This window comes from Psittacula echo (assembly GCF_963264785.1).
Source record: "Psittacula echo genome assembly, chromosome: 3".
Taxonomy (NCBI): domain Eukaryota; kingdom Metazoa; phylum Chordata; class Aves; order Psittaciformes; family Psittacidae; genus Psittacula; species Psittacula echo.
In genome coordinates, this window is record NC_137736.1 from 81062578 (window position 1) to 81206756 (window position 144179).

The following is a 144179-nucleotide window of genomic DNA, read 5'->3' on the forward strand; positions in this document are numbered from 1 at the left end:
ACTAGCAAAATCTTGGAGCAGATTCTCCTGGAAGGCATGCTAAGGCACATGAAAAACAACAAGGTGGTTGGTGACAGCCTGCATGGCTTCACTAAAGGGAAATCCTGCCTGACCAATTTGGTGACCTTCTGTGATGGGGCTACGGAACTGATGGACAGGGGTAGAGCAGTTGATGTCCTCTACCTGGACTTGTGCAAAGCCTTTGACACTGTCCCACACGACATCCTTGTCCCTAAATTGGAGAGACATCAATTTGACAGGTGGACCACTCCGTGGATAAAGAACTGGCTGGATGGCCGCACACAAAGAGTTGTGTTCAATGGCTCGATGTCCATCTGGAGACCAGTAGCGAGTGGTGTCCCTCAGGGACTGGTCTTGGGACCGGTCTTGTTCAACATCTTTGTCGGTGACATGGACAGTGGGATTGAGTGTGCCCTCAGCAAGTTTGCCAATGACACCAAGCTGTGTGGTTCAGTTGATGCGCCGGAGGGAAGGGATGCCATGCAGAGGGACCTCGACACGCTTGTGAGGTGGGCTGATGCCAACCTGATGAAGTTTAACCGTGACAAGTACGAGGTTCTACACCTGGGTCGGAGCAATCTGAGGCACAGCTACAGGTTGGGCAAAAAAGAGATTCAGAACAGCCTTGCAGAGAAGGACTTGGGGGTGTTGGTTGCTGAGAACATGAATATGAGCCAGCTTCAGTGTGCGCTCGTAGCCCAGAAAGCCAACCATATCATGAGCTGCATCAAAAGGAGTGTGACCAGCAGGTTGAAGGAGGTGATCCTACCCCTCTACTCTGCTCTTGTGAAACCTCACTTGGAGTACTGTGTGCAGTTCTGGTGTCCTCCACATAAAAAGGACATGGAACTGTGGGAACAAGTCCAGAGGAGGGCCACGAGGATGATCAGGGGACTGGAGCACCTCCCGTATGAAGACAGGCTGAGAAAGTTGGGGCTGTTCAGCCAGGAGAAGAGAAGGCTGTGTGGAGACCTCCTAGCAGCCTTCCAATATCTGAAGGGGGCCTACAAGGATGCTGGGGAGGGACTACTCATCAAGGACTGTAGTGACAGGACAAGGGGTAACGGGTTAAAACTTAAGCAGGAGAACTTTAGATTGGATATAAGGAAGAAGTTCTTTGCTGTTAGAGTGGTGAGGCACTGGAATAGGTTGCCCAGTGAAGTTGTAAATGCCTCATCCCTGGTGGTGTTCAAGGCCAGGTTGGATGATGCCTTGGGTGACATGGTTTAGTGTGAGGTGTCCCTGCTCTTGTCAGGGGGGCTGGAACTAGATAACCTTAAGGTCGTTTCCAATCCTAACTAATCTATGGTTCTATTCTATGATTCTATGATTCTATAATATGGGAATAGAAGAAAATACATAAAAATCAAAACAAAGATGAATGTAAAGAAGAGCTCTTTAGATCTTTCTCTGAGTGGAAAATAGACAGGGCATGGTCAAAAATGTTGCTAAAGGAAATCATGTTACAGGCAGCTTCTCTGTAACGACCTTGTACAATGTTTGGTCAGATACAAATGCACACTGTTCTTCATTGTATGTTTCTTTTGAAAATTCAATAGAATTTTGATATCTTTAGCTGTTGTAAAAGGTATTGATTTTACTAAGTGAGTTATAAGGATCCATTTTTGTGTTTAAATCAAGGGACAGTTATTCAAAATGAGAATAACAAACCCCTGATAGGTCTAAGCTGAGATTCAGCAATCAGCTATTTCTATTTCTTTCCCCCATTTTTTCCAAGTCAGTCTATTTACAATTGGTCAGTGTGATTATGTTACTGAAAACAGTAAAATAATTTAAGGTTGAATTGGTCCTTTAAAGGTTTCTGGTTCTGTTTACAGACCATTCTTTTAACTAGAAAGAAAAAGTACAGAAATGGGTGGAAAAATCAAGGACAGTATTTAGTCACATATGAATTTAGTCACTAAGGAAATGTCTTTGAACACTCATTTTTGTATATAGCCCTTAATATTCTGTTTCATGAAAACAAGTGAAAGAGCAAAGAAATAAATAATCTTATTCCCTATTGAATTTTCTTCCTTAGTCCTTGCACAAACTTCAGCATGACAGTTTAATATATTTCTTCTCTCTGTGATTTGTCAAGGTTGTCAAAATCTCCACAGCCAGAACTGTAGAACTACAGATGCTTTATTTTAATGTTTTTACTTCTTCCTCTTCTTCTCCTTCTCCTTATTGAATTATTATTTTTTTTCAGTAGGAACCAGAGTAAAAAAAAAAAAAAAAAAACAGTGAAAATCAACACCGGAATAAATGAAAATATATTAAGTAATCATGGCAGTATTGTATGTAAGATAGCTTTTCTTTACAGCCATAAAATAAAGCAGGAAATAGCCAAGTGAAAATGTATATTCTTTATGCAGAAACACGTGACCTGATTATGATTTGTTGTTTTTCTCTGTGGGTAAGAGGCACTTCAATTTACAAGCAGAAGTGCTATAAAGAAGTTATTAGTTACTTCACTAAAATGGACAAAAGGCTAGACCTTTTGTGGTCAGTGATTCACTATGAGTAAAATTTAGTCTCCTAGAGAAAACCAAAATGCTTTCATGTATGTCATTCAGGCTCCATTTCAGTCATATTCTAAGGAATATTACTATTCTAAGGAATATTACTGGAGGTTAAATGGAGTGTGGGTTTTGTTTTGCATTTCTGAATGGGATTGCTCTCCACCTAAGAATATCCTAACTCCATCCTGTGCGTGGTTTTATATGGTGCTCATTGCAGTTGCATCTGAGCAGCAGTGTATTAAAGGCAAGGGTAACATCTGTGACATGTAAGTTCTGTCATTTTCTTCTCAGATGAGTTTGCAGTACAGTCATTTGGACTTATTATTTTCAGAAGTTTATAGGCAAATATGAACTTTGTTATCTGTTCATTGCTGTACATAATGGAGATGCAACGTAAATTGCAGAGACAATAAAAAAAACCCCTCAAACACATTGCAGAATGTTGTGTTGCTAGGGATGTTTCATAAACTCTCTAGGAAAATTCTTTCCAAACAAACTTCACACCTAATAAAAACTGCCTTCTGAAAACTTAGAAGCCAGCAGTCTGAGCTCTTAATTTTTTGCTTCCTAAGTGCTCTTTTCTCAGGACCTGGGACAAATATGTCCAGCACTTATCTGAACCTGATGAAAATGGTAACTACTGTCATAACTGTAATAGTTCTTCTGTTTATTCAGAATACCCTCTCTACCTCTCCTTCCACCAACTGATAATGGTCCCTGACACCTTCTCTGTAGTGTCCCATATGTCCTGTCACCTTCTCTCAACACCTTTCAGCTTTGATAATTCTTATCCCTGCACTGACCTACTTCCAAATCTGGATCTAAAAATCAACCTGATCTTGCTGAAATGTAGACAACATTCAGAACTAAGCTGTTGATGATAAAAATTCACAAGTGAATGACAGCGTTGAATGAACTCTAGAGATATGTGTACTGATGTGCTTTTTTTCAGCACCAGCAAGATGAAAGCACTATGACCGAGTATCGCACATGGAGGTCAGGACTAAACTTGACAGGCACAAAGTGATTCATCTGGTAGACCAGAAAGAATAGCTGCAGAAAAAAAAAGCACACAACAAAATGCAGCAGCAGTTCCAGACTGCACCAAGAAAAACACATCTTGCAGATCAGCAAAGGATATCTATGTGTGTCAGCATTTTGCTTGTCAGCTGGGGAGAATAATTGACACAAGCACAAGTGTATCCTTGGCTTAATTTTCTCTGGTCAATGTTCTCTTCTTGCTTCTACTCCCGTCAAAACAATCATTCTTTTCAATATGGACTGCATTTGCAAGCATGGGCTCTTAAGGGCATCTGCAGAAGGAATTTAGGTATCTGAAAGTGATTTAGGACTATTCATGTTTGTTAATTTTAAAAGAGAAATTTTAGAATAAAAAAACTGAAACTGCAGAAGTGAACACAGGAAGACAACCAGTTCTCATTTTGTAGCTAGGTGAAGGAAAACTGACCAAAATAACAAAGCTATCAGAACCAGGAAAAGTCTTTTACTCAACACTGATATTTTCTTTTTAGATCCTAAGTGAGAAGCTACAAAAGTCTCTATTATTTTCCAGAACTCAGCACAGGAAACTCCACATAAACCATATTAATGGGATTATCTTTATCTAAATGTAAGGGTATGCTTACAGAATTAGTAACAGTATGTTATGCAGGATTTGGTACAATGGACCCTTGATTCTAACTTAGATGTCAAGAAGTATCCCACTTTAAACAGAACTGATAAAAAACAAATTTTTTTTTTTTTATATTCGATTTTTCAACAAATGGGAATATATGCTGTGAATGGTTTGGAGATATGTCTGTACAAGCCTAAAAAGAAGAATCAGGTACTGCCTGGGCACCTGATTGCTGTTTGCCAGGTACAAAGCTGAGATAAAACTACTATTTTACTGGATGCATGGAAAGCACTGGCTTTCAGCTACCAGTGTCACAAAACTTGTAGGAATGCCATATCTTTTAGACTTGCAGCCCTCCTGTGAAATTTATCTGCAAGTAGCTGATGGACTCACAAGTCATAGTGAAAGATGGACAGGCTGATGGATAGTGTAATTTTATAAACCCTTTTTCCTTGCAAACACACATCACAACTAAACAAAGAAAAAACCCCCAAAACTTAGGTAAACAAAGAGTGGAAAACCCAAATAACAAAAACCAGAATAACTACCTAAAGTCAAAAAGAAGGCAAATGCAAGTGAAAATATGCTAGATGTCTGGTGAATCACCATATATATTGAAGCATACATGACATTTTTTTCATATTGGGTTAAATTTTACACGGCACTTAAACCCCATGTGAATACATCTGTTTAAACAGTATCTAGTACCAAGAAGGAATAATAATTTAAAAGAAGTCTTCCTAGCAGGGGAATATTACTTGATCCAACCCTGCTGGTTTCAGTGGAAATTTTTACAATTAATTCATTGGACTTTTGACAAAGTCACATATGCATATTTTGCATAAGAAAGGAAAAAAAATAATCTAGCTTAAAAACAAACAAACAAAACCCACAAACAAACAAAAAACCCCAAACAACAACAAAAAAACCTAACACAACAAACAGCAAGGATATATTAGAATATTAATAATTCTTTCATAAAAGTTCTGTTCTTTACTGTTGAATCCTTCAGGTGAAATAGAGTTTACTGATGCAGAACACTGAAACCTAATCCTTTTTAGCTAATACAGTTGAGTTTCTGATTGTCTAAAAGTATACATTTTTGTACTGAGTATGTAGTAATAAGGTGGGTCTGTTTGTAAGATACTAATATTCACAAAGGTTTAATCTATAGCAAAAGACAAAATTAGCTGTTAACTGTTAAAAGAATTGTCTATCCAAACACACGGAATTTAAATCAAATCTCAGCAGATCTGAGGGTGTCATATACTAGAATGACATTAAGGGAGATTTAATTAATTTTATTGGTCTGTGTCTGTTTTGGGGATGAGATATGTACCTGAAATTAAATTGGCAAATTGGCAAAGACCAATCCACATTTGTAAGTTTATTTAAAGGCCAAAACAGTGCGTGTGTGTATGTGGTTTTGTGTGTGTATATGTGCATGTACATAGATGTATGAGTGTAAATACTTTTTGTGGTTTAACCCCAGTAGGCAGCTCAGTCCCACATAGCCATTTGCTGCCTCTGCCACAGTGCTATGGGGAAGAGAATCAGAAGGGTAAAGGTGAGAAAACTCATGGGTTAATGTAAAGACAGTTTAACAGGTGAGGGAAAAGCTGCATGTACAAGCAAAGCAAAACAAGGAATTCATTCACTATTTCCCATGGGCAGGCAAGTATTCAGCCATCTCCAGGAAAACAGGGCTCCATCACACATAACAGTTATGTGGGAAGACAAACACCATCACTTCAAATATCCCCCTTTTCCTCCTTCTTCTTCATCTTCTTTCCTTCTCCTTTCTTAAGGATTCTTGCTCAATACACACATCTTTATATTATAGCCAAGTATGATCATTACTTACTACTATATTCTTCCTCTTATCTTTATTGCTGTATTACTAAGAGAATCCTAGACCCAAATGATAGCAAGAACAATTCGAGATGAGATTTGTATCTGACTCTGGACTTCATTAACATAAACTAGGACATTTGCCTAAGTTAGTGGAAACTGTGCCCTGAGAAGCCTGTTTGCTTATTCTGAATGTGCTCAAAGCCTCTGGGTGTGCTCAAATGAGTGAATTCTTCCAACTGCAGTTGAAGCACCATTTCACTTGCACTATGAACACCACCAGAAAGTTTTCTACCTCTGGCATTGAGCTAAAGATCAAAGAAGAAAAAAATATCTGATGAGATTTTTACTTTGACCTTGGATAACTGAAGTATAAAGATTGATAGGTCATGGCGTTCTGGTCAGCATTAAGAGTTCTCTGTTGAGTAAAACAGCAACTGAGAACATTTTGCGTGCTGCTACTAAATCATCCCAAAATTACATTAGCATATTGTGTATTTATTTATTTTCTGACTGTGCTGTTCATAATGGCAATAATGGAAGTAGCACTGTTTTGAGTAATCTGACTAAAAAGTCCAGCTGCATACTATCAAGCCATACATGATTTATCTGGCCACAGCAGGCACTGACTTCATTACATTACACAGCAGCCAGCAGAACTTGGCCATTACAATTATTCTGATGCTTTTCTGTGTTAGTGCTATTCATCAGAGAAAGTTTCACCCATCATTTTCCTTGCAGTGAAAACTTTCCAGTAAAGCTACATTTTAAGAATTTGGGCAGCATTATTCTTACTCATTAAAGTCTTAAGCTCCAAAGGGGGCTCATGGTGTTAAAAGCCCCACAGTCACAAACAATAAAATGATATAGTCGCTGCCCTGAAGAGCTTACAGTCTAAAATGAACTTATCTTAAGAGGTGAGAGAAAGGTTTCATTAAAGGAGCTTTAAATGTATTGAAATGCATTATTTGGCAAGTGGGAGTAGAATGAGCAAAGCAATCAAACTAATAGTAGGCAAATGTTCTTTAGTTCAATTTTGGGGGCAATACTGTTTGTCTCAAGAAGCATTTACCCACAAATGTTTAATTAAAAAATAACCTAGGTCTCCTTTCCACATTGCTCAGCTCTGCAATGACAATCACTGCTTCTCATCATCCCTTATATTTATCATACAACTATAAAAGTTGCCTGGTGGAGTTTGCCGTGATGTTAACATCAGTTGTGAGAGCATAGCTTCTTATAGCAACCAGGAGAAACAATTCCCAGACAACATGGTGCCTATGGGCTTGCAGGATGGACTCACAACTGAACAGAGGCCTGTGTTGTCCCATAGCAGCCCAAGACCCACCACCAGGCCCATGTGGTCATTGAGCTAACGAGCTGACTCAGACAGACAACTCCCAGGCTGCAGAAGAGGAGCAGTGCTGCTGTTTGGTGAAAGTGAGAGTTGCCTGCTTCATGAAAAGAGGATGAAAGAAAAGCATTAGTGGACAGATAGATAGTTTCTTTGATTTCATAGAAATTTAGAAACAAGCTCAGTTTTCCTAATTGAAGAATGTAATATAAAATTGTTTTGTGAAGTAATCAAAAGCTGAAAAGGAAAGTTTAAAATCATAAATGTATAAAAAACCCACAAGTGTTTGTGAAATAAATGTGCTTATAGAGGAATATCCTCAAAAATCAATGTTAATAGCATCCTGATTTGTTACTCAAAACTTTCTGTTGCAATGGAGGATGGATCTTAGAGCATCCAGGGCACTTTTTTTAAGATACCTGACTCAGAAAAAAAGCAGCAAAACTATTTTTGAAGCTGTTCATGATGGAGGTCCTTAAACTGAACAGCATATTGTTCAGTGACCAATTTGAGTCTCACAAGAATAGTGAAATAAAAAAATAGAGCGCAATGTTTCCAATAATTTCTACCCTGAAACCACCAGTCAGATTCTTTCAATGGCACCTTTAAAATTGTCTGTCATATATTTATATAAGAGGCATATTCTGCTTTCTACAGTTTATTATAGATTTGTCACATTTTAAATAGCATTCTCCTTAACAGCAAAGCTTAAATATCAGTACATTGGCTAAGACTTAACTGAGCAACACAGAAGTGTATCACAATAACCATGAAAGAGTACAATCTCACATATAGTCATATTTGTAAAAAAAAAAAAAAGTAACTCAAATTAAAGTGGGGATGCTTATTTTTAGAAGGAAGAGGACTCAAAATCTCTCATACTAAATGATGGAATGATTCATCAGCATCAGTCTTCTTCTGCATTTGAGACTGGTTAAACCCATGTCAGGACATCAGAACCTGGATTCAGCTGAGCAGCTTGATCTAGATTAGATTAAGGTTTCCTAGCTGTCTGAGAAACACTTCAGACATAGCTAAAGTTGCTATATTTTTCTGCTTCTCTCTGTAGTCTGGAGGGAAATGACATTTACACTTTTGAAAACTCAATTTCATACTGAATCTTGATCTTCTCAAGTGGGCATTCCATCTTCACTTGCTATACCAAAAAATAAATCAAACATGTTTGTGCAGAAAACAAACTACATTTTCTTTTCCCTTACATCTATCAGAGTTTCCCAGTTGATCAGAAAATCAAAGTCTTTTGCAATCAAATCTGACCATAAAAATCTATGAGTAAAACACTGTTCTTTGGTTCACATTTAAAAATGTTAACTTATGCAAAAATATTATCTTTGATATCTATATAAATATCAAAACTACATAATCACAACTATCCTGGAGGTATCAGTGACATTTAAGGTGGGTTTCATATGACCTAATGTGGAGTTCTACAGTGGAAGGAGCTTATTAAGTTATTGGGTATTTAGTGCTATCAGAGAGTCCTTATGTGGTATACAGTTTGTCTTCAGAAAGATTCAGGTTTTTACATGTCTAATCTGTCAGCCCTAGGCCAACATCTTGGATACTGTAGAAGTTATCACATTCACTAGATAGCCACTTTTAATACACTTAATATTCACCTATGCTTCATTGAGCACAAATGTGAGTTAAGGTAGCTAGGACTTAATTCATCTGACTCTAGACTCACATGCAGTGTTGCCTTAAACCTCAGCCTCTCTCTGATACATTCTTGGGGCTTACAGATACAACATAGAAGTAAAGGGATACCTAAACAGGTATATACCTATACAGGAGGAGTTGGATGCCATGTACCATACACAAGAGGATCTCATGTGACAATAGATGTCTACAGCTGGGCAACCTAATTAAGGTGCTGTGCTCTACCTTCTAGATAATTGTGTGCTGCATTTTAATGTATTACAGTTAAATTGAAACCAAAGTAAGTAGAATGTATCTGGTCAGATATAAAGCACATTTTAAATATTATCTGTGGGGAAAAGTATTTGTTCTAATATAACATAGTGATATTCACATCATAGCAATTATAATGTGAATAAAATCCTGAGCAGTATCTTTAAAAACTCATCTCTATGATATTTTTCCTTTCTATGATATATAAATATAATGCACATGCATAATGAAAAATTTTCCAAAGAGGTAACAATTGAAAAAAATTTTTTTTCAATTTTTCTGTGGTATTTATATTTTTTATTGAGTCTCTAAATTGGAGAGATATAAATTTGATGGGTGGACCACTCCGTGGATAAAGAATTGGCTAGATGGTTGCATGCAAAGTGTTGTGTTCAATGGCTCAATGTCCATCTGGAGACCAGTAACGAGTGGTGTCCCTCAGGGACTGGTCTTGGGACCGGTCTTGTTCAACATCTTTGTCGGTGACATGGACAGTGGGATTGAGTGTGCCCTCAGCAAGTTTGCTGATGACACCAAGCTGTGTGGTTTGGTTGATACACCGGAGGGAAGGGATGCCATCCAGAGGGACCTTGACACGCTTGTGAGGTGGGCTGATGCCAACCTGATGAAGTTTAACCGTGACAAGTACGAGGTCTTACACCTGGGTTGGAGCAATCCCAGGCACGGCTATAGATTGAGCAGAGAAGAGATTCAGAGCAGCCTTGCGGAGAAGGACTTGGGGGTGTTAGTTGCTGAGAACATGAATATGAGCCGGCTTCAGTGTGCACTCACAGCCCAGAAAGCCAACCGTATCCTGGGCTGCATCAAAAGGAGTGTGACCAGCAGGTCGAAGGAGGTGATCCTGCCCCTCTACTCTGCTCTCGTGAGACCTCACTTGGATTATTGTGTGCAGTTCTGGTGTCCTCCACATAAAAAGGACATGGAACTGTGGGAACAAGTTGAGAGGAGAGCCACGAGGATGATCAGGGGAGTGGAGCACCTCCTGTATGAAGACAGGCTGAGAAAGTTGGGGCTGTTCAGCCTGGAGAAGAGAAGGCTGCGTGGAGACCTCCTAGCAGCCTTCCAATATCTGAAGGGGGCCTATAGGGATGCTGGGGAGGAACTTTTCATTAGGGACTGTAGTGATAAGACAAAGGGTAACAGGTTCAAACTTAAGTCGGGGAAGTTTAGATTGGATATAAGAAGGAAGTTTAGATTGTATATAAGAAACAAGTTCTTTACTGTACGGGTGGTGAGGCATTGGAATGGGTTGCCCAGGGAGGTTGTGAATGCTCCATCCATCATGAATGCTCTACATCCTTGGCGGTGTTCAAGGCCAGGTTGGATGAGGCCTTGGGTGACATAGTTTAGTGTGAGGTGTCCCTGCCCATGGCAGGGAGTTGGAACTAAATGATCTTAAGGTCCTTTCCAACCCTAACTATTTTATAATTCTATGATTAATTCTAAAGACTGTGACTCAGTACTAGTGGATTAAAGTCTGAAAGTGGAAATTGTTACAATTCCCAGCTGCCTAATTTGTGACAATTTCCCAGTCTGAAGCATCTTCTCTATTATCACAGTTTCCAGGTGAAAGTATTAAGGAAATTAGAAACTGAGGAAGCTTCATGTGCAATTTGCTTGCAGTTGTCACTCTACATGGGAACCTTAAGTCACACCCTATACTGGTGTCACTCCGTGTCACTCCTTATATTATAGTTTTAATGCCTTTATTTTACTCTTACCCCTATTACATTTACATGTGCACAATTTGTGAGATAACTATTATAAATGATCAGTATTTGTCTTCTAGAAGATGAATAATCAAGTAGGAAGAATTTTATATCAGTACTCTTCTACGTCTTTGGGACTTGTGTCTCTTTGAATGAATAATCCTGAAATTAAAGACCCTTTTAAGATAGTATTCCCACTTTTGAAGTCTGTTGATTTCAAACAGCACTGTGATTTTAAATGACTTATGATATAAGTCAATAATTTAGGAAAATGAGTACAGCAGAATAAAGTACTGAAATACAGTACTTTAGTACAGGAGCTAAATTGGCAAATGAAGAAGACAAATTTTAATTAACTGTTAATACCAGCTTTAAAACTGTTGGAAGGTAATTAATTTAATTCAGTATTTTGAAAGCTTGTCGTGGTTTAAGCCCAGGCTGTAAATCAGAACCACAAAGTCCACTTCCCCCCCCACCTGTCTTCCCTCTGCTTCTGGAGGGACAGGGAGGAGAATCAAAAGAATGCAACTCCCATGGTTGAGATAAGAACAGTTTAATAACTAAGGTATAACACAAATCACTACTGCTACCACTAATAGTAATAATGATAAAGGAAATAACAAGGAAGAGAATACAACCGCTCACCAACCGGTATCACCCCCCACCCCACAGTGATCCAGCCCTTCCAGGAACTCTCAGTTCTACATTCTGGGCATGACGTGCTGTGGTATGGAATACCTCTTTGGCTAGTTTGGGTCAGGTATCCTGTCCCTGCTTCCTCCCGGCTTCTCCTCCTCCCTGGCAGAGCATGAGACTCACAAAGTCCTTGGTCAGTCTAAACATCAGTGTTATCAGCCCTGTTCCCAGGCTGAAAGTCAAAAACACAGTGCTGCAACAGCAGAAAAAATGACTGCTACTGCTAAACCAGGACAAAGCTTAACTCCGTTCAGATAGAATACTAATGACTAATGACTTAGAACACCATTTATTGAGAAGAAAGGTACCACCTGTAGTCAGTTCTAAAAGGATAACTGGCCCTTTTAGAAATGCAACGTTGTGTAACACATTCTGGGTTAAGCCTATTATTGTATACTAGGAGAAGCTAGTATTCACAGCTTGACACATAAAACCATTATGTTCCCACATATTAGAGTTTACATTACTGAAGCATTTGTACCAAAGATATATCACAGCTACATGCTTTGATTTCTTGCTGATTACCACCTCTGAACACTGCATATTGAAAGCAGAGTTGGAAATGTTCAAATAAAATGTTCTTAATATCTAGGTGTTCTTTTCCCAAGCCTTCCTTACAGGAAATTTCAGGAGATTTTGTAGAAAATAACTCTTTTTTTCCTTCAAATACTGACTGAAATGGATGGGAGAGAAAACACAGAAGAGTTGTACTAGCTGAAGAAAGCTTAAAAAATTATGGTGACAGCCTGTAGAATTAATTTCTCTTTGATTTGTAAGTTATGTGTGTATATATATATATATGTATTCATTTATTAACTTGTTAATTAGTTTCTTTCTAGAAATCATTTCTGCTGGACCAGAAGGACATATTGCTTGCGTAAAAGTCTACCTTAAAATTTTCGTTGATTTCTTAGCTGGAGTGAGGTTAATCTCACTTAGATTTAGACAGGTGTAATGTAGATGTCTATAACTGAATAATCAGATATTAGTTATAGTCACTGAAGAGAAAATAAGTTTCTGAAGCATAATTGTCTTACTTCTTATGTAAGACTACTTTAAAAGCAGATGCAATGTATAAAATCACATATCTTCCAATGGGTTTCAAAGGGAGCCTACACGGACCAACATACAAAGAGATTTTAGGTAGCTTGTCAGACAAATTCAACCTCAAATATCTGGTATAAACATAGTGAAATGACTAAATAATCTCTATCTGTAGAATATCCTTTTGTCTGTAGTTGTTCAGACTAATACAGCTAATAATATCATAGCTCTTTTAGACCACAAGATTTGTATCCTGTACTTCAACCCCATTATCCAGGAAAAACGATTAACTTACTTGGTGAAATGTCCATGAAGAGGTAATGCAGAATGTGAAGATATACTCTAGAGCAACGCATTTAGTGTTGAAACCTGACATCAACATTGCATGTGTCCTGGTTTGGCTGGGATGGTGCCTAGCTAGCTCAGTCAGTAGAGCTGAGACTCTTCATCCCAGGCTCAAATCTCACACTGGGTGCCAAAAAGCACTGCTGTGGTTTAAGTACAAATAACAACTAAGTGTCATGCAGCCACTCACTCACTCTTCACCTCTGCCTGTCCCCCATGGGATGCCTAATCTGGCGTACAGTTGCTTACCCATAAGGATTAGGATATCCTACAGATCCTCTGTCTCATCTATCAGCTTTGCCACAAGGCAAGAGTCTTGTGCCTTATTTAAATTAACCTTTGGGTATCTAGATCCTAGCTGTAGTCAATGAGTATCCGGAATGAAATTCAGTTACTGCAACTTTAGGTGCACTTTGATATATCACCTAATTCTGTAAATGTGTGTTGATAAGTTTGTAAGGAATCAGCCAAATTTTTTTGGCAGGAAAAGACACTTATATGAATGCAGCAAATTAAAACATTAATTTCACAGGATTTCTCTGTGGAAGCTGTGCCATGAATCACAGCCTCTTTCTAAGGTCTTTTCAGGTCAGTATGGACCTGAAGTGGTGCAAAAGGACACCAGCTAATTCCACACCTGCCTTCCAGCTGCTAATGGTTAAGACATGAGGCATGCTACTTATTTGATATGGTTTCCAGACCAATCTTTATCAGTATAGTTAGCCAGGAGGAAGTACTCACATATTTATCTTCATGAAAGGGAGTAAACCACAATGAAGGATGTCAGCTTCAGTAGAATTCGAAGTTTAGCTGCATGGAGATGTTTACCAATTATTTAGGTAGACATAATCTGCTAGCCTCTGAAACTTTTTTCATCTGGATGTTATTTGAGCCCTGAATATTACAGATGATATTTCTGGCAAAATGAGTCCTGAATATTACAGATGATATTTCTGGCAAAATGTTAGATAATCAGGAGCATCCTAAAGCCTCTTTCACCTGTATTTTAACATAGCGGAAATCAACAATACTTACTACATGAAGCAACACTAATCTATGCTTGGTTTGTCTATGACATTCTTCATTTACTTTACTGAATACTCAGTTTTCCATCTAGTTCTTTGTGAGAATTACAATAACAAACATGCAAGAAGTCATCTTCTCCTTTCCCTTCTACACAGTGATATATTAATAAAGATTGAAACTTCCAGTAATATCCCAAGCTGCAAGACAATAGAAGAAAGGAAAAACAGCAGAGATCAAGGTCTCTGTAAATTCCACCAGAATTAAAACATAAAGAAATACATCTGCATTTCCAGAGGAATAACTCTGTAACCACTCTTTCTCTCTTCAGGTATCCAGAGAAGGCTAAAGGTATTCTGCTGGACTTGAAACTGAGTTCATTTGGACTACAACAGTTATTTTGAAACAGAAATAAAGAAACAACATCAACTCACAGGAACTCACTTTAATTTCATTGGTACTGTCCTGTGATACTACCAATAAACATTTTTTTCTTCTTTCAGATTTTTTTGACTCTTTAATTTTGCCTTTCTTGTCTTCTGTATTTATCTTAAAATAAAAATTCTTCATAACAAAAAAAAAACAAAAACCCACAACTATTTCCAACATTAATTTCCCCTGTGTTTGCCTAAGAATTTTTATCACATTGCAGTAAAATTTATGAAAATTCTGGTGCCTCGGAGATGTAGGGTTTTGGCATAGTAGTATTCATCAGAACTAATTTTTTTTAGCTCTGCAACTCCTTTATATGCCAAAGAATTACAAGAAATAAAAGTAATTATTTAAATGCATACATATTTATACATTGTATGTTTCATAAAGATAAGGAAATATTTCCTACTTGAATTTTCATAAGGTTAAACTTTCTCAAAGCCAGGTAGTGGTTGCTCAGGTTGACCTATGTACCTTAAAAATTAAAGTGTTTGCTGAAGACTTATTAAGTAACTTCTTTTGTAACCCCAAACCTGCACACCTGACATGAAGTGTTCCATCTGTTTATTAAAAATCTTGCCCTTCATAGAATGGACAGCTCTGAATACATGGAATTAGAAACTGCAGGTTATGGCCACTGCCTCACTTAGCAAGTATAATGAGCAGGCCATCCCAGTTACAAACACAAATAGTAATTAGGTTCCTGGCAGAAGAAAAGACAACTTGCAAATGAAGGACTTTGATGAACAGTACAACAAGATGTACAGAAAACTGTCAAAAATATTCATAAAATGAGTAAAACATTTTATAAGAGGGAAGACAACTTTCTAAAGATATAAATAACCAAATTGCCAGGTGAAATGAATGGATTTCACTACTCTGTATTCCAGTTTGTGCACATTGCTTTGTGTACTGTTTCTGAGCACCACTGAGCTGAATCTAGCTCTTTACTACTCCTACCACTGGTTGTTTACTCACATTGATAAGATCCCCCCTGAGCCTTTTCTTCTCTAGGCTGAACAGTCCCAGCTCTCTCAGCCTTTTCTCATATGACAGATGCTCCAGTCCCCTGCACATCTGCAATACTTCCATTGGAGAAAACACATCTTTAATGCAAGGGTGGTCAAATACTGGAACAGCTTGCCCAGGGAGATTTTGGGGTGTCTTTATATAGAGATATTCAAAATCTGGCCAGACACTGCTGTGGGCAACCTGCTCAAGCTGACAGTGCGAAGACTTGGACTAGATGGTCTCCAGGGGTCCCTTCTGACCTCAACAGTTATGTGATTCTATAATCATCTTTGTGGCCCTTGCCAGACTTGTTCTAGTATCATAGAATCTTGGAATCTTAGAATCCTAGAACAGTTAGGGTTGGAAAAGGACCTTAAGATGATCTACTTCCAACTCCACTGCCATGGACAGGGACAGCTTATACTAAACCAGGTTGCTCAAGGTCGTGTCCTACTTGCCTTTGAAAACTGCCAAGGATGGGGCAACCACAACTTCTCTGGGAACCCTGTTGCAGTGCCTCACCAATCTCACAGTGAAGAATTTCTTCCTTATATCTAACCTAAATCCCCGCTGTTTAAACTTGAACTCATTCTGCTGAAACAAGACAAAGGTGGTGATCTCTAGACAGGACAACTGTGCCTATGGTAAAAGAAAGAGCTGATACTAAAACCTAATGATATATGTAACTTTATATATAACTCTGATCCCAAGTTAAAGTTAGAAGTAGAATGAAATCAGCAAGTAGAAACTAGAGATGTATTTTCTTGATTTAGGATAAGAGAATTGCTGTCTGATAAAGAGAGTATCACTGTTGTTCAATGCTGAAAAAAGAATGCAATGAGAGAGAAAAAAAAGATGCATGCAGATATGGGAAGTGAGACAGTATGAAAAGAAATATTCAAGAGCCTCCTTGTATAGTAGGTGTGCAGTAAGATAGATTTGTAATACAAATAGAGTGTCACATAAAGGAACTATAAGGGTATTTGAACAGAGTGATTTGGTGAATGCCTAGGAATCATGGAAAAGAATGAAAGATACAATAGCAAAATTATGATTCAAATTCTAAATAAAAATGTTGTTTCTTTGGTGATTCTTTATCTTCTTTCTTCCCTGTTGTATCAGGTTCTAGTGCCTCCAATGCTAACACTTAAAAGGAAATAACCATATGACTAAATGATTAATAACTAAAATGAGAGGCTACTTAATGCCTGGTTTATAGAGATGAGGATGAATATAATGGCTGAAATAAAGCTGAGATTTAACCCTTACTTAAGTTGGATAATGAAACAATAGACCTAGCAATAATGACAAGCATTTTAAACATGTATTTTTCCGAAACTAAAAGGATTGGACTGGAAAAATGAGGAAAAGCAAAAGGCAAAAAAAGTCAGTGGAGCGATTAATAAATCTCTTAAAAGGAAAGTTCACTGAACTAATATAATCAGTATCTAAGCTTCTCTTTTTTTTTTTACAACATTCTGCAACTGGGTAGAAGCAAACTGAATAAAGATCAGGCATAGCAAGCCAAACAGGAGGTCTGGAAAGAAGGAAGTGACAGACAGGATTAAAGAGTTGGGCAGGGAGCAACTTGATGAAGTATAACAAGGGAAAGTGTAGAGTCCTGCATCTGGGCAGGAACAACCCCAGGTTCCAGTATAGGTTGGGGAATGACCTGTTAGAGAGTAGTGTAGGGGAGAGGGACCTGGGGGTCCTAGTGGACGGCAGGATGACCATGAACCAACACTGTGCCCTTGTGGCCAAGAAGGCCAATGGCATCCTGGGGTGTATTAGAAGGGGGGTGGTCAGTAGGTCGAGAGAGGTCCTCCTTCCCCTCTACTCTGCCCTGGTGAGACCGCATCTGGAATGTTGTGTCCAGTTCTGGGCCCCTCAGTTCAAGAAGGACAGGGACCTGCTGGAGAGAGTCCAGCGCAGGGCAACTAAGATGATTAAGGGAGTGGAGCATCTCCCTTATGAGGAAAGGCTGAGGGAGCTGGGTCTCTATAGTTTGGAGAAGAGGAGACTGAGGGGTGACCTTATTAGTGTATATAGATATATAAAGGGTGAGTGTCACGAGGATGGAGCCAGGCTCTTCTCAGTGGCAAACAATGATAGGACAAGGGGTAATGGGTACAAACTGGAACACAAGAGGTTCCACTTAAACCTGAGAGGAAACTTCTCAGTGAGGGTGACAGAACACTGGAACAGGCTGCCCAGGGGGGTTGTGGAGTCTCCTTCTCTGGAGGCATTCAAAACCCGCCTGGACACATTCCTGTGTAACCTTATCTAGGTATTCCTGCTCCGGCAGGGGGATTGGACTAGATGATCTTTTGAGGTCCCTTCCAATCTCTAACATACTGTGATACTGTGATACTGTGTGATACTCAGAGTTGAGGATATTGTGGACCATAAACAGATGGTAATAGTAAATTGTGCTAGAAGGAGAACATAAAATGAATGGATTAGAATATTTTTTTGAGAAAATTCACTCAACACTGATTAATTAAGGGTATTTTGTCAAAGAATGGTCATGAAAAATAAAAAAATCTGGAATCAGTATAATCTCATTTGCATGAGATGTATTAAAAGTAGATAATAACATAGATAAAAGGACTAAATATAGGACATGAGACTCTCTCCAGACGCTATGATCTGAAATATAAATATTTATAGCAGGTTGCCTGGAGATAAATGTAAAATATGATACAGTAAGTTTGGCAGTATTGTGTGGACTACAAGAAAGAGACAAATACGACTGACATACTCCAGATAGAGTAATAGAAAGGAAAACTGTAAAGTATTATGTCTTTACTATCATTACTCGTTATTAATTATATAACGTATGAGCAAGAAGCGTAGCTATAAAATGAAGAACTGATGGAGGGAGAGTGCTTCATCATGGACTATTGTCTTCTTGTTTGCAGAACAGGCAATGAAACTGACATAAAAATTCAAAAATATGATAATCATGCCTTAAAGTGAACATCAATGGAATAATAATAACATCATCAATAATTTGTGTGGAGACACTATAAGCAACATCATGTAACCTGGAAATCTGACCCATCCTAAGACAACACGCCCTTAGAAAGTAACTTTAAAAAGTACTGAGCTTATATTGTGATGTCAGTGATGCTTTGGGATAAGACCGTAAAAAATAAATCCATTTATGCCCAGCAACTGAAATGCATAACACGTGAACCAACCAACATAATGAACTGTATTTTAGCAAGAAATAATAGACAAATTTTCTTCTGGCTTGTGGTTTTGTTTGTTTTGGTGTTGGTTTGGGGTTTTTTTAACCCATTCGTCTTGCTTTTAATAGACAACTCTGTTCTTATACTAATTTTTACAGACATAGAAAATCAAATCTCTATGTTTTATTAAAATTACATATCTAACCAACTTTTTTATTTGGTGTGGATCATGATATCCTCACATCTTATCAATTGCTTTTGGTCATTCGAATCTATTGATGCATAAGATTTCATGTCTATACTAACACAGTTAACGTTTATCATAAAACCAATTCTTCTCTGAAAAAAATATACCACTGATTTCCCCAAGATTTACAATATTTTGCTTCACAAACATTCTATGTTCTACTCTAATGGGTTAATTTCACCTAGCATGAAATCTATGAGTTTCGTTTCTGTTAAATAAATAGAATTTTTTCTACTGACATTAAAGAAAGCTGAATCTGGTAGTGTATGCATACTCCAGTTAATGGAAATAAATAGGAGTATCATCAAGGCACTCCATGACACCTCAAATTAGCATACACACACACACAAAAAACTAATTTCCTCTTTTTAATTTACTTTCTTCAGTTTTAAGGTAGCCACATTCTTTTTTGAAAAGTCATGCTTTGTTTTCTGTCTGTCCTTAGCATAAAATGCAACACTGGAACACAAAATGTCATAGACTGGCAGGTAAGATCCAGTGGTTTTTACCCAGAATAAACTATGTCTTAGCAAAGGTTACTTTTGCACCAAACACAGCAGTATGCATATGTACATAAGCAATTATGTACAAAAACTGTACAGATGTCAGAGATATAAGCTACCTAAGCGCATGGACTTCACACCTATGTAAAAAGCTTGTACTAGGCTAATACATTCAAACAGATATTAATTTCGGAGAAGTCCTGTCATGCCAGACTGAATATAAATTTTAACTAGAAATTTTAAATTTGACTTATAAAAATAACTTTTGGTTCAATAAAAATATGTTAAAAATCCTTCTAACATTCCTCCTTCATGCTTATACGAAGATCCATGGTCTTTAAACTTATATCCTATAGGTGAAAAGTACCAAATGCATAAGCATCAAGGAGATTGAAGAGCACAAGACTAGTTAAAAGTAACAGAGTAGAACCTTTTAAAGATAGGAGATAAACTTTTTATAATGTAAATCAGTAACAATTAATAGCCCTAATTTCAGACAAAACATTAATAAGGTTTTTTTAAAATACTAGCAAAATTATAGATAAATTTTTATCCCTATCTCTCTCCATCTCTCTAACCCTCCACTTTCATACCAACCTTTCCTCCTACCTACGTAACTGCACAGCTTCATGTGGTTTTGAGATTGTCAGTTCCTGAATGCTCCTTATATCCACACAAACAACACTGTGCAAGTTAACCAGCACAGTTTAAAAAAGAAACTCTAACTTCTGTCACATAACTGTGAGCACATCTAAATACTATATAAAAGTGGAAAAAAAAATTGTGAGGGCTTCTGGTTCTGACATTTGGAAACTACAACTATTTACATAGTCAGAAATAGCTGAAAGATGTTTTCAGGGTTTATTCATCACCCACTGTCAGTCATCAGCTCTGTGGTATGTCAAACATAACCAACATGCCTTTGACAAGACTACTGTGCCTGAATTCTGTAAATTTTGAGAAAATTCGACTTATTAACCAACATGTCAAAAACAATTTAAGGTAAAAATTCATCTGTCTTGCCACAAAATAACATTCTTATACTGGCTAGATTCTTTTAATTCTCTGTAATAGTGTGTCATAGGAGCATGCTTTTCTCATAATCAGTAACTTTAACTTCCAGAATACATATTTTTTACCTATTCGTGTCAGTCTGAGATCATATTCCATCTGCCTTATGTGGACCTTAATTTCAATCATTTTGTTTTTCATTTGGTGGGCTTGTCAGTGTTCAATTTTGATGATCTGAAGAGTCTTTTCCAACCTAAATAATTCTATGATTTTAAATGAGCAATATCAGTGATAGGTATGTCATTAGCATAACTATGGAGTACTGGATTCTGCCAGCAAGCCCTGCTATTTTTACATAAGAGGACAAGTTTGTAGAGAGTCATTTAAGAAACTGTTAACTCCATTTATATACAGATCACAGTATGAATAGAGACCGTTGCTTTAAGTAAGCATTGTAGAAACATGCATATCAGTTTAACTATACCAATGATATTTAAAGGTGAATCTGCATCATCCCTAGAAATACCCTTTTGCAGATAGGATGAGGAAGTATATATTGACTGTTAGCAGTTTTTTCAGTAGTTTCTCTAGCAGCCATAGAACAGCATCCTGCAGTCCTCATTGAGCTGACTCAAAATGTCACGGTCTTCTATATCAGTGATTTTCAAATTTTTTCGTTTGTCCTTCACTTTGCAAATTTTATATGTAAACTCCTGTGTTTCCTTCAGTTACAATCCCTGCTTCTGTAATTTGATTTCTTTACCTTATGATCAGACCTAGAAGCAACAGGAATCCCTTCTGACTGAGGAGGCTTTATCACAAACAACGCTTTTTACCAGATATGCCTGCCTCCAGCTAACCGTGCTCACCCAACACCAGTCATTGTTCAGGTTCACATTGCTAGGTGCTAATAAGGTAAAGATAAGAATAATGAATATGCAACTTCAGGAGATTTGCATATTCAGCATTATTGTTTTGTTTTGGATTCTGAGCTGGGTTTGTTATTGTTTTGTTGGGGTTTTTTTGGTTTTTTTCCCCAGCACCCCACTGAGAACATTACACTTGTTTGTAATTGCAGAGGATTTGGGCAATAATGTTTCTTGTAGTTGAATAAAACAAGCAAATCTGCTAATAAAACACTATGTAGCTCCAGTACCTCCAAGCAGGGGGGTGAGGTGAAGTCATTTGTAAAAGCCTTTTAGTACTACGCTGTAGGGAAATGTACATTAGCAAATATGCGTATTTGAATTGATTCTAGCTGCTGAGTGATAAATGCTGGTATATGAATGTTGCTGTTCTGAACCTGCATTTTCAGCCTCACTTCCTTTAGAAAATAAAGTGCAGGATATTGCCCTCAGAAGTGTATATGAAAAATGTTAATTGTCAGTTGACAAAATCAGCGCAAGCTTCCCAAAAGGTGCAGTATATGCTTAACATGCAGAAAGCATTAAAATATTAAAAACTTTAACATAAGAAAGCCTGGAAGGTTTATTGACTTGTAGGCTTAATCACTACTGATTGACATTCAAACTTTGTGTTTATATGTTTTTTACAGTATGCTGGATGTTTTAGCCCCCACTGGAGCAACATATTTCATCGAATACTATATGTAAACCGTTATAATAATTGAAGCTTGGCCTTAATTTCTGGAAAATTATATCAGACAGGATTTTTCTAAAGTACCCTAGATCACAGTTCTTATTAAAAAAACTAATAGTACCATTAAGCTATCTTGAAATGTTTAATTTTTTGTAAGTTTTAACTTCCAGTTAGGCAGTAGTATATTATTATTAATAATAAAAAAAAAAAAGTGTTGTTTTTGTTTGTTTGTTTTGGGGTTTTTTTGTGGTTTTGTTTGTTTTGTTTTGGTTTGGTTGTTTGTTTTTTTTTTTTAAGTTTGAAAATCTGAAAGTGTTGGTGTTGGTTTGGGGTGTTTTTTGTGTGTTATGGTAAGTTTGTATTTGCTTTTTTTTATTTGTTTGTTTGTTGTTTAGTTGTTTTTCTCCCAAATCTGTTGCTTCATAGGTTATTCACCAATTTTCTGATCAGAAGAAAGAAATGTTACTAGCCTGACATTTAAGGCATTTAGTCTATCAATCTAACAGTCAAGACAAAAAACAGTTTTGCAAAAACTCATAAACTGTCAATGAGTAAATGCACAATTTCACAATAGTGACAGTGTAAAATAATAAACCATTCCTTTTAGATTCTTTTGGATAGTCTAAGTCTTTGCTTTGAAGACATTATACTAGATTAACATAATGGACTCTTCTAGCCAGAAAACATGGAATTGTAAAATGCTGTTTTAGATATCCAGAGGAAGCAAGCCAAGGCTTCGGAGTACTGCAGGAAACTGAAATAATAGCATATTATCTTTTTTTTTAATCACCATTTTCTATTGTTGCTTTCCCTGCCTCCTTCTTATCACTATATCTTATAAAATGTCTGGTGAGAGGATGAAGCATTAAACTTTATGTCTTAGAGGAGACTGTGATTAGGTGTACATTTCTTCTCTGCTGCTCCAATACAGCACTATAGCTGTAAAGAATGTAAGCTATAGACCTTTTTATTGGGTGATGTATACATCCGTGCATACAATGGAGGTGGAACGTCTTTGCAGCTTCTGATTCTGAAAAGGAGGTTAGATTTTCCTTTCAATCCATTTCTCCTTTTTGCACAGGCTCAGAGACTAAACTTCTGGCCTCCTTCAACAATCCAATCCTTATCTATCCCATAGTGAAAAGATTAAATTAAATTATGAGATGATATGAAATTGGAGGAAAACAATACATGCAGAAGCTACATAGCTTCAATGACATTTTCTACTAAATTTTTCCATATAACATCCTAAGTATTTTGGCTGGACAATTAGCTCTGTTAATGCGAAATGTCTATTGCTTGAAGTGCATAGTCAGTAGGCAGCTGAGGTTATTTTAATACAGAGCAAGTTTTTACCATCTGTCCTGCCCTCTAATTAAGATACAAACCCCCCGTAATTCACAACTGCATAATAAAATGCAATAATAAGTATTTAAAATGTATGTGTATGTTTGTCATTTATTGCTGCTTTCATTTGTTACATTTTGGACAAAAAACAGCAGGAAAGGGTTTGGGTGTCTTTCCACTCTAACATCCAACCAGCTCTTCTGTTGGTTCAATACAACGTTTTTTGATTAAGTCAATGGACTTTTGACAGCTTGTATCAACTGGCTACCTCATCTGTAGCACAGATTCTGGTCTGGTTCACCAAAAGATGCTTCAGTACCTCGCTTTATGAATTCTTATTATTTTGAAGTTTCTTTTGAAGAATCTGGTGTTTTACTTTTACCAGAAATTTCATATTTCTAGTTTTCTGTTTAAAAATATAGCATCAAGGAATGTTTTCTTTCATTTTTAATAAAATTTCTATTCATTTTTCCCAGTCCTATTGATACAAAGATAGCCTGATAACATTTTGATGAAAATCCCAAATTCCATCACAAGCTATGTTTGAGGACTAGCCATTAAAATAAAAGTTTGTTGCTATTGTTATTATTACTGTTACTACTACTGCCACTATTACTATTATTACTATTATGTTACTGTTATTATTACTATTATTCTAGCTGAATGTCCTGGGTTCAGCAGTAGCAGTCATTTTTTCTCTTTCTTAGTAGCTGGTGCAGTATTGTGTTTTTGACTTTTGGCCTGGGAACAGCGCTGATAACACTGATGTTTTTAGTTACTGCTCAGATGTTTAGTCTGACCAAGGACTCTCTGAGTCTCATGCTCTGCCAGGGAGGAGGGGAGACCAGGAGGAAGCAGAGACAAGACACCTGACCCAAACTAGCCAAAGAGGTGGTCCATACCACAGCACGTCATGCCCAGGATGTAACTGAGAGTTACCCGGAAGGGCTGGTTCAGTGCTCGGTTGCGCTGGGTATCGACAGGCAGTATTGTATTCTCTTCCCTTGTTATTCCCTTATCATTATTATTATTGGTGGTAGCAGTAGTGGGTTTGTGTTATACTTTAGTTACTAGGCTGTTCTCAACCCATGGGAGTTACATTCTTCCAATTCTCCTCCCTGTCCCTCTGGGAGTGGGGCGGGGGGGAAGAAAGGAGGGGAGTGAGCGAGAGGGCTGCGTGGCTGACTTACGGCCTGGGCTTAAACCACAACACTGAAAAAAATAGGCTTTCATGAGACTGGAATGGTATTTGTATTGTGATTCAAATATGACCTGGATGGTCATAAGAACTTCTCTACTGTCTTCACATCTATGGCGGGACACAGAATTGGCCCATAAGTAAAAAGACATGAAAAGAAGTAGCTCTCCTTTATCCTGTGGAGCTGTGGTGAGTCCTAAAAAAAAATCTACCTGAAAACATCAATAAAAAATATTAAGTTCTCATGCATGTTCTTCAACGCTGAGAACAGAAATCTGCCTTTTGTGTTCAGAACAAAAGCTACATAAGGTCAAGTTACATAACATTGATGATTCATCATATTTAGAATAAATGACACTTGTCCTGGTGGTGTATTTGCCTAGTTAATATGCAAAGAAAAATGAAACCCTAGATAAGGAACTAAATACTACAGTTTGACTAATATTGTAGCATATATATGATATTCTAAAATTTTGTCATCTATGCATATTTCAATATAAAATATTGAATTTTGTGCCTTTTCAGTGGAATGACAAAATGCTAAGCTACTTCAGTAATGGAGGCTCTTCTTATAAGACCTAAGATTATTTTTGTTTTCTTCTCTCTGTGGAATACTTTGCATCAGTAGGCGTTTGGACTTCATTATATTTTTGAAAGTGTTTGGTATCTGATTTTGGTACACTATCTTTGCATCATAAAGCTGTATCAGCATATTTTATACTTTCTTCTAGATAATTTTGGTGTCGAAAATAACAATTGCAACAAGCAAGAGTGAACAAGCTTGGACTTTTAAAGATGTGAACCAGTACTAAGACTACCATTTTGGACTCTTCTGTTCAAGAATATTCTTTGTGCACTTAATTCTTTTCTTTATGTCTCTGTTGGGTTTTATGCCTTTCTGGAATCCAGTCATGCTGATCAGTAAAAACTTTTCATTAAGAAAATTGCCCATAAACTGCAAATGAACCACAAAATGAATTTTAAACTTCAGTTTTGCCAACTGTAATTCTTCCCAGGACTTACATGAAGACATTTAACAGATACACTGGCCTCTACTCAAATGACTCAATAAAGTTGACCAGGCAGTTGAGCGATACCTCAGCAAATCCTGGCTGCCCTCCAGCTGCAATTCTACAGTGACGTTGGTCTCCTGAGTGTCATATCTGTCATCTGTGTGTGGATCTTTCACATATTATTGTCCATCTCAAAAGGTATTATCAGCTATGTCCAGACAAGTGACTTGACCCTCACATGCCATTTGTTCTGTGAGCTCCATTAATCTCCACTGATGATAACAGAAGCAGACATCTAAATGTAAATGTCATAGTCTTGAAATTAACCTCAGTCCGGTCATCCAAAGAATTCCTGAATATACTAATGATTCCTGAGTCTATGGCTTAAATGAAAATCTTTCAAAGACTTTTTGTATTGTCACCACTGTAATGTATGTAGAGCTATTTCATCTACCTATTTCATATTAAGATGTGGCAGTGAAGAAGACGAAGAATCAGATATCCATCTTCATTCAACTTTGGTATTCATAGAATCATATAATCAGAGAAGAGAATAGTTTGAGTTTGAAAAGATCTTTGAAGATCATCTAGTTCAACACCCCTGTAGTGGGCAGGGGCATCTTTTGCTAGATTGAGTTGCTTAAAGCACCATCCAGTCTGGCCTGGCCAGGGATGGGACTTCCACAGCTTCTTTGGGCAACCTGTTCCAGTGTCTCATCAGCCTCACAGTAAAGCATTTCTTCCTAGTACCTCATTTAAATCCACCCTTTTTCAGTTCAAAACTTACCCCTTCTCCTGTCACTACAAGTCTTGGTAAAATCTCTCTCTATCTTTCTTACAAGACCCTTTTAAGTATTGAAATTCTACAATAAAATGTCCTGTAAGCTTTCTCTTCTGCAAGCTAAACAACTGTCTCAGCCTTTCCTTTAGGAAAGCTATTCCAGCCCTATGATCATTTTCATGACTCTCCTGTGAACCCACTCTAATATGTCAATGTTTTCCTATACTTGGGGCCTCAGAGCTGAATGCAGTATTCCAGGGGAGGTCTCATGAAAGCAGAGTAAAGAGAGAGAATCACCTCCTTCAACCTGCTGCCCACGCTTCTTGTTATGCAGCCCTGTCATGATTTAAGCCCAGGCCATAAATTAGAACCACACAGTCTACTTCCCCCCCCAACCCTTTCTTCCCCCTGCTCCTGGAGGGGCAGGGAGGAGAATCGAAATAATGCAACTCTCACAGATTGAGATAAGAAGTCCAATAACTAAGGTATAACAAATCACTACTGCTACCACCAATAATAATAATGATAAGAGAAATAACAAGGGAAGAGAATACAACACCTCACCACCCATCAACTGATACCTCACCCCCCACCCAGCAGTGATCTAGCCGTTCCGGGAACTCTCAGTTCTACATCCTGGGCATGACGTGCTGTGGTATGGAATACCTCTTTGGCTAGTTTGGGTCAGGTGTCCTGTCTCTGCTTCCTCCCGGCTTCCCCTCCTCCCTGGCAGAGCATGAGACTCACAAAGTCCTTGGTCAGACCAAACATCAGTGTTATCAGCTCTGTTCCCAGGCAGAAAGTCAAAAACACAGCGCTGCACCAGCTCCTAAGAAGGAGAAAAAATGACTGCTACTGCTGAACCCAGGACAAGCCCAGGGCTTGTTATGCATACTATGGGCTTTGTTGGCTGCAAACACACACTGATGGCTTGTATTCAATTTTTTGTCCACCAGAACCCTCAAGTCCTTCTCTGCAGGACTGCTCTCAGTCCCTTCATCCCGCAGTCTGTTACTGATCCTGGAGATGGCTCTGGCCCAGGTGCAGGACCTTGCACTTGGCCTTGTTCAACCTCATGAGGTTTTTTAAGTCTGACAAGGTCTCACTGGATGGCAAAGCCTGACAAGGTCTCACTGGATGGCAATCCTTCCATCTAGCAAATTGACTGCACCACACTGCTTGGTGTCATCTGCAAATTTACCGAGGGTGCACTCAATGCCACACTCTATGTCATTGATGGAGATATTAAATAGCATTGGTTCCAGTATGAACTGTTGAGGGACACCATTGCTTATTGTTTGCTCTCTAAATCTTATATATATAAAAACATAAATATATGGGAACAGTTTGCTCTCTTTAATATTAAAATAACGTTAAAGTATTTCTCTGTGTGCTTTAGTAGTATAACACTGATGTTATTCTCCCTTAAGAGCCTGCTAAACCTAGCAAAAAACTGTGATTATTTTAGTTATTATTGAAGTTCAAATTAGTACAGAAAAACATGATAGTTTTGACAAAGATTTTATCAGAAAACAGACCAAAATGCAAATTTTTAGTTAGAAACATCAGGTCTATATCACTGGATTATAGCAACTATGACACTGCATTTAGTAAGAAATTTCAGTGTTGTTTTGCCTGATTGGGAAGTTAAAAATTGAACACCGTTCTTTCATTCTAGGTTTTTGTCCTAGTTCCAGAGTGCTGGCAGCTCTGTGATATTTTTACTGAAAAAACAAATGGAGAATAAACCAAAATAAAATCCTATAGATATTAATTATGGATTTATGGATAATAGTTATTACTACTGTAATAATTATATTTAATCATTACTTAATTTGTAAATGTATGAGTATTATTTCCGACAACTGTTATTGGTTTGGAAAATTTCAAAGGCAAAAGGGAGGAGTCATTATCCACATCTATTTGCCAGTTCCTCTGATGAAAATTGGTACTGCCACAAAGAAAGTTGTCGGGAATGTGGAGCCAGAGGCAGAGGTAAGAGTGTTAAAAAAAACCCCACAAATAAAAAAGAAATAATTACTACTCAGTTTGGTTACCTATCAAAAGAGTGACTCTTCAGATAGCAACAGCAGGGCTGTGATTCAGATGTTCCTGTGCTCATAAAAGGCCTACCCTGCTTCTTTCATCTTATTGCTGAAGATGTATTATTCCCTTCTTTGTACATTAAAGTGATTCAGATGCTATAGTAATTTAACAGCTTGCATGATACTCTAGTACCTTGCCCTGCAAACATGAACCCTGTGAATGGAATAGGATATTTTAAAATGAAGACATTTTGAAAGGGAAAATAAAGGCCTATCCTGATTTTTCAAAAATTCGAAATCTCTGATTGTTACTGGTGTTTCTTTAAGAAGAGCTAGAATAACTCTAGTCTATAGCTTCATTGTCAGAGAGTTTAGAATCTGGTAATTCACTTAATTTTTAAATAAAACAAATGCAATACAATTAGTCATATTCAGTTGAAAATATTTAAATCTTGAAGACTGAGCAACTGCAACATAATTGATTCTTTTAATTCATAGGAAGATTGCTTTCAAGTCTAAAAAAATTATGTTATGAAAAGGACACTAATAATAATCTTAAAGAATATGGCTGCCAACTCTGTATCTACAGCCAGCCTTTGGACAACCAAACCACCAAATTTCCATTGGCATGTTCATGCTGACAATGTGGCTGGTCTCCTGTTTCATTCCAGTTTATACATAACTCATGGAATTGGCAGTATCTGTGTTCATTTGTACTCAGAGTTTATAGAAAAACAAAGAGCTGATTTATTGGTGGTGAAACTTGATTTCACAACAGAGGATAGTTTACACTAAAGATGTACAATAAAAGATGACCCTTTTCATACCATCTGGCTCTGGGACTGTGAGGTACTCCCAGATGTGATAATGACAATAGCTTTAAAGGTAACTGCTTCTGTGAAGTGAAGCCGGGGAATAATCCTGGGCTGTAGCACTCCAGTGTGATTTGCAAGTCACTGTACAGTCATTGGTGTAATGTGTTAAACTGTTCATCTTTGGGAGTGAGAGGTACAGAGGGTTTTTCCTGAGTTCCTGTTCAGCAGGTTCAGCAACCTTAACTTGAAAAGAGATTACATCAAGCATTTTATATTATCTTTTCCATTGAGATGTTCCCAGACCGTAAGTCTGTCACAACTGACGTGACACACTTCTCCCTAACAGATAAGGATCCTGTGCTTTGTTTGCATCTATTTATCATTAGTGAAAATTAGCAAGATCTCATTAATATAAACAAAGAAATTGTTTTGATGTCTTGGGGTTTTTTTGACTAAAGGCAGGTGAAACAGATGAAAAATATATTTCTTCACAGATCATTACTGATTTCAAGCTTTATGTTTAGAAAGTGAAAGAAGAAATTTTACTAACTTATATTAAAAGTTGTAAAAAAGTTTCCTTAAGATACATATTTTTTTTATTACTTGCTTAGCATTATTATATTTTTCTTTTAGTGTTTAGAGTAATATTTACTTCAAGATTTCCAATGATTTCTTTATCATTCCCCCTGTATTTTCCTTGATTTACCACATTTTCCACTGTCCTCAAAGCTTCAAATTAAGTTGTGTTCTAATTGCAGTCTGTCATGGTTGAAAACAGGACACTGTCTGATAGGAAAAAGTTGGTGCAGATGCTGCTTCTCTGAAGGGCTGGGAATGGTGCACCACCCCATTCCAGGCTACTCACCTGTGAGAAGTACCAGGCAAAGGGCTAGCTTAGTAATTTCATCACTCACATTGTTCAATATTAAGCAAGATACTACAATTTCTTATTCATAAATGTTTATTCTTTTCTTGTTCAGCCAATGCCCCTTTGATTTTGGAATCCTCAGTTTGGGACAGTGTCCAAGAAAAGATACTACAGCTTCTTTCTTTAAGGACCTAAGACAGGAAAAAGAGTTTCAAAGCTTAAGTGATAAATAATTGAATATAATCACGTAGAAAGCAATAGGAACCAATTCTTTCTTTCTTTCAATATCTTTAAAAGTACTTGAGTGAACTGATTAGTATCAGATAGTCTTTCTACAATTTTGTTTATGGCTTGGTATATATATATAAATTGTTCTATGTATAGAATATATATATTAAGATATTATTAAAAAGATAATATAAATTTATTTGAAGAAGAAATAAGTTTTCATTTCTATAATATTTTTCTCATTTCCATTAAAAAACCCCCGATCTTCTCTTTTTCTAATGCTGCTGACATTGCCTATGATTTTCATTAACTTTTTTATTTATAAAACATTTGGATGGTTAATGACTTTGAACGTTCAATACATGTTATGATTTTCAAATAATCAGCACATTTTTTTTCACCTTATTTAGGTGCATCCATGACATACGGACACATTAAACTGAGTGGATTCAACTGAGCATACTACAATACACTAGAAGAAGAATTATTGAAAATTTTACCTCTATGCAGTTGCATGATATGAAGCCTAATTTTAACAGACAGCAAACTCAACCAGTAATTTTCTGTAGAATGAACTATCTGTGAATGTAGAAATGTGATGAGAGAATGCTGAAAAAGGACAATATCTAAAGTTGCAAGCAGTAAACAAAAAAAAAACCAAACCAAAAAAAGATCAGTTATTAGTCTGTCTAGGGCTACAACCTTGTGAATCCAGTCAAACTTTCTTTACAGTGATCAAAGAATAGAAAAGCTAGAAAACCTGAAACCAATTAAAGATTGCTTTAAGAAAGTTTGCAAAAATAACCAAAAGTGGATTCCAAGGTGAAAGATAAAAATCAGCAATCAAACAGCATCATACTCCTCCAGGCAAAGACTTCTTGTCACTGATGACTTGTCAGGACCCGCTGTTTTCACAGACTTCTTGGGGAAATCTGGCATTGTCAATCTCATGGTACAGCAGGACTCCATAAGAGACATAAACCCCAAGAAAAAAGGTAGACACTAGGATGTCTTTGTGTAATAGACTATGAGCATTAGCATTATTTTAACTGAACCATAATAAGTATTTGTTGCATTTTTATTAGTCTTCTAAGACTTTAATTAGACTAACAATAAATTCTTGGATCTGCATATACATGGTGTGTTTTGCCTTTTGCCCATAACAAAACTTTGAATGTAACAGACAATACCACAAGAAAGTCAGCAATTATTTGATGTGAAAAATTGAAACAAGAAAGTATAAATTGTATAAATGTGTCATACACGTGTGTGACTTCCATGGGCCTATTCTTATGAGCTAGGATTCTACAGCTATCCAGAGGAAGACAAAAGTAAAAGTGAAATGATAAAGGGCTGTATGACAATAAATATAAAAATGGTATGGCAACAACAGAGGAAGTGAAATGTAGTCTTCATTTGGTGAGACGTATTGCTAATTGTACCTATTAAAAGGGTTGCATTTCTTAATTATTCTAGGTAACCTGATGTAATTAGAAAAATGGGCTTTGTTATTATTTTTAGAATTGGTGTATTTTAGGCCTTTCTCCTAGTGCTACATATCTCTTTTTCAAATAAATATTCTTTGATCTACTTGTTAATTCAGTATCTTCATTAAAAGAACTTAATTAGTCAACCCTCTTGAGAGCAAGACATAATGAAAATGACTGAAGCAGATCAGCTTGACGTATGACAACATCACATGGTATGTTCATATACATGAATATATATATTTTCACTGAAGTACAGCAATTTTGCTGCCTTCTTCTTGTGCCTTACCACAGTCTTTTTATCTTCAAGCCCAGATCTGTGTAATAGTTGCTCTACCTGGGAATTCTGGAGCTTTACTTCATTTCTTTTAAATATTTACCATGAGTCATTCTAATAGGTTAAATTAATAGGGTGTATGGAGGGCAGTGGAATATTCCAGTGGTGTCATGAGAGCCTTTTGTCCTGAATTTACATGTTTACAAAGACTGAAACAACAACAACAACAAAAGAAGATTAAAAAAAAAAAAAAGTTAAAATAAAGAAAAAATTAAGAACTACTTAATTTTTCATAAATAATATTCCCAAGGGCACTTTCTCCTTTCAGTTTGTTTCTTTTAATTTTCTTTCTTCATTCCCTCCATGGTCTGCTGCCATTTCTCATTATGATTTCTATCTAATTTAGACTATAAGCTTCTTTGAGTAGGGACATTATTTCCAGTTTTATTCTTAAAGCACCACTTGTTCTTATTGTGTCATATAAAGAGAAAGTCATATTTTTAGTAACACTGAGACAATGCATTTCAAAAAGAATGCAATATAACCTCAACAATTAGTGTAAGTTGTTTGAAACACAAAAGTTTTATAGTCTAAACAGCAACTATGAACAGGAATTGTCTATGAAATAAATAGGGGAGATTTTGAAAAACATTTATAGGGTATAGTAACACAAATTTTACTTTAAGGGTGATATTTTTTTAATCCTTTTTTAAATCCTTCCTTCTTTATTATATGAATATGAAAAATTTAAGTCCTCACTGATTATATTATGTTGTCAATGTACAAATAGGCAGTTTTGAATATTTGAGTAATTTAATGCTCCTTCATTTCCAATCCTTTCCAAATCTGTGATAATTAAGTTCCTAAATCTTACCTTCCTCTGCTGTTTTAGTTTTTCCATGTATTAACAAATTTTCATGCTTAGGCAGAAAGATTTCTCTTGCTTACATTATTGCCTCATCAATCTGTTTTTAAGCATGACCTTGACTATTTCTACCATATTAATGAAACTAATTGTCCCGAGCATCAGAACATTAATGACTGCTCATTATGTGAGGATGATGGTGTCCTAGTTTACACTGAGGGGCCAAATGCCTACATTTGTGCCAGTGACAATGGCCATGAAACTATAACTATCCCACTCAGCAGTATATAATGTAAATATATGATAATATGCTCTCATGATTCTGCATTTTAGGATGTGAAACAAATTTTCAGAAGGGAACCTAGAATGTTATTGCATAGCCAGGATTTGCAGTTGTGAGTTAGTACAGGTATTTTAATAGTTCAGATGTAATTGGTTTAAATTATGATTAAACGCTAGAATTATTTTAAAAGGGGGAAAATAACTAAGATTAGATGTATATATTGTAACTCAATATTATGTTTGTACCCATTGCCAGCTCTCAAGTGGAAATAAATTCAGTTATACGTAAAAAACCAAAGAATGAGATATGGTGGATATGATTAAGATTAGAAAGTTTGCAAATGAAGTTTGGTTTACCTATTTCCTACACTCAATAATTTTTAGTAATAATTGGAAAACTTCAGGAATGCTCTACTAACACTGCAAGATTACAGATTATAGACTGTATAAGAGTGACCTATATAAACCAGCTAGCTGTGAGAAACTCCATTTAAAAGCAAAACAAAACAAAATGAAACAAACAAACCCTGGAGTTAACCTGCATAATATAAACTAGGTTTAAACTTAAATAATCTGCTGCATACTTACATCAATTGCAAAACAGATGAGATGGGATTTCATGATTCAGTCTCGAGTTAGACTTGCTCTTGGAGCTGTGGAATAAATATATACATGCCTAAAATCCTTCCAGCTCACTATGGTTAACACTGAGTGCCCTAGGGAAAAGAAAAGAATGTACTACCAGAGTAACCTGCATCATCTGGCGATTAGCGGCTCTGGGCTTTCTCAGCTTTAGGGGTCACTTTATATTTGATAGTGCCTTATAGTTTTCTTCCACTGTGGAATACTGACAATACATTCTTTTTCTTTTCCCTATGGTGTCCACTGCTAACTATATTGAGCTGAAAGGATTTTAGGTATGTATATATTAATAAAGTAAGCCATGGCCTGGCATGTACTAAGCCAGGGCACACAGTCATCCTCACTATTTAAATGTTAATTTGCTACCTGGTGTGATTTTGACCTCTATGTTCCTTTGCCAGATCATATCAAAATGTGGTTCAGACAACAGCATGGGCCAGCATCTGCTACAAGTATGGAATATTGAAAAGATCACTCTATTTTGACGGTAAAGTTGTAATCATGTTATAGCACTAGTACGTTTACCGCTATATGTGTTTATTCGTATTGTCACCTAGCCCAGTTACCCTCGTATTCTTAAAGTGTAATCTCATCTCCTGAAGTAATTGTTTTTATGATCTGTTTGCCGTGTTCAGTCAGTCCTTTTGGGAGTGCAGAGATACATTAAGAAGTTTGTAACAAACCACTCTGGGAGAACCAAATTCCTCAAGAGATCTAGAGTGCTAATTAATCTATTCTCAGACCTATGTATTATTATTTGTGATAGCTCTTATTGATTTATTCTTTTAATGATGACTTTCTTGCATACTGTGATTCTATGATTCTATGATACTATCAGCTTTCGGTCTGTCTTTAATGTTATAGGCTACATACATCATTCTATGAGCTGGAAGGCACTTGAAACATGTTGGCCCTTTTTCCTTTCTCTTTTTTACTTTATTTTATTTTTACAAAAGGTTCCACTGTGTAATAGGGGCCATGGGGTTTTTTTCTCCATGAGCTCTCTTCTAAATTTTTGTGTCAGATTCTGTTCCATTTGCTCAGTGCCCTGGAAACTTCTAAGAGGGTTGGAGGAAAGTTATGTGTTGGTATTGAATAGAAAGGTGAATAATGTTCAGATTTTACAGATGAGACTTTTTAAAGCATGCAGTAGTATTCCAGATGAACTTCCACTGAGATAAATTTTTGCTGTTCACTAGTTCTTATTTTGTGAATTTGGAAAGCTTTGACAAATGACTTAGTCTCTGAGCCTGAAGGTTTGGTGAGGACGAGGCATATTCATATAGTGAAATAAACTAACTTCAAAGAAGATGGAGTACAGACTCTCAATAGTGAAATCATAAGAGGAATCTGTCAGTGAATTCTTGACAGATAACTAGTGTTATAGATCATTGCTAGAGATCAATTTTCTGCACTGTTTTGGGCTGCTGTTGTGCTGTTGCCAAATAAAAATGGTGATGTGACTTAAATCACATCCTACACATCCTCAGCAAACTTTTTCAAGTACATGTTTCCCAATTTTTTTCAAAGCAATAGCCTCTTACTGTTAATAAGACCCATAAAATAGGAAATGAATGTTATAGTTAAATTTTCTTTGAAGTGCATATGTATCTGCACTCTACAAAATTAAATGATTGAAGTCAGGATTTGATATGCACTATAATAATGATTTTAATAACTGAAAAAAATAATAGCAAGATATTGTGAAGTACATGTGGATTATGACAATAAAGAGTGCAAATTTTGGAAGATAGCACTTTTTTCTTCCTTTTTTTCTTTTCTTTTTTTTTTTTTTTTTTTTTTTTAACTTATAATCCAAATAGCTTTCACTAATAAGTTGTTGTTATAGTCTTTTAGTTTGGATCTTAATGATGTGAGAAAATTACTAATATAAGTTGCTTAAATTGCAGAGAATATCCCAGAACACTTTAATCTATAGAGCAGAATAGTCTCTATGTTTCAGAACAACATTATAATGGGTTATTTAATCAAAGTATATTAACTGAATTCTTCTTTGAATCTGTAACTGCACAGAAATATATTGACAAGTTTCAAGATTAACATCATCTACATAAAAACTGCATTTAAACTCCATAGAGACAGCAGAATCCTGTCAAATTTGCAGGCAGTTACATAACTGTGATAGACTTCTAAACTGGAATATACTGAAACGTAGCAATTTACATTGCAGTTCTATTCACAGTTATTAATTTCATAGAAGTATTAAAACCTCTATGATATGACAGATACTCTCTGTGCCCAGAAAAAACTGTCATTCAACCATTGTGCCTGAAAAACTTGCTGTTAGAGAATGTCATCCTTATGGACAATATATAGAATTTTTTTTCATTTTTAAAGAAAATCTGCTGATACATTGCAAGATGTTTTATGATAGTAAGAAGACATATGCCACCTTTCTTTTATTATTTACTTCCACTACCTTTTCTTATTATCAAACTGTAGTTTTAGGAGAGTTTTTCTACTCTCATTTCATAATGTTACTATTATTGTGGTCTGTTAGGTACCTTGACAAGATGAAATAGGGCTTAAAACAACTACACATATTCATGGTGGTTTAGAACAATAGTGAAGTTTAAATTGTCATTTTAAAGTACCTATGTGCTGGAAAAATATGACTGAAAATTTCTCTATTCTTTCAGCACTAAAATGAAACTCATAACCTTTGAAAGATGTATGAACAATAAAATTAGTGCCTATAATTCCAGAAATACTTATGTCTGGCTTTTTTTTTTTTTTTTTTTTTTTTTTTTTCAGCACTAAGGAATGCATTATACTAGCAAAGATTGCTACATGAAAAAAATATGCATTTCAAATGTATTACTTATACTAATTTCAGACCACAACTGAACATCTTTAAATGGATTATCAAAGTATCAGATTTTACATTAAGAAGAGTGATTTTCCTTATAAAATATCAACTCCAAATGATGAGGGAATCAGTGGATCGCAGTAGATCAGCATCTCTTTGTGAAAAACACCAAGGATATTTGGGTATTGCATAGCTGGAATCACAAAGGTAAAATAACATCCCCTGTTGCTGTAGCATCACCCCATATAGAGAATCTCCAATGCATTCTTGTCTCAGTGTCTGGGGAGGATAATGATATTTCTTACTGAAACAGTTCCATGGTGCAGTAGATTTCATTTGGAATTTGGGTGTTGGTTTTCTTCCTAATATTCATCCCAAATTTAACTTCTCATAGTCACAGTTATCTCCTCCAGGCTGGAAAATCATAATTTTTTATTAGTTTCACCATTTCTTCATATCTTATTTACATTAGATCCTCTAGATAAGAAAGGATAGCTGGTGCTTAGCAGTCTTAGGGGCAGGCAAATCCAGAGCTCTATGGTCACGTTGCTATGCTGTGGGAATTTGGGAAGAATTAGAGGGATGGCTGTGAAGTACATCACAGTACCTTCTTTACAATACTTTCAGGCTTTTTCATGTGTAGTTTGTTTAGCAGACATCACTCTGGAATATGTCAGTTGCAATTCTGTGGTGTGTTCAGTAAAGGCTAGTACCCAGACTGGAAAGCAATATTCATGTTATGTTCAACTTCGGAGGGATAAATTAAACACTGGCCATAAACTTTTGTACAGTGTATCCTATGCCCCTAGCGGAAACACAGACACTGAAAGCATCCTGGAAGAAGCAAAAGAACCTCCAATGTTAGGCAAAGTCCTGATTTTCATAGAGAGACCATTGACTAAATAGTGGGCTTAAGTACCATAAAGCAGCAGTTTTGAACCTGAATCCTTTCTTAGATTTTAGTCTTAAATTAAGGGCTCCTGTCAGCTTTCTTCTCTTGTGTTCTTCCTCTCCTCATCTCCTCAGATCACTCTTTTCTCTGGCTAATTCCCTTTCCACCTTTCTTCTGGTAACAATCTATCAAAGTAAAGGTTTAATCTGAAATTGCAGGAGAGCCTCTAAGAAACAGTAGCTTTCGCGAGGAGCACATAGGAGAAACTTTGTTAAGATACATATGCACATATTATCAGCATCTACCAGATGATGTATCTTTGTTAATTTATTATGCACATAAACCATGCAGCATTTGCAGGCATAACATTTTTGTTTATAAAAACTTGGGTCCTTACGTAACTGCCATCTTACTGAAAAAAATAGATAGTCCTTCAAGTAAGTTGACAGGCACTCTGACATACAGGCATTTGCTGGGATTGTAACACCTCATCCAAACACCTACAATACCACTCATTTTTGCCCCTACCTGCTCCACACTTCTGCTGCCTGTCCTTACATCACTTTCATTGGGTAGGCTTTTCAGATTAGCAGCTGCAAAATAACTATATTTTTTTTAAATTCCTGCCCCTTCTTGCCACAACAGCTTTGATAACTGGAGTATCTCAGAGAAGCAGGGAGCTATCTCAAGAGACAGAATATAGAGCTATGGGCCATCAGATGAAGGCAGTAGAAACCAGGTTCAGGAAAATAGAAATAGCTACCCACTTTTAATGACCTATTGGGTAAGTAGTATATCTGTAGAAGACACCTGATCTGAAACTGCATGCAGTCTGGGATGTTCCTAGGAGATGTATTCCCTGCTCTTGCTCCTCTTACCTGGCATCCATTTATGGTCACTGTTGGAAATAAGATACTAATTCAGGCAATTCATGCAACTGAAAGAGTATTTCCATTCTCATGTTCTTACTTATCATACTGTAGCTTTCTACCTCTGTGCTTTTATACAACCACAACAACAACAACAACGACAACAATATAATAATAATAATTATATTGTTGTTATGGTTGAATATATATAAAATCTATTAAAAAGGACAATGCTACATTTTTTGATGACTTGCTTTCTTGAACATATAATTTTTTTCTCTAATTCTATGTTCATATGTTTTTATATTTATATTCCAAATGTTTTATAGACATGAGTTGATACATTTTCTCTTCACCTCTTTAAGTAGGATATGTCTTAATACTCTGGTTACAACTGGATTCTTTGTTTACTACAATTTGTTTTTCCCAATCTTTCCTTATTTAAAAAAATTAAAAATATTTTTATGCTTTTTTTTTTCCATCTCAAGAATGTGTAAGTTTAAAATTTTCTAAATTAAACTCATTTAATGAAAAAACATATCCGTAGGAAGGGTTGCATTGTAACCTTAGCCTTTGAAAAAGGCACACAGATGGAGGCAGAAAGTAGAAAATAATATCACCTGCTGAGACAGCCTAGGAACATGCTATTTGCCTGTTCACTGAAGAAAGTGTAGAGAAGATTTCAGGAAAGATTAGCAGTGAAAAGTAAGAGGATTCATCTTGTATAACAACTTCAGCTATATATAATGTAATTTTCCACTTCTCAGTGGTCACTTTAGTGACCTTCATGGTGTAAAGAGGAAATAAATGTGTCTTCTGGGCTAAGATTCAATTAACCTGCTTTAAACATGTAGTTAAGATAAGGAGAAGCCTAAAAGTACCTGTTTCCTTCCATTGTCTCTAAAGAGCACCTAGAATGACTAACTCAGCTGTAGATGTCCCCACTGCAACAATCTACAGGAGTTTTTTTTCCTTACTAAATCTTTTATGTGCTGTTTCTAACTTCTCAACCAATCTGTATACTGCTCAAAGGGGAGCTCTTTTGAGAATTCAAGAACCCAGTTAGGATATGTATTCATTAGTAAATTTAGTGCTTAGAGACTGTTTAGTGCACATATTTAAACTAAAAAACCTCAACAATGACAAACAAACTAACAGACAAACAAACAAACCCTTCTCTCTACAGTTACAAACTGTCAAGCATTCTAAATAAGAAACTACATGCAAGATGCTGCTGTCTGTCTTTCAGGGTATATTTCTGACCATTATTCCTTGCACATGTCCACAGCACATATATATTGGTTAAGTCATCTTTCATTGTAAATTTCTGCAATGCAGAAATGTATTTTTTTGATGCAATTCTGTTAATAAACACTGGGCATTTTTTAGGTACAATCCAACTGACCTATTTAAGGCATGAGATAGATCGCAGTTTAGATGTGCCTGTTTCTTCCTATTAACTATGAAAAGAGTTCATCCAAATAAATCTTGGAAGTAAATATCAACAATGAAGATGGAGCAGGGGGAAAAATGCCTAAGAGTTCATGAAGCTCTTCCTGGTTATTCTGAAGACTTAGTGCAGAGCCCAAAGCTAAAGCTGACCAGAAGATTTCCTAATGCCAGTATTTTTGATTTCTGTTTTTTCAGAGCTTTGGAAGGCTGTTAATTTCTCTGAATTCTGGTTCAGAGAAATGTTCTCTAGAAATGGAAAAGCCAGTTTTGTCCTGATCAGAATGGCAAAAATTTTATGTAGCCCCTTTTCTGCTTTTATGCTCACCCTTTCAGTGCCCTTCCAGTTTTAGTTCATCTAAGACTGATAGTGGTATTCTTTCTCAAAAGGAAAGGAAGAAAGGTTATGGTGAGTTATCAGCTCTTGGACATCATCACAAGGAGGAATATAGCTGTGATAGTGATGGTGATGGTTTCTTCCTCATCATCTTGTGGTCCTCTTGGTATAGTGTTTCACATTTTACAGCATGCACTACACCTTAGTTCCATGCTATACTTGAATTTATACGCTTTTACATGTATTACCTCTATATATATACTTGAATTTATACGCTTTTACATGTATTACCTCTATTTTCTCTTTGTCCTTCATAAAACCAATTTTATGCAGCTCCTGAAGTTGCATTCCTTTAAAAAACAATATATGAGTGTTGATTAGTTTGTAGCCCTGAAGCCTCTGCTTTCATCCCACACCCATGCTTTTGAGGCTTCTGCAGCTATTCTGTGATTGTACTCCTCAACACTGCATCATTATCCTAAGGTCACTGTGTGCACTACACAGAAGAGTACTGTTTTACTATCAATTAATTACAGAACTATGTTAAAAGTAACGTAACAATGCCTTACACCACACAGTCGTTCAAAGCTAAACAAAACTAAACTTAATTAGGCAAAAAATCATCAGTATTCTGGTTGGTAAGACAATTGCTGTTATACTAAAAAGGTAAAAAGAACTCCTGGCTCTTTTACTAATTAGGCTGATAAGCCCTTCTGGGACCCTACAGCTGAATACAGACCTATGGCCTGATGCTAGTAATAGTAATCTGGTTTTACCAGTCTGCAGAGAAAGAACAACTTCCTATTGTTTTGGTTTACGTGGTTTTTCCTTGGAGACTGGAATACAACGCATGCCTCTCTTACTGTTTCTTTCTCCAACCTTCTTCCTCCTAGCCACCACATCAGGGCTGAAATACAGTGACATTTTTCTGCTGTAGACAGGACATATAGGACCTAAAAATTATTTGTACATTTTATGCCTTTATTTCTGGTTTGCTTTTTTTGCCTCTTTACATTTATCTCCCATTGGAAGCTTCAAAAAGGAATGCTAAGGCTCTCTTCTTTGTCTTACTGCTACAAACCCACTCATTTATCCCTGCAATATTATTGTACGTTCTCTGAGTATACAAAGATGGCTTGCAAAGGGTTTTTGGTATTCAGATACTTTACTTCACAGATGGATAATAGAGGATCAATGATTTCAGGATACTTTATTGTTATGCTAAATTGAACACTGAAAGCAGAAGTGGGTTTAAGAGCTCTGTTTTATGCATTTACTGGTACAGAAAAAAAAAAAAAAAAAAAAATCCTTGAAACAATTTTGTATATATACATTTGGGAAATACAACAACAACAACAAAACGAAAAAGTCTGGTACTTTGAAAGTGTTTCCTGAGATTTGGGAATTGTTTTCACAGCTAATGGTAACTTATAAAGTAAGCCATTTTTCTTTTATTTTCTGACAAATTAAACCTACTGAAACAGCTGTCATGACTATTTAACAATGTTTCCTCTAGTTTAGCATTGCAAACCAGACAAATATGTAAGAGTGCATTAAACATAACACTATTCTATGACTTTCAGGATCCCAGAGACCAGATAATATGTATAATGCCATGCACCATCTAAGTTGTATTAGAACCTTCAGCATGTGGATGAAAGTCAATGGAGTACAGTTCCAAAATTCAAAACACCACTGTGCAAATAGCTTCTGTTTCATAACATACGCCTTCCTGGGTAAGAGGGTGTTGCTGAAAAGGCTACTGATTTTGGCTTTCTTCATTTCAGATCACTTCTGAGAAATCTGGAAAGTAACAGGAAAAAAGTCTTTTTCAAAAGTGCCATATAATCTGAATTCTGTTGTGAATCCTCATTATACATCCTCAAACGTCACTAAACTGCTGTCAGTTGCCAGCACCTACAATAAATGCTTGGAGCGATGCACAGATATTCCAGCCACTCCAGCCAATGAGCCAGCTTCATTTGGAGCTCGGCTCAGATGCTTCTATACAAACGCCCGTAGCATGGGAAACAAACAAGAGGAATTAGAGATGCGTGCATGACTACGGGAGTATGATATAGTAGGCATCACAGAAACACTGTGGGATGGCTCTTACGACTGGAGTGTTGGAATGGAAGGTTACAGGCTCTTTAGAAAAGACAGGCCTGGCAGGCGGGGAGGGGGAGTTGCTATTTATGTTAGGGATAGGCTGGAGAGTATGGAAGTCTGTCTGGGGACGGGTGAGCAGTCGACAGACAGTTTGTGGGTCAAGGTTAAAGGGAGAGCAGCGATGGGGGACATTATTGTGGGGATCTGTTACAGACCGCCTGATCAAGAGGAATCTGTGGATGAAGTGCTCTATAGGCAGATAGGAACAGCCTCACGCTCACAGGCCCTTGTTTTCATGGGAGACTTCAACCACCCTGACATCTGTTGGAGTGAAGGTACGGCCCGGCACAAGCAATCCAGGAGGTTCCTTGATTGTGTGGAAGACAACTTTCTTCTGCAAGTAATAGAGCAGCCGACAAGGAGAGGTGCCATGCTTGACCTCGTGCTCACGAACAGGGAAGGGCTGGTTAGAAATGTGATGCTCCAGGGCAGCCTTGGTTGCAGTGACCACGAGATGGTCGAATTTGAGATCCTTGGGACAGTGAGAAGAGCGTGCAGCAAGCTCACTGCCCTGGACTTCAAGAGAGCAGACTTTGGCCTCTTCAGGAGCCTGCTTAGTAAGGTTCCATGGGACACAGCCCTAGAGGGCAGGGGGGCCCAAGACTGCTGGTTGTTATTCAAGGATCACCTGCTACAAGCTCAGGAGCATTGCATGCCAACTAGAAGAAAGTGCAGCAGGAGGGCCAGGAGACCTCCTTGGATGGATAAGGAGCTGCTCAGGAAAATTCAAAGGAAAAAAGAGGCTTATAGAAGGTGGAAGCGGGGACAGGTGGCCTGGGAAGAATACAGGGATGTCGTCCGGGAAGCTAGGGACCAGGTGAGGAAGGCTAAGGCCCAGTTAGAATTGAACTTGGCTAGGGATGTTAAAGATAATAGGAAGGGATTCTATAGGTACGTAGCAAGTAAAAGACAGACTAGGGATAACGTAGGCCCCCTGCGGAAGATATCGGGAGAACTGGCTACCCAGGATATGGAGAAGGCTGAGGTTCTTAATGACTTCTTTCCCTCGGTCTTCACTGGCAAAGTCTCTGACCTCACCAGCCAAGTCTTGGAAGGCGAACGCAGGGACTGTGAGAATGAGGACACTAGGCCCACTGTAGGAGAGGATCTGGTTCGAGACCATCTTAAAAACCTAAACGTACACAAGTCCATGGGACCTGATGAAATCCATCCACGGGTCCTGAAGGAGCTGGCGAATGAAGTTGCTAAGCCACTGGCCATCATATTTGAAAAATCATGGCAGTCAGGTGAAGTTCCTGACGACTGGAAAAAGGGAAATATAACCCCATTTTCAAGAAGGGGAAAATGGATGACCCGGGGAATTACAGACCAGTCAGTCTCACCTCTGTGCCTGGCAAACTCTTGGAGCAGATTTTCCTGGAAGACATGCTAAGGCACATGAAAAACAAGGAGGTGGTTGGTTACAGCCAGCATGGCTTCAGTAAGGGGAAATCCTGCCTGACCAATTTGGTGACCTTCTATGATGGGGCTACGAAACTGCTGGACAGGGGCAGAGCAGTTGACGTCATCTACCTGGACTTGTGCAAAGCCTTTGACACTGTCCCACACGACATCCTTGTCTCTAAACTGGAGAGACATCAATTTGATGGGTGGACCACTCGGTGGATAAAGAACTGGCTGGATGGCTGCACACAAAGAGTTGTGGTCAATGGCTCGATGTCCGGCTGGAGACCGGTAACGAGTGGTGTCCCTCAGGGATCGGTGTTGGGAACGGTCTTGTTCAACATCTTTGTCGGTGACATGGGCAGTGGGATTGATTGTGCCCTCAGCAAGTTTGCCAATGACACCAAGCTGTGTGGTTCAGTTGATGCGCTGGAGGGAAGGGGTGCCATGCAGAGGGACCTTGACACACTTGTGAGGTGGGCTGATGCCAACCTTATGAAGTTTAACTGTGACAAGTATGAGGTCCTACATCTGGGTCGGAGCAATCCCAGGCACAGTTACAGGTTGGGCAGAGAAGAGATTCAGAGCAACCCTGCAGAGAAGGACTTGGGGGTGTTGGTTGATGAAAAAATGAACATGAGCCAGCAGCGTGCGCTCACAGCACAGAAAGCCAGCCATATCCTGGGCTGCATCAAAAGGAGCGTGACCAGCAGCTCGAAGGAGGCGATCCTGCCCCTCTACTCTGCTCTTGTGAAACCTCACTTGGAGTATTGTGTGCAGTTCTGGTGTCCTCAACATAAAAAGGACATGGAACTGTTGGAACAAGTCCAGAGGAGGGCCATGAGGATGATCAGGGGAGTGGAGCACCTCCCGTATGGAGACAGGCTGAGAAAGTTGGGGCTGTTCAGCCTGGAGAAGAGAAGGCTGCGTGGAGACCTCCTAGCAGCCTTCCAGTATCTGAAGGGGGCCTACAAGGATGCTGGGGAGGGACTATTCATCAGGGACTGTAGTGACAGGACAAGGGATAATGGGTTCAAACTTAAACAGGGGAAGTTTAGATTGGATATAAGGAAGAAATTCTTTACTGAGAGGGTGGTGAGGCACTGGAATGCGTTGCCCAGGGAAGTTGTGAATGCTCCATCCTTGGCGGTGTTCAAGGCCAGGTTGGATGATTCCTTGGGTGACATGGTTTAGTGTGGGGTGTCCCTGACCATGACAGGGGGGTTGGAACTAGATGATCTTAAGGTCCTTTCCAACCCTAACTCTTCTATGATTCTATGATTCTAAGACAGTGATGAAATCACCACACGGACTGCTATTCCATTTGAGGTATTGCTGTAGTATACTCAAGGTTAAAGTTTTCATGTCCACCTGAACTGGATTTACAGCTTTTCTGCACACAGCAATATTGTAGCTCATTAAAACATGAAGCAAGTAAAATAAAAGTTTAATCTCTACTATTCGTTTTGACAATTCCATGGAAAACAGAGGTGTTGTTTGTGTGAACAAAGCAATGAAACAGTGCCTCATACATTACAATTTTCTCCATGCATAGCACAATTTAAGAATATTTTATCCATACAAGTACAAAATATTTATAATAATTTGAGATTCAAATATAAATTTCACATAGAAAAAATTTTAAAGTGTTCATGAACTCTACTTCAAGTTAAAAATTATCTATTAAATTTAATCAACAATATTCACTCATGTCTTTGGACTGACAACCTAATTTTGTTGCCAGGAGTTGCTGAAATACTATATATGACAATGTAGATATTTTACAATTTGACTTCTGTACTGCTCAAAAGTTATTCGCACAAACTCTTGTACATTCAATGTGCCACACAATTTCTACATATATGAAATAGACAAGTTTGTGCTTCTGTTAAGAGTGATAAGCAATATTCCAACATTACTTAAAAGAACAGCTGAAAAATACTAATTTTACCCAAGAATTAGTGTATCTAATTCTTATGAGTACAGTCAAAGACTACATTACTCAGCCTGGTTTTATTTCTTAAACCAAGAGAAGGCTCAAACTTTCCTTTCTGAACAGATATTTCTATGACTTGTTCTAGTTGCTACAATATATAATAGAAATAAAATAGTAATTTTTTAGTTATGTATTTCTACATTTTTTATTTTCATGCAACTTAAATCAGAACTACTATTTCTACTACAATATTTCAAAGATTTTTGCTTAGTACCAGAAATGGAATATAGACTTTTAAATAGTTACTGTGTGACACAGCTATTTAGACTTGAGCAAACACCCAGGAGACAAGAGAAGATTTGAGTGTTTGAAGAACACAGTTTATTGATCTTAAAAGTACACCAAAACCCTAAAGAAAATTAAAACCTTCATTATTTTAAGTTTTCTGTGTGAAAAAGCCTGAAGAAAAAACAGTCTTTAGAAGCACTCAGAAAGAAACCAAGATATAACTGGCTTTTCATTAATTATATTTTTCTTTCTGCAAAATCCTTTTGGTATTTCCTTGTTCACTTGTGATATCCCAGAATGTACCATTCAGTTAATACTGCAGATACCACAGGACGCAATGAGACTTCTGTTCCCTGAAAAGACAAATCAAAGAACAGTGTAACTGAAGCAAAAATACATGTATTTCACATACACTGTTGAATATTTCTCCCATACTTACTACTATTATTTAATTAGCAGCTAATTGTGTTTGATAAACACATTAATCTCTGTTTAATACAGGTTTATTTCTCATTGTTTTTGTCATATTTTTTGCTTGTTTAGTGATATTTTACAGTGCATTGGCAAATTTGATGCTTGGGAATTTCACTGTGGTGTCTGAATGCTACATTTTCTGACTTTATGTCCTAAAATAAGTGAGCATTCACAGTCCTTGTCTGTGAATAACAGACATAAATTTGTACTTCTATGTCAGTTTTGATTCAGAATGGAATGTAAGACCTTTTTTTATTTTTTTTGGTGGTTCTTGTTTTGGGGATTTTGTTGGATTTTTTTGTTTGGTTGGTTGATTTTTAATTGCTTTTTTTTTTGGACAATTTTTTTTTTTGTATCTTGATGATTGTGGGGTTTTGTATCAGACTTTTGTTTTCAGTCTGGTTTTTTTAATAGCTCCCTAAAAACACACTGCAAAATGAAGGCAGAAATAACTTCTTTTTTTTTTTTTAACTAAATTGAAGGATTTTCAAATCAATCCTGACCATAAACTACAGAAGTAACTATTTTCTCAGTTAAAATATGCCAAAAAAAGATGATTGCTAGCAAAAATTCTTTCAAGTGAATAAAAAGCTCTGAACAGTCAGAAAAGTAGGATTTAAATTACCTTATCTATGCTCATCACAAACACAGACACACACACAGAGTGTAAACCAGGTGATAACTAGAAAAGTTTTCTATTACTTCACAATCTAATTCTAAAATTAGCAGAAAAATAAAATAAACTGTAATATAGCTTTTGTTCTTTTTACTCTGTCTTGTCACAAACATATTTGACCTTGCATTTTCCTAGCTTGCTAAAGTGCATTTTCCCTGAATTCTAATGTTACTGTAACATTGCCACTTAGTGCCAGCTTAATGTTTATGTCTTCATTAAAAAAATTTGTATCATTCTTGTATCTCTCTGTGATCTAACTTATTCAGTCTCTGATTTTAATTATAATATATAGTCTTTTTATCTTGCAGAGTTAATTTCCATTTTATTCTTTTACTTGTGTATTTTCTGGTTTGTATTCCATTACTGATGAGAACAGGAAGTTTTTTACTGTTTCCCTAGACACTTGGCTGTGTCAAGGACACATGCATGGAACCCTTCAATTCATTTTACTCTTTGTAGCACAAGCAGATATGATTTCTCTTTCTATAAGAAGCTGTTCACCAGTTCAGGCTATTTGAGGACAGCATTCCCAAGCAGGAATGCAGGTTTCTAGATGGAATAATTTCACGTAACCTAAAAAATTCCTGAATCTCATGGTAGCTTCAGTCATGCCTAAAAAGATATGCTGAACACTATGTGCTATCTCAATAGTTTGTGAATGCACTCGTTCCAGATTAAGTTGGAAGATCTTAAAGTCTGGTCAGAGATGGTCATCTAGGGTTTTTTTTTAAATACAAGGATATGCCATGCAAACACAGTTTCATTTTTTAAAGAGATTCCAACTATGTTTGATTGAAAAAAACTGCAGGTTTAGCAGGAGGTGTCTATCCATGGCAGGGGGGTTGGAACTAGATGATCTTAAGGTCCTTTCCAACCCTAACTATTCTATGATTCTATACCTAAAGATTTTTAAGATATGCAATTTTATACTGCATGACATGCAGATTAAAATGCAAAATACTGTACAGCATTGGTAAATTTTACATTAACTATGCACATTTAATGGCAGATTTCCAACCCTAACTATTCTATGATTCTATGATTTTATTGAAAAAGTGTCAGGAAATTATGCAGCTACAGAGAGTATCATAATGAATATGTATGCCAAGCTTCCATTTCAGCATTTCCAATATTCTGAGTCTTTGATTTTGCAAACTATGTAACACTCTTCTAACTAGGAGAAAGTGAATAGCATGGTGAAGGGGAGACAAGGGCAAGATCGAGTTTCTACTGTTAATCCCTTCTTCAGTGATACTATTTTTGTGTTTCTTTCAAAGTTGCAGCATTCAAGATATCAGTTGATAAGGTTCTTAGGAAGAGCTGATTAGAACTTACCCAGTATAACAAAAAAAAAGTGCATCTATTCTGTAGTCATGTTTTTGCCAAAAGACTAGGTTAAGGAGATATACCAACTAGGATGGGAGCAACTGCTAAACCTGCTATTACAAAATTCACATAAATGCAGACATTAGCTAGCTAGCTTAAAACAATCTGAATACAAAGATTCAACTCTCAAGAAGTCAAATATGAAGGCTGGTGAGTTGTCCTGAGCTTCAGGACCTTTGATCATCAAGAACTTGGAGCTCAATCATGTGGGAAACCTGTCTCTGCACTAGGCTTGATTAAGGTAAGTTCGGGAAGATTTCGTGCTTTTTTGCTATAAATAGTAGCCTGGGAAGTCTGAAACAAAATCTGGGGAATCATGACAAGCAGTACAGCTGAACTACTTTGGAAATCCCTTGTACCTGTATGGGAAAATGTCTTTTTTATAGATTTTTAACACAGGATGCAGAATTTTAGCATGATCTAGTTCATCATGACATTAAAAAAAATATGTTTGGATTCACCTGAGAGTGAAGTCAAGTATTGAGAGAATTAAACCTGTAATTTAAATTCTTCCATTGGCCAAATTCTTTGGTTAAACATCCTTTACAATACTGCTTCCAGTTATTTTCCTTTTTAATATTAATAGTTGTAAGTTTTGTCTATTTGCGTATATTTGCTGCGTATTAAAATAAATCTTCTTTCCTGATAAATTTAACCTATTCAAAAGCTTTAGTTCAGCAGAAGTGCTAGGTGCCTGTTTCACTCAGGCACTGGTAGTAATGTATTAATTTGCATGACACTCTTGTGGTATTTATTGTCTAAATAAATAATGCCATTAATGACATAATTTAAACAGAGTTTGTATTTTAACAAGGGCTACTCCACAAACATAATTGCTAACTTAAAGTAAAAATTAAAAAAAGGTTGATTTAAATGACAAGAAATAGTCCTTTTTCTTTTCTCTTATATAATAATTTATATCACTAATTTGAAAATAGTTAGAAGTTACACCAGTATGTGAGTAGAACCAGAAGATGTGTGCAGAGTAAGACAGGAGCCCTATATCCTGCAGGGGAAGTAGAGGAAGATCTTTGATCTGGTAACAAGGAAATTAATACCTTTCCACAGTCTTCTGAGTCCAGAAGGTAGAGAAAAATAAACTGAGAAATAACCGATGCCTAGAAGAAGCTTGGTTCAACCTAGAAAATTAAATTTCAATATCTAACACTCTACAAAATGACTTTTCATCTTAGGGTGTTCAGTGATACACAGGGAGCAATCCATTGTGTGAAAAGCATTTTGTGTTACGGTGCATCAATGTAGTAGAATAAATATGATGTTGCAAGGAAAAGAGAAAAAAACAAAGCACAACCCCTCTTTGTCACTGCCCTCTCTCACCTTGTTTTTTTCCCCTTTCCCCTTTACTAGAAATAAGGTTATGTGGAGAATTTACCCTATTCAGACTCACAGTATCACAGTATCACAGTATGTTAGAGATTGGAAGGGACCTCAAAAGATCATCTAGTCCAATCCCCTTGCCGGAGCAGGAGCACCTAGATAAGGTTACACATGAATGTGTCCAGGCGGGTTTTGAATGTCTCCAGAGAAGGAGACTCCACAACCCCCCTGGACAGCCTGTTCCAGTGTTCCGTCACCCTCACTGAGAAGAAGTTTCTTCTCAAGTTTAAGTGGAACCTCTTGTGTTCCAGTTTGTACCCATTACCCCTTGTTTGCCACTGAGAAGAGCCTGGCTCCATCCTCATGACACTCCCCCTTTATATATTTATATACACTAATAAGGTCACCCCTCAGTCTCCTCCAAACTATAGAGACCCAGCTCCCTCAGCCTTTCCTCATAAGGGAGATGCTCCACTCCCTTAATTATCATGTTGAATCTTACAAAAGTTCTGAATTGTTTTATGTTGTTAAAGAATCGCTTACACTCTTTCCTCCATAACTGAAGGACCAGTTGAGAAATAGATGGAGTGAAAATAGAGTTTGAAGGTATCCAAAGAAAGATCCTGTTTACGTTAAACCATTTCTTAAGTTGTCTACATTAAATTTCAGGTGCTAAAAATGTATTTTAAGAATTCATCTGGGCTTTGCAGATTCTCTTAAAATCTAGAAATAAATCAACTAGTCTTTTTTTTTTTTTTTTTTTTTTTTTTTAAGTGGAAAGGATACCTATATAGTTAATGCATGGTATATATAAAACTTCATACACCTACCTGCATATAATTTTGTATTTGCTATTGGGAGGCAGATTTTATTTTAAATGGAGGAAGATATTTTTATGCAGAATAAATAATCCACTGATCACCGTTCTCCTTTATACAAACTCAGAATGTCAGTGTTAGAAGTGTTAGAAACCTTTCTACTGACAATGAACTCTCTTTTTCTTCGAAAGAAATTTTTGTTTACATTCAGATTTCTTACTTAAACTTTCACAGGGTTAGTAGATAAGATGAGAAAAAAAGATGGGCTGCTGGATATTTTAATCTTCAAAGAGTCCTTACTGTCTTATTATAATTATGTCACAATTTCTACTATAAATACTATCTTTCAAGGTTTACTTCATCAGCTATTTTCAATGCAGTGACTTGGCATGAGGCTAGTAAGTTCTGAAGGAACTAACTGAATGCTAATTAAAAACAAAAAGCAGATAGTTTGTGTGATGCATAACTAGATATCAAAACATTTGTAATGAAACAAAGTGCAACCATAATCACTTGTTTCTTCTAGAAATAAGAATTGACATCCTGAATATTTAAACTGATTGTTTTGTTGGGGGGGGTTATTTTTTTCTCCTTTATCAGTGGTCCAGATCTTACACAAGTTTTGGGGGGTTTTTTGTTTGTTTGGGTTTTGGTTTTTGCTGTTTGTTTTTTTTTGTTTGTTTTTTTTTTTTTTTTTTTTTAATGGAAATGTCTCTTTCTAATCATAAATCACGCCTCACAATTTCAATATATAGCGGTGTGAGCAGTAGTGAAAAATAGATCTGGAGTCAGCTCCACTGCAAGCTGCACCAATATTAGCTTCCCTCTGGGCCTTCTGTAGTTTTACAGAGCTTACTTACAGAAAGGGTGTTTTCACAATCAAGGGGGCAATTGCTGATACTGTGTTTAGCGGAGTATTCAGGTTACACCCACTTCTTCATCGGCTTATCACCTGGAGATTTGTAATCCAATTATATAATCAAAAATGGGAACAGGGCATATGTATGTATATTCTGAAAGTGAAGAAAAGAAGTTAATTTTATATTTCAATTAACAAAATTTTCAAAGGAAGTGGGAGAAAATTTAAAGTATACAGAAGGGGAGAGAATATACTTGTCTGTATCTTTTAATGTAAGGAAATTATAATTCCAATACTTTTTTAAGATAATCACTAAGACCTCTAAAAATACTGAAAAAAGCCCAACAAATTTTGGAATAAAGTTTAGGCACATATCCGAAGAGGCTAAAAAAGAAATAGAGTCACTCTAGACTTTCTATTTATTTTTTTTTACAGAAAGTGATTTAAATTTAAAATCTGAATTGTCCTCTGGAGATATCTGGTTTTCTTTTGTGAGCATAGGGAAGTATAAATGAGCTAGTCTGTCAAATTAAATACATCAAGTGGTGCTCAATTAACGCACGATGAATGTAGACTAAGTTGCCTGGTTTATTTCTTTTTGGTTTTTTTCACTGAGCAGTCTGTCTGGGTTTCATAAGGGACATTTTCTCTTTGATTCACTGAGGAACGTCATGATCTAGATTCACTGTGCATCTAGCTCAAACAGTTCCCACATTATGTTAGCTGTTCATTGTTGTACAAGAATTTGAGCAAAAAGACAAGGGAAACTGAAACTGTAGAGGGTTCTCAAGTGATGGCTCTTCACTTCTTAAAGAGTGATCCAAAATTGAAACATTACATATTGTTCTCTATTGCATGTTATTTTATAGATTTCAGTTGAATTTGGAAATTGGTTTCTTTTTCTATTCCTAGTGATCTTGCTAAATATGCTTTCATGACAAGTGTCTTTCAAATATTTCTTCTTAGAACTAAATGGGCATTAATAATAACTTCTGAGACAGTCTACATCCCCCAAAACTCTTTGACCAAGGGGAACAGCCAGCATTTAATTTTATATTTGGAACTACTCATCATTTAGCTAGGTTAAACTCATTCACAGAGTTTATTATATAAATCCTTCTGTTTATAACAAGAATTCACTGAGACCATAGGATTTTCAGTTTGTCTAACATCCAGGCTGGTAACCATCAATGCAAATGGATAAGTAGATCAGTAAATAAATAGGTAGGCAGAATTTCCTACTTCTTAGACAACAATTTGTCTGGAAATGTATTTGACAGACTAAGTACCTTTTCAAAATAAAGATCTGTAATGGACTGATGTTGGCTGGCTGCCTGACACCCACGCAGCTCTCTCTCACCTCTCCTCAACAGGACAAAGTTGAGAAAAGACAATGAGCACATTTATGGGTCAAGATATACTGGGTGATCACTTACGAATTACCATCATGGGCAGAACAGACTCAACTCAGGAAAAATTAATTTAATTTATTGCTAATTATTTATTCCCCCCCCACCCCCCCCTTTTCATTCCTACCTCTACAAAAGCGGGCATAAGGAATGGGGGTTGTGACCAGTCCATAACATCTCCTTTCTGCTGCTTCTTCCTCTATGGTTTACCCTGTACTCCAGCATCAGTCATCTCTATGGGCTTCAGTCCTTCAGAATAAACTTGCTCCAGCAAGGGAGCCTATGGGCTCTCCATAGGCTGCAGCTCCTTCAGGGCATATCTACCTGCCCTAGTGTGGAATCCTAAATTGGTTGTAGTGTGGTACACAATTGGGATCCTCATGAATATAAGGGAGATAAATGCACACGATATTATTTATCTTGGCTTTTTTTCTCCCATTTTAAAGATATTCCTAAATATTTCCTATTAATGAAAAAGATTCGCTTGGAGTTTGAACAGATTCACTTGGAATTTGAAGAAAAGTACCTAGCTTGACTTATCACTTCTCTTAAAAAGTTTCCAAGTTTTGGACTTTTTTAGTATCTGCAAAGAGCCCTGAATTGTAAAGCATCACTGCTCTTTAACAGGAGTAAGTTGACAGCAGTTGTAAGGTAAAGAATATTATACTTCAAACTACAGTAATACTTGTCCAAGAACTAGGTACCTAGCTTGTCTAGGAGAATATAGTCTGCCAAGGTACAATCTAAATGCATGTCATAGATGTTCTCTCCCATCAGAAAAAAACAGTGATGTAATCACTATCCCACCCTAGGACAAGGAAACATCCCTTCTTAAACTGTCATTGTTACCTTAATGCTAAGTTAAGACTCCTTCAAAAGGTCCTGCATTTTTTAACATTGGAGGTAATATTAGTACTTCACCTGCTTGCTCTAAGGCTGATATTGGATTCTTAGAAGTGTCCTATGGCTTCTAGTGCCCTACGAGTTGTGCACTACACTTTTAGAAGAATAGGTTTAGTGAGGGTACCTCACTGGTTTTGGTACATCTGTGTTCAGATGTTCACACTACACCCCAGATTTCTCTAATCATCCAGACATCAGTTCTAACCCTACACCTAATTTTCTGCCATGGTCAGGGCTTAACCTAATAAAGCACGGGGATACTGGCACTAGTCCAGGGCAAGCAGCAAAGTGGAGATCAGTAGCAGGGCTATGCAGTGGAAAGACTATAGTTGCTATGAAGCAAAGGCATATCAGGATAGTGTGTGTATGTTTGTGTGTGTATGTAATTACTTTTATATATAAAAGTAACTTTAGAATAAAGCCATCTACTTTTAAAAAATCTTTTAAAACAAGTGGCTTAACTTACAGGTATTATAATAATAATATTGATTTAAAATTATAAATAAAGTTAAATAGGTAAATAAATATCTGTGAGAGTGGAATCTAATTCACTATATTAGACAAATGCAAAATTTCTTCTGCATGAATTTTCAGCAAATTTTACTGTCAGCAGTGAAACTCAACTTATTCAAATTTGTCTTTTAAACTGATCTAAACTTTGAGATAGTTTCCTAGCTCATTATACTTTGTGCTAATTTAGAGAATGCAAAATGCAAACTAGGTTTCATAACTTTCGGTTCCGTATTCTCAACAAGGATCACAATTATTATTGTGGACAGACTGAACAGATTTCATATGTGTATTCTTATTAAATGTTACTTAAAAAAAGAGGATTAATCTCACATATGGCTTTGTTACTTAGTTTTATTCAAAACAGAATTTCTGGGGCATTTTAATGAGAACAAAATATGCAGGGAGCCACATACACAAACTGATGCACAAATATTTTAAAATTAGATGCAATTACTCTTAGGCATTTCTACTTGGCTTAGTTTTTTTTTTCTATAATACCAAAGAGAAGTCATAAAATACACTGTTTATTTATAAATTCACATCTATAGAAAATCTCCATCAGATGGCCTTAAATTACTAGTTAAATAAGGGAAACATTTGGAAAAAAAAAAAAATCTTGAAGAAAATATCTTTGCAAAGCAATAAAAAATAAAAGTTCTCCATATGTTTCTGCTCAATATAAATGTTTCCATTGTGTTTCTACTTTCATCAGGCAAATGTTTAACTAAACTATATTCCCAACAAGCCAAGACCAATTTCTAGCAACTGCACTGTTGTCCCTAGACAGATCAAGCTAGGAGATCAATGTGAAGAAGATTCATACTACTGGCATCTGTAAGTTCTATCACATTTCTTTCCCCAAAATATGAGAAAAACATCTGTATGATGTGTCAGCTCTTCAGAAAAAAGAATAAGATGAAGTCCTATGGTGTATTTCTGCTATACTTCATTTCAGTCAGAAGAGGAAGGAAACAGACAGCGGGAAAAGCCAGTAACCCATAGAGGAACCAATTGAACTGGAAAGAGTTCTTCATGATTATGCATATACAAAATGTAACCATTAAAAATTGCTTCTGCATATACAAAAATGTAACCAATAAAAATTACTTCACACACAAAGAGAGCATAAAATCCATCTGAACAGGTGATTATTTTCCTGGTATATGGGTGCTGCACAGCAAGAGGAATTGAACAGGTTATTCTGAAAGATTTATTTTGCTTCTGAATTCTGAAGCTTTAAAACATCTAGCTTCTAATTTCAAAAGACTACCTAACATCAGACTGCTAATGTAATTTTGCTGAGCATACTACAGTTTTTTCCTGCCTTTGACATGTAGCTTGAATACTTACTGCAGATATAAGTTCTTGGTCCAGAGTGGTTCTTCTGAAACCATAGTTCAAAATGCCCAGTAAACAAGGCAATCTATATTGCAGCCTACATTTTCCCTAGTCTTCCTTTTATCACTGAAATACCTATAGAAACTTTTGCTGTTGCCTTTTATGCCCTGAGACAAATTTAATCTTATCAGGGCTTTAGCTTTCCTAACCTGATCCCTGGCTGCTTGGACAATTCCTCTGTATTCCTCCAAGGCTACAGTCCTCGCTTCTGCCATCTGTAGGCTTCCTTTTTGTTGCTGGGGCTTGTTCAGGAGTTCTTTTGTCATCCATAGAGACATCCTGGAGTTTTTGCTTGACTTGTTCTTTGTCAGGAAGCATTGCTCCTGACCTTGGAGGAGGTGATCGTTGAATACTAAACTTCTTCCCTCCAGGACTTTATCCTATGGTACTCAGATCCCTAAAAAAGCCAAAGTCCGTACTGCTGAAATCCAGGCTAGTGAGCTTGCTGTGCACCCTCTTCACCTGAAGGATCTCAAACTCCACAAATTCATGATTGTGGAAACTAAGGCTACCCTCGAGCTCACATTCCCCACCAGCCCCTCACTGTTGGTGAGAACGGAGTTCAGAACAGCAGCTTTCCTCATTGGTTCCTGAATCACTTGGAGAATCAGCTCATTCCAGGAATCTCCTGGATTACTTATTTTGTGCTGTGTTGCCCCTCCAACAGATACTGTGATGTTTGAAGTCCCCCATAAGGACCAGGGCTAATGAACATGAAGCTACTCCTCTCTACATAAAAAGGGCCTCATCAACTCAGTCTTCCTGACTGGGCAGCCTGTAACAGGCCCCCACTGTAATGTCCCCTGTCCCTGCCCTCCCTTTAATCCTGACCCATAAGGTTTCAGTCAGCTCCTTTCCCATTCCCCCATCAGAGCTTCATGCACCCACTTCTTGTCTCCCTTGTCTCTCCTTCCTAAAGAGCCTGTATCCTCCTATTCTAACAATCCAAGTCACAGGAGCCATCCCACCACATCTCTGTGATGCCAATAAGATCAGAGCCTTGGAAGTGTGCGCACGTGTCTAACTCTTCTTGTTTATTCCCCATATTGCATGTGTTTACATAGAGAAACAGGCCCCTGATGAAGCTGAGAAGTTCCAGCCACTCTACTTGCTTCTCAAGCTGATGGAATTCCTGTGTTGCTTTTCAGGTGCTCTGCTGCTCCAGTCTGTGGACGTCTCTCACTGTCACTGGCATCAAACTGGTAGGAGTAGGATGCTTCAGGGTATCCTCTCCTCTGGCAAATTTATTTTAAAGCCCCTTTCAGCAGCTTGGCAAGTCTACGACTAAAATACAAAACCACATTATGATAATCTTTAGCAATATAGTATGTATATGGCAGAATTTTTGGATTGCTATTGCTGACTGTTAAAAAAAAAAAAAAATGGCTAGATATATTACCCGCAGGAATACAGATCACATTTTATATGTACTTGTTCTCTGAAAGGAAGGAGACAGACCTAAGAACTGAGAAATGCCAAGCAATCAAAGTGAATTCTCCATCCTTCAGATATATGGTTTCTTAGAGCCTTGATAAATGGATGTGAAATACTGACATTTGGGAAACAAATGTTTGTGAATTGTAGAGGTGGACAGGTTCAATCAAGAAAACTCAGAAACAAAAAAAAAACATGAGCAGTGTGTGGAGTACAGAACTTGATATGCTTTTCCTTAATTAAAAACTCGGTTTATCTTTAGTGGATACTATATTTTGTGAAGACATGTTACTTTTTTGTTATCTGTAAATATATAAAAAAAAAATTAGTTTGTCAAAAATAAAAAAAGAGTAATAATAAATTAATGAAAAATTACATGCTAAATAAAAAATATTAATAATTCAACAGACCTCCAATATGATAATCAACCAGCATTTATAACAAGAGGAAAATGAAAACTGAAATTTTTGTAAAAAATAAATCATAAGTTAAAATTAGGATCTGTACATAAATTTTTATTTCCCTCCCCTTTATTTTCACCAATGACCTTACTATTTCTTGCACAGATTTTCTTGACATTTTCCCAAGGAATAGAAGTAGGGAGTGGGGAAGGGAGGTCACTTGTCCAAGACAGTTGTAGGAGTGTTGTCATGGGATAGTCCCACTAGAAGCTCAGCCCTACAGCCATTTGCTCATTCCCCACAGGAAGATTGGGAAGATAATTGGAAGGGTAGAAGTGAAAAAAAGAACCTTTTGGCTTGAGATAAAGACAGTTTAATAGGTAAAGCAAAAGCCATGCACACAAGCAAATCAAAACAAGGAATTTATTCACTGCTGCCCATCAGCAGGCAGGTGTTCAGCCATCTCCAAGAAAACAGGGTTCCATCACACCTATTGGTTACTTGGGAAATAAAACTCTGAACGTATCACTTTCCTCCTCCTTTTCCCAGCTTTAATTACTGAGCATGACATCACATGGTGTGGAATATCCCTCTAGTCAGTTAGGGTAAACTATCTCATCTGTGTCCCTTCCCAGAGGTAGAAAAGGCCTTGATTGTGTGTAAGCACTGCTCAGCAATAGTTAAAACAACCCTGACTTATCAACACTGTTTTCAGAGCAAATCCAAAACAGCACCTTGCGCAAACTACTATGAAAAAAATTAACTCTATCCCAGCCAGACCCAGTACAAGTGAAGGATACTTTCAGATAGAGGTTAATTTGAATATGAGTTAGCAATAACTATATGCAGTTATGGGTACAATAAATGATCAGATGCTGAAAAATTTCACAGGGAAACACAGGAAAAAATAAATTCTATTTTTCACTTTGTTTTGTTTTGTTTCAGAAAGCATGATTAGCTTTGTCAGGAGGGCTTTCAGCTAGGAAGGACTGGGGAGCAAGATGGCAACCAGCAGTGCTGTGAGGGAGCAGTGGACAGGATTGCTGTGCAAAGGATATGGTATAGCATGAAGGGATAGAATCACAGTCAACAAAATGGGGTTTAGGTTAGGTCACCTCCAGCATCTACATGTGGGCAAGGAGGTGTCTACAAGGCATCTTTGTGAAAAAAATCCCTCAGATTCTCTCCAGGAATGCATAGGCATGGCCTACTTCAGTGTCTTTATACTCATGTACACAGTATGGGAAACAAACATGAATCAGAGACCTGAGTGCGGTTGCAGTGCTGTGGTCTTGTTGGGATCATAGATATCTGGTGGGATAGTTCCCATGACTGGAATGTTGCAATGAAGGGATAAAAGGTCTTTAGGAAGGACAGGAAGGAAACATGAGGAGGGACAGGGTTTTTTTATGTGAAAGAGCAGTTGCAGTATATGGAGCTCTGCATGGGGATGGAAGAGAGACTGACAGAGAAATTATGTGTTACGATTAAAAAGAAGGGAGACAAAAATGACAGTATAGTGGGTCACTTGACCATGAAGAACAAGTGGATGAGGCCCTCTACAGGCAGGTAGGAATGGTCTCTTATTTACAGATCCTGATCCTCATTGGCGAACTTCAACCACCCTGATATCTGTTGAGGGGACAACACAGCAGGGCATAAACAATCCAGGAGGTTCCTGGAATGCACTGATGATAACTTCCACCTCCAGGTAATAGAGAGGCCAATAGGGACAGGTAGTCTGCTAGACCTCATACTCAACAACAAGTAAGGGTTCACTGGAGATATGAAGGCCAAAGGAAATGTTGGCTGCAGTGCCTAGGAGCTGGCTGAATTCAGGGCCCTTTTTGTATTTTATGTGTATGTATATGAAACAGAATTTACCAGTCTGATAAGATGAAAATTTTGAAACGCTGTGGTCTTCACAAAAGAGGCATAATAACAATGAAAACATGTAACAATGAAAAATGCAACATAAAATATGTCACTGAAGGTTTACTAACTTTGTCAGAATACTGACAAATAACTTGAAGTCAACAATTTAATAAGACTATATTTAATTGTATTTAAAAATTCTAAGAATACATACAGCTTACAAACACAAGTTAAATCAATTTTTAAATAGCTCCCATTTTCCACCTGTCTGAAATATTTAAATTTTATTTTCTATGATATTATTGACAACTGTTGATACATTTACATATGTATATAAAGGTGTATAATTAACTAAATAGTGAAAGATTCTAGCTACTGTGGTACTGAATTTAATTTCCTTATGAATATTCCCTTAAGAATAGAATTCCCTTATGAATATTCTCTGTTGCAATTTTTTTTTTTTAATTTTACTAAATTCTATCTATTAGAACTAGCTTATTTTTAAATAAGCTAGTAGGTTCTAAAGGAAAAAAAGTTTCTTAAGGAAAGTAGTTTCTTAAGGAAACTACACCAGAATAGGGAGTAAATCAGATAAATGTACAAGTGATATTCATAAAGGAAGATAAAAATCTTTAAGGTTCCAATAAAGGCACTGAAGTGTAGCACCTTTTTACAGTTATGCTGGGAAAATGACATATGAATCATTTATGTTATAAATGCATCCTGAAGAAAGGCTCTGCTACCTCTATTCCAAAAATCGATGCGGTCATGTTGGGTTTTTACAGTTCTGCACATGAAGTCATGAATAAAACATTCATATTTATGCTAATAAGATTTGTAAAAAAGAAATCATCCAATAATATATACCTTGTTTGTAGTTCCTACACAAAGCTCAAGAGCAACATTCAGCTTCTAAATAATTTTGAAATATTTCTTTAAAATTATTTATTTATGGTAGGAGGTTCCTAAGTACTGGAAAGATAATCAAATTAGGCTTTATTATTCAAACCAAGCTATGCTGAAATATTTTTAAATTATGCTACACAAATGTGATATATTATACACAACACAGCATTGCACAGTTTTCTTTCTGAAGTGAGCCATTGATCTGTTTGATTGGCTTGTACAGTTCTAAACATTCCTTCTATTTTTTTAGATGTAGAAATAGCTTAACTTCAAGGCATGAGTTAGTTCTTTCCCTCCTTTCATAGCTAGCTCTGTTTCTTAGTGCAATACAAAGGGATTTTCTTTTAAAGAGCTGACTGAGAAACAAATTTTCATAAAAGATTCAGTAAATATAACAAAATTTCAAAATATTGTCACCTATCTTCTCATTTTTTTTCTTCCTAGTCATGCAAAGAAGCCATTTAGATGTATTCCACTTGGAATCCAGTTTTCTCTACAGAAAGGTACAACTATCCCATAGCAAGTACCATATTTAAACACAGTTCTGGGTTGCTAAGTACACTCTTAAAAAATTATTCTGTCTCTAAGGTAACTTATTACTAAAATTATTTGAAATTTGAAACTTTCATCATTTGCGGAATTTTTTTGAGAAGGCTGCCAGATTCAACCCGGTTGTGACTCAGTTGTTATCCTTATGCTACTAAATTAAAAATCCCTGAAAACAAATCAAGGGACAAAAGTCACCTGGCCTGGTATGTCTCAGACTTCCACTAGTATGCATGTTGCAGGACATGATTCATAAATGGTCCTAAAGTACCCTATTTCCCCAAAGAATTGTCTGGGAAAATAATTGGTCCACTGTGTCTGAGGAAGCTCTTAGATTTTACTAATTGTCATTTTCAAGAATGAAAAGTGCTTGAACTTTCAACATCCACAGATATGCTTTAATTCATATAGGGAAGTGATGGAGATCATTAGAAAAAGCTTAGATAAAGCACCTTTTAAAGTAGATTTGTTTTGAAATTACATTGTTGCAAGGGTTTAAGGCAAAGTAAGGGACTAGGCTAAATAGCTAAGCAGTGTGGATAATCAGCTATCCAGTTCTCATTTCCATCCCCTCCGTCTGTAATTTAGCATTACAGAATTGAGGGTGTCTACCCAAAGAAGGTTCACTTGTGTAGGTCTGACACCATCACATTGACCCATACAGAGCATACACTATTCAAAGTTAACAAACAGCAGCAAAATTTGAAAACACTTAGTTAGAGATACCTAACTAACTGTACATTCTGAGGTAACATTCAATGTTATTATTGGAAGAAGCAGTTATACACTGATCATAAAGGACTCTGGAATTATTTTATGCTTTTGTTTGCTTCTGAAAAAAAAAAATATTTCTCATTAGTAGTTCCCATTAAATAAAAACTAGTTTTATTGTTGTTTTCTCAGCCTCTTTTTTTTATTCCAACTCATAACAACACAATGTAGAAGTTAATTTCTATTGCTATTCTCTCTGATTCAAAATGTGATGCTTTAAAAAAACTAATAAAAAAGAGAAAAAGACTTTGAAATTGGTCTTAACTTCAGAAGCCATAAGATTTAAAGTGGTACTTACCTCTGTATCCTTGAGATACATCTCTGGTAGTCTTCATCTAGAAATGTCAGCACTACTGACTGAAAATAAGGAGACTGACATCAAAATATGTATGTTGGTGGAAATCATTAGCTCTCCTTAAAAATTAAAAAAAAGCGCATTGGATTCTCAATTATCTTGAAAATATCTCAATTATCTACAGTGCCATGTGGGTGAGATTGGAAGTTTATTACTGCAACATTAGTTATTTTCAAAATATAGGAACGACCAAATATTAAATATATATTCATAAAAAGCATTATGTTGTATCTTGTGAACCATAATATTAATTCACAACATTAAGGCTTAGTTATGTATTGATACTTTCACTAATAGCCATGGAGATTTATAAAACATGTAATTTACTACCAAAAAAAAAAAAACCCAAAACAACAAAACAACAATAAAAAAACCCCACCAAGTCTTGAAAGCTTACAGGGTTAGAGGTTTGAATTTTAATGTTGGCACTGTAACAAAGGCATTTTCTCTTCAGAGAGATAAAGTTAATGCTAAGGTGCCAAAATGCTTACAGTGTCCATAATAAAAATGAGTTTCCAATAATCTACCTTTTTCTAATCTTAATTTTTCTGCAAAAATCACAGTCTGGCAAAAATACAAAAGTGCAATAAAGACAGTTTTGCACCCCCATCATGTTTGAATTCTTTTTTAAACTCAAAGTAATAAAAAGTTATCCTTAAATAAATAAGAAAAGCTAAATAAAATATTTTGAAATTGTTTTAGTTAGTAAAACTGAACAATACAATAATTCTTCCATGTTGAGGGACTCCAGGAAATTGCTTCACAAAGTAAAGGGAAAATTTAGGAAATGGGCAAGACTTTCTGCATTACTTCATTAGGAGAGAAAAATGTATTTGGGAGAATAAGTAGTATTGTGTAGCAAAAGGATGTGGCACTCTTTAATGGAAATTTTTCAAGGTTGTCCTGTCCCACAGCATGACAGGGCTTCCAGATGCTTCCTTCAGGATGGCTTCATAAACCCCTTACTCTCAGTTATGTTTTGTTCAAATCTTAACCTATATAACACTACTGAAAGTATGGGGATCTTCATTTGTTTTATGATGATTTCTCTACTTCAGTGAAGGATAGTTATAGCCCATGTTAATTTGTCTAAGAAAGAAGAAGGAAATCAAAGGAGCAGAAGCAATAAGAGCTAGAAGATTTTTCTTGGTCATTCCTGATAAGGTTAAAACATACTGAAGACAATGAGAAATTAATTTGTTGCTGAGAAAGTAAATACACTCACTGAAATTAAGAAAAACTACTAAAGAGAAAGGATGTGAAAATGATACTTCCTTTTGCTTAGATGTTAGGGTCAAGCAACAGAAATTCTACCAGCTTATATATAACTCAACACAAATGCTTCAGGTTTTGCTTTGCTGGCTTTAAAAAACTCAAGACAAACGGGTCTTAATATCAAACGCTTCTGAGAGCTGCACAAGGGTGTGAGTGTTCAATAATCCAGATCCCTTTCACTGGGGTCTGTTCTACACCATTGCAGAAGTAGCTGAAAGCTCATGTTACCGAGGGACCTTGAAGTAAAAAAGCAGCCTGTTTTGATTTCAGACAAACTTAAACATTAACTTCCCATTTTTTTCTCCTCTGCTGTCTACAGGACAAATCCTGTTTGATTCCACTTCTGGTGACAAGGTTGCTTACATTGCCCAATTTTGTCATGTGCCACATGTCCGCTTTAGGTTAATCGTGAAAATTTTGTACTCACAAAATCTAATCCAGCTTCACTTCTGCAGTCAGGTCTAGCCATTTTCTAGAGAATCATGTTTTCTTTGAAAACTACTGTAGTTTTCCCTCTAAAGCTCCCTCCGCAGTTAGTGCTATTGACTCCCATTTTCATGCTCTGTAAGTCACATCAATCTTTGATTCTTTCTCGATAACTGAATTATGTCCACTGTAGCTCTTAGCTATTGAAGTAATATTACTCACATTAAAATGCATTCTAAATGCACATTTTTTTCTCCATTAAGTTTTGTCAGATTCATTATAAGGTATTTTATACCTTGATCCCTGGAAATGGGTGGAGACTGCTAAATAATCTGTTCATGCATGCATTTATCTTTAATGGGCTAATTGGTGTGTCTATATGCTAGTGGTAGATAGAGCCCAATACATGGGCTTTTTCCTAGAAAAAGCCAGCCTTTTTCCTAGAAGGCTTAAAATGCATGTTTTCCAAACACAAAGTTTAGCTTTAACAGCCTCTAAGTTTAATTTAACTAAGTTAAGGCATGGTTTTGTCCCTTTTTTTTTTTTTCTTTTTTCTTCAAATATGTAGGAGCAAGTCTTCTAATTATCTTCTTTGGCCAATTTTGTTTATCTTTCTCTTTTAAATGTTTCTTATACAGAGTTTGATTTGTGAGGCTCCATGACTTCAATATCACAATTGCTTTTGTGCCATATAACTTTATATTCTGCTTTTCAGTTACAGAAATGCAGACTGGTAACACTTTTATATTGAATGATGGGACATGAAAAAAATGTTGCATGCAAATATGTACCAAAAGAGGTATTTTAACAGCTGTTCAGGTTGATATTGTTGGAGTTGACTTAGCTGTTCAAAAAATTCCTCTTTTTTGCTGTCACACAGTGTGTGTACTTTTGAGGATGCATAGCCAAGGAGAAGCATAGGACTAGAAAAAAGATTTCTTCTCCAAACCAAGACCATCTTCACACTGAGATGTTTTTATGGTTTTTTTTTCCTAAATAAATAAGACATTCTGGTACACTATGTTTAACTATGTACCCTTCAGTCGCTCATCTGATACTTAGAAGCCCACTGAGAAATTGTAACTAGTGCTGAAAGCTTAAAAGATATGGAATTCCACCAGGTTTCAAGAAAAAATGTTTTGAAAGTGGACAGCGGTCTTTTAAGCTCCCTTCATGACAGCAAAGCTGACATATGATCATGACAGCTGTGTCTCTTTTAGAGTGCCCATTAGCTGATCAGTACAGTACTGGAAATCAGTCAGCACATGTGTGATTTGGATATAGCTGCTGCACTGCTCTGTACAACCCAGTCATTAGAGGGCAAAGAAGGGAAATGGAGATTTTGGTGAGTAATGTGGTATTAGAAAGAAACTGGAGGTATTATCCAATTTTGCTTTCTGTGTTTCTGTAAAGTTTTGCACAGAAAGGTTTCTAGGGAAATAATACACTACTCCATAGGAAGACAGGACTTGTAGTTTTCCACTTAGAAGAATTTATTGCTTCTTTTGAAACCTTATTCTACAACTTCACCCCTTTGTGTGGAGAAACTTCTCATTTGAAAATTTATTTGAGGCCACTTTACAGCCATCTTCACTTAGATCAGTACTTCTTTTCATCTAAGCAGTTCTTCAAATCTGGTTACTTAACGCAGTCTTTTGATTCTTATCTACATAACTTGTTTCAAATGTTCATATATTTCTGTTCATTTCTGTCATATAGAGTTTACCATCCCAACAACACTTTTTACTTAAGTACCTAGAAGGTATCTGTGTAATTCTTAAGCATATAAAATATAAAACTGTGCTGCTATTAGAAACTTCCCTCTAAATTTGGCTAAAATCGGTTGTCATGTAGAGTTCATCCCTTTACACCTTTAATCTCTTGGAGAAGCCTTTCAGATTCCTAGACTCAGAGAGATTATTGAGCATTATATTTTAGCAGTTGAATGAAGAAAACATTGATGAATGGAAGAAAGGAGCACTTTAAAAACCCACCACAAATAGAAACACACAGAAGACACAAACAAATTAAAAAAAAAAAAAAAAAACAAAGCAATTTCTTCTTAGTCTACAAAATACTGTTTTCAAGCACACCCCCACCAAAAAAAAAAGTAAGACCTAACAACGAACCCACAAACCACAAACAAGGAGATGGAATTACAGTTTTGTATACTTATTTCTTAAATGTTTGATGCTCCTAAAAAGTTTTGGTTAGGTGGTGTCAAGTATAAGGAAAAAACTAATCTAATAAAAGATAGCTTTACAGCAGACCTGTGCCTTTCTGGACTGGCAGCTGAAGGCAAGGTAGGATACCACAGTAAAACTTCTGCAGCCTTAAATGCCTATCCGTGGGCAGCCAAAGATTCAAGGATTAGTTAACCCTAAGGCACTATGTATATTTCACACACTTCTTCAGAATTGAGCTAAACCCACAAGAACATAGACGCATGTGATATAAGCAAGCATAAAAAGGAAAATAATCAATACATTGATTAAAAAAGTCAGGAGTGAAGTAAAGCAATCTATGAAAGCTTAATTTAGTCCCCTTGTGTGTAATCATTCAGCTCATTCTTTAATTGTATGATATTGTGTTTTTGTTTTTGTTTTGTTGTTTTTTTTTTTTTGTAAATTTAACTCATTGAGCAATACAGGTGATTTCTTCCAATTACCAATTTTTTGCTATCTTATTTTCTCATTATTACTAAACATGTAGTGAAAAGGCTGCTTTACTGCATCTGGTTCAAGTAACGATGAAGACAAAATTGGTATTTTTCCTATTTTTAGGAATTTCTGTTGGTTGAATACTTTGGTCTGCAGCAAGTTTCATTACTTTCGTTTGTATTGCCTTACACATCTCATTTACAGCTGGAATCCTTAGGTCTCCTCCACAGACACCTAATATTTGAGCTGAGAGAGACAGAACTAATAGAAAGTAGTTCTCTTGCACTATCAGGAGGAAGGACATATATAAATTTGCTCTGAGAACAGAGGATTTGCAGAAATCACAGATCTGTCTATGTTCTGTTCCCAAAAATGCAAGGAAGAGAACCTATATTAATACAGATGGTTCTTTCTGTTTCTTCAAATTTTAAGTAAGCAATTCCCCTATATCCTTTCTAACATTTTTGTTGTCTTTTTTTCCTACTCTAATCTGTTTGAATATAAATGTTTTTTTAACTAGTCCAAGTAGTATGTTATAAATATTTACATTTTTATGGTGTATATCACCCTCTGAAAGTCTTCTTTACTAAATTTCAACAGTCATTTGAGACACTTACGGCACGACTCAGTTGCTAATAAACTGACATATGGATCCTTCGTGATGTTTAAGATGCTGTACGATACCACACCTGATCTCCAGCTTCTGATTCAGAAAAGCATAAGTCTCCTAGAGCTATGCTGTGTAGGAAGGCAGGAGTGAGCAGGACTGATTTATCTGCCTGCCTTGTGCAAATGAATGCCTTGGATACTCTACATCCATATACCTGTGTTGGCAGGTATGTCCTGCCTTCACTTTAGAAAAGATTGCTTAAAAAGACTGCAAAATACCTCAGTGCAATCAATAGATGTCTAAGGTCCCAGGGTGAAAGAAAAGGCAATAGAATATAGAAATTGGGTCAAGGTTAATATTATATCTTGCGGTCGCCTCCAGATTATCAACAAGAGCATGAAAAGTTCAGAAAATAGCTGTTCCAATTTAAATAGGCAGAAGGCCACTCTACTGTTCTATTCCAAACTATTACTCTGGGCTAGATAATACTCATTGATCTTACTTTGATCAGGTGTGAAAGGACCATAATTAGAAATATTTAACTATTTATTTAATTATGCAAAGCCACACAGGAATAATCAAACAACTTTATTAGAGAATTGAACACTAGAAGAGAAAATTGCATATTAAATAATGAGAGGTGAAATTGGCTGTATGGTTGCTTTTGTTCCTCATAAAATGGATTGAGCAGATTTTAGATTATTTTATATTTAGTAGTACCAAAGCTATTGATGGAGAAAGTTTATAAAGGGGTAGGATAGTTAAAGATAATTTTATAAGTGTTCTTTAAATTTTTGTTGCAGCTGTTCACAAAATTCTAATCATTTTTACATAAAACCAAATTTTGTTCTTAAAATACACCCATGCACACATACATATAATCACACATGCACACATGCTTTACCTACCTGCTCTCTATACCATGCAGTGGATGAGTGCTAATTTTTCTTTTTAATGTTCTATCTATAACTTAGCAAACAACAGAATTTTTTCCTGAACCTTCAGTCTACTCAGAAGAATGAAAGTAAGGTTGAGAGTTTGGGGTGTATATTACAAGCTGAAGGGCTTTTTCCGTTACTGGGTGATTAAACTGTGAAATAGTGCATTACAATAGGGAGACAGGCCTTGAAGCAGAGATCAAAATTCAGAAATCAGCCTTGCTGGACAGGTGCTATGATCCAAGAAACTTTCTTCCAACTGAGATAATTTTCAGAACAGGAGGGGAATGCCCTCCTATAAAAAGCAGCCTGCAGTCAGAGGTTAATGCCTGCTTTATCACAGCAAGAGCCATGGTTGAGCCTTGCAGTCAGAGAAGAAATCACAACTTTAGCCTAAGTTCCAGCAATTCTCTGCGAGGAAAAAACCCAAAATCCAACATTTTTACCTGCCTTCAGATAAAGGGTCTATCACATAAATCATAAATGGCTAGCAATTCTTCATGTGAGCTCATGGCATAGCTAGGGATGGAATTTAAGACTTAATTTTCTAAAGTGAATATTTGACTTGGACACTACTCCAATATGTTACCTTTTTGCACTGGCTAAAAGCAAGTCTGTAAGCCTGACTGCAGGCTTCAAGTTCCATGCTGCACTATCCAAAGTTCAGTTACACCTTCTTGTATCCCATAAAGCAACAAGTTTCCCAGAAGTTAGGTATATCAAGTTTTCACTTTGAAGCAAGTTTTCCCTGAAGTGGAATACAGAAGCACATGTGCTTTCCTACAGAGCATATAAGACTGATTCATTAGAGCAATGATTAGAAAATTAAGTTGCTGGGGAAGAAACCAGACCAGAATAATTTGAAAAAACTAAACCCAAAGATGTATAAAAGAATATACTCGAAGCTGTAAGTAATAGTTTTCATTGACCTGGGATGCAGAGAGGAAATCCTCTCTTAAGGGTAATCTAGAGATATTAATATCTCAAAGGTGTGATCAAGAACCTCTAAACTGTTTTAATAAATGCTAGGAGTGTACTCAGAGGTGATTCCTGCCCGATTTGCGTGTCCTAGAACCTAAAACACTGATAAGAAATACAGGTATTTTTTAGAAGGTTGCCTTCTTTAGGTCTATTCAAATTTACATTAACTCTTCTCCAAGTATTTTGTATCTATCAAGGTCACCCACTGTGCAGGAAAAATGCAAACTCATAAACAATGTTTGCATTGTGCGAGTCGGTGACCTTGTATTGCGCTTGTCTTGGAGATATTAAGTTTCTGACTGTACACTGGCTTTTATGCTGACCATGAAGCTTCTCTGGGCACAAACAATGACAGAACTGCAATGGCTCAGTGAACATTCAAGTTAAGCAAAAATTGTATGTTATAGAGCTGCTGAGCAAAAGCTCTTCTTTAAGAAAGAAATTTGGGAGTTCACATATCAGATCAACTTAATATTTTCTCAAAATGCACTAACCTTTACAAAATCCATCCCCACTCTGATTCTCTCCCCTTCCCCCTTTGTTGACAATGAGAATATGACATATTTAGTATTTTGGAAGTAAAGGTCATTTACAGAGATATGCACTCAAGCTTTTCTTGGAGGGTCAAATGAAGTTAACCAGATACATTCTGTCAAAATGTCAGGGAAGTCAAAATGTGTTTCATCTATGTGATAAGAAGAATGTAGACATCCAAGAATCAGTCACTTTTGAAACTTTTGATGCAGGAATGTAGTTTCTGAAATTAATTTTCAGAAATTTAATACTTCATATTTCTTGTTAGATTCTGGTTGCATTGTTTTGAAAGTACAACAGTCATTAACAATTCATCCAGTCAAATTGACTATTAATAACATTGAATAATTACAGCTTCACAGGCTTATAACAAATAGCCAGATTCCTTTGCAAGCATGAAAAAACCCTCAGTTTTATGGCTTATTTTTTAAATTTCATCTGGTCCTTATCTTCAGCAAGCCCACACCAGTTTTATATGTGCAACCAGAGCTACTCCTGATTTACATCATTTATCAGTGAGAAGAGAATCAGTTCAAAGAAGTTCAATTACTAGAAGCTGTGTCAGCTTCATCACTCTTTCTTTAACCTGAAACAACTATTCGTGTCAGAGCATAACTAGTCACTACACAGAGAGGCACTTCTCCCTCCATATTACCCTCTGCTAGATCTAGATAAATTGCCATAATAAAAGCCACTAGTGAGTGAGGAAATATAGCAGAGGAAGGGAGGGGAAGAAAGGATAGGTCACCTGCTCCCCTATTAAATTAATCAGATCCTCTAAACATATTTTAAATGCCTGTGACATGTTATTCATTCTCAGAGTAATAAAATTCTATGATGCAACTAGCAGAAAACATCGTTCACACGTCTGACAAAAAAACAGTTAGGGTAAAACCAAATATGAGATACTTACAGTTAACTCATATGCTGTTTCCATAATTGAGTCCAATAAATAAGAAAAATGAACCTCAGTAGGAGAAACGCAAATTCCCCTATGAAGCTTACGTAGGAAAATCAATAAAATGACCATTACTTAACATCTAAAGTGGGTATGTATAAATGAAAACTGTCTTTCCTTCAAATACAGAAGAGAGAGAAAAAGAGGAAAAGATAAACAATGGAAACTAACTACATTGAAGTCATCTGTCTGATGGCTCTTTTCACATCCTTGTTGTGAGCAGATTCAGCTTAATGAACACATTTGTTGTGAACTCATTCTAATTGCAGTATGCCCAGGGAGCAGACATCCCGTTACTTAAAATGTTGCTACAGTTGTGATGATGAACTGCCTACATATTATTCTAGTAAAATTGCTTTATGCTGTTTTACTGCAGTTGAATTTGTTTGTTATGCTATTGTTACGGGGATTTTGCAGGCTTTCCATTTGAAAACCTATTTCATGGGGGATGCCAAGGGGTAAAACATAAAAACTACAATTGACTGACACTTCAGTTCCTTCACTGTCTAATGAGATTCTTGAAATTATTTGATAAAAGCCAGTATCTACTGACAAATTAATTTACGGTGAGAAATATGCCACATTTGCATATCAATTTAATTTTATGGGTTGTTTGCCTCCTTATATTTCTCCTTTCTGTTTTATGGTGAGCTTGAACTACAAAATCTGAAGCCAGAGTCTCAGCTGTTGTAAATTGATTTAGTTCTATTGAAGTCAACAAGAGTATATTGATTGACATCAGATAGATTTATTAATCATTTTTTTTAGTTCTTCAAATTGTATGTCTAAAATACATTTGGATAGTGTTTTTAGTCAAGGAGATAATTTTTTATCACAATATTCCTACTATTCTTGCTACTAAGGCCTACTATTTTATTCCAGGCATACTATAACCCCACTCTAACTAGATCTGCTAAAGGCTTTTGTGAAGATTTGTTTATTTCTGTGGAAGATGTACCAGTATAAGTCTTTTAAAAAATGAAAGGCAAAGTCAGCAGGATTATCATAACTATATTTTGTCCTACCTTGTGCATTACTGGGATAAGTATTCTCATTTAGAATGCTTCCATCCCTATATTTCTCTAATTCTTTGTGCTATGGTAATACAGTAAAGTCATTGCCTCTTAAGCCTGATTACACCAATTGTAGCCTACATTCTCTCCTGCATTTAAACACTCCCACAATGATATTGATTCTCCATATCACAGGCTCACCACTTCTTGCTTCTAGCTGTCCCCTCAGTATATAGTCAAACGTAGACTGAAAACTTCTGTGATGGTATAACAAAACATCCCATATTTCTGCAGAGTTCCCTGCTGCATCGAGCAAGGAGTCCTCAGCTGATTAAGAAATTTTTAAAAAGCAAATATCTGCCTTTTTCAGTCTTGTGTTTGAGGCAGAGGGAAGGTGGGTGTGGGATTTTTTTCTTTGTTTTTTCTGCTCATGATTTTAACACAGACACATTCCTTATACCAAGTAGGATCAAGAGATAGTCTGACCCTAAGATATTAAAAAGGACTAAGCAAAGACTATGTTGGGATCAGTTACTGGCATCAAATATGATTTATTTCTTTCATTATTCTTTCTTTAATATTGGTGAGAAATTGGCAGCTGCATCTGGAGATCTGAAGCTAAAGAGAATCCAGGGAATTAAAGACTGATCAGCCTCACCTGTAAACCTATGAGATGATGGAGAAAATAATTCTGAGAAATTTTCCAAACACATTAAGACAAACATTGGGAGTACTCAGCATGGATTGACAAAGGGGAAATCATACCTGACCAAGCTGATGTCTTTCTACAACAGAATGACTTGCTGAGTGGACAAGGGCATGTGGTGGGACACCCATGTAGGCAGCTAAGCACCACACAGCCCCTTTGTCACACATCCTCCCCTGCCCTGCAGTGGGATAGTAGGAGTATTGGAAGGCAAACCAGTGACAACTCAAGGGTCAAAGAAAACCAAAATAAAACCTCAATAAGTGATGCAAAAGCCATTGCTCACCACCAGCAGGCCAGTACCCAGCCAGCCCCTTAGCAATGGCAATTTTGGAAAAACTACCCCACATCACCACCTTCCCAGTTTTATTCCTGAGCATGGTGTCTTCTGGTATGAAATATCTCTTTCTTCAGTTGGGGTCATCTGTCTCTGCTGTGTCCTCTCTCAACTTCTTGTGCACCCCTAGCCTACTCACTGAGTGGGACAGAATAAGAAACAGAGAAGGTCTTGACACTGTGCAAGAACTGTTCAGTAATAGCTAAACCATCATTACATTTTGGTTACAAATCCAAAAGTTATCACCATGCATGTTGTGAAAAGAGTTAAATAAATCCCAGCCAAAACCAGTACAGCTGAAGCATTGCTTGTTTTTCTCAACTTGAGCAAAGCTTTTGAGACTGTCTTACATACAGTCCTCATAGGCAGATTGATAAAGTGTGGATTAGATAAACGGAGAGTGAGGTGAACTTCTGGACTCAGACGTGAGCAGCAGCATGAACTCCAGCAGGAGGCCAGACACTAGTGATGTGTCCCAGGGGCAAATACTGTGTCCAGTGCCGTTTAACATCTTCACTAATAGCACTGTCATCTTCACTAAAACTTACTGTCAGCAGGTTTTCAGGTGCTACAAAACTCAGAGTAGTGACTGATACACCAAACAGGCAGGTTGCCATTTAGAGGGATCTGATAGACTGGAGAAATGGGCTAACAGCAATCTCATGAAGTTCAACAGCGGGAAATACCCAGTCCTGCCCTTGGAGAAGCAGAACCCCATGCACCAGTACAGGGTGGGGCAACCTGGATGGGCAGCAGCTTTGCAAAGAAGGGCTTGTGTGGATTGGCAAAGGGACAGCGGACATTTCGTGACCAACCCAGACGTCTTAGCCTTAGGAGATATGAAGAATACAGCTGAACAATGGATGTGTGAACAATCCCAGCTGTTTGGTCTTAGCCAAACTCTGAATTAAGCTGCAAGGCCTGAACTCAAGTTATCCAGGCTGCAAGGCCTAGCCTTAGGTTACTAAAGGACAGTTATGTGCAGTAGAATAAGGAGCTTGGCATTCGCTCAAGGTTAACAGGTTGTGGGAGCGGAATGGTGAAACTGCAAGTTATGTGGGAAAGGTAGCAAATGGATAATTTTAGCTTGCTTGTTATCTGCTTCACTTTTAGCTAGCTTGTTATCTGCTTTAAAAATGTGTGGATTGCACTTTTGAGCCAATCAGAATCTATATTGGTTACATCAGCTAGTTCTGTAAACTATAAAAGCTCTCGGTGTGTGTGAATAAATTTGGCAATCGCTTGATCACATTGATCGTCTCTGCGTTGTCCGTGACTCCCGCGTCAACAAGTGGCGCCCGAACACGGACCCTCAGATTGGTAACTTGCAAAGTCAAGTTTGAAAACCCAACGGGAAAAGAGGGGGCTGAGAGCTGGCCGAAAGCGGTGCTGCCCCAGCTCCAGAAGTCAGACGTCTGCAAAACTTCGGGATCTCGCCCTGATCAGGTGAGCGGCCGGGGGGGAGACGGGGAACACGCTATCCAAAGAGGAACAGGCGGTGGTGGTGCTCCTCCAACACATTTCTCTCTAAGAGGGGACTGCAATATGATAGTGCCGCCTTACAAAGGCTGCTAAAACGGTCCTGTGATCGTGAGGTCAATAAAGGGACTGAAGATACAGTTGGGCATAACGGAATGGAGCCTTTGAGCCCGGGAGACACTACAGTGGAATTCAGGTGAGCAGCACCCGAGAGGCATGCGCAGCGGGGACCAGCTGCTGTGGGTCCTACACCTGACACCGTAGTTAAGGGGGAACTGCCTGCCGCTTTAAGCGGAAAACATCTGGTTCAAAAGCTTGTGCGCCTTAGGGTGCGAATATTTGAGGATCCAGCGCATCCTCTCTATTCTGTGCCAACAACGCCTTCACCGGCGACAACAATAACTAGTGATTGGGATTTTGAAAAGGATGATATACCGCCAAAACGCCCTAACTCGAATCCTCTTCATACTGCTACCGCCTCTGAGCCCAGCCCCCAAATTCCTCCGCCCGCCCCTCACGCCGGCCCGCCCACCCCTGGCGTCACCATCACAGCCCCCCCCTTCCCGCCTGACGGCCGCTTTTACGCCGCCCCTCCACTGGCTGATGCTGAGAATGGGAACATCCAGGGGAGGAAAGTGAGTCCCCGAATTTATACCCACCCGTACCATGTACACCATCGTTAGCGTTGCCCCAACCGGGGCCAAAAATTAAGTAGGATTGGAGGCAGTGGACTAAGCTTTTAAATAAAACGTTAGAGGAGCTACGAGACCAATTAGAGAAAGAGAAAGGGGCACGAATCAGAGAAGTTAAACAAGGTTAATCCTTTTGTTAGACCCTTGCCACCACCCTCGAAGCCCCCTCTGCAAGCTAACCCTAGTGCCTTGAGATGGCAAGGTCTTATTAAAAACACAATCATGACATTCTCACTGCATTTCCAGTTATTACGAATGCTCAGGGACAAACCCAATAGAAAGGAACTTCAGGGTAGCATGGTCTTAACTCCCAATGATTGTCTTAAGGTAGCTTCAGTCCTATTAACTTCTTCACAACTATTACATTTTAAAAGTGGGTTTGAGGAGCTTACTGAAAGAGCCACTGATGATAATTTGGGTTGAAATCCTAATGATCCCTTACAATATGAAATGTTAATAGAGAAGGGACAATTTCACCCTGATGCAGTACAGACTCACATGAAAACCAAGTTGTTACAGCAAGTGCAGCCACTGACCTTAGCTGCTTTGAAAGCTGTGCCAGAAGCAGGAAAACCTAATCCCTCCTATATGTCGATAAAACAGAGAATTACTGAGCCATATATGCAATTTATTGATAGATTGACAGCAGCTATTGAAAAGAATACTGACTTGGCACCTAATGCTAAAGGATCTGTGCTTATGTCCTTGACCGTGGAAAACACTAACCCAGCTTGTAAGCATATTTTACAGGTTTTACCAAAATCTGCTGGATTGCAGGAAATGATGGACACTTGTTCTAAGATGCTAACAGAAATAATCACATACCCAGATACGTTTGGAAAACAGATGATTGGAAAAAAAAAAACAACAGAAAATACGTGGTTACTCTACAGATTCCTTACAAAGGTTAGAACTAAGTGTTGTTGTTGTGGTATTTCAACAATAACCTGATATTCCACTTAACATTGTCTGTGATTCATTGTATATCATAGAAATTGTTCAACATCTAGAGAAGGCAGTTTTACAGGAAGTTATTAATTACAGGTTATGGACTTTGTTGAAAACTCTGTTACATCTTATAAATAATCATAACTGTAAATATTTCATTATGCATATTCGCAGTCATTCGGGCCTCCCAGGGAGCCTTAGTGATGGTAATGACAAAGCAGATAAATTAGTTGCTCCAGCTTGGGCAGGACCACCGGTAGATATTTTTCAACAAGCCCGAGCACCTCATGCCTTCTTTCACCAATCAGCAAAAATGTTAGTTCGCCAGTTTGTCTTGTCCCTGACAGATGCCCGAGGCATTGTACAGTCTTGTCCTGATTGTCAGGGCCAGACAATAGGCATAGGCCTTGGAGTCAATCCTCAAGGTCTCCAACCTCTCCAACTTTGGCAGATGGATGTAACCCATGTATCATCTTTTGGAAAACTGAAGTACGTCCATGTTACTATCGACACCTTTTCTCACTTTGTTTGGGCTACCCCTCTGGCTGGTGAAATCACACGCCACGTAATCGCACATTTGCGTGGCTGTTTCGCAGTTATGGGAGTACCTTTACAGCTTAAAACGGATAATGCACCTAGCTACACTTCTTCAATGCTGTCTAAATTTTTAAATAATTGGGGCATTGCTCATATCACTAGTATTCCTCAATCTCCTACAGGTCAGGCTATTATTGAACGTACGCATGAGACCTTGAAACAATTGTTACAAAAACAAAAAACAGGGGAAGAAGGGCTTACCCCGGCAGCAAGAATACAGAAAGCTGTGTATGTTACGAACTTTTTGCGATTGGTAGGAGACTCTAGTGACCCTCCTGCTGTAATACATGGTCAAGCGTTAGGGTCAGGTTAAAACTAACTGGTAGAGAATATATGTGTGTAATCACAGACTCTGGTCCGCGTTGGGTACTGGCTCGATGGGTGAAACCTTGGAAGGGGCCAGCGTTGCCAAAAGAAGCTGGAACACCCTCATTGCCGATGAATGAATTGGCTGGATGACAAGGGACGAGCCAGGTTTCACGCCTAGAATTTTTGAAGGACAGTTTGAGCTGCAGAGACGGGTATTGAAGCAGAAGAAGCAGATATGCATTATTCAATTTGAATGTTCAAAGCCCTTACTGGTGCCATACATATGGCAGATTCCTCCTGAGCACTGGGAGGGGACTAAGCGAAAGTGTGCTAAGCGATTTGCTTAGAAGCACGAAGATAGACATGGTCATGAGTGTAAATAGAACCTTCTTTCAATATTCATCTTTCTTTCCATATTCATGTTTATGTTACAGATAGCTATACTACTTTTAAGGCTAATGCTTATGTAGATCTGTCAGAAAAGGTAGTTAATTATACGCAAGTGAAAAACTGTTGGGTGTGTGGAAATGTAGAGCAATTTAATGTACCATTATTAGGAGTCCCTTTAAGTAAATGGGCAAGTCTTAACCCTTATAGCCTTTTGAACACGTTATATGAGTACTGTGGCAGGCTGTGGACTTGGGACCCCATATACAACTCATTTGATAGTCTCTCTGTGATCCACATGTACTAGAAGATGGCAAATATAAGTATATCCATGTTTCTATCAACTCTTGGCGACTTTTTATGGATATTGCTGACCACTTTTTCCAATGTAGGCTGGCCACCTGCATCGGAATGAGTGTGCATTTTGGTCAGTGTAAAAGCCCAAGGCCCATGTGATGTGGGGGAGGCAGAGCCTCTGCGGGGACGCCCGCTAAAGTTGAGCCTGCCACCTCAGATTGTGATGATGCTGCTTGGAGCTGATTTTTTTGATTGTCTTCACAGGGTCCTTACGCCACGTTCTGTATGAGGGACTGTATAGTGGTAGTAATGATTGTCTAGGTTTTGTGTTTCAAATATTGTAATTGTATGGAGTTTGCTTGTGGGATCCCATGCGTGTGTGTTGAGGGCGGACAGTGTTCTGTGTATTTTTTGTTGTTGGGTTCGTGTAAAAGTTTTTAATGGGTAGCAGATTAACATTTTGGATAAGAAAGAGTTAATACAAAAGTGTGGTTGCTGGCAGGTATTTATGGCTGCTGCTAAGCAGGCAGGCAGCTGTAGCTTCACATTCCTTTCCCATCAGAATGCCTTTGAATCACTTTAATCTGCCTTCTTCTCAAGAGCTGATAGCCTAGGAGAGGGGGTATGTTTGTATCCTCCTCCCTACAGGTCCATGGCAGCTGCCTGCAAAGTTTGCAAAGCCTTGCCATGAGCTGGACAGACAAGTGGAGGAACCCGATGCCTCAGCTATAGGAGCTGACAGTGAATACCCTGAGCAGAATGAGACAGAGGAAGAGAAAAATAAATAATTACAGGACATCACTTGGGGGCAACTGAAAAGTAACAACTTGAATATATGTGCTTGTAACATAGCTATTATTAGAGGCTGTGATTTTGTGTATAAAACCACCTGTATTTACTAGCCAGTTGCTAATGAGAAACTATACCTTGTGTGGATTTGTTATTTGTAAAAGAGATGTTAGAGCATGCAAATTTACAGCAGCTGCTAGAAAATGCTAAGGCAAAAGCTAGAAAAAATTCTAATACAATGGTAGTGTTATAAAGCGGATAACGGAACAAATTAAAAAGGTGGGAGAACTCCACTGGTAAAAAAAAAAAAAAAAACCAAACCAAAAAACCCACAAAATTCTTTAACTGGTTTCTCACTGCCATCAGCATCTTCAACATGCTGTTGTAACCTGTAATAGTTACTCTGATAATATAAATCTGTGTGTGCTTTGCCACAATACCTACTTGTTACTGAATGAAGCAGGTGAAACTCTGCACTGACGAGGTACAAGAATTGAGGTTGACCAAATGCCTGCTACCACAGTCAAGGGCAAGACTGGGTTGGCCTCTGTGTTTGCCACCAAGAAGAACCTTTAGCTCCACTGTTGGCTGCAACCCAGCAGGCGTGTAGCGGTGGGGACACATGCCATGCCAGACCTTGATGTGAGGGGATGGCCTCCCCTGTTATCAGAGAGCCATCCAGGAGAAAAAGGGCAAACCCAGCAGGCTGAGATTGGCATATGTTGAAGAAATATGAAAACATGCTAAAATCTTACACATGGTGTATGAGGATGGGCAAGCCTCTTGGCTGAACAATTTATTAGGTGAATAGGGACTGACAAGTTGACTGGCTGTTTTAGTAAAAGGTGGACTAATGGTGTTTATTGTCATTTTAACAATTTTGATTTTGTTGCTGTGTATTTTTAATGTATCCAATGAATGATTATGAGTGCTACAAAGCGTGTTTGGCTTGTATAAAAAGAAAAAGGCAGAGATGTGGATGACTTTCTGGCAAAGAATGGCCATGTACCCAGATCAGCAAGTGCCTACATGGAGTCGGACATGAACCAAGGGACAACAAAAGGTGAAGGAGTATGGGAGCAAGGCACTGGGAATGAGAATCCCAGCAAGATAAGAAGGAACTGGCGTGACATATGGTTTAAGTACTTTAAATAAATTAGGTTGTTGGCTTGCAAAACCGACAAATGCTACTACGCTTGCACTAAGTGGGCTCTTGACTGATGTTGATAGTGTTCATCATGCCACCTTACAAAATAGGGCAGCAGTCGACTTTTTATTGTTGGCACAGGGGCATGGTTGTGCTGAATTTGAGGGGATGTGCTGCATGAATTTGTCAGATCATTCGGAATCAATTTATAAGAGTATACAACAATGGAAAGAGAGGGTTAAACGGCTGATGAAAGATGATGGATTGGATTGGTTAACAAAGCTTTTCAAGGGATGGGGAATTTCTGGATGGCTTAAAGATTTGATCATACAGGGAATAACTATATTATGCGCGTTAATTTTATTTGTATTAATAGCAAGTTGTATGTTGCGGTGTATTATATCAATGGTTAAGAGGAATGTAACATCCATCTGGTTTGCTCAAAAAAAAAAGAGGGAATTATGGATTGGCTAAGGGACAGCGGACATTTCGTGACCAACCCAGACGTCTTAGCCTTAGGAGATATGAAGAATACAGCTGAACAATGGACGTGTGAACAATCCCAGCTGTTTGGTCTTAGCCAAACTCTGAATTAAGCTGCAAGGCCTGAACTCAAGTTATCCAGGCTACAAGGCCTAGCCTTAGGTTACTAAAGGACAGTTATGTGCAGTAGAATAAGGAGCTTGGCATTCACTCAAGGTTAACAGGTTGTGGGAGCGGAATGGTGAAACTGCAAGTTATGTGGGAAAGGTAGCAAATGGATAATTTCAGCTTGCTTGTTATCTGCTTCACTTTTAGCTAGCTTGTTATCTGCTTTAAAAATGTGTGGATTGCACTTTTGAGCCAATCAGAATCTATATTGGTTACATCAGCTAGTTCTGTAAACTATAAAAGCTCTCGGTGTGTGTGAATAAATTTGGCAATCGCTTGATCACATTGATCGTCTCTGCGTTGTCCGTGACTCCCGTGTCAACAGGCTTGGGATCTAGGTGGACACCAAGATGATCATGAAGCGCTATGAAGTAATGTGCCTCTGCAGAAAAAAAATTCCAACAGCTTTTTGGGCTGCGTTATGAAAAGCACTGCCAGCGGGTTAAGGGAGGTGGTCCTTCCGCTCTATCCAGCACTGGTGGGACAAAATTTGAATGTGGCCTCAACAGTAGAAGGGAGATATGGATGTTCTATGGTGGGTCCAGGGAAAGGCCGCAGAGATGATTAAGAACTTCGAATGGCTTTTATATAAGGTGAGACTGAGAGAGATGAGACTGTTCAGCCTGGAAAAGGCTCTGAGAAGGGAAGGAGTGTGATGGATTTTATGTGTTTAAATATCTCATGTGGGACAGTGCTGCAAAGATGATAGAGCCAAACCGTGGTGTCCAGTCACAGCACAGGAGGCAATAGATACAAACTGAAACAGAAAATTCCACCTAAATATGAGAAACAAATTTTTTGCTGTGTGAATAACTGAGCACTGGCACAGGTTGGCCAGACAAGTTGTGGAGTACCATCCTTGGAGATACTCAAGACCCAACTTCACACAGGTTAAGCCTGCTTCTGCACAGTGAAGTTAAGTTAGACAATCTCCAGAGATTGCTTCTGACCACGCTGATACTATGAAATAAAATAGCTGCAATTTTGTCATTGTTACGTAAAAGCCTTTTTTTCCTTTCAGCCATCAGTATCCAAGACCCTAAAAAAAAAATGTTTTCTCTTGCTTATCATTCCAGAAGTAATTGAGTCTTCTTTATTTTTCCTCTCTTTTTTTGTTTGTTTTTTTTTTTTTTTTTTTTAATATGCAAAAGGTATTTCAATATGCATATTTTATGAAGATCAGCCTGCTGTCTGTATTAGGCTGGTAGAATATATAACATTCCAACTGATAAATTTAAATTTAAGTGCACTACAGGTTAGAAAAAACAGTCACCATTGTTGCCCTTCTCTCAAAAGAATCCCTCCAACCCTAAAAACATTAGCCACCGTATTTTTCATATAAATGACTTAATGAAAGTTATGAACTCCTTTACATATATCTGTAACAACTGGGTCATCTCATGTTACAAAAGAATTATTTATTTTTATTTATGTTGAGTGTGCTAGAAGTTTGAACGTTCGACGGTATTGCATGAATGCACAAGATAGTTTATCAATTTCTTTGAAATTTACTTACCAAAATTATTGTAGGGCTGACAAAAAATTAGACTAATTTGAATCATGTCACAAAAAAAAACATATCTAACAGCTGCAGTATCAAGAAAATTAAGGCAGTGTAAGAAAACCTGGAGAGAGGTATACTGACCTGCCCTTTGATGTAATTCAGGCTTATCCAACAGGCAAAATATTTGCTCTTCAAAGATAGTTGTATTAAACCTCTAGAAGTAATTCATCCCTGGAAGAGATGGTTTCACGTTCTACATGAACCTGCAATTTGCAACAGAGAATGGAAAATCTTTCCAAGCTTCCACTTAATTTGGTGATGGAATTTTAACAAGAGCTTCCCAGGTTTCCCCTCAGGCACACCATTGCTGCAGTTCTTTATATGTTGAAGGACATTGGGAAGATGCCTGCTGCTGAAGTATGCTGCAGTATACTGTAAGAGGACATTTCATTTGTAGCACAGCAAGGTGAAATTTCCCAGGGGCCCTTCAGGGGATGTATCATATAGAAGAAATACATGCACACATGCAAGCACTGCAGCAGACTGTTTGCTCTTCTATTTTACCTAGATGAATAAAATAATTAACTTAATGTTCAATTTTTTGCATTTAATTTATTAAGTCTAATAGGTAGTTACTTAAAGCAAAAATAAATGAGTTTTGCAATGTCTTCTGGGTGTGAAATATTAAAGGTTCATGGAAGCCTGCTTGATATGCATGCTGAAAATTGCTGGCTAGATTTAAAAGGAAAAAAAGGAATAAAAAGGTTTTCTATTAACTGTAAATCATTAATCTTTATTCAAATATTAATGCTGAAGCAAGAAATTTCCAATATATACCTAAATCATGCATGTATTCCAAAGATTCATGCTATAATTACCCTGTTTGGTGAACAGCTAACTACTCTGTAAATAAATAGATAACAAATAGTCTACTCTCCTCCTTCCTGGGCAGTTCAAGCATACACCAGCAGTTTGGAAAATAACTCTAAATTATAGCCATGAATAGGCAACGTTTGTTATCTTTTTATCCTCTTCAAACCCTGTTGTGTTCACGTTGCAAAGGGCATACTTTCCTAAGGAATAGGTTAATTGAAAAAAAAAATCAATTTCTATTTGAGCTTCCTTTAATAGAGGACTTGATTCTAATTTTCATTATTGCAGTGTCAAACACAGGCAATCCTAATTAAACAAACAATACACTGACATAAAAAATGAGATCGTTATGATGCTTGAAGGATCTGGTTGTTTATGTTGGGTTTTTCTTTTTTCCCCAGTTCCTGTGAAAATAATTTTTAATTTTTGTATTATAGCTTCTCAAAAGGAGTCTGGTCATTCGTGTTCATGAAAAAAAATTAATTCATTCTTGAAGTGGTTCAGATAATTTTTACTGGATTAACTGGGAATGGAAGGAGATAAATAAACTCATGGACACATGAATTCTGTGTGTATATTAAGTCAGTCAGGGCAAAGCTACAGATCAGTCAGGAAGATACAACATAGCTATTATATCTCCTATCTACAAAAAGCTCAGATAGCTCAGAATGAAGTTGTAGACAGGTGGTCTTGATTCTGCATGTATTTGTTCATGTAGACATGCTCTATGACAGTCAAATTGGTTTAGGTCCAAGAAATTAAGGCAAAACTGGGAGATATTTCTCAGATCCTATTGCCATTGCCTATTTTCCTATGCTTTCTCCTCCAAAGAAAATCTTATTAGTTGCATGGGTGAAAAAGAAGTAGGAAAAAGAAAAAAAAAAAGAAAAAAAAAAAAGGGCTCATTTTTGTAGGGTATAAAGAAGAAAAGTGGAGGAGTGTCCAGATTTCATTGCTCATATTTCATTGAGTGTCAGGATTCCCAGGTATTACTTTTCTCTACAAGAAGTAAAAATAGCATTAAAAGTAGCTGGAAAACTCCAAGAGGTGAAAACAAGAGCAAGGTTAAACAAATGACAACATTTTGGAGAATAAGGAGAGAGTGCATTTTTTTGAAAAATCAGATCATATCTCAATTGAGAGCACCCCAATTTCAACTGTTCCTATACAGAAAGACTAAAGCCTTGCTACTTTTGTGGGATACTTAATTTGATTCACAAAAAAGGCTGTGCTATAAGAACAAAATTCTGGAAGCTAGCAACTAACTGTGTAAAGTCAACAATGCTCTATGTTTGCAGAGAGGACTTCTTTGGGTAAGACGTACAGCCTAAGTTCTCATTTTATTGACTTGTTTTTTAAAGTAAAATTATGATCCTTACTTTCATTGGACTTAACCTGTTACAAAGTGACTGGCTTCACAAAGTCATTCAAGATTAATGTCAGTCTATCTGTCTCAACATAATTAGATTGCTTTTATGATTCTTACATGTGTTCTTCACAGAAGATGTTGCCATTCTCAGCTGACGGAATTTAAGGATGGTTTGAAGAATGAGGGATAAAGGATTGAAGGATGGGTTGAAGGGTATTCAGGGCTTGGGTTTTCTTTTTACGTCTTTGAGACTAGACACGATCTGAAGTACATTTACAGTAAGGTAGGGTCTGAAAGTAATTATAATGCACTGACTGAAACGGAAACTGCAGAAAGGTAATTCCTCATGTACTGCTTTAGCGAATATCAGTGTGTGTTATCCATAAGCACAACGTAAGCTTCTGATATTTTTTGTGAAAGTGAAAAGATATTATTCTAACTGAAGCTCTTAGAGAGCCAGGAAAGAATCATCAAGGGATCAAAAGCTTCACAATATTTACCTGGTTGCTCAACTGGTAAAACCAAACAACTGAGTCAGCAACTTAGCCATTTGCAAATATTGCTATAACCATTAGCATGGTAATAGACTGTACAGTGTTGCAAGAGTTAGAAGAGAGAATGAAATCCATGTGTCTTGTTTAAGATCACACGTATTTTCTCTATTTCAGTAATTTATTTTTATTCATACACAGAAGATACAGAATAACAGGAAAAACTATGAAAGAGAAGATCAAATTCAGCCACCTGGATTCCGGTGGCCTCAGGTGTGTGTCCATCTATGTAAACATTTGTTACTATTTCATGTAATCTATCCTACAGACTGGATAGGCATTTTAGAAGCTGATGATTCAAATAATTTGGCTCTGTGCCTTGCTACCCTTCTTCCTACTTCGGAATCTAAAGGAGTCCAAAATTACTGCAAGGCTGTCATACTTTCCCACAAAGAAAAAAAAGAGATAAAAATCCCAACAAAACAACCCAATAGCCTAGAGGAAAAAAAAAAAAAAAAAAAAAAAAAAGAGGTAAACCAAAAATGAAGTTGTTTACATTGCATTCACCTAGTTATATGTCATAAACTACCACTGTTTTGTTAACAATGTAAAGTCTTTTCACTGGAGACTGAGTACAATCCAAATCACGATCTAAACTCACCAGTTATTCCAAGATTTTGGGCTGCAAATACCCTCTCAGCATATACCCTCAGCATATACCTCTCAAATAACCTCAGCAAATACCCTCCCTCTCCTTCCACCTTTGTAAATTCTCTGTTGTCTAAGATTATCTATTTCTGCTTTTCAGTTTCCCTATTGCCAGTATATTTATTTGCTGCACTGACTGTATTGTCATTTTTAAGCATACAGCTAACAAATACTTTTGATGGTCTAGCTGTAGAAGTTCAGATCCCATATAAGAATAAGAATAGGATTCCTTTTACACCCAATATTTTCAATTTCTACATCTGGGACAGAGTTAGTCTGAAAGAAAGCTGTTAAAGACTTTTTCTTGTTTGGAAATTGTTTTGCACAATTATGGTTGGTTTTTTTAAGCTATTAGACTACATTTTGAAGACTTCATAATAAGTTAGCGGAAATTTATCCCACTCTAGTTACTCTGAAATTTAGAGATACAGCTAACTAGACATATCTGAAAATTTCTGAAGGTTACAGAGGCAAATGGAACACAGGTGTTCATATTCTCAATCACAGTTTTTCAAATATTGTTCAATATTTTAAGTAAGTTGGAGAAATATATATTGAATGGTTGTCAGTTTGATCATTTGCCCTCTACATGTAAGATGAAAGTATTCAACCTGATCAGCTTTTCTACTCCCAGCACCAAAGTCACTTCAGATATGTATTAGACACTTCAAAAGAAAGTTGACATGAAAAATGTGAAGATAGGAATGTATAAGTCTGTCTGCAGTAAGTTAAATCCAATCAGTTGGGTTTCTATTTTCTCATTCAGAGGAATATCCCTTGGCCTAGAGCCCCTAGCTGAATAGTCAGTTTTCAAAGTCAGTGCCATTAATGCAGAAAATATAGTATGGATTAAACTGGAAACCCTTATACAGACAGCGTAAGTAATAACTTGGCTTTATTAATACAGGTAGCTGGCAGACTGTGAACCAAACTACTTAAGCCCCGACAGTGATGGGTGAATTTAAAAGACTTTGGTAGCTGAATTACCATAGGGTTCCAAAAATTCAGTGCTCATCTAAGCATTTTCTAGATTATCTAGGTTTCCTGGTTATGCAGTGAAACAGTCATAATGTAATGAAAGCAGGCGCTATGATAGCTATGACACATTCTTTTTTGGTCAGGCTTCTAATATGAGGAGAAAACTGGGACATTATCACTACTATAGATTACCAGGATTAGGAAATGTAGAAACAGTTAAAAACCCCTGAAAGTCAGGGTTTTGTACCTCACATTACTATTATTTATTCATTCTATTATAGTAACTCAGAAGCAGAAATTAGAATCCTGGCTATAGTGCATTAAGTAATGTACAAGCATTTAGAGAGATATTTGCTATGTGAAAATGTTAATCACGTGTGATTTGTATGAGGCAATAACAACCATTAACGGAGGTCCCAAATGGGATTTGTAGGTGTTGGATGCCGTGTCAAAAGCCTCAAACAAAACCTAGCAAAAGAAAGATAGGCTAATGCCAACATCCTGAAAACACTTATTCTAACTGTTCAAATTTTATGATAGTCACCAATCACAATGGAGCAGGAATTCCAGGGTGCATTTTGCTTAGACACACTTAATGCTGCAACAGCCAGAATTAAAGTGTGCTTTTACTTTGTTTCAGCAGAAATGTGTGCAATTGAGTCTACAAAGAATGTGCTTATTCTGGAAATAGCCCCAGGCTTACAGACTTGCAAAGAGATGAAGTCAGAACTTTAAAATAAATTCAGTTTATTTCACCTTCTCCCCTCTCAAGATGCTGTTGAGCCTGTAAACAGTCTGTGCAATTATCCCAAAATGGGAGTGACATTAACTAATCTTTAGCAGGACTGTGTCCATTCTGGGGAGATATATTCATATGGTCTGTGTTAGACCACATTTAAACATCTAAGTGGATATAAATTAAAGTACAGTAACATACCATACAGTTAGTGGAAAAAGGAAGGCATTTACAAGTGCCTTGATTTCAGCCATGTGAACCTTTTCCCTTTCAGTGGCAAGGCAAATAGAGCCAAGGAAAAACCAGATTTACTTGGTTCAATTAATGGAAAATCATCAATTAAGCAAGACTCAGTGTTTCTCAAATATAATAGCTGTACTTATGCAGTACAATAATGAAATGTTTGAAATATTAATGATTATTAAAAATGCATAAACTTTGCACATATAACATTTTATTCAGACTATCAGATTCAGATGCAGCTCTAATTGAACAGCTTCACTCTGAGACATCTTTTTCCAGAAGATGTTATTTACAAATATTGAAGGAAGTCATCCTACTCTCTCTAAATATTGATTATTTCTTTAATTCCTTTGTTTTGGGAAGAGAGGAGTTGTGTTAATGTAAGCCTTTAAAAATGTTGAAGGTGACTTAAACAGAGCATTGATTTAGCAATAATAAAGATAGGGGTTTTTTTTCAACACTTCTGAAGTTCTCAGTAGACAAGTAGCATTTGAAAATCTAAACGTCTCCTTCTCCTTTGCAATACAAAAATTGTTATCTAAACCATAGATTTAAAAGGAAAATTATTATTACTGGTGGTATGGAAAATGGAACAAGATCTCATGCTTGCACTATTGTCCTCTGTAACTGATGCCTTGTTTGGTTTATGAGCAAAGCTTAGGGGCAAGAATACCATGGGGTCAGTATCATGGGCTCTAAAAGATCTGATACCTCTTTCATACTCTCTATATTTCATGACATTACAGGTAGGCAAGCTTTTATCTAGCTAGTCACAGAAAATATAATCTTCAGTAAACTTGTTAGGCTTGCCCCTCATTTATATTTCTCAACTTACTCTCTTTTAAATTCAGCCTTCTGAACTGAGAGTGTTTCAAAATGGAAGGGTGATGACTCCATGTAGGATTATCAGGATGTGAAGTAACCATGTGGGATCCTGCACATCTAAGGAAAGGTTCTGTGGGACTGTACTAGCTCAGTATGCAATTATGATGTTGAAGGTTGATGATTTTTTTCATTACAGATACAGTTGATATGACTCCCTTATTAAATCAGAATTCAAAATAGGATTAAGGGAGAATATTATCTGCAGAGGTAAGACTACAGTTTGTCCGATGGATGTCACTGGAGATATTTTTGTGTTAATTTTTCTGCAAAATAAAATACAGGGAAAGCATGTGCACAGTGTGGTACTCTGCGTGTCTCTAAGATGAAGACGATTTCTCTGGTTTTAGTAATACTTGATCTAATGAATTGTCATCTCCTTCCAGGTAGACAAGATCTGCTGTAAGGCAAGCCAAAGATTTTGGCTGGAAAAAAGGCATAGATGCATATCACTATGAATGATTCTAAAAATCAGCTGATAGTTTCAATTTTGACAACTTCAGCAACAATTCAAAGAATAAAAGCATCAAGACTGTGTCCAGATAATAAAGAAAATTTCGATAAATATGTACAACATTTTGCAACATTTGTTTCATAAATTACTGTTATCTTTGTTGATGTCAGCAAAATAATATTCTGATCCAAAGAAAACTTCAAAATGAGGCAAATAGGGAAACTTCCTTGAATTAGGAACCAGAAATAAAGTTTATTGTACTTTTCTTTAAACTAAATGCAATTTTAATTCCTTTATGCAGAATTTCCCATAAAATAAGAAAATAACCTGTATTTTGATAGCTGAAGTTACTGAATTCCTTCATGCTATATGTGAATATTTGTTTCTTTTCAATCCAAAAAACCCCCGTTATTTTACTGTTCTTCCAACAATAAAGAGCAAAGATGTCAGTTAACTTTTTTCACAATTTAAGGAAATTTAAAGACTAACAGATAGTAATTACATTACAGATGTCTAATTTTTGTGCTTTAAAATAAGAGATGAATCTCCAACTGCTAAAGAGCTGCTTTACGAATAATAATCTTGTTGAATTGGGTGCAGTGAAGAAAGAAGTTTGAATGCCTGTATATCAGACTGCTTTGGCTATTTTTATTATTAATGTTACCCACAAACTGCATTCTTAACAAGTGGTTACATGAGTTAAGAGGAATATTACTTGCAATAAATTCAAAAACACTGTTATTGCTAAAATGAAATTTGTAGACTATATTTCCAACTTCTCTATCTGTTAATGTACTGTTCATTTCATTGCCAAGGGGATTGCATTTTAAAAAGTGTTTTAGGTTGATTTTAAGAAACAAGAATAATTCAAAATTATTCATGTTTAGGGAATACTCAAGAGGTAAATACAGTGTTTACAATAGCACAGACTTTTCAAATATTTCCAAGTGAAAGGATGAAAGGATATCTTAGTGTCATTTAGACTGAGTCTAAGGTGTAGTTTCTATTGTTCTGGTACACTTGATATCTTCTTTAGGTCAAGGTGCTTACCAATGGTAGTACTCAGTTTTCCTTCTATTACATTACATTTTATATGTGAATAAATATGAGAACTATTGAACCTTCACTCAGATAATTCTGGCCTCCTCAAAAAAGGCAATTGATCTGCAAAATCTATGTCCTGCTATTTGTTGGATTTTGGTTTTTTTTTTTCTTGAATGGCTTGTTTCCTCTGACTTTTCACACAAAATCGGATAGCTCTCATCTTTCCTCTCTTGCCTTAGTCAGCATACAGGCAATAGTGTGATTTATGTGCTTTAGTTAAAGGCTTCTTAAAATATTATTTTGAAACTTAATCAGCATACAGGCAATAGTGTGATTTATGTGCTTTAGTTAAAGGCTTCTTAAAATATTATTTTGAAACTTAAAAGATTTAATAGACAGTCAATTGGACATGGACAAAGTAGGAGTACTTTTTTAGGTTATTGTGAGAGTCTACTTTATGCTTTGGAATGGTGACCATGGATAAGAAAAGAAATAGGAATTAGAGAAAAATACACCTGGGAAAGGAATATAATAAATAATTTCTCACTAACCATGACAAAGCAGACTAATAGGAGCTTTTCTCAAGCATCTGGACACACAGGTACATAGGGAAGAAAAGAGAGGATCTCACTGCAGATGTCCATTTAAGAAAGAAAGATACTAAGCTAGATTCTTCTCAGAGGTACACAGTAAGGACAAGAGACAGGTCATAGTTGCAACAAAGGAAATTGTAATATGCATGTAAGAAAAAAAAAATAAAAAAAATAATAAAAATAAAAATCACTGAGTGCAAGTTACTCAGATATTTTCAGATAACTGAACAAGGCATGAGCCTGAGTAACCTTGAGTAACTCCATGCTTCATCTAGGTCTTTATGGCTTACAGATGTCCCTTCCAGTAACTGTTTTTCTGTGTGTCGTAGTAGATGAAGAATAGATTTTTTTCTTGGTGATGTTTCTGTGTTTATTTTGTTTAAATTATGTTCATTGTTTCTAGGAGGAGTATAATCTGAAATGTCTAATCAATAAATAGTTTATATATTATCTAATAGTTATAATCAAAAGGGTATCTAAAAAGGATATGTTTAGGCTACATGAATAATATACTCACAGATATAATGTAAAACTTATTTACACTTATAGGACAATTTCCTATACAGCAACTGCCAACATCAGTTAAATTATGCACAACTAATGCTGGACGTTAGCTTTATTGACCTTTTTGACCATACAGTGCTTCAGTTTGCTTAAAAAATAATTGCTGTGGGCTTCCTTCAATCTTTATCTTTAGATAACCATAAATCCTTTTTTTCTAGGTTGTGCAGTAACCTTTTGCCCTCAGCTAGCTTTTGTGTTTATATAAAACAGGGTAAAATTGGTTTTAGTTATAGCTTTTCTCACATTTTATTCCCTCCAACCCACACTTAATTGCTGTTTGTAAGTGTCCAGTAAGCATACAGAGAACAGTTAATAGGCATTATGCATTTGGCATAATTTCCCTGTATTTATTTGTGAAGCTCTGCAAAGACAGATTTTACTACTTGAAATTTTTGATTAACATTTATATTTAGAAAAAATATCAGAACATTATGAGGAAAAAAAATCCTTGTTATTAATTGACTGATTTTCCTGTCATAGTTTCTTTTTCATGACATAAGTTAAAACCACACCATCAATTATTTATCTCACAGTGTGCAACAGGGTATTCCAATACAGGGAGTAATTTTGTGGTGGGTTTTTTTTTTTTTTTTTTTCTAAAGTAGGATTTTAATTCATCCAAGAACTATTCTCACAAGTTGGTTCAGAAATGTACATTAAAATGATATCTAAAGGGCAATGGCTGTGAACGCTTTTTCAATAGGCTTTATCTTCTCTTTTGCACAAAACAGGAATACAGATTAATTTTAATAGAAAATAGAGCGTATACATGCTAATTTTATTAAATCCAATTCTGGGTCAATTGTGAAGTAGCAATTAAAAATACAAATACAATAGAAGCAAATGAGATGCCATGAGGCAAATTAAATATCAATTAAGAATTATGGCAATGGACTGTGTATTTAAAAAAAAGCAAAAAAAAAAACCAAACAAACAAGCAAAAAAAAAAAAAAAAGTAGAAACCAAGGTTGGCAGAACTAAATACAAGATTTTATAAAAAGTATTTTAGGAGTAAAGATGTCTTAATGCCCCCAAACAGAACAAGACCATTCTTACATAGATACAAAAATGTTATTAAAAAAAAGGAAGGGAAGGGAAGGGAAGGGAAGGGAAGGGAAGAGAAGGGAAGGGAAGGGAAGGCAAGGCAAGGCAAGGCAAGGCAAGGCAAGGTAAAGTCAGGAAGAAAGAATTCTGTAAGTATTATTCTTCAATACTTGGAAATAGGCTGGATGTATTAATGTAATATTAAGTAATTCTGAAATTGATAATTAAGAAACATGTTAGGAAAAATCTGACAAAAATAATGAAACCATACACAATGTGTGTTATTAATGCAGTCTGCGGGAATCAGCAGAAAACTTCCTTTTTAGAACATTCACTCCTGATTTTGAATTGTTGGTATCCTTCAAAGGATATGGTATAGCTGATACAAAGGTTGATACAATATGCTCTCCCAAATATTTCCAGGTGGACAAAAAGCATGACAGCATCACCAGTCATATGCTACAAACAATGGGAAAAAACATATTGAGAAAAATACTGGTATATGCTTTTCCAACAACTTTCAAAACAGAATATTCTCAGAAGTAAGGTTTTGTCTGAATGAAACAGAATTGCAGTATTGTGGCCCCTGTGTCAAAATTTACCTTGCCAAGTTCAAACTAGACAATAAATTATTCATTCCAGAGACAAATCTGTCATGTTAAAGTTCTGTAAAACTAGAATATTATTAATCTATTACTCATATGACACCAGACAAAGCTAATATTAGCAAATTTATAAATAACCAACAGAGGTATCATGAATGGTATGACACTGAAGAATGCTAAATATGGTAGTTTTTTACTGATGCAGTATTTTGTGGCCTGTTCTCTCGGCTAATTGTTTCACATTTGCATTGTTGTTGTGATTTAAGCCCAGCTGGTAAGTCAGAACCACGCAGCTGCTCTCTCACTCCCCCCCATTCCTCCCTGTGCTCCCGGAGGGATGGGGAGCAGAATCGAAAGAATGTAACTCCCATGGGTTGAGATAAGAACAGTCCAGTAACTAAGGTATAACACAAAACCACTGCTGCTACCACCAATAATAATAATCATCATCATCATGGCTAGACTTCGCGAAGATTTGGGAAGGGCTTTACCTATGCTTACTACAAGTGCGCTGATGACTAAAAAGGCCAATGTGGGATAGGCAAATCTGCTTGCAAAAAGCACAGTGAAAGGTCTCCTTGGGTGGTATAGGTGGGGCGCGATTCTTTCTACATTGTCGTTTCTCCTCGAGACTAATTCTGCGTCTGCTTTCAAAGGAGACAACGGCGTTATGTATGGTGTTACCACTGGTGGTAATCAATATGGCCAAGGCTGAGGTATTGTTTCAGGGAGTCCTTATATCTCTTCTTTGGGGCACTTCTCTTGAGGTAATCAGTGGCGAGTTCACCATAAAACACAATCTTAGGGAGGCGGTGATCCTTCATCCTAGAGATGTGCCCTGCCCAGCGCAGCTGTGATTGCAGCAATAAGGCCTCGATACTGGTGACCCCTGCCTGTTCAAAGACAGTAACATTTGACACATAGTCAGTCCAATGGATGTTTAGAATTGTACAGAGGCAGTGCTGATGGAAGCGTTGGAGGAGTCGCAGGTGATGGCAGTATATAACCCATGATTCAGACTCATATAAAAGAGTAGACAATACAATGGCTCTATAGACACTAATCTTTGTACGTTTCTTCAGGTGTTTATTGCACCAGACTCTTATGGAGTTTTCCAAAGGCTCTATACGCCTTTGACATTCTGTTGTCTGTCTCTTTGTCGATCGTGACATCTGAGGAAATAATGCTTCCCAGAGAGCTGAACTGCTGAACTGACTTAAGCTCTGACTTGCCAATGGTAATGTGGGGATGATGATAATCTTCTTGTGGTGTGGGTTAGTCGGGAACTTCTGTCTTCTTCAAGCTGACTTCCAGCCCAAAAAGCTCAGCCGCCTCCACAAAGCAAGATGTCAAGCGCTGCAGAGGGAAATAACAAGAGAAGAGAATACAACTGCTCACCACCCACCGACCGATACCCAGCCCGACTGAGCAGTGATATAGCCCTTCTGGGTCACTGCCCCCAGTTTATATACTGGGCATGGCGTGCTGTGGTATGGAATACCTCTTTGGCTAGTTTGGGTCAGATGTCCTGTCTCTGCTTCCTCCTGGCTTCCCCTCCTTCCTGGCACAGCATGAGGCTCAGAGAGTCCTTGGTCTGAGTAAACATTACTGAGCAACAGCTAAAAACATTGGTGTTATCAGCATCGTTCTCAGGCTGAGAGTCAAAAACACAACACTGCACCAGCTACTAAGAAGGAGAAAAATGACTGCTACTGCTGAACCCAAGACAATTGTGTAAAAAATCTATTATAAATTCTGTTTGTGAGGGGGTTTCACCAGCCTTTTATGCTTTTGTACATCTAGATTAGATTATTGCAATGAAAGGTGAGAGCACCAGACAGATGCTAGGTTGACACGTCAGCAAGGAACATTAACACACAAATTGATTAAGCCAGGAAGAGAAAACATTACACTTTGATAAGCACAGAGGCTCTTCCTGGTAGTTCATTAAGAACTCAGAGCATGCCACAAGCGCAATTTGTGCCTCACATCCCCACTGGACTTTACAGGGTGTCATGACAGCACACACAGGATCACTTTCCAAAATTTAGGTAGAAAGCATATGTTTTGAGTGGAAAGAAGTGAAGAAATGCTTCTGTTAATGACTGATGCTATGCAGAGCTCTGCATAGATGAAAGACACATGATCTGTGACCACTGTGAAGTTCTCATGAATTTTAATAACTGCCATGTATGCTCTGAAGTATATGACACTTTAAATGCTAATTTGTCAGCTATTTTTCAGATGAAAAAGTTATAGCTGATACTTGCAGAAAGTGTAGACTTTACATTCAAGTTGTTCGTTAAAAAAACAGTGTAGAGAAAACATATTAGTATCCAGAAATACCCCTCTTTTTATCAGCTCCAATTTTAGGAGTTTTTATTGGGCTGTCATTTTAGGATGAATATCTTGCTTTGCAAGTTAAGTTGTGTCACCTGGCAAAAAGTAGATAGTAACATAAAAGAAAGTTCAAATCTGAACACTGAACACTGGCAGTGTTCTGATCGAGTCTGAAATCTGAACACTGGGAGAGCAGAGGGGAGTACAAAGTAGGTCGGAATTTGCTTCATAAAGAATCAGCTCCTTAAGCATCTGGAAAGACTGCATAATGGTGTCTCTATGTACAGAAAAGCCCTAGGAAGTGCCTCAATATACTCTTATTGTGAAAAGAAGCAATGATAGACTAAGTTTTACTTTAGCCTTTAGAAAGATTCTTATTGCATTGAAACAAACATGTCATGCACTTCACAATGAGCATCTAAGGCAGAGAAAAATAAGTGTCTTTATACTTTTCTAGCATATTTAGCGAATACTAATCAGAATTATATATTTTATAGAAAATCTAGAGATTTACAGTCTTCTCCAGTTGAGGCAAATTCAGAATTGCACTATTGTAAAACTATTGTTGTTGAAAGCAGCATCAGGCTTTTGGTCCAGTGCCATCCCTTGAGTATGTGATGCATTTGTTGGTTTGTTTTGTTGGTTTTTTTTTTGTTTGTTTGGTTTTTTTTTCTGAAAGAACAAGCTATTTACTTCATCCATTGGAAGCAGTGCAAACTGAAAATTTTATTTCCCAAGTTACTTTATGCCTGTCAGTTAGGATTTCTTCAATGTCCATCACTTTATTATCTGCACTGGGGAACCCAAACACTGAGATACAAGAAGCAGACATAAATTTCAGTGATGAATCTGGGATTCCGCTGGTGTTTGAAATTTCTTTACCTTCAGTTGGTTCTCAAAATGAGGTAGCAATTGTTAAGAGTTTAGAGATTTATGTATTAAACCTCAAATCCACCAGAAACAATAGAACCTGAACTTAAGAGCAAAATTCACATTCTGTATGACTAAACTTTCAGGTGCCTGAGGAGCCATTGCTGCCTTATGTGCTGTTTGTAAAGTATCTTAAACATCTGCAGCTGTGTGTGCCCAAGAACTGAAGAGACTAAGCTACCTGCAAGTGCATCTGTACTGAATGCAGATGGCCAGATGTTGTTAGTGGGAGCTGCAGGGCTGGTCCATGTAAGGAGAGGCCAAGGACTGCTCCATGCTGGAAACAGCCATATCCAGAGGGTTCCAATGGACTCACTGCACGGCACAACTGAACACCTCAGCCAAGATAGTGGCATCTCTGGGAAAATGTAGATAAGAAAAGGCAAAATGTCACACAGCACTGAGGAGTGAGGAAAAAAATTGTGAGTAACAGCAAGCTCAGAGAAGAAAAAGAAGGTGCCCCAGGCACGACACCGAGGGTTTCCCCTTCTGCCTGTGGAAATGATCATAGGGGAGAAAATATTTCCCTGAAGCCCACGGAAAGGGACAGACCAGAGCATATATCCACACTGCATCCCATGGAGAATCCCACACTGCAGGTGGAGAATTCCTGAAGGAGTTGCAGCGCATGGAAAGTTCAGCTTGGAACAGGTTTGTTTAGAACTGTAGACCATGGAGACGACCTACACTGAAACAGGGGGTAAGTGTGAGGAAGAATGAGCAGCAGAGATGAACAATTATGAGCTGACCTCAACCCACAGCTCCCCATCCCCCTTGTGCTACTCAATGGGGATGAGGGAAGAGGTAAAGGAGTGAGGGATGAAGGAGTGTAACTGAGCCTGAATAAAGTATGTGTGGAGGAAAGGTGCTGTTTTATTTTTTGTCTTTTGTTTCTCACTATCAAAATTTATTTTAAATAGCTACAAATTAAATTAATTTTCCCCCAGCAAAGTTTGTTTTCTGCCTTATCATAATAAGTAAGTGATCTCCCTGTCTTTACATCACCCTAAGGCTTTTTCATCTTATTTCATCTCTTTTGTCCTGTTGAGGAGAGGGAGTGAAAGAGCAGCTGGGTGTATGTCTGCAGCCAACAGAGGTCAACCCACCACAGTATCCATTCAAGATTTTGTGCTCCTGACCACTTTCCCTAAGGAAATGTATATAACTGACATCTAAACAGTATGCCAAGATACTGATAATGCTGAGTTTAGTCATGAACATACTTTCTCACAGACTGTTAACTAAGTTTTTGCATGAAACTTACAGCTAGCTGACATTTCTTGGCCAGAAAGTGGGAATTTCAGGTTGAACACATTCCTCAAACTGAGAGGATAAAACCAGAATACTGCTAACAAGAATAATATCCTATATGGTATCTTCAAGAAGGAAGAAGGCAGATGAAGGAGGGGCAGGAGGAGAAAGATAACTGGTGTATTTCTGTAATAGGGAATGCTAGGTTTCTTCTCCCTGTGTTTTTCCTATGTTTTCTTCAAAGGTTATTGAACGGAAATATGTAAGGAATACATAAAATCCCCAAGTGTTTAGTGAAAGAGGCCATTAACTTGCACTTAAGTTTGTATTATCCTCAGTGTTTTTTCCTCTGCTGCATACGTTGTGTAGTATCCCGGACTTGAGAACCTGAAGAGCTTGAGAGTCAAATTAAAATCGAGTTGATTACAAGGGTGTACATCGCAGCTTTGTGTATGGTTTATTTGTATGTGTTACTAAAGGCATGACCCAATTTTAGTAATGGTTTTAAAACTGTTAAGTCAGTTATGACAATTTCATTTTGGAATTATCTTGAACTAAACCAGATTGTGTTTCAAAAACAACCTACTAAAAAGAATGCAAAAAACAGTCCTCCTTAAAAAAATAATTTATAAAATTAAGATCAAAGTAGCAGGATATAAGTAAGAAGGTTCTCTATAGGAAGGTGAATTTTATTTGTTTTGCTATACTTTGCCATTGATTTCACTGGTAATCTGCGTGTTCATTGCCATAGAAACAAGGCCACTTAAAAATGCAACCTGCATGTTTTAATCTAAAAAATCCATACTACTAAACATGTTTGCTGTTAGCTAATGTGAAATAAACATAAAAATATTATTAAAATTTCAGTGTCTGAATTATATTTTTTATAAGCTCAGACCACTTTTTAAGCTCCATCAACAAAGAACTTCAGGTGAAAATGAATACATTCCAGGAAATAAAAATATTAATGTACAGTTAAAGATACCTGCTGAACTTGCATGAAATAATGAACTTGCAGGAAATAAGGTATAGTCTAAATTTCTAAATATAAATTTTGAAACCAGAAATTGATTTTATTTTTTTATTCAAACTCAGTGATATTTTTTTTTCCTTTTTAAAGAAATTAAAAATAGAGAATCAATTGCATTGGGTGAATCTTCATTGTTCCAAACTCTTAATAAATGAGTGAAAAGTTCTTCAAAGTAAAAACTTACTGAATTTTGTAAATTGAACTTTTGAAACCAATAAGTAAAATACTTTACTCTTCTGTATTTCATCTGTTTGCTCAATTAACTTTCTAAGTAGGAGTATTTTATCAGTGGCTATAAGCTTTTCTAACTCTTTTTGCTGTTGTGATGTGTCACTCAAATTTAGGTAATTTATAAATATTTGAGAGATTACAATATCAGGGGAAAAAAAAAAAAAAAGATATTTGGTGAGCATATTTCCCAGGGAGTAATTTCAGATAGAACATGCTCCATATCTTCAGACACCAACCAGACTAAGTGACCTTCCTTAGAATATATCTCACTGTCTATGAAGCGTTGTACAACTGTCCTGAAACAGAACTGTCATGTAAATATGGAATTATGTGCTGACTAGTTTTTTTTTGAAGCTGGCCCTTTAAACAGTAGGTCAGTTTTATAGACATAGTACTGCTTTATGCAAGACAAATGTGCTCTCAGAATATTTGCAGCAATTATAGATACTAAGAACATCCTACTGAAATAGTTCTAAGAATGAAGTTCATAAATGCATAGAAAAAGTGTGATTTTTCAAAGGCAATTCTTTAAATGAAACTTAGAGCAAACCCAAAATATCCTATGGCCCACTGAGTCACAATGTGTAAATATATTGCTTCAACACAGCAGAAAACAGTTCCTGTTCACATCACCAGTTATCACATTTTTGGTAAAACAAGCTCCATTGTTCTGCCTTTTCTAAAATCCAGTCTCTGAAGACAACCTCTCACCGTCTTCGCAATGATGTGTCATGTTAAGAGGAGAAGAAGTATCTCTCTTTTCCCACCAGCCCGTATACAGAACAAGAAGATGCAAAGCTTCACTCTCTAAAATTCAGAATGTACCTCTGGAAGACATCTAGTTTTAACTCATGCTCAAAGTGGGTACAGCTAAAGCATGTTGTTTAGGACCCAAGGATGCGTATGCCACAGTCTCTCTGGGCAATGCAGGCCAGTATTTGATCACTGCTGTATAAACCCCCCTCTTGTTTTTTTTTTAATACTGAGAATTTTCCATGCTCGCACCTGTGTCTGTTTCCTCTCTTGCTGAACTAACCAAGTTTCTTCTTATTGTACAGTATGTGCTTCAGTTCTTGATTTTGTTGACCTCTGTGCTCCCTCTGGTGTGCCGATGTCTTTCTTGGGATGGGGAGCCCAAAGGTATAGCTCCAAATGCAACCTCACAAAATATAGAAGAGAATTATAACATTCCTTGACCTACTAGATACATTCTTGCTAGTTCTGCCCATGGTGTGGTTGCCCTTCTTTACTGCAAGGACACACTCATGACTCATTGAATTTGTTGAACCTGGGTCATTTTCACAAAAGTGGCTTTCCAGCCAGTCATTACCCAGCTTGCACTGTCACATGGGGTTCTTGCTTCCCTGCTGCAGGGCTTTGCATTTACATACGGTGATTTTCAGGACCTTTCTATTGGTCCATTTCTCCAGCTCATTCAGGCTACCCTGAGTGGCAGCCTTATACTCCACTGTATCAGCAGCTTCTCCTAGTTTGGTATCTTCAGCAAGCTTGTTGAGGGTGCATGCTATCTCATTGAATCTTTTAACAAAGCTGCTGACTGGTACTGATCCTGTTATTGAACCCTGAGAGACACCTCTAGTACTTGGCCACCAGTTGGACTTTCTCTGTTGATCCTCTGAATTCAGTTTGCCACCCACTTTATTATCCACTTATGTCCCATACCCAGCCCACACTGTCTGGGATGACAAAGCATACCATTTAAAAGTGAAATGTTTTTGCAAGCAGCCAGCCTGTTCATGCACAGAATTCTATATATCCATTAAAAGAAACCATTAGTCTGGTATGACTAGTATCATTAGTATAGTGTCCTGTCCCTCTGAGTCTTGTAACAATCTATTTACACAGGATTATGCTGTTTAAAGTGAAGACAGTATATTTTGCAAATGATGGATGAATACAGTGGCAGACATTGAAGAAAAGTATTTTCAGCTACCTGCCTTTTAAATGGCAGTAAACATGAAGAATTGTATATATAAAGGACTATCAATTAGGTCACATGACTGTATTGCATGCCAGTAAGTTTAAGACCACTGTCTTGTGTGGATCTGTCCAATAAAAGGGGTTTATATATCTCTATAAGACTAATAAAACTTCAACTTCTTCTTTGTAATGAAATGATTGTACAATTTAATACTGTTGATACTGGAACCTTTGTAAAAATATTCTGGTCTATTCATAATGGAGTGATTGTTTTAAATATTAATATTTTGAAATAAAGAAGAACATTGAAGTTAATTCCTTAATTTGAAGGGCTACATGAAAATCACTTCTGTATGCCAGTGCTGTGTTCTTCCCCCTCCGTGTCTTGTATTTCTAGCTCTCTCATTTCCTCTCCATTTTTCTTCAACGCCAAATACTCAAGGTGGCTTCTCAGATTTGCATTACCTGTCTCCTACTTTCCTTGTTTTTAAAAATATTGATATTGCCTGAACAGCAGATCATTATTTATCTTGTTCATTTTCAGACAACATTACCTTGTTGCATCATTTTCCCATTAGCTTCAAGGTTATGATACTAATGAGAAGTGAATTATCACTATATACACATCTTTCTCAAGATAGATACTAGGGTTACAGTATTCCCCTATTAAACCTGCAGTGGAGAAGAATGTGCTTCTAAATATCTCAGTACTAACAAGATATTAGCAGAAGAAGTCACATTAGCCTTCTGAATCTTGGCTTAAACAGAGAACCTGTTAAGCACACATTTATCTGATTGCATTCTTAATGAATAAGGTGGAATAGACTTTAATTTCAGTGGTTATTTTTATTCATATAAAATTAACAAAGTGCACTTTGACATACTGACCTTCTTTACAATTCCAACCAGTCTCAAGCTGTGAACATGAATTAAAGAGAGATACTAATGAAATTCAGATTTTTTTAAGAGATCCAGGCTCCAGATATTCTGCCAGTGTAAAACAAATTAAAAAAAGATTAAAGTAAAGAAATGCAAACATCTTCCCACAAAGTGTTAATATCATGGTATCTCATGCCTCCTTTTCAGCCCTGAATCAACATTTTTTGTCAGAAAATGCTACATATACTTAGCATTCTTTCCTTCTGTCTATGTCATGAGTGCTACTATGCTTTTATAACATTCACGCTGATAGGGATCTAAAGGTGATGTTGTACTGTATTACTCAAGAAAATGGATAGAGCTTTCTATAGCCTACCAATCACTTGATAAAGGAAAAAAAAAAAAAAAAAAAAAAAAGAAGGGGGGGGGAAGAGAGGAGATTAAATTTTGTGCTGCTCAAATGTTTGACACTTGCAAGGAATAAATCTCAGCTTTTACTATTGTGCATTCTTTGGCACTTGTTGACCAAGGAGCTATTTTTCTTTGCCTTTTTTTTTTTATTTTTTTTTTTTTTTTTTTTAAGGAATGATATGTTTAGCTTTAAGGAGAAGGGGATACATAGAAAAATAAACTAAATGGTGCAAAAATGTTAGAATGGTGACGATCTCAAAATATATTTATTTCTCAAAGAGTTATAACACGACTCTCTGGCAGCTAAGGCAGACACAGAACACTGTGGCTTATGTGAATGTCCTTGGCAAAAGGATAAAATTATCTGCCTGTACAGGAGATGTAGTTTAATCTGATGATGTCAGAAGCTGACTTGAAACCAATGAAGAATGACCACAAAGAACAATCCATGCATGCTTGTATTTACCCCAGAGTAAAAAGCAATTGCAGTTTGATCAACTGATTGCTGGCTTCACCTGGGAAATCTGTAATCACCACCTGTTGTTTTCTTTCTATGTCAGTGTGACACACTTCAACTGATTTCAGCAGAATATAAAACATCAGTGTACCCTGGGGGGGAAGCTTACTGAGTTGCACTTATTCCTGTTAAGCAACCTACTTGAAATGTAGTATCCACTTTTGAACCGTGGCAGATGAATTTCTTTAAGCAAGCATCCAACTGCAAATGCAGCTACTCAGTTGTTCTGTAGTGGTTTCTAATATTGAAAAGTACTAAAAAGTAATTATTCTGTCAATATCTGCAATCGCATTCATATTTGTGTGTGTGTGTGCGCACACCTCTGAAACCCACTCACTTTCTATAAAAAACATGTGTTGCCATGATAGACATTTCTGAGCTGATTCTTTTCTGTCTTGGTCCCCATATCAACCTCTGTATACCTAAATGTCACAAAAAAATTCCTTTTCATTTGGCATATTAGTCCTTTTTCTATTTTTTTACCTTATGCAATGCTATTGAAGAATTAGTCTGTGAAAATACTTTTTGCAATTTCCAAGACTTTTTTAGAATTATTACAGACTTTTTTGCACATTTATACTACTCAATGCAAAGCTGAAAAATAGAAATGTCTTTCATAGAGAAAGTTATATAATAACACACCGTGGAACTGACTGCTACACAAATACATAGATTGCACACACAGAGCCAAATCAAGAAAGATAGCATGGGACTTATATTTTATATAAACTAAATTCTTAAAAAAAAAAAAAACCCTGCAAAATTACACAAACCTAAATATGCATTTCTAAATTAATTATTTCATTATATAGTGAAATGGAAACTAAAATGACATCATTATCTTTTTTTTTTTTTTTTACTTGGAGTATACCTATACAATTCCTATTGCTGAGTGCATGTTCAGAATCCATTTGCTTTGCTAACTTTACAAAGTAAACAAAAAAACATTCTTTGCACATTGTGACTTTTTGAAACAGAGAAAGAGAAGAGAATAAAGCTGTCCAAAATGGATTTTGCAAAACAAGCCAGCATTTACTTCACCATTCTGGTGTCATTTCAGCTTAAAGCACAGCCACACAACAGTAAAAGTCTTGGAGTAAAGACAAGTGAGTCCTCTTTCAGCTACATTCTATTAGCTGTATACTTCCTTTTATAAATAATAGAATGATGCCCTAAATATTTACAGAACCAAAGATTAAAACTACATGTTGGCAGTCAAGGTGACAGAAGGACTGGCTGGCCATATATGCTATAGCAAAGGTAAGTATAAATGGATTGCACCCCAATCTCAGCTTAAATAAAAACAAAATAAAAAAATACAATGGCAAAAAATAAAGCCGATTAGATATATGGGTATTTTTAAGTTTTTTCTTGGAACTGAGGCAATCAAGTATATCTAACCACTGTAATCTAGTGGCGAATAAAGATTGATTGTGGCAAAGTAAGGTCTTTGTCAGCTTGTACTTTGTGGAATTTGCTGTATGCATGATTAACGAGCAAAAGGTCTGAGTCTAGCCTTCAGGCTTCTTACTAGCTCTTACTGCCATCTACCGATAAAACCTTTATCTTTTTCTGCGGAGGCAGGGGGTGGTGGGATTGGTGGGGGGACACACCTTGCCAGACAGCTTCATTCTATCAATTTTGTAGCTACAGTCCATCCGATGAGAATGTTCTTCTCTAGAGATTTAAGGCTCAACAATAATGATAGGGGTCAGGTTAGAATCAAATAACTGTTAGAAATTAGCTGCTGTGATCCTGAAGTCAGGAATAAACAGGAACATTCTTCCTGAAATGGAGAAAACTGTGTCTCACGAGTTTGAGCAGAATAGGTAAAGTATCTTCTGAAATATCTGTCAGGTTAAGTGGACTATTATTAAAATCTACATTTCACATTTTAAAGCAAACTGTGCACTGTTTTCAAATAGGCAAATTAAGAACATTCTAGTAATGTAATATCCTTCTATGGGGAACAGATACTTAAATCACAGCTGTATGTACTATGATTAGAAATTACATATATTTCAACCTAAGGAATTTTTCCAATTTACTAGAGCAAAGTGTTGCATTAAAACCCTGACCTGCATCATTAGTTCAAAAACAGGAAAATATGGTTAGAGATTTTCAAAATCTGTGGAGGACATAATTTCTGAGGCTGAACACTACAGTGGGAGAGAGTACAAAATTAAATATTAAAGCAGCTTCGGTAGCTATTTCTGAAGACTTGATAGGGTGTTATAGGAGACCATTGCAATATTCCATACTGGCAACTTTGCAGGACTTCATTGGGCAGTCTCCACAAAATGCTGAAAGCTGCTTTATAAGCCATAGTTTCAACAGCACTTTTATATTAGTTGCAGTAAAGAAAATCTTAAAGACCTTCTCTTCCTCAAGGGATATCAACCTCTTTAGCTCCTCAAGAGATACATCTGCCCCATGTCCAAGCGAATTTGGTAGTTCAAACCAGAGTCTTTTCAAACAGTTAAGCTCGTCAGATCTTTTTCTGAGGATACCTAATGAGCTCTTCATAAAGTTTGCAAATTAAAGCCTTCTATCTGTCCATGCTGATTTTTAAGGGATTGCAATCATTTGAATGTTTAATAAATACAAAAGCACTTCAAATGATATGGACTTACCAAGTAGACAAAACTGACTGCTTTAGCACAAAAGAAAGGGTGATTTAAAAATTTTTTTGTAGTGCCTCTTTAAGAAAGAGGAAAAAACATCAACCAAAAATCCAACCAAAAAAAAATGAAGCTCTGATATATTCTGAAGTGAAACACCTCATAGAAAAAATGTTGAACAGTGTAGTAATCATTTAGGTTTCTTGAAAGATTGGATATGCTCCTCTGTGTCTTTCTAGTATTGATTAATATTCACCATATGCAAGGTTACTTAAAGTGTTTGCTGCTCTTTTAGGACACTGTATGCATATTTTTTGTTCAATATTGTCATTGAAATTGCAAGGAAATAAAAAGGCAAGACAAAGGTCAGAAATGGTGTAACGGAATCAGTGTATTATTATTCTTTTAAATGAGGCACATAGCATTTGTCCAGTGATAACTCATCTACTGCAGAGCATTCCTCCTTTGATTCACAACAGTTATCATTAAATTCTCATGTTAATCTTAATTCCATTAATCCTACTACAGCACCTATACTTTGATGAAAAAAAGTGAGAATGAAAAAGTTGTGCTCAGGAATAAATACAGGATTAATATTACCAAACTTCAGATGACCACAGCAGAGTCTTCTATACTGAAGAAAGTCTCTACAGTACTTAAAGAGAAAGCACTTCTACTTCCTAAATCGTTTCATTAAAAAATAGATCAGGATGAACCCTGCTTGCCAGATGACCACTCATTCTCCACTTCTTTTTGAATCTGATTATCAGTGTGGTTCCAGTCTTTAAGAAAGATGGAAGTGAATGCTGAAAAACTCTAGGCATGATGGTAGAGGCATGATGGCAGTAGCATGACTGAGTTGATAGACATCATTACCTGTCTTCCACCTCCTTACTGCTCTTTTGTTTCCTAAGGATGCCTCCATCTCAGCAACCATTCAGCAATTCTTCAAATATCTGCTTCAGTCATGCGAATGGTTCATACAAAATTAGCAGGACTATTCTCTAGTATACAAATAAATGAATGTTTAAGAGATTTCTTTTTTTTTTTTTTTTTTGAAAGGGGCCTGGAATGATATATTTTCTCCTTCCCAATACATACCTAAGATACTGGATAATCTGGTAGCAAAAAATATCTTATTGTTTCTGTGACCTCTCACTTGTCTTACGCAGTAAGAAACCTCATTCTTGTAATTCATTATTTCACAAGCAGTAACAGTCACTGTTGTGCCTGTTCTTGGAATACATGCCAAAATCATCTTATCCTGACATATCCTGTCATTTTGACAGACTTTACATTCAGGTAGCTTTGAGGAACCTTTTTAAATTTTCTGGTTAAAGCTGAATGTCTAGTTCCTTTACTAAAGCCCCTAGAGGAAACGTTGAGTTTTATCATTTGCTTCCTTGAGCTTTTAAGATGCATTGAGGAAGCAAATAATTTAGAATGCGACAGGACTACTTTTATTTTCTCTTACTGAGTTACAAAGCCTTAAATTATTTATAATGGAAATGCTGACACAATCTCAAATAAAGCTGCATGAACATGCTGCTATAAAAATTATGAACCTGTTAACTTGTTAAACTTAATACATTTGCCTAGGTTGTAAGCTACTTTAGATTTTTACCACACAGGTAACGATATTAATGAGATATTATTATTCTTGCAGGTCATAGTCAAGTTATTTGCATTTTGTGTGCACAAGTAGTAAGACAAAACATTCTAAATCAGATGCCTGTCTCTGACAGACCAAAGCAAAAAACATTTTACATGCATCACTTTAACTACACCAGAACTGGAAATTCTTAGAAAAATATTCCTTTTGGCACTATTGGTGGTGATTTACCATTATCTTATTTATACATGTTGAAAACTAAACATGGGACTCAAAGGGAAGGGGAAAAAATTGGTAGACATGTCTCTAAATTTTCTAAATGTAGACAAAACCTTCTGAGGGGCAATTATCCAAACCATCTACACTATATAAAGTCTCTATGAGTTCAAAGTTTTCAAAATTGCCTAGAACATATTTAAGTTTATTTAAAATACTTGTTGTACTTTGCAGGACAATTATATGTCCAAGGGAAAACTAGAGCTTTTATAATGGATTACTATAAAGCTACATATTTCCCAGAGGGTGTATTGTTTCTGGGTTGGTCAACATTTTTCATTCTGTTTTGTTTTTTTTTTTTTAATGCTAATAGATATATCATGGCTAAATGCTTGGGCAGCAAGAATGTGTCAGAAATCCTTAGAATACTGCAGTGGGTTAGACTTAGCTAACAGCCAAACGCCCAGCCAGCTCTCACACCTTCCCTTAGTAGGACAGGGGGAATAAACAGGACAAACATTCCGAGGGCTATTAAATAAGTTATTGTCCTTGGCTGTCAGCCTTACAGTTTCCTCAAGTTAGGACTTCTGATGGAAAAATAATAAAATTATGTGAGCCTGCACATCAGTCCCATAAGGTCATGCTCCAGATTTGTAGTTGTACCTGATGGAGTTAATTCTGCATAGCATCCTTTGAAGTGAAATATATGATGGATACCTCCCATTGTGTTAGCCCTGCTGTGTGGGGAATAACACTATGACTTGGTCATATTTGTTTTGGTCATTTTACAGTGATATCTTGCAAAAAAGTGTTTCAAAGCTAACGGACATCTAAATAGTCTATACAAAGAAAATATTATCTCCGTAATTCTCTGCAGCTTTCCAGAAGTCTTGCTAGGAAAAATTGTCATAACAGTTTCAGGTGGCATTCTTATTAGCACTTTCTCAACACCTAAATATTCATATAATTATGTAGGCACAGAATGTGCATTTATTACTTAGATAGAGTACCATATACAGTCTAATAGCATATCTTGCAGGTCAAAATAAGATTTGAGTATATGCTGGGAAATTTTGTAGTCTACATAACAAATATATACCTATATAAAATTCCTAAACCAACTTGATCCTTCTTTGGAGAATTGATATCTCTGTGTGGACTGTGAAGGGTGATGATAATCACGATAGTAAGAATAATGAGTGTGTAAACCTGGGTGTGAGGAATCTGTGACTACATGACTTTTCTCAAATCTCTCAGAAAGCCTGTGGCTGAACTTAGGTTTCATTTATATAAGGCAACTGTAATTATTATTAACAGCTGAGCATCACTGGAAACTGCACTTGTTTGTTTATGTCAGCAGGTAAGCATTGCCTCCTCCCTCTATGCAGAAGGAAAACTAAATTATGAAAATAAGGAGTGAAATCAAAGCTTTATGAAGCATCCACAGAAAGAATTTTTCTCTGTTTTGTTCTAGTTTTGCATCATGCAACCAGTGAAGAAAAAAACAGAAAAAAAGAATAAATACAAAGGAAATTAAAAAAATAAGGGGGGGAAGGCTAAAAAAATTAGACTCTTTTCTTTTATGAAGTGTTTGGGTTTTAAGCTGAAAATGTTAGACAAATCTATAGTAAGAACATCTGCTCAGTGGGTTGGAAGAAGGTTGGAGTAGGGAGGTAAACTATTCAGTTAATTTTGTCACAAACAGAAAGCAACTAAGATAAGTGACAAAAAAATAGTAGGGCATAACAATATCAAGGTGTGTGTTGTTGCTGGTGGGTAATAAAGTAATTAAAGGTAACTGATATCAAATACCAAAGCCAGGAATAGATAATTTTAGAAAGGTTATTGCATAAAACTTTTGCAGTGGTATGAATTGAAGATACATTGGCACCTGTCATTTTCTCACAACAGGTTTCCTTTGTCAATCATTATATTTAAAGGTCTTTAATGACAAGACTTAATCAGACTAGCACCAGCAACACTGTCAAGAGTTACTTATGAATTATATAATTGTATAACAGGAAGACAATTTCATCATCCTTATGGATAAATGACACTAATAGGTATTTCACAGGTCTTCTCTAAACAATGGGCACATGACATGGTACTTCTAATATTTGGCAGCAGAAGAGATCTGTTTTAGATAAAAAGGAATTAACATTAGAATGAGTTAGCATTATCAATTGCACTCTTATTTCAACACATGCTACAGAAAAAAGATTGTATCTAGGTAGTGCAGTTGCTGTATTGGTAAATATAAAAACCATTACACCCTTAAAAATAATTCACAAATGGTATTAAATCTTAGGAAAAGAACTAATTTTTAGAAAAAGTCTGAGTGGAAAGGTTTATGTTTGTAAAATACTGACTGGATTAAAATACTGTTTTGCAAGAACATATTTATTTCATCAGATGTATTTATAATAAATTACTCACCTACTTTGCTTGATTAAAATAAGCTTTCTTTTTAATATCTTTTTTTTATATATATCAAACTGTCAAAATGAAGTATTTTAAGAACCTTATATCAAAAAATTCTGATAGGTTCAGATCAAAATATTTAAGAGTAAATGCTTTCGCAGAGTAAAATCATACTTATTCTTTATTTATTTATTTTCTTCTTTACAGAAATCAATGAAACATGAATAGAAAGTATATCTCCAGGAAGAAATAAATGAGATCCTAACTGCCTGTGTTACCCTCTGTGGTAAAGGTTTTATTAATAAAAAACTAAACACTAACAGCTTTGGTCTGGAAACTACTAGCCTGAAATATTTGTCTACTAAACATGCAAATAACAAATATGCTAGCAGAAATATCAGTGCTATCATGAATTATTCCAAGAATTACACATATTTTAAGCAATAGTATTCCTAACAAAAAAATACCTTCTACATTGTCAAAGGCAAAAAAGGAAATGCATACCTTAGGTCACTCTACAGCAGTATGAATGAATGGCAGGTTTAAAATATATTTACATCCACAAAATATGCTATTGCTTAGAAAGTTAAATTTTAAGCAACTGTACATCACATAAGGATGTCATAGGGGTTGTTTACTTGTTTGTTTTTCAAAACTGAAATACTGAAACCAAGGACTGAGGCAATTTTTCCTGAGTATAGGAATTCTCAGATGTATGCAATGTTAGACAATTTCAAAAAGTCTGAGTAAATTATGCCTTTTCCTCAGAAGCCCTTCCCTTATTGCTGTCTACAGTTTTCCAGAAGGATTTCAATAAACAGAATAATTCATTGTTTAGCTCTAATTTTGAAAATATGGACTGCAGATTCACGATGAAGACAGATTTCCTGGAAAAATATTGGGTTTGACTATGTAAAGGATCTACTTCTAACATATTTCATTCTTAAAAAATTATGTAACTTCAAAAATTATAGTTCAGGCTAATGCTACATGCCTTTCTGTGAAGGAGAACATTAATCTTTTTAGGAATAATTTACCATAAAGAATGGAATAATCTAACAATAACACATTTCATTTTAATTATGAACTTTTTTTTTTTAATATGTTCTCTTTATCTGTCTGGCAGTGTCATTATATAGTGCATTGATAGTATCCGCTTTATTGCTCATTTGTAAAAAGTCCAAAAGAGCAAGTTAACTTTTTTTTGTTTGGCCACTGGATGATGAAAGTGCAGGCCGTAAAGAATGTGGAATAAATTCATTAAAGAAAAGGCTGCAAGGATAAAACCTTTATGGATATATGCCAACAAATTTTTTTCTAGGAACAACTATGTTCCCATCGGCCACTGTCTGGCTACTGTACTCATTGTTAAATATAAAGGATTCATCAAAAAGAAGACACTAACAACACAAATTGTGCTTAACTCTGCTTGAAGAACTACATCAGCCCTCACACAAAATTAAATGCACAGTTCACAGTATGTTAAATTTTTTCTTACTGAAAATATTTTTAAATGCATTTAAGTTAGCAATGATGAATCTCACACAATAAGGTTAAAGATAGTACCCTGAGTTAACTAACAATTAAACTTTGAAAGCTATTCATTAAACATATCAGTTTTATCTTGAAAAGTTTAATATATAATGTACTGTTAGAAAAATATCTATCCAGGTAACATTGTTTCTCTATGGTCTATGATCCGGTGTTGTCTTCTTCCTCCCCCTAAGAAAAATGAAGAATTCTCCCCCTCACCTACTACTTTCCTATTCTCTTATGGTTTTCTTAAACAAAGGGTTCAGTATTTTAACAGAATTAGCAAATACAGTAGAATAGTGATTTTGTTTCCCTGTTTTGGTTTGTGCTGAAATTTTAATGTGAAGATGTCAAAATTAGACCTTTCAAAATAATGCACAATAGTGAAGCACTCTATCTGTAAAATTACAATTTTTCTTCAATAGAATCATAGAATCATAGAATAGTTAGAGTTGGAAAAGACCTTGAGATCATCTAGTTCCAACCCAATACCCAAACCCACCATTTCTGTTGATATCTACTTTCTTAGCAAAAGCTTCTCAGTCTCAAAACAAATTATGTTTTATTTGCTTTCTCTTTTGAAGAAATAAAAATAATTCGCTTAGAAAGTGAGGTGAAGATTAACTTCCTCCACTGGAATTTCCATGTGGCTGAGTTCCAGAGCGCTTATGGTGAAGCAATTCCAGAAGCAAAGCTATTCACATGGATAAGTCATTAGAAGTTGCATATGGTCTGAACTGAAAACAATTATACATTGGTACAACAACCAAATGCAGCAGAGGGACATGGTCAAGACTGACTAAATCAAATTATTACAAAAAACAAATTATAAGAAAATGTGCATGCTTTGGAAGATCATTTTGCTGTATACATATTGACAGAGAGAGAGTAGTATTAGTTATATCAGAAGTCTCTCCTCTCTATCTGCTTTACCAAAATAAATCTAGTGTATTTTAAATTTTAATGTTCATGGTTAGAGAGGAGATACTTGAAATAGTGGTTTATAAAGAAAATACCAAGGGAAATTTTTCAATAGGAGTATTAGCACATACCACTATAATAAATCAACAGAACAGTTTATTCAACTCTTCATTTGTTGAGAAGGAGAATTGAGCACCCAATTCTACTCTTCTTGTCATGGAGAATGAATATCCCATTTATTTTCTGGACATTTCAAGAAATGCCAGACACCTGTACTATTTAGATCCAACATTAATCATTTCATCATCTGTGTGTCTTCTCATTTACAGCATCTTCCTCCTTTCAGTTTCAATCATTACTACCAATTCCTACAACACTAGAGAGCAGGCAGTTGGCCTGAGAGTATTCTGTTTAGCACGTAATTAGGAAAATATTTGGATTTTTTTAATTACATATAATTTATACCTAGGTCCATTGTTCTTAAATCTCTGTCTGTTGCTTACACAATTTTTTTTTTTTTCTCATGAAATTCTTTGTCCTCTTCTCTCCTTTCCTCTCTTCTCTTTCTTTTCTGTATAACCACTTGGTTTTAAAACACTGATTTTTTTTTATTTAGTATTTGTTACTTTTTGTAATATTGTAAACAATTGTAAAAATGTTATTAATTTACAGGTGCAATTGTCATATTGTTCTGAGATGTACTCAGAAGTACAAAGCTTGAATATTTGTTTAATGTTGAGCCACTGTATAGTGATGTCTTTAATGCCTTGTCTTTTTGAACACACACATTTTCTCTCCTTACATAAACATAACCCCATTTAATTTCACAAGTATGTTGATCACTGAGTAAATGTCTGATCTAGGCATCACCTAATTTATCACTTGCATGGCAAAAAAGTGTTTGGTGCTAATACATGAGTGTCTCCACTTAACTGCTTGTTTCAAATTCTAGCAGTAGCTTATTACCCTGCTTTTGCTTTGCCCTCATCTCTCCTGAGAATCACCTGGTTTATTTCTTGCTCAATGAGCTTTCAAGGATTTCAGCGACCTCAGGCCTGTACCCATTACTTAAAAGACCTGTACATCTTGCAATAACACAAACCAAGTTACCATTGGTCCATTACACCTGTGTGTTATAAAATCTTTAGCACTTGTGCCTGATTCTGCACATGTATTTACTGACATTTCTTTTTTTGTTTGACTGTTTTGAAGCAAAATAGACTACTCATTCAAAATATCCTTTGCTATTACCATTAATAACACCAGATCTTTGGTCTGTGTCCAGTCTGTGTTGGGAAAGTTGTGGCTGGCAACCCATTTACAAACTCAACATGACAAGTGTTGGTTAAGCTCTAGAAATTCAGCTGGATTCCTTCTGAGAGACCTAGAAAGAAAGTACCTCCCATCAGTACCACTTCACTTAGATTACTGGAGTGAATCACCTTCTGCATGTGCTTACATTCTCCTCAGTTAACCATACCTGTAGTCTCAGTGACTTGCATAGACTGAAATAGTCACCCTGTGAGTAGCAAAACTGCATGGGACAAACCCTGGATTTTCATTTTGTAAATTGTCTCTGTCATAAGAAAACATTTCCTCAGAATTAGCTTGTCTTCACCAGAGCCAAAATCTGCAGTCTTAAAAAGTTTATACTATCTAGAGATGTTGTTGTTAGAATCTTAAGGAAAGGCTATTTGTAACAAATTTATTTCTTACATTTTTCTAGGAAAAAAAAATCTGTCTGAAATATGAAGGATAATAGCCATATAATATGACTACGTACTTTTAATGAAAAAGATACTGCATTTGCAACTGCATTAATTGCATGTTAAAATACTCCAACTCCTGACTTCATGGTTTCCTCATCAGATTTAAGTAAAATTTCCAGATTTCACACTTGTTCAGGAGTGAAGTTCCAAAGCAATGGAGGGGACCATGGGCCTAGGAGCTTGCCCATACGATCCCACACACCCTGCAACAGTGGATTTATGGAACCAGACAAATTCGAATGCATACGCAGGTGCATCTACTTCGTTCCTCTTTTATTAAAATTATATTTCTCACCATTTTATTTGAATTTCTTTTTTCTGAAATTCTCACATGGGGCGCACATGCTGCTCTCTGCACGAGATCTTTGTTAGGAGGCACAGTGTATTAAAATTGCAAGAAAATCTCCTGAATTACTGGAATGGATGGGGCAGGGATAAGAAGACTTAATTGACTTACATAAGCAGAACATAGGGTCTTTGTTGATGTTGGCTTTGATACCATGAGCATCCATTTCCCAGCTATCCCTCCTCTCCCAGCACACGAGGAGCAAATACAGATTTCAAGACAGAAGAAAGGGCAGCGACTCATCTTTACCAAGTATGTGTTTATTTTTAGAAATAAAATCAGAATTGCACATTTTGTAAATATGAGTGCATAGATAAGGCACACAGTTCTTTGCACAATTCAGTCATCCCAGTACATTGTAACTAAGAATGATCACCTAGGGGGCATCATGGTCAACTTGGGTGCTCCAGATCACGCATTCCAGTTTGCTCTAAGGGAGAGAAAACATCCATAAGGATGAGGGAACATGTTTCAAATCCCCTTCAGCTACCTCTGTCTTGTTGCCTCTTCCTGGAATAAGGGCTGGGATGCTTGCTATCATTTCCCAATGACATTTAGATAGTCTTCTATTTATAAAATATTACAATATACACTGGACATGTATGGTAGAGCACACTAAGATCTTGAGAGCTGAAGCCTTTCACTCTTGAGTGTAGATGGATCTGAAAGATTTTTTTTTTCCCCAAACAATTTTTTTTTGTTTTGAGGTTTGTTTGGTTTGGTTTGGTTTAGTTTGGTTTGGTTTTTAGACGGTGGAGGGTTGTTTGTGTTGTGATTTTTTTGTTTTGTGGGGGGTTTTTTGTCTTTGTTTTTGTTGTTGTTGTTGGGTTTTTTCATTTTGGTTTTTTTTTGGGTTTTTTCTGTTTTTGTTTCACCATCTCTCTACCCACCATGAGAAGTTGTCAATGAAAACGCAATGGTGCAATTCAATGCTCCTTTCTGCTGCCTGTCTGCGTTTTCCTTTAGAAACAAGTTTCTCCTTACTTCTGGACCTTAACAGGTGTCTAAGATATGCAGCTGTATTCCAACAGCAGGCGGTACTCTTCTGGAGCTTATTCGAATCTTTTTCAAGGCGTAGCAGTGGTTCTTCTGCATTCATAAATATCTTTCTGTCATTTATTTCGTAGTCCAAAGACTCTCTCAGTATAGTTTATTTTCCATTTTGCATTCTGCAGGATGCAGATGGCGAGGCAGAGATAAGACTTTTGTAATTCTTTCTGCTTTTTTATTAATACAGCTGAAAAGCCACACGAAAAGTAGTCTTGTGACATAACTGGACATAACATGAAATTACTGGAAGTCCTTTCCAACCCTAACTATCCTATTCTAATCCTAACTATTCTATGATCCTATGAAGTGTGTACTTAAACAACATGAAATAACTACTATCCTATAATGTGCTTCCTAAACTATATCTTAAATCTATCCTATATCCTATAATGTTTCCTAAAATATATCCTAAATATATCGTAAAGTATATCACAGAATCACAGAATCCCCAAGGTTGGAAGTGACCTCAAAAGATCATCTAGTCCAACCCCCCTGCAAGAGCAGGGTAACCTTCTTTCAAAAAGACATAGTAATAGAGTAATAAACATAGTAAAAAACATACTAATTAACCTAGTAATAAACAGAGTCATAAATAACAGTAAGACAGATAGTAATTAACATAGTAATAAACAAGCAGCCCAGCAAGTGTTGTGCCCGCTGTCCCGCTCAGATGTTCTTTCATGTGTGATGGAGTTCAGAGGCCAGCTCTCCACTTGGGGAGGTGCCAGTGGGTGGGCATTTGCTGGCAGAGCTGATGAGTGATCCAGCAAGGCCTCCTGCAAGGGCGGGGATGGGTCTGAGGGTGCTGCTCTGACTCAGGGATGAGCTGGTGGAACTTCCATTCATAGCAGAAGGACACGGTGATGCTGTCCTGACCATCACTGAGGTGGTGCTGGGGCCGTGGGGTGGAACTGGAAGCCCAGGTGGCAGAGCTCATCCAGGGAATCCAAGCAGTAAATGGGCACCTACAAGGGCAGAGTCAGAAAGCACTGATGAAGCCATGAGGGCAGGAGCAGGCAGGACTTGACTCCTGGTTATGTTGCTGTAAAAGGGGTCATTCCTAGCAAAGGAGAGAGGCTCCTTGCTGTCAACTACAGTGTTGCTTTTGAGCACAGCAAGTTGCCAGGCAGCAGGGCTCGACAGGGAGCCCTGGGAAGCTGGGATATGGTCCTTTCAAAAACCCAAGCAGCAGCATCCCTCACTGCTCCATACTAAAATCACAGGTTGGCAGGCAATGCTGCAGTGGTATGTTTCTCCTGACATACATGTTCCCCCAAGGGCATGTGCGTGCCTCCTGTCTAGGCCCATCCTGCACACCTCAGGGATGTTTCCTATACTCAGAGCTTTGAAAGATGGAAAACAGGATCTGCCACATACCTTGACTCCTTGTTCTTGCCCTGTTTGGATTTCTTCAGTCGCCCATCCCTGACAGATCAGTTGACAGCCTGCTCCTCTTCCTGCACTGTAGCCCATCACTGCCTTCCTCACAGGTTGCTCTTTGCTTCCTGATGTCCCGTGAAGAGCCTGGCAACCTTTCCATTCAATAATATAGTATAGATAAGTGAAGCCATGACTACCTTGAACCCAGCAAAGCTAGGTAGTTTTACCTTCTCTCCCTGGATCCCCTCTTGAGATGTTCACTCTCAGGAACGATGGGAGGCACCTGCAATGGCAATGTGTAAGTTAGCAGGGAGCAAGGATGTCCCTGCCCAACTGCTACCCTGGCTCTGAAAGGCACATCCTTTGGATGGGTTTCCTCAGCTCAGCTGAGCCAGCTGTGGTGGGATCACTCCACAAAGCGCCATGGCCAACCTGCATCAGCCTCGCTCTGCACTTTGGCATTGCTGCAGGCTGGTGGATGACCGTGCTGTTCCCTGCGGCAGCAGCCCCACCTTCTGAGGGGGAGGCTTTTGTTGTCATGCTGTTCGTGCACTTCACAAACCTCTGCTGTTTCTGGTGCCATCTGCAGTGCTGGAGGCTCCTCATTCCCCTCATTGGCCAGCCCAGCCACTTCCTGCCTAAGGAATTCCTCCTGGTGTTCAATGAGGAACTGCATGAGCTGCATTACCTGCACACAGCAAACCACTGGTTTCACCGAGGGGGCTGGTACGGGCTCAAACAGCTTTTCTCAGCCTGACCCACGCTTCTGTGCAGGAAGGTGCAGCCGTGGGGCTGCTCTTCTCAGCTGCTGCCCCACGGCGTTGCTGACAGGAGGAGGCAGCCAGGGCACTCTGAGGAGCAAACCTGGGGTGGGCTGGGGAGGCTGTAGCCAGGTGGTGAACACAGCGTACCTTCCCTGTCTCCTGCACCAGGACATCCAGGGGCTTTCATTTTGTCTTTGAAAGATGAAATGAATCAAAACATTTTTTTCTGTCACCAATTCAAAGAAAGGGATTTTTTTACTGCAAGGTTTTGTGTCTTAAGTAAGCATTGCTCTGAATTTGAATTTTATCCCTGATTCTGTACAGATGACACTGCTTTTGTCGGATCTCCCAGAGAAATTATACTGCTCAAGATGGAAAGGAGAGGATGAAAAAGAAAGGTATGAATAATTTATTTTTATGTAAAGGAGAATTTACACTTGCTTGCTCATTATGAAGGTTCTGGAAGAGATTCATTTTCTCACAGCCTCACATGTGTTTTTGAAAGAAGACAAGATTATCTTCTGTTATTCAGAAGCTATTTTATGCTGAAGACATCTAGGAGATTGTGTTGTCTGTGTCCCTTCCATAGAAGAGAAAAAGCTATTCACATCTATCAGTGCTACCTGTGTTTTAGTCTTCTTGATCATCTTCAATACCTGATTTTGGAACGATTGAAAGTGATAAGAACAATGCACCTAACTTAAAACCTGAAAAGTTAATCATCTAGTTCACAGTAGTTCTACGCTCCCATATAGGATCCTTCTATAGTCAGTGTATTAATTCTGCACTGGAAAGATGATAAACTGATGAGATCTCACTGAAGAGATCTTCAGTTAACACAGAGATGAAGTGTAGGTAATTAGCTGACAGGTGACTAAAATGAATTGCAATGTTTTTAGGAACAGTCCTTTACTAATACATGCATACACTGGGGTTTTTTGGTTTTGTTTGTTTTGTTGTGGTTTTGATTGTTTGTTTTAATTTCAGATGAGGCAGTTTTATGACATTTATTCTGTCTATATTCAGACACGGTGTCCTGACAACACAATATTTCTAGGAAGGGCCTTCAGTTTTCTGAGGTTTTAAGAAAGGTAAGCCAACGGTCCAGTGGCTTCCTAACCATCTTTTGTTGCCACCTATAAAATGACAGTTTTTGTTTTGGTTTGTGGTTTTTTTAAGTGATTCTGAAGTAGCCATTATATTCCATTTACTGAAAAATAAGTATTTCAGATACAATGTATGTGTGCTATATTGTGTCTTCAAATTTTATTATCAATTATTTCCATCCAGAAGTTAACATAATGATGGAAAACTCTCCAACTTATTACTGTTTGAGGCTGATAAGTACATTGGCTTTTTCTCTTCCCTTAAACTTGGCAAAAAGCCAAGGAATATGGCCTTCATATCTGCACAGCATTAGTTCTTGGCTTTGTATTATAAACAACTTGAGACTTCTGTACCACAAGCCATTTATTTCCCATGAAAATACAGCTTACACCCATGCAAGCCTGCTTATAAATCCTAACTGTAAAGGTCCAAGCATCCAGACCTTTGGCCCACTGGTAAGAAGATAATTTTAATTGGTTACAGTCTTGTAAAAATAAAAAAAAAATAATAAAAAAAAAAAGTGGAAATATAAGAGGAAAAATTTTTACTTTAGACCAAATAAAACTTCAATTTAGAGCACAACATACAGGCCTGAATTTATACAGGTCTGCTCTTGCTTCCAAAAATGTCTAACAAACCAACAAAAAAATCTCAAAATCTGGATATATGAAAATCAGGTTTTATTAAAAGCTTACTTAGTTTTCAAACTCTATATAAAGTAGGAACCAGTATTCCAGCAAACTTAGGAGAAACAATTCTTCATTTAGCCTGATGAAAGGATGACTGACACATGATTAAGGCACCAAACTGGCTTTAGATACAGGGCTTCCCTTGGGTCCATCATACCTCTCACCTGTGCTGTAGCCAAGATTTGGAAAAGCATTAGTGGAGTTCACACTCATCTACACTCATATCTGTATTCACAAGGAAAATTTTAACAGATCTGATCAGAATGTTTGCTTTTCAAATAACTTTGGAAACTGTGAAAAACTGACTAAAACTGATGGTTTGGGTGCCTTAAGTATGGAAATTTCTCTTGAGATGAGAAAGTATCAGAATCTTGTCAAAAATACAAATTTATCAAATTGTAAGTTTTAAGTAGTTAATATTAGAAACTTCTTCATGTACAATATAGGCCATATTTCATTTCAAAAAGAGAGGAAAGAGTATCCTCAGCATGTGGAATAGGTTGTATTGGATTAAAAAGTCAACTTCAAATACACACCTTCTTGGCTGTGAATGAGGGCCATGAAGCAAACTTTTCTTTTTGATCAGGTGGGTGCCTTGACCTGCCTGAATCTTGAAAGTTCTGACATCCATCTTGACGCACAGGGAATTCTTGCAGGGTGAAAAAAACATTTTCTTGTTCTATCTACTTGTGCCTTTTTGAAATAACAGGTTTATTTCAGGGTATAGGAACACAGAACATTTTAAAGTCAGATTCTTTCACAATACCCTGACCACCCCATAGTAGTAATCAAGACCAGAAAAAAAAGTTTGAAAATATGAAAATGTTATGATATTTCCAAATGTCAACAGGAATTTAATTCAAGGAATGGACCAAGGCTAGTTTATTTTATGATTTATCAAAGTTGATTTATTAATTTTTAGTTGGAATAGCCATAATATCTGAAAATGCTATGTTGACTCACATCAACTTAAAAAAATGTCTGGACTTTGGATATTATTTGAAAGTCTTGGAGTTATTTCTGAATTTACTATAAAATCATAGGAACATAGAATGGTTTTGGTTGGAAGGGACCTTAAAGGTGTTCTAGTCCCAAGCTCCCTGCCATGGACAGGAACACCTCCTAACTAAAACAGGTTGCTCAAAGTTCCATCTTACCTGGCCTTGAACACTTCTAGGAATGGGTCATTCACAGCTGCTCTGAGCAGCCTGTTCCAGTGCCTCATCACCATCACAGTAAAGACTTTCTTCCAAATATATAATCTAAAGCTACCCTCTTTGGGTTTGAAGCCTCTTTGGGTTTGAAGCCATTCCCTCTTGTCCTATATGCCCTCATAAAAAGCCCCCCACCAGCTTTCTTGTAAGCCCCTTTTAGGCACCAGAAGACTGCTCTAAGGTCTCCCCAGCGCCTTCTCAATACAACAAAATCTTTAGCAAATGATAGAACCACAGAACACAAGGTTGGAAAGGACCTTAAGGATCATCTGGTCCAATCTTTCTTGGTAAAAGCAGTTTAAATTAGATGACACAGCACCCTTTCCTGCTGAATTTTAACAGTCTCCAACATTGGGGAATCCACCACTTCCCTGGAAAGGTAATTCCAGTGGCTAATTGTTCTCATTATGAAAAATCATCTCCATGTGTCCTCTCGGAATCTTCCCGGGAGTAACTTGCACTTGTTACCCCTCATCCTTTCCATGTGAATCCTTGTAAAAGAGGAGTTTCTGTCTTCTTTGTAGCCACCCTTTAAATACTGGAACATGGTGATAAGGTCTTCCCTGAGCCTTTTTTTTTTTCAAGGCTAAACAAACCCAGTTCTGCCAGCCTTTCCTCATATGACAGGCTTCTGGATCCTTTGATCATCTTTGTGGCCCTTCTCTGGACCCTCTTCAGCTTGTCCACATCTTTTCTGTAGGGCACGGTGTGACCTGACAAGCACTGAGTAGAGTGGGATAATGACATCTTCATCTCTGCTGGTGATGACCGTGTTGCTATAACCCAACATCCTGTTGGCGAGCTGAAGTTTGCTAAAATCTTTGTCTTAATATTAACCTTCAGTGTGCTCGGCTGGACCCCAAACTCCACAATATTGTGAACATTGCAGCCAAGGCTATCACTAACTGAAATAATACAAAGCATGTTTTCTTGGTTTGTGAGCAGCAAGTCCAGCAGTTTGTCACTCCTGATGGGCATATCTAACTTTTGCATGAAGAAGCAGTCTTCTATGCATTCAAGGTTCCTAACATAGAGCACAACTTCCTCTTCCCTGCCTGTCTTTACAAAACAGCCTATAACCAACCGTCATATGATGATCCTCTAGTCATATGAGTTGTTCCACCATGATTCAGTTATTCTTGTGACCATCAGGTCAAAGGAGGTGATCCTGCCCCTCTACTCTGCTCTCACAAGACCTCACTTGGAGTATTGTGTACAGTTCTGGTGTCCTCAACATAAAAACGACATGGAGCTGTTGGAAGAAGTGCAGAGGAGGGCCACGAGGATGATCAGGGGACTGGAGCACCTCCCGTATGAAGACAGGCTGAGAAAGTTGGGGCTGTTCAGCCTGGAGAAGACTGCGTGGAGATCTCACAGCAGCCTTCCAGTATCTGAAGAGGGCCTATAAGGAAGCTGGGGAGGGACTCTTCATTAGGAACTGTAGTGATAGGACAAGGGGTAACAGGTTCAAACTTAAACAGGGGAAGTTTGGATTGCATCTAAGGAAGAAATTCTTTACTGTTAGGGTAGTGAGGCACTGGAATGGGTTGCCTAAGGAAGTTGTGAGTGCTCCATCCTTGGCGGTGTTCAAGGCCAGGTTGGACAAAGCCTTGGGTGGCATGGTGTAGTGGGAGGTGTCCCTGCCCATGGTAACCCTAACTATTCTAAGGTTCTATGATCCTATGATATCGCAACTTTCTGACTGGTCATGGAGCTCCAGTTCTTCCTGGAACTCCTAAGCTGTGTGCATTGGTACACACACACTGGAGGTGGTTGGTCTTCTGGTTCTTGTCTTGGGATGCAGCTAAGAAACATTTGTCGCTGCTCTGGTTGGCCTTGCTTATTCCCCTGCTGGTTGTAACGGTGTGAGCATTGCTACTTTGGACCATTCCACCTGAGTCCTTCAGTTTAATGCTCTCCACATCAGCTTTGTCAGCCTGCTGCTGAAGATTCCTTTGCCTCTTCTAGAAAGGTGGATCCCATCCCTCCCTAACAGGCTATAGTCATGGAAGCATGTCTTTTTGTCATAAAAGCCAAAACCCTCATGACAGCACCAGCCAGAGTTGATGTGCATTATATATTTATTTCTGGCTGCATTCTCTCCTCCAATTGGTAAAATAGAAGAAAAGAGAGCTTGGGCACCAATGCTTTTCACTTGCACCCTCAGGGCTTTACAGTCTTTCTTGATTCTGCCCAGGTTCCAGTTTGTGCCATCACTCGAGCCCTCTTGAAAGGGTAGCAGTGGACAGTACTCTGTGTTCTTGACAAGTTGTGGCACCCTTTTGGCAACATCTTAGACCTTATATCCCACGAGGAAGCATATCTTACATGACTCCCTGTCATGCTGGCAAATGAACACCTCAGTGCCCTTAATGGAGTGTCACCCCACTACAAGCACTTTTAATTTCTTTTTATGGTATTCACTGTGTGCTGCTGGTACAGTTTTTCCTTGCAGACCTTGCTCATGAGTGTCTATAGCTGTTAAAGATTCATATCTGGTTTTAGTTGCAATGCTGGAGGGTGGAGACTGAAGCAGAGTCCTGCTTTGGTGAGTCACCAGAGTCCCAGGTCCCTCATTCTCTGTGATGTCTGCTGTAGGAGCATGTTTTTGAAACCAATTATCTATCTTCATGTTGGCCCCTCTAATACTGTGCATCCTTTTAAGTGTTTCCTGCAACTTGGTCACTGACATAACAGATGCCCAACCTGTGCACATCTTTTGCAGGTACTCAGCCTCTCTCCAGAAGAAGGGTCTGGGCACTCACTGCAACCTGCCATCTATATATATACTATACTGAAGTTTCCTTCCTTACCAGGTGGAAGAATCAGACATCTTAGAGGCCTTCTCTGTAGAAAAACTGGTTTTAACTCTGAGGCAAGTGCCCACCATTATGGCAGACACACAGATCTTTTCCCTAGGCTGCAGGCCTATAAGCAGGGAGCATGGCCGTTCTCATGTGACCTTCTACTCAAAATGCTGTGCATTCTCAAACCCTGTTTTAATGCTGTGTTCACAGCACCCCGGTAGCTTACATTTCCTAAGGCAGTTTAAATCTCCCACAGGTAGTCCTGGCAACGCCCAAGCTGCATCAGCCTCTCTCACACATTCAGTTTGTTCCAGACAACAAAAGAATGAGTACATCTTTGTTTATGTACAAGATTGGTAATATCACCATGTAGCATACAGTAAATAATACACATGATAGCTCTCTACCTCATTATAATCTCCTCCTCAAATTTTATAGTTCCCTGGTGAAAACCATATAATGTTAACATTAGAGCTAGCTATTAATCTATAAAAGTACACTTCTTAGTATCCATAACTCTTAAGAAATAATCTAAGCAATAAACTCATGCAGATAAAATATAGCATCCTTGTTAAGGAAATTTGAATTACGTTGTATTCCTTAAGGTACTACTGAGTAAGGAATTTTTAAATTAATTTTGTTATTATTATTGTCAAGTTTACTGTTTTCATTATAGTACCACACAACGGCTCACATCATTGATGCTGCATTGTGATAGGTACTGTGCCATGAGTCAACAGACGCAGTGAAAATGCAGTAATAAGACAATATGAGGTTTTTTAATATCAGTTTTTCTTTACTGGTCTCATACTCATTATTTTTCATATGTACAAGAAGGACACTTTTTTTTTCCTGTTATCTGTAGATGAAAGTTAAGTTTTCCATGAAGCTATTTATATTGGGGTAATATAATGAGATCAAAAAAAAAAAAACCCAAACTTATATACCCTAAATTTTTGAGACACATTATCTAAACCTTGAAGCACTGGGTCAAGATATATTTCCTAGCTGAAGCCTGGAAGTGTATCCTGGATTCATTCCGAGTAGAAAGCTAAAGAGAAAGTTGTGCAGCTTTTCTTTTCCCCTCACTATACACAGAATGTTTTTCATTGTAAGAAAATCTTGATATAGAGACTGTAGGCGTATCACTGTACCATCTAGCAATCTTCTCACATGGGGAAATCCAGGCCAGCGTATGGATTTAAAATCTGATAATCAAGAAATAGAAATATAGGTGTACTTCAAAAGTAGAGGAAAATATATCATGCTGGATCCAACAGCCAAAGAGAGTTTGGACTGCCACAGCTCCATGTCCCCAAGTTCAACCAGTTCTGAGGCTATATGTATTCCAAGCTGGCACATGCACAGAGAGCATACATGCACACCACACATATGCACCTGTACACATATGCACATTATGCAATACAGAAGGCTGCATGGAGACCTCATAGCAGCCTTCCAGTATCTGAAGGGGGCCTACAAGGATGCTGGAGAGGGACTTTTCATTAGGGACTATAGTGATAGGACAAAGGGTAATAGGTTCAAACTTAAACAGGGGAAGTTTAGGTTAGATATAAGGAAGAAGTTCTTTACTATGAAGGTGGTGAGGCACTGGAATGCGTTGCCCAGGGAAGTTGTGAATGCTCCATCCCTGACCGTGTTCAAGACCAGTTTGGATGGAGTCTTGGGTGACATGGTTTAGTGTGAGGTGTCCCTGACCATGGCAGGGGCATTGGAACTAGATGATGTTAAGTTCCTTTCCAACCTTAACTATTCTATGATTCTGTGATTCTATACATATACACATCATCAGCCACACAGACCACAGACAGACACTCAGCCAGACACTCAGCATGCACATGAACACAAGCAGCACCAATGGCCTTGTCTTGCTCCCTTCTCTTGCTGAGAAGGATGGATTTCCAATAGTGAGAATATACTATGTATGTACATATGTACAAGTGGGTCCATCCAGCAGCTGGCTCAAATACTCTGCTTGTCCAGTGGCTGCTCCTCGGATCCCAGTCTCCCCAGTTGTTGGCATTGGGACATATGATTCCTAGAGGCAGCAGCCTCTCTCCAGTTGCTGGTAGAGACATTTGTTCACGCAAGAACACATGCTCACAGAGCTGTCCAGGTCTCCTCCTCTTCCTCCCAGGTCTCTTGGTCCATCCATCAGCTAGTCCAGCTTGATTTTTCTATAGTTATCACATGCTCACTCGCACACCTCCATTCAATCCAGTCATTGGTGTTATAAATACACAGACTCCTGTAACTCAGACTGACTTTATATTATTAAATCTACTTAAATTATCCATAGAAATCCAAAATCAATGGGAAAGAATTTTCATTAATGGACTTAATAACTGTTATGAAATGAATATGATAAAACAAGCTGCATGGTTGGATATTAAGGAGTATCTTCTTTATTACCCTTCTATTCAAATGAGATGCAGACTAACATCTTTAAAGCCTCAGATATTTTTATAAGACTGCATGTAAGACTGCATTCCTTACAGTATTTGTTTATTCGTTTGGTTTTGTTTTCTTTATTTTGTGTTTGGAGGTGGATTAAACATGGAAAAAAGAGAATAAGCACTCACTCTAAACTGGGATTTTATCTTTAAATATATTATCATCTGGCATGAATTGTCAAAAAACAAAATTTGAAGGCCAAGGCTATGAACATAAACTATCTTTTACACTGAAGAATGAATAGCTCTTTAAAGGATCAGTGGTTCGAGATACAGTCTTACATTGGAATAAGGAACATTAAGAGAGGCAACTAGGCTGGCAGTGGTAGTCAGGCTAGATTTTGCTTACTAGTCTCTACACAATAATTTTGGATGAGAATATAATAGTAAAATTATTCATACCTATGTCATTCATTTGTGCAAAACCTGAACTGCTAACTTTACCTTATTAGTTACAGGATACAGTATAATTTGTCTTTTGATAACAGTGACTTCAACATTCCAGTCAATAAATTCAATTCATTGTAAAAAATACCCAACAAAACAACCAAAACAAAACCCCCACGCGAATACCATTTCTGTTTAGTTTCAATACCTATCTGATTTTTTTATCTGGAATACAAGTACACTTCTGGAGCTATTAATATTTGATTCTTGAAACTAAAGATGGGCAGATGATTAAATTTTCACCTTCAGTAAGAGAAGCTGGCGTTACCTTTGGAGGATTCTGTCCTTAAAGACCCGACAGCTTTCCTGGGCTCCTTTTCTCTGCAAAACTACCTCCCTTTCCACTTACAACTTTCTTGACAAAGCAGAAGCTTTATCTCCTGATATCCAAGTCTATACTTGACTTCCTCATTCCAGTATTTCATGGTTGCTACTGACAGCTGATGAGCAGTTCTTCCTTATTACTGGATAGCAGATTGAGCTATTTGTTACCTTTGGTTGGACAAGTCAATACCTGTGTCAAAATGTTATCCATGATAATTTTTAATCAGAAGGAAATTCATCTCTATCCTTGGAAATATTCAAAAGCTGTCTTGACATAGTCCTGTGCAACCTGTTCTAGGTGACCCTGCTCAAAAAAGATGGAGTGGACCAGATGATCTCCGGAGGTCTCTTTCAACCTCAACCATTCTGTGGTTCAGTGATTCTGATACCTTCCATGAATCTTTGTGACTGTTTGCATTCACTGTTTTCACCCTTCCAGCAGATACCAGAGAGAGAAAATTTCCCCATAAGAGCCAGAGTCAGTGATACAGAAACTTCTTGAAATTGTTTAAGAAAGCTTCATCTACTACTTTGCCCTGATCAGGTAGTCTGCAATAAACTCCCACCATAATTTCATTCCTATTAGTCTCTTATCTGATCCTGACTCCTGAAGAAGCAGTAAAAATTATCTTCTCCTTTTATTGCTGTTATGTATGAATGGCAATTCTAGAACTAGTGTTTCTAAAAAGGTATGTCACTGTTGCAACTTCACCCACTGCTGTACATAGGAAATAGATACACATAGTATTTATGTCACTGTGGTCTGTGATGGTAAAAATCTTTGGAAGAATTTCATAAACAGGCATTTACACATCCATGAGATTCATACTATTTATACACCAGCTGCTTCCACTTATCAAACAGCACCCACCTGCCATCCTCCTCCCAAGTAACTGGCTTAGAAATTACCCATCTAATAGCTAAAAATAATGTTGCAAATGAGTAGAATAGCAGGAGAGAGAACTGACTTTATATTATGAAATTGGCCATTGACAAAATATGTAGATGTGAGAATAAGCCTTTTTCAAATGTCAGACAACTGCCTGATGTAGGTCACCATTTGTTCTGCTTTTTTTCCTAAAATACATTATTGTACCAATCATTAGAGTAAATATGTGATACTGCCTCTGTTATTCCGAGATACATTAATGTTTCATGTGTACCATTTGTAAATTTTCATCCTTTCAAATATTTGAGCTGCTTTTCCAGAAACTCATTAGCATCAGTTTATTCATTAAGAAATGCAGTTATTCAAAAAGTGTTGAAGGGAAACAAACAAATAAACCCACAAATCAGTGCGTGAATTAAGTCCAGTTTCCTTTAATATTCACAGTTAGGTTTTCAGGAGCTTTAGCAATAGTTACCAGCTGCTACTTTTATAAACTGTTGAAATTTTTGTAGAATAAACAGCAGTTCCATGATGAAATTTGTATAGTAGTTAATATTATTTTTACTGTCAAACCCAGTAAGCTGGGTACCATTTCTGCCAATATTCTTCCAGTTTTCATCTGCTGAGTTGGCTTCATTTCAGCTAATCCTTTAGTTTTAGCCAGGTTCTACAGGGGTGCAGTTTGGAAAACAAGGAAGTAACAGAGATGAACAAGGTTTTCTGGCTAAAGAAGTCTTCCAGTTGATCCAATTTAGGAAACTGAGTGTGAAATTATAGACAACTTCAAAAAACAGTAGAACACATAACGGAGAACCACAACTGAGCTGCTTCCACCAATGAAAGTGTTACTATGTGTCAAAGCAATAGTACATCCTATATCCCAAATCAAGTATATGATACATAGTATTTTTCTCAGCAGATTTTTAGTAGTTTATCCACTACTTTTAACAATTAACTTTTTTTTTTTTCTTTTGTGTCTGGCAAGGAAAAAATAGATAAAAAAAACATGACACTAATGTAAATATTTATTTAGGTTATGGAATCATAGAGTCGCTAGAGTTGGAAAGGACCATAAAATCATCTAGTTTCAACCCCCCTGCCACGGACATGACAGCTCACACTAGACTATGCCACTCAAGGCCCTGTTCAGCCTAACCTTGAAAAAGGTTCCTAGTACAGCTTTCATTTTTGTCATGTCCTTTCAAGCTCCAACTTAAAAAGTCTGCTTATCTGATACTCACCTAAATGAGTGTCACTTTTTGATAAGACAATTTAGTAGCACAATTTTCTGTATTGTATAACATCTTCAAGTTATTTTTGATCTCTGGGATCAAAATCACATTTGGAAGAGAGCTAGAAGCCTTCAACGTAATTAAATTCCTAAAAGTTCAGTGAAAAATGGCACCATGGTAAACAGATAACTCCCAGGCTATGCCTTCACAGGAGGAAAAGGAAGTAGAAATTAATTTTTATGCAAACCTTTTAACAACATCAGGCTGGCCTGTCAACAGGCACATAGCACTTACTGCTGCATGGTAGCTAGTCTAAATATCTCTCTTGCTAAGGAGTGTCAAAGGAAATACAGTTAAAGCCAGAGTTATTTCAGTAGAAGATTTGGGGACCAAAAGTTATGTGTTCATAGATTGCCAGATTATATATAGATTTTATTATTATGATTTATTTTATTTATTTATATTCATTATATATAGATTTCATTATTATGTTGTTTGTTTGGCAAGACACTTTACATTCAAATTCTCTGATATTTACTGTTCTGTAATTAGGTTCGCACTGAAGGCTTGCTGGCACCTGAAAACAAGCGATGCTTTGGCTTAAGTTATTTAAATTTATTAACGTCCTGGGGGAATTGATTGATGTAGTCATTAAGCTACTCTCCATATTTAAAAAGTCATGGCAGTCAGTAAATTCCCAGATTACCAAAGAAAAGGGAATATCATCCTCATTTTTTAAAAGGGTTACCCTTGGGAACTACCAGCCAGGCAGTCTCAACTCTGTGCCTGCTAAGATCATGAACAGATTCTCCTGGGAGACTTGTTGAAGCATATGGAATACAGGCGAATAGAGACAGGCAACATGGCTTCACTAAGGCCAAATTGTACATGACTTATCTAACGGCCTTCTACAACTGAGTAGCTGCTTCAGTGAACAGGAGGAGAGCTAATTATTAGAATCATAGAAAAGTTAGGGTTGGAAAGGACCTTAAGATCATCTAGTTCCAACCCCCTGCCATGGGCAGGGACACCTCACACTAAACCATGTCACCCAAGGAATCATCCAACCTGGCCTTGAACACTACCAAGGATGGATCATTCACAACCTCCCTGGGCAACCCATTCCAGTGCCTCACCACCCTCTCAGTAAAGAATTTCTTCCTTAGATCCAATCTAAACTTCCCCTGTTTAAGTTTGAACCCGTTACCCCTTGTCCTATCACTACAATGAAGAATCCATCCCCAGCATCCCTGTAGCCCCCCTTCAGATACTGGAAGGCTGCTATGAGGTCTCCACGCAGCCTTCTTTTCTCCAGGCTCAACAGCTCCAACTTTCTCAGCCTGTCTCCATACGGGAGGTGCTCCAGTCCCCTGATCATCCTCGTGGCCCTCCTCTGGACTTGTTCCAACAGTTCCATGTCCTTTTTATGTTGAGGACACCAGAACTGCACACAATACTCCAAGTGAGGTCTCACGAGAGCAGAGTAGAGGGGCAGGATCACCTCCTTTGACCTGCTGATCATGCTCCTTTTGATGCAGCCCAGGATATGGTTGGCTTTCTGTGCTGTGAGCGCGTACTGCCAGCTCATGTTCATTTTCTCATCAACCGACACCCCCAAGTCCTTCTCCGCTGGGCTGCTCTGAATCTCTTCTCTGCCCAGCCTGTAGCCGTGCCTGGGATTGCTCCGACCCAAGTGTAGGACCTTGCACTTGGCATGGTTTAACTTCATAAGGTTGGCATCAGCCCACCTTACAAGCATGTCGAGGTCCCTCTGGATGGCATCCCTTCCCTCCAGCATATCCAGCTTGGTGTCATCGGCAAACTTGCTGAGGGCACACTCAATCCCACTGTCCATGTCACTGACGAAGATGTTGAGCAAGACTGGTCCCAACACCGATCCCTGAGGGACACCACTCGTTACCGGTCTCCAGCCGGACATCGAGCCATTGACCACAACTCTTTCTGTGTGGCCATCCAGCCAGTTCTTTATCCACCGAGTGGTCCACCTGTCAAATTGATGTCTCTCCAAGTTAGAGACAAGGATGTCGCGTGGGACAGTGTGGAACTTCGCACAAGTCCGGGTAAATGGCATCAACTGCTCTGCCCCTGTCCATCAGTTTCATAGCCCCATCCTAGAAGGCCACCAAATTGGTTAGGCAGGATTTCCCTTAATGAAGCCATGCTGGCTGTCACCAAGCACCTTGCTGTTTTTCATGCGCCTTAGCATGCTGTCCTGGTTTAGCAGTAGCAGTCATTTTTTCTACTGGTGCAGTGCTGTGTTTTTGACTTTCCGCCTGGGAACAGGGCTGATAACAGCGATGTTTAGACTGACCAAGGACTTTGAGAGTCTCATGCTCTGCCAGGGAGGAGGAGAAGCCAGGAGGAGGCAGGGACAGGACACCTGACCCAAACTAGCCAAAGAGGTATTCCATACCACAGCACGTCATGCCCAGGAGGTAGAACTGAGAGTTCCCGGAAGGGCTGGAGCACTGCAGGGTGGGGGTGAGGTACCGGTTGGTGAGCGGTTGTATTCTCTTCCTTGTTATTTCCTTTATCATTATTACTATTAGTGGTAGCAGTAGTGATTTGTGTTATACCTTAGTTATTAAACTGTTCTTATCTCAACCCGTGGGAGCTGCATTCTTTTGATTCTCCTCCCCGTCCCTCCAGGAGCGGAGGGAAGAAAGGTGGTGGGGGGGAAGTGGACTTCGTGGTTCTGATTTACGGCCTGGGCTTAAACCATGACACATGCGTTCTAGGAGAATCTGCTCTGAGATTTTGCCAGGCATAGGGGTGAGACTGACTGGTCTGTAATTCCCCAGGTCATCCATTTTCCCCTTCTTGAAAATGGGGGTTATATTTCCCTTTTCCCAGTCATCAGGAACTTCACCTGACTGCCATGATTTTCTAAATGTGATGGCCAGTGGCTTAGCAACTTCATTCACCAGCTCCTTCAGGACCCGCAGATGGATTTCATCAGGTCCTATGGACTTGTGTGCATTCAGGTTCTTAAGATGGTCTCGAACCAGATCCTCTCCTACAGTGTACCTGAGGTCTTCATTCTCACAGTCCCTGCGTCTGCCTTCCAAGACTTGAGTGGTGTGGTGTCGTGGTTTAAGCCCAGGCCGTAAATCAGAACCACGCAGTCTACTCCCCCTCACCACCTTTCTTCCCTCCGCTTCTGGAGGGATGGGGAGGAGAATCAAAAGAATGCAACTCCCACGGGTTGAGATAAGAACAGTTTAATAACTAAGGTATAACACAAATCACTACTGCTACCACTAATAGTAATAATGATAAAGGAAATAACAAGGAAGAGAATACAACCGCTCACCAATCGGTACCTCACCCCCACCCCGCAGTGTTCCAGCCCTTCCGGGAACTCTCAGTTCTACATCCTGGGCATTACGTGCTGTGGTATGGAATACCTCTTTGGCTAGTTTGGGTCAGGTGTCCTGTCCCTGCTTCCTCCCGGCTTCTCCTCCTCCCTGGCAGAGCATGAGACTCACAAAGTCCTTGGTCAGGGTAAACATTCTGACCAGCAACTGAAAACATCAGCTTTATCAGTATTATTCCCAGGCCAAAAGTCAAAAAACACAGCACTGCACCAGTAGAAAAAATGACTGCTACTGCTAAACCAGGACATGTGGTCAGAGTTTCTGTAAGGCCTTTGCTGCTGTTCCCCACAATACTCTGGCCACCCCATTGGAAAAATATGGGTTTGATGGGTGGACTGTGAGATGGATAAGGAATTGGCTGTGTCAAAGAGTTACACTTAATGGCTCAATGTCCAAGTGGAAAGTAGTAATGAGTGGTATCACTTGAGAGTCCTTATAGAATCATAGAATAGTTAGGGTTGGAAAGGACCTTAAGATCATCTAGTACCAACCCCCCTGCCATGGGCAGGGATATGAGGCCCAGTAATTCATCGAAGACACAGGCAGTGGGATCAAGCGCACCCTCAGCAATTACTTTTCTAATGTGAGAGGAACTGCATTCCCCAGCCTGAATTTGTTGACTTTTCATTAAAAAAAAAAAAAAAAAAAAAAATTGGATTAGAGAAAGAGAGCAACTTTACCAGAAGAAGCAGATTTTGTTTTTCCTTTTTTTTTTTTTACTTTATTTTGATTCTATTTTTAAATAATGATTATGTAAATCAGAATTATAAAAAAAAAGACTTCTGAGATCAGAAAATAAATTCAGTCCTGCCTTTACCACCTCCCTCTGCCTTGAGAACTTTCACAATATTAAGTGCAGAATAACCCAGGAACAGTAGAATTAGTGAAGGAACATCTTTCAGTGCATTACACACATTTGGTCTCGCTTTTAGGACATTTCCATGAAACATGTAGATTCAAATCTACTGATAGGTAAAAGCAAATCCAAATCACTTACCTTCTGGATTTATATTTTAATCATTAAGGCATTTACCACTTTTTATACGAGCTGTATAGTTATAGATGAGATTCTTTTCAAGTTTGGGTTTCTCTTTACAAATTAGAAACTAACAATGAATACTTTTTTTTCAATTAAAATTCAAGCATCTGATCCCACAGGATTTTCCAGATAAAGATCTGCCATGCCACTGCTTTCTAGCTTCTTAGAACTCCCACTTTCTTAGTGCTCCAAAGCCAAGGTAAAAAGTTCTTGTTGACAACTATTTCAACCCACATTCTCTTTTAATCTGATTTGCTCATAACACAAGAAATAGCCAATGCAACAATGTAACAAGCTACATAGTTCTACATAGCCAATTAATTTGAAATATATGACAGTATGAAAAAATATATTTAAAACATTGCATATAAGCATACACTTCTATACTTTAAAAATGGCATTATAATAAATCTAAAGTAAGAGAAATTCAGGATGATGTCCTCAGTAGGATTTCCACTCTTGACAAGTTGACAAACTCTTATATTTTTAAATTAATATTGGAACTAGTTTTAAAAGTATTGTTTTTTTACTATCTTTTAAATCATAACTCAGATATGGTATTGGTATTTGGTTTGAATTCTTAGATGACATTCTAAAGTCTGTATTTGCTTTCATAAATACTCATTCTACCTGAAAAAAAGTGCAAAATGCATATTATTTTTGTGTTTAAAGATATAGATACCTAAAAAAACCCACCAAAGCCCAAAACTCTAATAATTATGCTGCAGTACTATTGACAGAATAGAACTGAGTTTATTAATTCAGAAAAGCATCAAGGACATTTTTCATTTGCTCCAAAACTTTCTGTAAACCTCTTATTTTATTTAAATAATAAAGATCCCGGGGCTTTAATAGGTATTTTAATGTTGATTTCCCCAAGGGATGACAAAATTAGGATGAAGAACCAGCACAGACAGGTAAATGAGTTTTATTTTCCTCCAAAGGGAGTGAAAGACAGACTATGTTATTGTTATGTGATATTTAGAGGAAAGATTGTGCATTTTTAGTATTCAGAAAAATAGCATTTGGAAGAGGTTGCATGTTTTGGACATTTTTTCAAATAACTTTGGTTCCTTAATTTCTTTAGGGATTGCAACAACTAACATTCCATTCAACAGAGACAGGGAGCAACTTGATTAACTGCAGTTATATGAAACAGATTTGTCTAAGTATCAATTTGCTGTCAACCTATCTATATGCCATCTCCATAAATTATGTAGCAATTGTGCAAGAGCAAATAGCACTTATGTTGATTTTCCAGGATGCATTCTATCATTTCATTTTATTATGGTAAAAAGGCATTTTTCATGACTAACAACTTGCATCAAATCAGCAGAGCTGGCCATTTCAGAACATCTAGTTATGTAATTATGCTTTTTTATATATTTGTCTGCTCAGCTACACAATTCATAACTGAAGGACACACAACTTATGCACCTTAAGCATGTTACTTTTCCACAATAAAAAACATTACTCTGAAAATGCTATTGGCAAGAATATTATGAAGCATAACCATATGATTTTATTTATAAGATAATGTTATGCTATAAGAGGTTTCAGATGTTTTCAACAAAACAACTTCTGTGTTTCACTTACAAATCCTCCATAAGGAAAAAAACAATGTGAAGAATTTCAAAATAAGGTATTAATTTTTTTTACTTTTTTTTTTTTTTTTTTGTGGTTTTGGGGATTTTTATGGGTTTTTTGGTTGTTTTGTGGGGGGTTTTTTTAGGGGTTTTTTGGTTTGTTTTTTTTTGGTTTTTTGGTTTTTTTTGTGTGTGTGTGAATACAGGTGTTTCTGAATAAAAGGTGCCTCCTCTAGCCACTGTTAACCTTTGGAACCACTCTAAGAATTCCAAAACCAGCTAAAGGATATAAACCAAATTCTTCCATCTAGAGTTGGTCTACATTGTAATCATAATGCTAGTGTGATCCAAATGAATTCCAGGTCTATAGGAGATACTAAATGTTCTGACAGCGTCTAAGGTTGAAGAGTGTGAGGAAAAAAATACTATCATACTCTGTCTTGCACAAAAAAGCATTACACATTAAGCTTTTAATAAATCAATCATTCAATACTACATCAGATAGGCTGAATACATAAGAGAAGAAAATAAAACTTTCACCATCTCCTCATCACTCCTCACAAACTAACTTCTAAAATAAAACCCAACACTACAAAAAGAGAAAAATTTATGTTAGAATTTTCATAGTTACATTAGAGTAATGTAGATGTAAACAGAGTAAGACAACTTTATTTATTACTATAGGCTCTACTGATACATCCACTCTTGAAAAAAAACAACTTTGAAAACAGGATTTTGGAATACATTACATATAGTTATCTTTAATACAATTTTTTATATAAAAATTATAAAAAGCCCTAATCATGAGCAAAAAGGAACTTTTTGTTGTTCAATGACACTCTGAGAGAACTACTTCCCCCTAAAAATCAATGCATTAACCATTTTAGTGCTGCAGTTTAAATTTCAAAAGTTATGAAGCCTTTTCTATCTTACTGCATCCATGAATGCATACATCTAATATATACCTATATCATCTAACATATATGATATATGATACAATTAACAATGAGTCTTTGAATATTTGAGCAATAAAAGCCCCATAGCCTGATGAGAATCACACGGAGACTCCAGCAAATAGATCAAAACCTCATTAATTAAGACCAAAGGGAGAAGTTTAGACTAAGAGTTGGAAAAAATTTTGTAATTCTGAAATCTTAAGCAGAAGTGTAAGGGAAACTATTGTTTGGCTTTGTGTTCACAATATTCATGCCACTTTTATGAATGTTTTACTGGGGTCCAAGAAACTGAGGTTATTAATAAAGGCAATTTCTTATTGAGTGCTCTACATAGAGACATGACAAAAGTGTATATCCAGAGATATTGTTCCCATGGAAACCATAATTTGGCCACTTTGTGCACATTTGTTAAAGAATGTGTTTATGCAAGAGATGAGATATGGTTTCTTTGGGAACCATAACGTTGACTTTACCAACTTTTGTGTGTGCTAAATATCAACCGTTATTTTGCATTGATGTGTCTTGTACTTTATTACATAGTATTTGCTAAATAACACAGGGTATGCTCCTATAATGAAAGGACATTTTATAATATTTTCGTGCAGAAGATAAGAAGGTGCCAACAAGGGCCTAAACTTCAATTTTCCACTCGGGCTACTCTTTCAGTTTTGAAGCTTGGAGTTGAAAGATCATGTCTTCTTACAGATCTGCACAATGGCAGAGCTGTGATCACTTTGCTTTAAGGAATTTCACTAGTAAAGTCATTACACAACAGCAATTACCTTGGGGCACTCTTAGTTTTCATCTTCAATATAAATATAAGTTAAAGATACAGAAAGCTAGAAAGGAACTTGGCTAACATTCTTAAATTAGTGAGAGGTTAGTTTTTATGTCAGAAAACAAGTAACTTCAAATTTACATAAAGCTTATGTTACATCACAATAATAAAGATAAAACAAGATGAATAAAGCCTGTATATTTAGCAAGAAGTCTTTCTTTTCACTATAAAGGCAGTCTAAAAACACATCAGGAATTTACCATGTGGGTTAAATTCTAGTATAAGCAAAGTAATAGAAAGATGACAACGCAATAAAAAGGAAAAAAAAAATTGCTTTTCTAATTGCTTCAGACAACTGAAACATATTTCATTACAAGATTTCAGGAGAAGGACCTATACTTTTTAAAATTTATTTTGGAGTAGGACAGAAGTGCAAACACAAATCTATTTTGTTTTCCTATACATGTTTATACCATGCTTCAACTTGATAAGGCGGACAGGTTAGCCTGTGGCTTCCAAGGGCTGTTTTGAAAATATAAATTTTGAAATTTTGAAAACAGTAAAGCTGTTTTGAAAATGCATGATTTTCTAGCGAGTGCTATTCCTTGTTTGTTTCTGATACAAAGTTTGTGACTGGACTAAGTGTCAAACCAGTAATCCCATCATGGAAATTCTGTATTTTCTTAGCATGTAACTCAAAGTATTAGAACACAAAACAAGCAACTATATTTCTACATATTTTTTTCAGCATGGAATTGGAAAATTGTTAGTATGCTCACCCAGACAGATTCCAGAAGCACTTCTGCTAAATCTAAATTGATAAACCCGGCAGGTGAATTATCAGTTTAGAGCAAATGCCAAGACCATATGAGTTCTTTACTGTGAGGGTAGTGAGGCACTGGAATAGGTTACCCAAAGAAGTGGTAAACGCTCCACCCCTGACAGTGTCCAAGGCCAAGTTGGACAGAGCCTTGGTTTAGTGTGAGGTGTCCCTGCCCATGGCAGGGGATTTGGAACTCGATGATCTTCGTCCTTTCCAACCCTAACTATTCTGTGAACCTATGCCTCACTAAAGTTATGATTTATGCTATACTGAGAGAAGGCATAAACAAGGAAAACTTGAGGCAATTCTTAGTTGTGAATTTGCCCTGATTAACAGCCGAACTCCCTCACAATCACTTGCTCACTCACTGCTCCTCTCCTTAGCAGGAACTGGGAAAGGATGAGAAGAACAGGAATGTAAAAACTTGTGGATTAAAAAGGAAACAGGAAAATCACTCACCAATTACTGTCATAGGCAAAGTAAATTTAACTTGGGGAATTTAATTTCATGTATTGCCAATTAGTATAACCTAAACATTGAATTACTGGCTCTGGCATTGGGAAACAAAGGGTTTGTACTGGCTTTGGTTGGAGTAATTTTCTTCACAGAAGCTTGCATGTCACTGTGGTTTGGGTTTGCTACCAAAGCAAGCGCACATCAATGTTACTGTTGAAAAAACTGCTAACTGTTGCTGAGCAGTGTTTACAAAGTGTCAAGGCCTTCTTTGTTTCTCATGATGCTCTACCAGTGAGTAGGCTGGGGTGGGCAAGATGTTGAGAGGAGACACAACCGGGACAGCTGACCCCAGCTGACCAAAGAGATATTCTATATCATATGACACTGTGCTCAATGATAAAAACTGAGGGAAAGAAAGAGGAAAACAGGAACATTTGGAGTTATGGTGTCTGTTGTCCCAAACTATTACACAGGATGAATCCATGCTTTCCTGGAAATGGCTAACATCTGCCTGCCTATGGGGCATAGTGTATGAATCCCTTTTTTTCCCTTTGCCTGTGCATACAACTTTGCTTTATCTGTTAAACTATCTTTACCTTAACCTCGAGTTTTTCCACAAGCAGGTTACACTCAGCCCCTTTAGTGGAGCAACAAGTAGCACTGGATATTGGGATCAGTGCATAGCTCTTTCTTTCTCACATTCCTGATTTCTCACTCCTTCTTTTTTTTTTTTTTTTTTTTTCCTCTGCTACTCCTTATTTGTTTCTTATGCTCTGGCATGCTTTCTCCATGTCACAGAGTACCTTTATGGACTTGTGCCTGCTCTGATGTGGGCTTATTATGTTTCTAGGGGGATGTACTTGCTCTGGCACATTCTTCCTTAGACTGCAGACCCCTTGGGGTGTGCCTGCTGTGCCATGGGGCACCTCCTACTCCTCTACACCTCTGACCTTGTTTTTTCCTCTTCCCCTTTTCCAGCATTTTCTCCCCTCTTTTTTCACAAAGGTGACACAAAGTCCTCCAGCTGGCTCACATTGGCCAGTGGTGGGAACATTTCTGAACCGGTCGGTGCTGGCTGATCTTCTACCTCAGGTACCACCCCTGCAGCCCTCCATCACCTCCTCCACAAAAATGTCCCTTGCCATTTACAACTAATAACTAGTCAAAATCTGCATATGTTCTATAACCCATTACCTGAGGCCAAGAAAATATATGCTTCCACCATGAGAAATTTTTAGATCAAGTTCAGTGATGTTTTAATGTATTTCATATATTCAAATGTCTTCCGACACTGTATCAAGGAGTCATAACCTGAGACTATGCTTTAGTGGGCTTTCCTATTTTGGAAATGGGTTTACAATCCTTGGTCAGGATAAACATTCTGACCAGTAACTGAAAACATCAGCTTTATCAATATTTTTCCCAGGCCGAAAGTCAAAACCACAGCGCTGCACCAGCTACTAAGAAGGAGAAAAACTGACTGCTGCTGCTGAACCCAGGACAGTATCCACCCCTTATTCCATACCATTCACGTCATGCTCAGATCCCACCTTATCCATATACCCTCACTCTCATTTCAGTGCACTGTTATCTTAGTGCACGGACCAATCCCTATAAAGCTGCTGAGTCCATTTTGTTCATGATGGTGGGCTCCATCTCTTGTAACAGTCTTTCAGAGCAGGAGAGGCCCATTGCAAAGTCCACCCCTCGATCATGAGTCCATCTCTATGTTGCATCTCTGCCCTGATGGCCTGAAGTGTCATGGGCCCATCAGGCTCAAAATAATTCACCCTCCCCTGCAGCAGTCTCTGCAACTTGTCGTCGGGGACTCCACACAGCTGCCTTCCATCTCCGACGCTTCCAAAGCACTGGAGGGGCCCAGTGGATTAGATACTCGCCCATACTGTCCCACACACCGTGACACTCATGACTGTCCATCCTTGGGGAAAACCTCTTGGTCTCCCTGTATTGTCTAAACCCAGACAAGACCCAAACCTGACTCTGCTTAACTCTCGGGATCAGACAAAATGGCCGTGGGTAGAACACAGTCTGTGTGTGTGCTAACATGCTGATCCCCATCACAATCAGCAGGCAGGTTCCAAGGGTACCCAGAGGCCATTCAAAACCTTCAGAACTCTCAAATGATGCTGCTATGCTTGCTGGCTCTCTCACCACCAGCTTCTCTTTTTCTGAGTCCAGATCTTCCTCCTCTGCCTTGCTGGAAAGCGCTGCATACCCCTGCGGCTCAGGCTCACGGGGCTCGGCAGACGGCTGCTGGGGGATGCTCTCGGCCGCCGCGGGGCTGGGCTCGGCTGTGGGGCTCCGCTCCGCCGCCGCCTCCTCCCGCTGCTCGGCAGCTGACTGCTTTCCCTTCTCGACCGCCCCCACTTCTTCCACTGGCAGCCGCTCCCTGCCGGCCTCCGACCCCGCTCCCGCCGCCGCTTGGTCCCCGGGGCCGCTCTCCCGGGCCACTTCGGCCGCCGCCGGCTCCCGGGGCCGCTCCCCCTCAGCTCCTCGCAGCCTCACGAAGACGGACACGAGGACGAGGCCCAGGACGGTGAAGAGCAGCGGGACGGCCAGGTACAAGTCCACGGCCACGTCCATCCCACCCTGCGGCAGGAGCCCGCCCGTATTACAAGCCATTACCATAAAATACAATGAAACAAGAACCTTAGCCCAAGACCCACACTTGATAAACACTAACACAGCAAATACCGGCTCTAAGTAAGCTACAGCATACTGAAACTGTGACATCAAGAGAAACAACTTTGAGAGCCAATAAATCAGCATTGTGCCTCGGTCAGTTCTGTTGTTATCTCAACCCTTCAAGCCCCACGTTGGGCGCCAAAAAAGAACTGTCATGGTTTAAGCCCAGGCTGTAAATCAGAACCACGCAGTCTACTTCCCCCCCCCCACCTTTCTTCCCTCCACTTCTGGAGGGATGGGGAGGAGAATCAAAAGAATGCAACTCCCATGGGTTGAGATAAGAACAGTTTAATAACTAAGGTATAACACAAATCACTACTGCTACCACTAATAGTAATAATGATAAAGGAAATAACAAGGAAGAGAATACAACCGCTCACCAACCGGTACCTCACCCCCACCCCGCAGCATTCTAGCCCTTCTGGGAACTCTCAGTTCTACATCCTGGGCATTACGTGCTGTGGTATGGAATACCTCTTTGGCTAGTTTGGGTCAGGTGTCCTGTCCCTGCTTCCTCCCGGCTTCTCCTCCTCCCTGGCAGAGCATGAGACTCACAAAGTCCTTGGTCAGGATAAACATTCTGACCAGTAACTGAAAACATCAGCTTTATCAATATTTTTCCCAGGCCGAAAGTCAAAACCACAGCGCTGCACCAGCTACTAAGAAGGAGAAAAACTGACTGCTGCTGCTGAACCCAGGACAATAGCTTAAAGTGAAACTGAAGGATATATGAGGAAGCAGTATGGACAGTTATTTCACTTTAAATTTGCAGTAGATTTCTACAAAGATTAGCTCATTCTCTACCAAACATTATTACTAACAGTTCTGCTAAAGTCAGTGAGATTCTTCATGGAGCAAGATGCTACCCATTTTGCCTTAAGTTATCAGAATCTATCCCATAATGATTACAGTGAACCATTAAATTCTTGACATTTATCACACTGTGGTATTTACTGTTAGTGAGGCATTTGCAGTTCCCCTATGCTTGGAATGGAGAATACTGCAAATACCATATGAAGTTTAACTACATCAACAGTAAATGTCAAGATTTTAATGGTACTTGCTCTATATGTAATATGAATTTAGACCTGAAAATATTCAAAAAGTCTGAGTTATGAACTAAGTTGGTTTTGTTGTATCCTGTACTGTATCCTGTAATGTTACAGATTTAAGTTACACTTCAGATTTATTTCAGGTTTATGGAACTCGTTGAAAACTTCACTATCAACAATTTAATCAAAGTTCTACTGGGGAGAAAAAAAAGAATAAAAAAAAATAAAGATATTTTAAAACACAAAACCCTGAGAAATAAAAATTTCTTTTTTCTTTTTTTTCTTTTTTTTTTCCACTACATGACAACTTTGAATGCTATCAGGCTCCACAATCCTTGAATCTTTGTATTGTTAGTACTGACACGGGGAAAAAAAAAAAAAATCTACTTAAAAAACTTTCTCCTCACTTAACTTCATTTTATTAACTTGAATAAAGGATAGCAGACATGCATTTTCCATCAAGCCCATCTCTGTAATGAAAATTTAAAAAAGATGATGTATTTACCTTGTGATATTCTTGCAGTGAAATGATAAACAGCATTATCATTCAGGCAATTTTCTGATTCTGTTACAAAATATTTTGAAAACCATGAAAATAACTTTAATTACTTCTGTAGAACCTTGTCCCCATATCTAAAATCTTGCCATTATTCATTTGAAAAATCTAGATTTTTAAATAACCATGAACGCATGTTTGAGAACAAAAGGTTCTTTAATACACCAGACAGTTATCCTTCTACTGTTAAATATCAGTCTTCTCATAACAGCTCTTTAGCTTAATGCCATGAGTATGATTTAATTACTAAAGAAAAAATCATTGGAAATTGTTACTGTACACTAACTTATATAGGCAGAGTCTTCACTCTTCTTAATCATTCTTAATCCCTCTAAATAATTTTGGAGGTGTTTTTTCTATTTCCTTCTCTTCTTTTGCCTGTTCTCAAAATTGATATAAAGCAAAAAAAGTCCCCTGGCCTGGGATACGGTAAGCCCACTAGGATGGAATTTTCTTAAGAAATCTCTTGCATCATTAAACAGTGTTTTGTACTTCATTAGTTTGGTACTAGTAAAGCTCATTTTATTTAATTGAATGTCATTTTATATTATGACATTTTATAATGTGAATTTACAATAAAGTGCAAACTTGAAAGCCAGTTATGTATAATCAGATGAAGTAGAATTATGAAATTAGGAAACAAAATAATCAGAACATAGGTTTATTGAATAGAAGTGACTGAATATTAACACTTATAAAATAATGCCTCTATCACATTTTGATATTTCTGCATCAATAACTGCAAACATTCTGAGCATTAAAGTCCAGATCCTAAGCTTACCAACTATGCCTTGTAACATCATTTGAGTTTTAGAACCTGAACTTTGTGAATTTAGGGAACTTTAAATAAATAACAGAAGTATACAAAAGAATTATTCCAGATCACAAAAGATAAAACTACAATTAAAAAAAAATAAAAATTAGTAAGTTCCAAGTTTTCTTCAAATGTATCATGAACTATGGCCACAAACAAGGACTTTTCTTAATCTATGCAGTTTTACAAATTGTTTAAATTAAGCACAGTAGTTTTTTGAGGGTTTTTTTCAACTAAATCTCAAATAAAAACAAATATTTGGAATTACTTTCAAAGAACACCTTCAGTAATTTCAAGGAACACATTTAATTTCCTCTATGAAAATTATGTCACATTTTCACAGAATCATAGGCTACTTCTAATTGGAAGGGACCTCAGAGAATCATCTGGGGCAATCTTTCATGGCAAAAGGAGCCTACATGAGGTTATCTAACACCTTGTCCAATCACATCAAATACAGTGCAGCTCTCTTCAAAGAAAATTAAACCATCCAATTGCAGTAAAAGTGCTGCTTATTCTTTTTTCATACTGTTGAGATAAGATTAAGCTCCAGATTCACATTCCTAACTTTAAGTGTATAAATGTAGGTGTCCAAGAGTCTGCAAATATAAATCTATTTAGCTAGCTTTGATTTATTCTTGTATTTGGACAGCTGTACAGCTCTGCATGCTTCATTTCAGTTGCTCAAATAGAGAAGAATACAACCAATTTGGAAAACTGAAATAACTCTATTCTGGCCAGCTTTCAGCTGTTCATCCAAGAAGGCTGACTCTCTCCTGGAATTGTGTGAGTATGTATCTGCCAGACCTATGTCGGCCTTTCATATACCTTAGCACACTAGAAATAGTTACTTCTTATCTGTAGCAGGGGATGCTATGATCTCCAGGTTATGCTGATTTGGCTAGCTCATCACTGACCATGGTGGGAACATAGAAACCTAACTCAGACATGAATATTTAAACTCTGAGTTTATCTGAGTAAATTTTGAGAACTGAGAAGCTACTGCAAAGGTTCTGAACTCACCTTCTCACTTCGGGTGTTTTCTGGCCTGGGCTCAGGGCCAGCTGGGAAGAAGCACAGCTGGTGACCGTGGGTAAAACTGTTGTAAAGAAAGCGGTCTTGGTAGGACCTGACTCCTTTCCCTTGCAAATGTCCTGATGGGACTGGCCTGAGCTCCAGCCTCTGATGTGTCACAGCAAGGTCCTGATTCATTATCCAGTAGACTGGATATTAGGAAAAATTTCTTCACTGAAAGGGTGATCAGGTATTTCCACTAATGAGGTCTAGGTAATGAAAACATACCTGTGTGTAGAGCTTTCATATATGTACTGGTACAAATTTGTAAATTCTGTGGCATACAACTCATCAGAGAGATGAAAAACAAAACATGGCAGGTGTGGGAGTTGTCTGCCTGGGGAATTTCTGCGAAAGGTGTGTAGAGCTTATGGCTGTTGTCATCATTCAAAGTCATGGCAAATTGACAGGCTGTAAATAAAAACTTCTTCAGATGGGAAAACTAGATTACTTGAGAGTAATCATACTGCAGTATAGGATGAAGGGAATATTACACAAAAGAAAGAGCAGACAACTAAACACTTCTCATAGCTGAGAAGACTGTCTTGATAAACTATCAATATCACAAAAATCTTTTTACAATAAGAATTAGAACTACATCTTCTCAGGGATGAAGGGAGAACATGGCCCAACATCTGGGAGATTCAAGCTGATTTATCAAGGCATCGTAAGGATGTGTGAAGCTAGAATTTGTCTTTTTAGTAAAATTAACATCCTTATCTCAGAACAACATAACTTAAGAAATATGCTGCCTGTCTCCTAATATTAAGACTCATGATTATTAATACTATGGACTGATGAGAATTTCCTGGCCTTCTGACTGGAAAATAGTAACAGTTACCTAGTATCACATACTTAACAATACTGCCAAGCAGACAATCTGGACATCCATAAATCCATGGGTCCAGATGGGATGCACCCGCGGGTGCTGAGGGAACTGGCAGAAGTCATTGCTAGACCACTCTCCATCATCTTTACCAAGTCTTGGGAAACGGGAGAGGTGCCTGAGGACTGGAGGAAAGCAAATGTCACTCCAGTCTTCAAAAAGGGCAAGAAGGAGGACCCGGGTAACTATAGACCGGTCAGCCTCACCTCCATCCCTGGGAAAGTGATGGAACACCTTATCCTTGATGCCATCTTAAGGCATGTCAGGGGTAAGAGGGTTATGAGGGGCAGTCAACATGGCTTTACCAAGGGGAAGTCATGCTTGACCAACCTCATAGCCTTTTATGAGGAAATAACATTGTGGATGGATGATGGCAGAGCGGTGGACGTGGTCTACCTTGACTTCAGCAAAGCATTTGACACAGTCTCCCACAGCATCCTCATAGCTAAATTGAGGAAGTGTGGCCTGGATGATCAGGTAGTGAGGTGGACTGCGAACTGGCTGAAGGACAGAAGCCAGAGAGTTGTAGTCTATGGGGCGGAGTCTAGTTGGAGGCCGGTATCTAGTGGAGTGCCTCAAGGGTCAGTATTGGGACCAGTATTATTTAATATATTCATCAATGATTTAGATGAGGGAATTGAGTGTACTG